General features: G+C 36.0%; 6 protein-coding genes across 11 annotated transcripts; 3 read left to right on the top strand and 3 right to left on the bottom strand.

The window, feature by feature from the left end:
• Positions 1-1378: 1378 nt before the first annotated feature.
• Positions 1379-47026, bottom strand: slc4a2b (solute carrier family 4 member 2b). 4 transcript variants are annotated; one of them, XM_084102853.1, is made up of 24 exons: positions 46958-47026; positions 36977-37035; positions 29469-29651; positions 22488-22650; positions 21696-21952; positions 20315-20442; positions 18029-18228; positions 13683-13819; positions 12283-12463; positions 11315-11450; positions 10666-10864; positions 10013-10118; positions 9562-9746; positions 9193-9409; positions 8359-8565; positions 7835-7983; positions 7255-7449; positions 6941-7174; positions 6748-6837; positions 6182-6348; positions 5706-5959; positions 4743-4912; positions 4424-4597; positions 1379-3594 (listed from the first exon to the last, which is right to left on the bottom strand). In XM_084102853.1, exons 3-24 carry the CDS (start codon positions 29526-29528, stop codon positions 3514-3516), a joined length of 3690 nt encoding a protein of 1229 aa, XP_083958979.1. In that variant the 5' UTR covers positions 29529-29651; positions 36977-37035; positions 46958-47026; the 3' UTR covers positions 1379-3513. The 4 variants fall into 4 exon arrangements, with proteins under 4 accessions (XP_083958979.1, XP_083958980.1, XP_083958978.1 ...); XM_084102854.1 differs by lacking the exon at positions 36977-37035 and having other exon boundaries at positions 46958-47009; XM_084102852.1 differs by lacking the exon at positions 46958-47026 and having other exon boundaries at positions 36977-37130.
• Positions 47027-47950: 924 nt separating this feature from the next.
• On the top strand, positions 47951-59713 carry LOC311074967 (uncharacterized protein). The gene is made up of 17 exons (XM_084102012.1): positions 47951-48105; positions 48810-48916; positions 49168-49301; positions 49531-49691; positions 49955-50107; positions 50211-50670; positions 51049-51150; positions 53324-53414; positions 53636-53853; positions 53930-54172; positions 55014-55112; positions 55337-55530; positions 56568-56742; positions 56838-56994; positions 58706-58859; positions 58993-59104; positions 59187-59713. The coding sequence occupies exons 1-17, from the start codon at positions 48091-48093 to the stop codon at positions 59384-59386; spliced, it is 2775 nt and encodes a 924-aa protein (XP_083958138.1). The 5' UTR covers positions 47951-48090; the 3' UTR covers positions 59387-59713.
• A 1119-nt stretch (positions 59714-60832) lies between these two features.
• Positions 60833-72493, bottom strand: LOC311074968 (V-type proton ATPase 116 kDa subunit a 1). 3 transcript variants are annotated; one of them, XM_084102015.1, is made up of 20 exons: positions 72157-72493; positions 71575-71653; positions 70640-70737; positions 70328-70456; positions 69536-69654; positions 69275-69401; positions 68686-68768; positions 68121-68214; positions 67788-68000; positions 67176-67326; positions 66487-66620; positions 66237-66397; positions 66066-66159; positions 65394-65512; positions 64875-65082; positions 64690-64797; positions 63640-63705; positions 63392-63509; positions 62294-62465; positions 60833-61892 (listed from the first exon to the last, which is right to left on the bottom strand). In XM_084102015.1, the coding sequence occupies exons 1-20, from the start codon at positions 72271-72273 to the stop codon at positions 61820-61822; spliced, it is 2463 nt and encodes an 820-aa protein (XP_083958141.1). In that variant the 5' UTR covers positions 72274-72493; the 3' UTR covers positions 60833-61819. The 3 variants fall into 3 exon arrangements, with proteins under 3 accessions (XP_083958141.1, XP_083958140.1, XP_083958139.1); XM_084102014.1 differs by having other exon boundaries at positions 64630-64797; positions 67833-68000; positions 72157-72352; XM_084102013.1 differs by having other exon boundaries at positions 64630-64797; positions 72157-72352.
• Positions 72494-76811: 4318 nt separating this feature from the next.
• Positions 76812-88421, top strand: rmc1 (regulator of MON1-CCZ1). Its single transcript, XM_084103498.1, has 20 exons — positions 76812-77414; positions 77901-77977; positions 78375-78459; positions 78555-78611; positions 79235-79321; positions 79417-79557; positions 80438-80541; positions 80643-80732; positions 80850-80955; positions 81959-82067; positions 82217-82261; positions 82345-82398; positions 82477-82605; positions 84862-84968; positions 85057-85176; positions 85321-85398; positions 86542-86646; positions 86766-86834; positions 87663-87888; positions 87992-88421. Exons 1-20 carry the CDS (start codon positions 77316-77318, stop codon positions 88069-88071), a joined length of 1968 nt encoding a protein of 655 aa, XP_083959624.1. The 5' UTR covers positions 76812-77315; the 3' UTR covers positions 88072-88421.
• Positions 88422-90391: 1970 nt separating this feature from the next.
• Positions 90392-115660, bottom strand: LOC311075324 (epidermal growth factor receptor). Its single transcript, XM_084102632.1, has 27 exons — positions 115366-115660; positions 104787-104938; positions 103227-103431; positions 102889-103014; positions 102182-102250; positions 101976-102094; positions 101336-101477; positions 100531-100647; positions 100302-100428; positions 100136-100209; positions 99697-99784; positions 99376-99578; positions 99134-99266; positions 98042-98132; positions 97521-97678; positions 97161-97199; positions 96794-96935; positions 96594-96716; positions 96280-96378; positions 96012-96197; positions 94837-94992; positions 94622-94697; positions 93655-93801; positions 93154-93251; positions 92114-92281; positions 91936-92005; positions 90392-91374 (listed from the first exon to the last, which is right to left on the bottom strand). Exons 1-27 carry the CDS (start codon positions 115475-115477, stop codon positions 91076-91078), a joined length of 3519 nt encoding a protein of 1172 aa, XP_083958758.1. The 5' UTR covers positions 115478-115660; the 3' UTR covers positions 90392-91075.
• Positions 115661-118769: 3109 nt separating this feature from the next.
• On the top strand, positions 118770-119956 carry LOC311075831 (serine/threonine-protein kinase pim-1-like). The gene is made up of 3 exons (XM_084103449.1): positions 118770-118898; positions 119056-119106; positions 119504-119956. Exons 1-3 carry the CDS (start codon positions 118782-118784, stop codon positions 119909-119911), a joined length of 576 nt encoding a protein of 191 aa, XP_083959575.1. The 5' UTR covers positions 118770-118781; the 3' UTR covers positions 119912-119956.
• The last annotated feature ends 3151 nt before the right edge of the window (positions 119957-123107 follow it).

Here is a 123107-nt window from a genome sequence, read left to right on the forward strand (position 1 = left end):
TTGTATCAGCGTTCTCAGTTCCTCTTTGGCACTGGGTGGCTTTCAGATAAAAGTTATGGTAGATGTAGGTGACACCAAACCCTGCCTACGGAGAGAGGATTTATTCATCCACCGTAAATGAACAGACAGACATTTCCACCAACTCTAAATTTAGCAACTCAATTCTGTCCTCTTTTTTTTTATTTTGATATTCGATTTCTGACCTAAAAATAAGAGTGTTTAGAATATCTGACCTACTCCTGCCATTTAGTTTGGGTTATAATAGCTTAAACTACAACAAAATCATGCAGTTAGTTTCAGAGCATCTTTTCTCTGAAAAGAGGATGAAAAGCGGAAAGAGAAGAATTGCAGTTACCTGAATTTCTGCCTGATGAATAGTTTTAAAGAAGAGAAAATGGTGCTTGATGGAGTGACGGGCATTGATCTGATGTAAAGCCAGCTCCACTCCTTTCTTGTAGATATCTGGGAGCTGTTGTGCGTCATTCGGTGAGACTCCAGCAGTGAGCAGCACGACCAACAGAAGCAGAGCCATCTTTAACACAGTCTGAACTTCAACTCCTCCTGCAAATGTCTGCTTGCCCCAAAAAAAAACAGGTTAAATATTCTCTAAAACAGTCACTGTTCATGTGGAGCCCTGGCATGATGCCTAGAAGTCAGGGACTAAATGATGAGAAGAACATTGGCACAATTATTAATTGCTTTGAAATTCAGCTGTAGTAATGAGGATTTGTTTGTCGTTACCGCACACACTAGAACCAGAATATAAGTCTAATTAATTCAATTAAATTTGCACATTGCTCAACTAGTCATTTTGGGCCATGGCAGAAAAGTTAATTGATTCGTATCTGCCAAATGGCTAATGATAGCTGTGTGTGTATATATATATAATATAAAAAATTAAATGTATTCCTGTGATCAAAGCTGAATTTTCAGCATCATTACTCCAGTCTTCAGTGTCACATGATCCTTCAGAAATCATTCTAATATGATGATTTGCTGCTCGAAAAAAATTATTACTTTATATTTTGTGGAAACGGTGATACTTTTTTTTTTTTCTGGATTCTCTGATGAATATACAGTTGAAAAGAACAGCATTTATTGGAAATGCAAATATTTTGTAACATTAGAAATGTATTTACTGATTCACTTCTGATCAATTCTTATGCATCCTTGTGGAATTAAATATGAATTTCTTTCAAGAACAAATCTTCCTGACCGCAAACTTTACTAAAATTGTTTTCTTTTTTTGCAGTACTGTTTGTTAAGTCACTTTTTCCTAAAGTTCCAGTGAAAAATAAAAAATAAAAAATAAAATAAACCAAAGCAATTTTAAAAACTGAAATATAAATACAAAAACACAAAAAATATGAATAGCCAATTTAAATAGAAAAATCAACTTTATTGGCAATATTTGGAATTTACTGTAAATATTGCATTATATACAGTGGAACATTTAAAAATCAAATATTCAACAAATAAAAACAAAATGCATTAAAAAAAGATGTCCACAGATGGTAAATGACCCTCACTTCCCTTTGCCATACTTTTGTAACAAATATCACCAGACTTTAAAATGACCAGAATGTTCCAGCATTAACCTTCATGAACCGCCTTCATGAACCCCGTAAAGCATCCATAATAAATACCATCTACAAAAGTGCTGCAGAGAATCCACACAGTACAGATCCAAAACCTGCATTCATGCAGAACCTCAAAGTGCTGCTCTACCATCTGATTTCCCAGAGTTCTGCAGGCCTAAACGTGTCTAGAAGCGAATCCTGGAACCAGTCGCTGAACACGGGCAGAGGGAATGTCCAAGATCAACAACGGTGACAAAGTACAACGTACTGAAGGTCCTGATTCACTAAACGACGACACAGACAACATTTTATAAAAATATTCTCAAATCAATCGCATGTACGCTAACCAATTCCTAGTCGAATAAAAATAACCTCTACACAATTTCATTTTGAGTTTCATTTCAGTCATTAGTTAAGCGCATACATAAGCTAATGCAATATAAAACTTGCATAATAAGTTCCTATAATTAAAAGATCCTAACATACATCCGATTCTGGAATGTAAATAGCGCTCAAATGAGCTAAAGCACTTGTTTTGTAGCATGTTTAAAGCACAATGGTGTGATCAAATCCGGGAATTAAAGAAAGCCAGAACATTCCAAATAAATGTGTACTAAAATAACAAACATAACACATGATTAACTGAATTATTTAACCGTAACTAAATAATTAAATTTGTTAATTTCATTCCTATGTGCGCACCAAATATTGTGAAAGTGAAAGTGCAGTAGTTGAATCTTTTTAGTGCAGATTCACCATCTAACTGACCAAATAGTGAAGCAGTGGGATATTAGTGAACGATGGGGGAAAATTAGTGATATTATACAGGAATTCTGTGGCAAAATCCCTCATGAACTGACATAAATAATACGGTTCCCCTGTTAAACGCATAAATAATTAGTAAGTAATCAAAATCTATACTGTGTATCTGCTGAGAACTGGTGTTGAAAAGAACAGGATTCTGTTTTAGTGTTAATTCAACGTTGTATGTGGAAAGACTTTAAAAATGTGCATTTCCCCAAAGCATTGTTTGCCAAATAAGGACACAAGTTCAGTTGAAATGTGTTGGTAACGATGGAACTTGTGTGGCTTATCAGGTCAACATGTTTAGTTCTTACAAACGAACCGTTATAAACTGAATGCTACAATTTTGGGATCATCTGTAGGGACGCTCCCGTTCTTTTTCTTAAAATGGGTTTTAGGACCCCAAACTAGGTCACTAGTGAATGCATCTGGGATTCAGTAAAACTAATCTGAAAACCGCTCATGATCACCAAAATTGACACCAAATTCATCCTCTCAAACAGTTCACTCACTTTGATCGCGTTTGCTCCATGAAACGATCAATATAAAATATACTACAACTGCACATATAGAGTTTTTGTGAGAGTGTGACTTTCATGCATTATAAAATTGAAAACAACTGTTTGGAAATAGAAAAAAAAGGTGTGAATGCACAGCAACAATAGAAAAAAATACTGTCGGTTGTGATTGTGTTGGGTCATAAATCACAACAATAAAAAATAAGTCAGTAAAACTATTAAAAGCACAGACATACATATGATATAAGATGAAATGGGCCTTGGCAATCTTCCTTGATCATGAATATATTCTAAAAACTACATAAAATATTGCATGGGCCCTGAATGGTGCTGGGAATGTCCAGTTAACCCCATACGATACATTCGTTTTCCTCATAGGCGACAAATGCACTTGGTAAAGGCTAAACGGTGTGATAGCAGCTCAAACCCTCTAAAACAAGTGAAATGATTCTCTGGAAATGCCAGATTTCACATAATATTCTCTTCCTCTACAGCATGTCAAGACTCACTGTGCGATTTGGTTTGTCAAAAGTTTAAAAAGCAACTGTCCTATTGGCCAATAGCCTGACTGACAGGAAGACAGGTGAGAGACGGACAGCTGTGGTCGTGGCTCAGACTGGCATGTGCATCTCTGTGTATTCGTCGTGTCCCTCCTTCTCGTCAAAAGTGGGCTCTGCATCATCAGCGTCCAACTGGAGAGAAGGGAGAAAAGTTACAAAAATAGTACGTTAACATGAATTTGAAAATGACCTACTTTTTTAATGGCTTTTTGTGCATGATTCATCTGTTCACATTATTCCAAAGGGGAAAAATAACGCTCCGTCTCCAAGACGTCACCAAGTCCTCTCAAAATATATATATTTTTTAAATTTAGGAATTAAAATGGGGTTGTGAACACCCCCATTTTACATGTCACCCCAAGACATGTTATGTTTCCTAACTATATATAATTTTGTTAGTTCCCTAGAAGTAGTACATACAGTTTGAGGTCAGTACGATTTTTTAAATGTTTTTGAAAAAAGTATCATTTGCTCACCAAGGCTGCATTTATTTGATGAAAAATATAGTAAAAACCACAATATGGTGAAATATTAAAACAATTTAAAATGACTGTTTTCTATAGTAATATATTATAAAATGTAATTTATTCCTGTGATCAAAGCTGAGTTTCCAGCATCATTACTCCAGTCTTCAGTGTCACATGATCCTTCAGAAATCATTCTAATAGGCTGATTTGTTGCTCAAGAAACATTATTTATAATCAATGTTGGAAAATAGTTAATATTTTTGTGGAAAATGTGATGCATGTTTCTCAGGAATGTTTGATGGATAGAAATGTCAAAAAAAGACCAGTATTTATATGAAACAGAAATCTTTAGGAACACAAATAAAATGTCTTTACGGTCACAATAAAAGTACGATTATTTTTTTTTAAACCAATCTTACTGACCACAAACTTTGACCGATAGTGTATCCCTAAGAAGCAAGCAAAAATGTCTTTATGTGTGCAAAGATCCTTACACACTGCATTTCCCGAGCGCTAAAGATGCGTGACAGAAGAAACATCTTGACAGGGACGGTCATGATGAGAACGAATGGGAAAGCCAGCGACGCCACGGTGGACATGACCACCCAGAGGACAGCGAGACACACCACCTGTATCGCTGTGTACAGATGCATACGCATGGTCCGCACCTGAGGAACAGAGATTTAGTCAAGATATACAGTACAAAAGATTTCTTTACAATATCTGATACCATTACATGTTACAGCCAGTTTTAAGGGAACAAAGAACCAAAATCCTCTTAATTAATAACAAAAACCAGCTTGGGATCCTGACCTTGCGCACGTAAATGTGGTCGGGGTGGTATTTTGGGGGCATCAGCAGGAGCAGGATCCGTTCTGTCAGCTGGATGCCATTCAGTGACATCACACCCATGTACAGGAAGATGCCAAACAGCACAGCGATTGGGATTTGACGGAGCAGATCACCGATTACTATTGAGAGACCTACAGCCAACAAAATTTGCATAATGACTACATTTATAGGCCTTTTCTTCATTAAACTCATGTTAATACATACAACAGTCATTTACACGGATTTATTGTGCATGTAATAAAATATTACACATCTTAAAACAACAAGATACTATGCGTTACCTTGATTGTACCATGGGTAAAGGGTGTTTTTACCCATTTAAATGGTGTTAAAAATCACTGTAATGCTGAGTCAGGTTGCATGCTGTTTTTATAAAACGGTGGCAACAGCAATATGATAAAATACACAAATTTCCAATATATAATTACATTTATCCGATGAGGTAAAAATGATGAGATGAGAAAAATTAATTTTAAATAAATAAATAAAAATGTATTCAAACCATCCATATCGGTAGCACTTTATTTCGATGGTCCACTTAAGACATTCTACTAACCATCTAAGTAACTTTGCAACTACATGTCAACTAGCAGTCATTAGAGTATTAGTAGACTGTCTGCTTAATATCTGCTAACACTTTATTTTGATGCAAAGTTACTTCTAGTCAGTAGAATGTCTAAGTACTGTACATATTATTCCATTAACTATAACATTAACAGTCTACTAATACTCTAATGTGAGAGTTAGTTGACATTATTTGAAAAGTAACCCACAGGGTAACCCACTTACTACTTTATCTGACAATTCACTATTCATCAAGATTGTATTAATCGTTAATGAGATTTATTGATCTTATCAGTAGTTTGTGTTAATCAAGTTGCAATAAAATTGATGATGTTTGGAATTGTCATTGTTGAAACACACCTACAAGTATCGCCACCAGTAACCCGGTCACCCTCTGCTCCTTGACCTCCTGGATTCGAGGTTTGTCTCCTGGGGCGACGGCTTTGCTCATCACGGTGAGGGCGTTGGCATGGGTCACGGAGCGCACGGTGGCCGCGGCCATCCACGGCAGGCCGAACAGAGCGCTGGTGCCGCCCAGAGTCACGATGATCAACAGGTCCAGATGGAAACCAGAACCCTTGACCAGCATGCGCTCTTTCTTACTGACTATCAACCTAGAAGAAGAGAGCGTCTTTAATACTGCCATGATTTAAACGTGGGGAAAAAACAGCAGCATTGCAGTTACATTACAGCTGCAGCTCTATTACAAATTAAAAACCTATAAATAAATAAAAAAAAGTGAAAAGATTTTTTCTAGCACAAAAAATACATTGCAAAATATTTTTTGAGCTCTATAAATGTAATTATAATGATACAAAGCATGGCGATGGACTCACGTGGTGATTTGCGTCTCCATAAAGATGAGGATGAAGACAAGCAGAGCGGGAAGGATACTGGCAAACATCATCCAGATGGGGAACTGACCATCACTGCCCAGAGGATTGACTATCCAACCACGCTTATCAGGACTAGTCACTGAAAAACCTCGCGGGACACTAAGTTTCTGTAGGGTGGAGCATTCATCAGGTTATAAATAAATAAATAACAATAAAAAACATGATTTTTTTTTTTTTTTTTCATGTATTATTTATTTATAATTTACACAGCCCCTAAAGGAACATTGTGATATGTATATATATATATATGTGTGTGTGTGTGTGTGTGTGTGTGTGTGTGTATATATGTGTATGTATGTATGTATTTATTTGTATTTATTGTATTTTTTATTTTACTTTATTTCTTATTTTCTTCTTCAGGAGTACAAATAGTGCAAGTTTATGCAACAAAGCTTAATATTTAGGGTCCCTAGCCTGAAATGAGCAATAGTAATAGTGTTGCTTGACTTAGCAAGCACTATTAATAAATTCAAATCATCTGCTAATTGCTAACTGTCCATCGTCACCTGTGAGTATGTGTCTTCAATGCTGTAGTCTACCAGAACCATGATGAGGATGGCAATAGGAACTCCAAAATCTCCAATAACTCTTCTCAACTGTAAAAAATTAGACTTATTTTAGACAGAAGATGATACATTTCAGCCACATTTTTCTTTGCAATGTGTTAATCACTCAACACTGGGTCAGACGGCATCTTACCCTGCCAGGGAAGAAGGCACTGTTTTTGAACTTGCGCAGGTAGAAGGCGATGAAGAAGGTCCCAGACATGAGCACAAAGGACAGCAGAGCAGTATTAGGTTCACCGACCACCTTCAGCGTCTCCGGCGTACTGCTGTTCGCCATTAATGGACTTAAAGTGCTTGAGTTGTACATTGAATCATTCACATCAACCACCATAGCAGAGCAGCGTTTCAGAGGATGTTCCTGGAATATCTGTGGGATACATCAGCAGTCAAGAGGACTTCATGATTATATATGCAGACGAAACACAATCAAAAGACGATTCAAACTACCTTGATCAGTTTTGAGAAGGTCTCGTAGATGAAGATGAGAGAGATAAGGAATGAGAAGATCTCCTGGGTGAAACGCGAGACAAATCGAACCATGAAGCTGCCTTCAAAGGCCACCATCAACACCACGATGACGATGAGCCAAAAACCGATCCAAACGCGACCTGTCAGGTACTCCATATTATTGCCCTTACAGAACTGGAGAAGAAGAGGACAGAGTGTTTAGCTTTGGGTGAACTTAAACTGAATTAAATAAACACTGAACTAACTTGAGCTGAATAATAACTATTATATTCTGTAGAGCTGCTTTACAGTTGAAGTGATTTTGCTTCATAACTAATGAACTTTGCAACATTCACACAAATAGTGCTGGTTTATGCATCAACTTTCATTATTTATGGTCCCAAAACCTCAAATATGAACAACAGTATTGACTTGGTTTGAAATCATTTGCTAACTGATTACTATATCCATTGTTATCTTTGAGTATGTGTCTTGGAAAAAAAAACAAAAAAAACAAAACAAACTTGACCTTTAACAGCAGGGGTCGTATCTGGTTTAAGGAACAGCATTATAAACTCACAGAGAAGAAGGCTTCTTCAAACACCAGGATTGGTCCAGAGAAGCCCACCACCAGAAGAGGCTGGGCTCCGAGCAGACAGAACAACACACCCTGAACACATGTGGCCACTATCAGCTCCGACACGCCAATGAGCCCTTCAGTCTTCTCACCTGTACACATAAAACAGACCAGAGCTCCTGAGTCATGAATTATTGAACATCGATGTCAGACACATATGCCGCCTGGAGTTCAGGGCATCTAATTTAAAATGCTTATCAGAATCAGAGCCACTAATAGTGTTTATCATGATGAACCTTTTGTTAAATTAACTGGTCACTTACTGGTTACTTACATCTTCATGGTCACTAATTTAAGTCAGTTCTGGATGAAATTTTTACATTTTTTCAAGCAATGTCCGAAACTTCTCATCTTAAACATTCTGCTCAACAGTGACTGATCACATGCATTTAAAATGATTATTTCTGATGCATTTAAGATCTTAATCAATACGTTTCTCTCAGCAAAAGAACATCATCATAACTGACCCAGAAGGCCTCCAAACGTGATGGCAGGAGAAAGAGCAGCAAAATAGATAAAGATGACAGCAGCCATGCACTGGGGGTTCAGCGCATCCTTGAAGTCACTGATGTACTTTGGATAACGGCGCTGGGCGTCACGGATCAGTCCACCAAATAGACGGCCTGTGCGTCTTAAAGGGTCGTCTTCTGGTTTAAAGGGCGCCAGCAAGGCCTCTGATTTACACATAAAGAGAGAATTTGTGATATTATTAATAATATAAAAAATCAAAACAAAAGCTCTACATAAAATTAAAAAACTAAATACTGAAAGCACAAAACTAAAAAACTAAAAACAAAACAAGCACAGAAAAGACATAAGGTAAAAAAAAACCTAAAAAACACTAAAAAAGTCTTCATAAAATAAATACAAAAACGAAATAATAAAACCAAAAGCACTAATAAAAATCAAAATAATCAAAAAAAGAAAACAAATTTGACAAAACAAGCACAAGAGACAAAAAGAAAAACAAACAAACAAATAAACTCAAAACAAAAGCTCTGCATAAAATAAAAAACCTAAATGAAGGCACATAAAACAAAACAAGTACACAAAAATAACATAAAAAACAATAAGGTAAAAACGAAATAAAAAAAACACTGAAAAGTGTCTACATAAAATGAAAAAACTAAATAATAAAAGACAAAATAAAAACACACTAATAAAAAAAGAAAACAAAATTAAATAAAATAACACACAAAAAAAACCCCACACAGATCAAAAGAACAAAGAGATAAAAACCAAAACCAAAGCTTAACTGGAACTAGTCAGCCCAGACTGAATCTACCCGGGCAGATGCAGACCTTTGTCTTCGAGGCTCTTGGGCTCTTTGGACAGCATGGCCCCCCCCTGCTCCTCTCTCTTGCGGAGCATCTCTCTTTGGAAGTGAGCGACGGAGCGCAGGAGCTCTTCCCCGCCCAGCTCTGATGGAGGGAGCACAATACTGAGGTCCAGGAAGCCGTTGATGGCGTTGAGCAGGTCCTGGCGATCGTCTGCCAGATATGCAGCTTCGTGAAATTGCTGGAGAGACATCACATCAAGTTAACACTGGAAATAGGCATTATAGCCAGATTTTTTTGCAACAATGCATGTTTATGATCTTGTGGGTTGGTGAGCTGTCATTTTATTATTTGTAGTTAATTGTATGCTAGACTGAAAACAGCCTTCCTCACTTTGTCAGACATGAGTGTGGAAATGGAACGTCCGATCTGGTGGTAGTCCATGTCGGTGCTGGGAGGACCAAGCAGCACAAAGAGAAACCGAACAGGAACTGATACTTCCAACACCGAGTCCAGTTCTACAGCCTCCTGCAGTCGAACAAATGCCATGGTGGGCTGCTCCAGGAAGTCCACACTGCCTAAGGGAGCAATGAATTTCATTTCCTGCTGTTTTGTGAAATTATGTGCTGATTGTGTCAACTCTATGATAGTCATGTTAGTTCCTGATGCATTTCGTTAATTCGGAATTCATCGTTATTAGCAGCCGGTTCAAATGGGATGAACTGAAATTAATATTTTTCCAAATTCCGTATAATCTAGATTCTAAAATGATTTAGGACTGGTTCCAATGTAGAGATCCGATGGAATTCCAATAGGATTCTTTAACAAGAGAACAACTGCTTACCAACGAGTACGACGGTGGCTTCAGCATTTTCAGGAATTTTCTCCAGAAGCTTAAGTTCATGTTTGGACTTGGATTTGTGCATGCCTATAGGTGGAGCTGAATCTTTCTGCAAATAGTGAAACATAAGACGAATCAGAAAAAAAGACCCCAAAAATATTTTATGTTGAGCAGCGACTGAAAAATTCTAAAGAAAATTTCACATTTGATGTCACAGCACTTCACTATTTTACAGAGTATTTTACACTATTTTATTTTACAGTTGCGTGTACTTACCTAAGAAAGTACTGGTTAATATAAGGTAACTACATGGGTTAAGTTTAGGTTTAGGGGTAGGCTCAGGTTAGTACATAGTTATTACCCAGTTATTGTATTTACTATAATAAGTACATAGTACATGGGGAACAGGACTGTAAAATAAAGTGACAAAAACACATTCAATCGTTAGACAAGAAGCAAAAACATGATTGGTGAATGAAAGATTTTTCACCCCAAAAAAATGAATGAATAAATGAATGAATGAATGAATAGTGAATGAAAACGTGGCCTAGGAACTTTAAGATAAAAAATTGTGGGCTATTATCTGTAAATAGATACAGGCTGCCCTCCTCTTCAACTAAAAACATTATCTAATTGAGACACTTCAATCCAATTACCTCATTCTTCTCTATGTCAATATGAAGAGTGCTGTCTTGACTGGCCCTTGAGGAGCCCATGAGTGGCTCTGTGACGGAGGGTTCGGGGACGGACAGGTGGTTATTGCTGCTCTGGTGATGGGTGATCAGGGAGCCCAGACTGGCAGCCGAGATGTTCCTGGGGAACGGGGAGCTGTGCTCTTTCTCATCGCTCGGGTGACTAAGGGAGGGAGAGCAAGGGAGCCAGCGGGTAAGAGACACTAGAACAGACTGCGAAGGGTCACGTGTGGATCTATATATGGATGGGTGATGTTATGGCGAACAGAAACCATTAGATTATATGAGAATTAAAAAAAATCATATGTGGGATAAAAGAAATTCACATGGAAACCAACATCCTTCTGTCATTTCTTACACCATGTCTACACCAGATGTGAGCGTGACAATATGACAAAAGCAAGTAAAACCAATTATAATCAGTGATGCTGTCTACACTGGATGTGGCGCGAGATGACCTAAATCCTGACAGTTAACTGATGCCCGTTCTATTTCTGACATAGAGCTGGCACAACTTCTGATACGAAGAACAAATAGATTTGCAATGGTCACTTTGTCACGCCTGGAGTAGACATGGTGTTAGATATTGCTTATTGTACAAACTGAGATCTACCTGTGCTTGAGTAAGAGAGCGCGGAGGACATTGGCTCTGTCCTCAGCTTTGATCTGGTCTGAGATGATCATCTGTTCCACCACCTGATGGGAGATACCAGGTAGTGTCTTCTGGTCCAAGTCCAAAAGCACAGCTCCTAATGGGAGGAATCAAAAATAAGGCCATTTCATTTTTATGACAAAATCAAAGCAATCAAAAAAAAAAAAAATATATATATATATATATATATATATATATATATATATATATATATATATATATATATATATATATATATATATATATATATATATATATATATATATATATATATATATATATATAAATTTAAATATATACACATATATTAAGGACACACACATATATACACATTTATATATAAAAACATACTACTAACATAAATCATATACATTACTGTAACTGTATATGTGTATATATACAGTATTTTACAGTACTTTCACACACACGTTTTTACTATAATATATAGTATAATATATAATATTATTTTAGTATACACACATACATGAGCAATTATTAATCTACATTCATGTTTATGAAGATACAGATAACTTTTTTTTGTTCACAATACATTAAAATACATATAACAATTCACATTGTACTTAGGTAGTAGATACATAATATGCATGTTTTATATATATATATAAAATAAAGTATAAGCGATGTGTAGATTTTAGATTTTGGGACTAAATTATATTTTATCCATAATCCACATTATTGCTCACTTTTCTGAAGTACATTTAAATAGTAAAAAAAATTTTTAACAGAAATATTCCTTGAAGTCTCATTTAGTAAAGTAATTACATATTCTAAAAAAAGTAATTTAAAACCATAGTATACTGTAGCAAATCACACTATAAGATTGGTCATGTAATATTACAATATAAAATGTTACAGCTAACCTGACATTTGCCAAACAGAGTTTTATGGAGGTTTGAGCAGGTTCTCACCGTGAGAGATGGTCTTCCTCAGCTCCAGCAGACTGCGGAATGACAGCGAGGCGACGTGTGGTTTCCCCCAGCGGTCCGTTTCCTCCTCCACATCCTCTTCAAACTTGATCCAGCGGGCTGTTTCTCTCCACTGCATCTCCTGGTTTTTATCGATGATCAACTCATTCAGCTCCACAAACACCTGAGGCCAAAGAACATGCAATAAATGAGTGGAGAACATGCAATTAAACCACCTTCTGAATCTGATGAAAACTCCTAAAACACAAATTCATGAAGGGCTTTTCTTTAGAGGAATTTAAGTAGTTAAAGCAACAGACATCATTAAAACGGTACCAGCTATGCATTTAAACCCAAAAACCTTGTACTTCAACTCAAGCTAACATTGGTTTGATCAGCCCAAAATGTGATATCACACACCAATCGATGCATCCAGCATGTGCATGTACACCAACACACCATTGCCTGACCTTCTGGTGTTGAGCAAGCCGCCTGGAAAAGTCTAACAGGACCATGCTGTTCGTCCAGACAGAACAGCGTCAGAGCACGACTGGGCAACGAGACGTCAGGCAGCGGTGTGAACACTGGTGTTGTTTAGAAGAGGGTCCATGAGTACACTCATTTACCCTAATACGTAGCTGGTTTACCTGTCTGGAGGGGAATCTGAGGGCGTTAATAAAACATGACTGACTCTGAAGGCTTGCGGTGTCCAGTTACCCGAGCTGATCTTTTCTTTATTCTTAGGTGTGTGAAAGGGAAGAAGTTCATTCATTTTTAATCAGGTTCTGCCCCCCCAAAATCCTCCTTTTATTTGTTGTGAAGGACAGCGGGCTTGTCAGAAATGATTGGAAATGCAGTGAGCGAGTCTCAATCTGGGAAAAAGGGCGAAACGCGCTGAAAGAACTCATCAGGACTTTGTGAAGGCATCTGTAGAGACATCCAAAACCTAGCTAGTCTTGCACATTGCAACAACTTTGTCCTAAAATCGCAGCCAGAGGGAATGGTGTTGAAAAATTTCCACAGAACTTTTATCTTAAGCTTAAACAAGCGTTTATCTTGACTAAATAGAGACCACATTTCAATAGTGACCAGGATTCCCACAGAGTTGAATCAATCAATAACCATGACTTTTCAATGATCCTTCTGGTTGTTCATGATTACTAATTTAAAGAAATTCCTTTCTTTTACTTTAACACAAACACATTTTATAATTTTGCAAAGCAGAAGCAGAAAGATGGACGTTAACTATAGAAATTCCCATGATGACTTTCCAAATTTGTATTAATAGACTTTTTAATCAATTTTATTTTTGGGAACCTTGGGTTCAGACTAGGTTAATACACTAGCTTCAACCAAAGTTCTCACATCAGCTAGTCAAACTCAGACTGTAGCACAAGTCTCACCTCATGTGGCGTTCGGTCCAGTTTGCGAGTGCGTGTGCTGGGTTCTTTGTGATCTTTGCTGATGTGCACTACTTGACCCTTTGTGCTTTTCCTGACCAGGTGTCGACGCACTCCAGGAACATCTTCAAAACGATGGCCTGGAAGAATTAAACAAAAACGTATATTATTTGTTAACATTGGTTAATGCATTAACTAACATGAACTAACACTGAGAAATATATTCTTACAGCATTCATTAACCTTTGTTAATGTTAGGTAATACAAATGCCCATGTTCATGTTAGTTCACAGTGCGTTAACAGATACAACTTTTGATCTTAAAAATGTATTAGTAAATGTTGAGATTAACATTATGATTAAATGCTCTAGAAGTATTGTTCAATGTTAGTTCATTTTAACTACTTTAGCTAACAAATGTTAACAATTAAAACCTTATTGTGGAACATTGAGGAACATGTCCCAAAATTTTACTACCTATCTAAAGTTTAGGGCTGGTAAGATTTTTTTTTCTTAATGTTTATGAAAGAAGTCTCTTATGTTCACCAATGCTGCATTTATTTAAGCAAAAATTTTTAATTTTTAAAAATTCCTGTGATCAAAGCTGAATTTTCAGCATCATTACTCCAGTCTTCAGTGTCACATGATCCTTCAGAAATCATTCTAATATGCTGATTTGCTGCTCAAGAAACATTTATGGTTATTATCAATGTTGAAAACAGTTGTGCTCGTTGGAAACGATGATACATTTTTACTCAAAATTCTTTGATAAATAGAAAGTTCAAAAGAACAGCATTTATTTGAAATATAAAATATATTTTATATATATATATATATATATATATATATATATATATATATATATATATATATATAAAAAAATATATATATATTTATATATATATATATATATATATATATATATATATATATATATATATATATATATATATATATATATATATATATAAAAAAAAAAAATATATATATATATATATATATATATATATATATATATATATATATAAAAACTTCACCGATCCCAAACTTTTGAATGGTAGAAAGAACTTATCAGATATGGAGATTAACCTGCCATTTATTATATGCCACATGAATACTAAACACGCACTATGACTATACTATAAAATATTTGATCAAATTTCCATGGTTTAAGATTTCCCCAAGGTGCATGTATTCCTCAAATCTGTCAAATGACCACATCAAATGACCAAAAATCATCTTGGCAGAGTTGAGAAGCAGGTCATCGTCTTTGTTCATAACAAGCTCATCAGGGTGAAATTACAGGTTGGGCCAGTTGCCAAAGACATTCAGGGTAAAAAGGTCAGGGCGGGACCTGAAGGGGATTTGACTAACTGGGTGATTGTAGGAACAAACTCCAATCAAGAAAAGAGGCCAAAGCCTTTTCCCACACAGCTACTCTGAGCTGCAAGTTGAAACTCACTAACATTCTTAAGAAAACATCTAAAAAAGCGTTCACACCGACAGTGATTTGCAACAACAGATGAGAGCGACTAAAACCGCTGATGATGCAACAAAGTCAAGCAGAGATTAACATATTATTGTCTGTTAACTGCTGTCAGACATGTATTTGCTTATGAACTGATGTGCCAAAATTTTATAGGTTAAACTAAATGGTAGACAGCAACTGTTTAAGTCCTGTCGTTGAACATATGCAGCAGATGGGCCGAATTAGTGGCCAGCATAGGAAGACAGAGAAAGCTGACGGGGTATATTACAGGAACCGCTGATATACAACTGACGTCTGAGAAAGGTTTGTCTCTCTGGGGCACAAAAGACTCTTGCCGTGAAGCATAGCAGGATGCATGGTACAAATCATTTGAGAGACCATGAAACCAGCGAAAACTCGATCTCACAGAAGACCAGATCATGGATTTTAGTTTACTAGTGCAAAGTGCCCGTGATTTGATTATAATGATAAATTCGGCCAAAAAGAATAGTAGGCTACAAAACTATGTATAAGAAAAAGATGTAGTGAGTTGGACTAACGGTTCGAGAGATATGCGAATAACAGACACACACACACACAGACAGACAGACAGACGTTCCTGTAATTTATAGATAGATAAGTGTCTTTACTGCCACTTTTGACCAATTTATTGCAGCCTGGCTGAATAAAAGTATTAATTTCTTTTAAATACAAATTCTTACTGACCCCAATCTTTTAAACAGAACTGTACTCTATATTCCAGCATTATATTTAGCATTAGCCTTTTATCCAAAGGAATGTCAAAAGGGTTTTAAAAGTCAATCATCCACAAAATGCATGAATTCAAAGTCATTGTTTATATTACTGGTGAATTGAAGATGGCAGCTTAGACAGCTTCATTTTAAAATGTATTGAGTTACTGAGATTTCAGACCCAGATTCTTCACATAAAATCCCATTAGCTGGTGGGCAGGTCTTCATGGAAAGTTAGAACAGGATAAAGAAACCAAAGTGATAACAGCATTATTTCCCTCTGATTCATTTCTTCAGGAATCTAGCATGTTTGGAAACAATTAAAGGAAGGGTAGTAGGTGATTTGTTCCAGAAGCATTTTTTTGTTATGCTGGTTGAAAGTCTCTTTACATCCTGATAGCAGTCAATAAGTTAAGTAGTCTAAATGTATTTATATGTATTTATATGTATATATCTCATCTGTGGAAGCTGTAGGACCATAAAATGTCCGTCCAATCATTGCCCTTGTTCCGTTCCATCAGTCACCGAGCACCACAACCGAAACAGCAGCTGCCTTTTACAGTTCCTCCTGAACCAAAACAACGAGCTTATGCTACATTCACGCCATAACTACTGTAATTTGGAAGAGATGGAAACCCATGACTCTGAATACACGGAATGGTTTGTGACTCAAATTTATGCGTTTCATTGGCAACACTATCAACGCCAAAATGAATCTGCAGCAGTCAGGTGGTACAGGTCAGGGCTCTTTAAGTTGTTTATGTTCATTATTATTGTAATGTTATGTGCTTTGACACATGAGGTAGTTTAACGCCATCTCTTGTGATGCTTTTGTTTGCTCCCTGCTGTGTGTGTTCGTGTGTTTTGGAGGAGGCGTGGCTTTGGAGACGCTCTGAAGGGAGGGTGGGATCTTATGCTTTCAAAGCTAGCTCACTATTGCTAGCCTCTCTGAAAATTGCCTACCCTACCTTTAAAGGCACAGTATGGCATTTTTCGCCACTAGGGGTCGCTAACCTATTTACAATAACAAAGGCGTAGTTTGATGACGCAACATTTGCTAAGAATTATGGATCTTGTCGCCAACGTCAAGCCGACCGATCTAATAATGTTTATGGATGACTGAATACATCAACGTTTTTATCATGACTGTGATATGAAGCAGTTCGGGATTGCTAAGAGACAGCTATCAGCTCCACACGCGACGCGAGTCCCGCGGATATAAAAGGAATATGGACATTTCATTCTACCAAACTACACGCAGAATTACAACTCACAGGTCAGTTTATTAGACAAATTAAACTTGTGAGGTAACGCAGCGCTGTTTCACTTGGTCTAACATTACACTATCACACTAAACTGCATTTGAATGTGTTGAAATGTATGTGTTAGTCTGTCTGTATGAGACTAGCAGTAAACTAGATCAACATTAGAATAACATACAGATCATATTCTGACATTTTATCATTGTTGAACTATAAAACATTGATTAGTTTTATGTAAATGTGCTCACCCGTTTAATAAAGTACATGTAGGAGCGGTCGAAGTCTCGGACGTGGAGCTCTCGTTTATATACTGTCTATGGGAGCTCTCGGCATCTTGAAAACACCGCGCTGATATTGATTCTCGTTTTAGTTCTCCTTTTTTTTTATCCAAAGTCTGCCTTGGTCCATAATGTTTGAACGAAACAACAACAGCGTGCAGATAGACATTGCGAACTACAAAGTTGTCCGCGCCAGTTGCTTTGGTTACTATCAGACGGCTCTGGTTCATAGCTCTGGTTGCCATGGCAGCACGAGCAGAAACCAGGGACAACGCGGATATGACGACATTGGCGGCGACAAAACGGAAATAAAGAAACGGGACGTTTCTCGAATTAAATTACAAATTTCTCCTGGTTTGAAAGTTGTTGGAAACAGTCGGGATAATGTAAGTACACAACTAAAAAAAAGATATAACATAGATATAGTGATTTTTGCTATTTTTAAAGCAAAAAAGTTACATATTGTGCCTTTAAAGTGAAGTAGAAATCATTATGCATTTATTGTTAGTTTGGGCTTGTACATACCTCAAGATTTCCTATTATAGCAGTTATTCACCAAACCTGTAAAAGCAAGGTGGAAATTAACTCACTTTTAATGCCATCCAGGTCGGCTGAGGCCAGGGTCCGAGCCTCAAACTCATCAGTGGGGATCCGCTGGTATTTGGCCTGCTCGGTCCCCGTCATGTTGCCCGTGCGACGTCTCTCCTGAAGGTCGTAGCTGCGACTCGACACACGGGGCAGAGAGCTGGGCTCAGTGGCGCTAGGGGTCGGAGGAGCAGGTTCAGGCGTTCTACAAGAGACAAAATGAGACTGTTTTCATCAAACCATTTTTTTTAGTTTTCAATTTAGTTTAATTAATATTTTGAATTGGCTTTTATTTTTATATTTTTAGTTAATTTTAGTAAAATTTTCAGTCATTTCGTTGTTTTTTACGTTTTATTTTACTTTTTAAATATTGCTATTTTGGTGCAATTTTTTATTTCAGTTTTAAGGTACTTTTATACAACAATGATGTACTAAAAATGGAAAAGTTTTTCCTTTGTTTTTTTTGTGTACGGTTTACAACGTTGTCAAAATGATCCCCGTTTACACGGACCTGCGAAAAAGACTAAACTCACTGTATTCTGCTGCCAGGCCACTAGTTGGCAATGTCACTTTGTAAAGAAACACTACGCGCTTATTCTTCAGTCTCATGTAATATGTATGCACATCATGACATCACAGTTTTCACAAATTCACGTTTTGTGGTTTACAACGAGACGATAATGGTATCATTTTAAAAACTTGCACTTGAAACCCGTTTTATTTTGTAAGTTTGCATTTCCAAAATGCCATTGTCATGTAAATGAATGGCCAAAACACATAAAAAGTTATCTGTTTTTAGTTTAAACGTTTTTAGTTTAAATAATGAATTATTTTAGTGCTTCAGCTTCAACTTCAATTTCAGTAATAATTCCAATTTTTGTTTAGTTTAAGTTTTCCAGCTAATATTTATATTTTATTTTAGCTTTATTTCCTTTAACATAACTGTTTTAATAGTTTTAGTTAATGATAATAACCCTGATTATAAACATGCAAATCTTTTTTTAAAGTCCACAAAAGGAGTAAAAACTGCTTTGTGCTCGCAATTTTTAAAAAGTGCTAGTGTTTTACTATGATAAATATCTTTTGGTAGCTTTTTATTACTTAATTAGCTCAATAACATGCAGACAAAAAATTGCATTTTGTCGGTCCACAACAAAAATAAGATGCATGTCACTAAATTGCTTGAAGAAATACAATATAACTTAGCCATGAATACTCAATCATAACTTCAGTAGCTCACTATAGAGTACGCATTGTTCTTATGACAATCTTTACAGATTTACAGATTAATTAAAAAGTTTTTTGCACTCAATTTTGCAACAAATACAAAATCTTCTTGAGCACTTACCTTTCGTTTAAAATGAATCGTTTTTAAAAGCTTATTAGACCAAAAACATCAAGGACAAAATCCCTGTCATTGTTAATGTTACAAAAGAACAGAAATTATATTGACAATGAATCCTGTTGTTTGTAAAGACACTCCTGCATTTAAAAGATGAGAAAGCAGAAAGGAAAGGTGGAGAGCGCTTTATAAAAGCAAAGTGCGGTTGCTAGTAGCAACGGGTGAATGATGTAGACAGCGGTGATGAAGGTCTGGAGAGAGACTGATACCCTGCTGGTCTCTGAAATATCTCGTCCTAGGTAACGAACAGGGTGTGCTGTGCACTGGCATCTAATGATTCAATTTACAGTAAACCAAGAACAGAGAGGCGGACACAAGCTGGAAGTGCATGCTTTATAGCTTGTGCTACGCAACCTGCAATGTCCACCACTTCAGCTGAGCAAATAACAAAACTGAAGACACTGAGAACTTCCCTTAAAAAAAATGGTGACACAGTTTCCACCAAAATACCACAATTACACAAAAACTTTTCCAGGTCACATTTCACAACAAAATGAATGAAACAAAATTGCATGAAGTGCATTATTTTCTCATTATTTTCATGCTCACCCAAAAATTACACGTCATTTACACACGTTGTTCCAAACCTGCATGAATTTCTTTCTTCTGCTGAACACAAACAAAGATATTTTGAAGAATGTTGGAAACCAAACAGTTGATGTCCCCCATTGACTTTTATAGTATGGGAATCTAGTATAGTACCGTCAATGGGGTCCATCAACTGTTTGGTTACCCATGTTCTTTAAAATATCTTCTTTTGTGTTCAGCAAAAGAAAGAAATTCATACAGGTTTGGAAGAACTTGAGGGTGAGTAAATGATGACAGAATTTATCAGCATATTTACACTAAACGCTTGTTGCATATGGAAAGCTAAAGCACGCGGACTCACTCAGTGGATGTGCTGTCCTGGGGCTCCGAACACACCGCAGACAACGGGACGATCAGGATTCCTCGTGCAGGGAGAGGATCTGAAGTCTCAGGGGTGGACACAAGAGGGTCATCATCGGACACGAAGAACTGGACAAGAGATAAAATGATAGAAATAATTATCTATCTATTATATTGAGTATTTATATACAAGTTTGTGTTCTGAAGATGAATGAAAGTCTTTTGAGTGAATTATCCCTTTATGTTTACAGAGTATCCATTTACACTAAGTGCAAATAGCCCATCTTGTTGGCAGAGGCTATTTACACTAACTCCGCCCATATTTGACTGGTTGGGCCAGAAAAAAAGTACAAAAAAATGCAGCAGCAATGGTGTAGGGCAGGGAACGACAACTGGGGGCCTGCGTGCCAAAACTGGCCCGCCAGCAATATTTTCTGGCCCGCCGGATTATTTTGGAAGTCCTAAATGCTGCACAAAACTCTTCCAATACTTGAGAAAAGCCGTAGTCGCGCGGCGATTTCACCGCCGCATACTGTGTGAAACGCACATAGGGAATCATGCGGCGCGGGGCGGGAAATAAAGCGTATTTTAAGCGGTTGCTGAATAGAACCTTGTGGGAGCGGGACGGAAAAAAACAGTCCCGCGCAGACCTTCTTAAACCTTAGGTGTGTATGTGTGTGTCCCGAATGAATAATAATAATAATAAAAAAAGGAATAAAGTTCAAAAGTCAGACCCATCATATTCCGCGATTATAGGCCTACAGTATATAAGAGTATTTAATTTGTATCCATAGGCCTACTCTGTGTAGCTGGCCCGCCATCTACTGGCTAAAAAAAATATTGGCCCGCGGCCAAAGTTACTTGCCGACCCCTGGTGTAGGGTGTAAGGCGCATTATAGATACTTTTTGACGCCTTTTGCCAAACTCGTTCTTCTCCCTTTTCCCATCGCGTATCAGATTGGAAAGGCATTTATTTTCAATAAATATAAAGAAAATATGTAAAAAAGGGGAATTAAAGTGCCTAAAGGATATTTAATAATAAAGTGTTTATCGGGTAGGGTTAGGTTTAGGAAGGACAGCATTTATTTAATTTACACTTATGTTATTACTGCATGCTGTTTTATAATGTACTAAAACAATGGAGGTGCAAATAGTATCTAACTAGGCCACTATTTACACTTATTGCAAAGAAAATACTGCTATTTTTACATAGTGTAAATATAATCTATCATTAGGCGCTGCCTTACGTTTTTCCCAGTATTTCAGTATGCTGTCTACATTATTATTTATTGTCTTGGATAAAGTTCATTAGATGGAAGAGCTTTCACTAAATTAATAAGACATTCAATTAAATCATACATATAGGATATAAATCTGGTTACCTGAACATTGTCTTTCCTCTCAGCGTCTGTTGTGAGAGTTGGGGTGGCGCTCTGGCCTTCTGAAGCTTCTTCCTCTTCCTCCTCCTCCTCCTCATCTTCACCCTCCTCGATGGCCAAAGCACCGCTGGGGCTTGAACACGCTCTGTGCTCTTTACTGCTGCTGCTCCTCCTCCTCTTCCTCCCACTCTTCTTCCTCCTTCCATCTCCCGGGAGTTTGGACAGAGGATGGTGGATGTGATGGGAGGAGTGACGGTGATCTGAGAATGATTACAGCCGAGTTTCAGTTCTGCATTTTCACATTTATGGCTTCCAAACTATTTTCATGTGAAAAATTGTAAAAGTGGAATATTTTATTTCGAAACAAGGAAAAAAAGATTGAAACATCTTGTGAAATGTGCTCCTGTGACAATGTTGTTATTACTAATACTTTTGTATATTACAACTGTACTATTGCTGGCTCCACCATAAAAAAATTATATGTATCAATGTATATATGAGATATAAAAAAAAATTATATTATATTATATTATATTATATTATATTATATTATATATATATATATATATATACATACATATACACACACACATACATACATGCATACATACATACATACATACACACACACTGTAGCAACACTTCAAAAGCATCGAAAAAATAAAGCATATTTTTAAAATAAAATAAAATAAAATAAAATAAAATAAAATAAAATAAAATAAAATAAAATAAAATAAAATAAAATAAAATAAAATAAAATAAAATAAAAAGGGATGCGAAAGGATGTGAACTTACACTCAAAATCATCCTCATTGTAGGTGCGGTGCTGCTCGCCGGGAACTCTGGGAGGGGGGCTCAGAATCTGCTGGAAGCGCTGAACACCTAATGCTTTGTTCAGGTCACCATCCTCCTCTTCCTCCCTCTGTGGCACTCGGACAGATGAGGTCGATGACTCGGGCTGGAGGACGACACAGGATGAGGTCAATGAGGAAAAATTAATTCAAAACAAGTATAAACTAAAATAAAAAAGCAAAGTAAAATAAATGTATATTTATAGTATGTTTTCCTGATGGCCAACTGTTCCCGTTGGTGCAGTAACAGTACGAATCCTGCTATTAAGAAGTGATAAATCTCTGCACTGCTAACAGCGTCCTTAAACGATCACTAGAGGGAGTCATAGTCAAAAGCATTAACCGTCACAGAACACCACGCCGAGTTAAATGAGCCCTGTCAGAGTTCCCAGTGATCCAGATTCAGTAGTAAATCTCTTACTAAATTAAATGGGAATCATGATATAATGTAAAACAAATGCAAACACTAGAGGCTTTACAGCTCATTGGTGCGCTTACTGCAATAATATAAGCAAATATCCTCAAGTCAAAAACAAGCAATCTTATTAGCTCCACCTCAATGGAGCGTTCTCATTTGCTCAATAATCACCCAAACAAACACATGGAAAGAGACAGGGATAAAACTGATTCACTGTAAATCATTACCTGCAATATGTGTCATTTTGCAAATTCACAAAATCTTCACAAAAGTTTCCTACATGCAATAAAAATATCTGACACAACAAACCTTTTCCATTCAAAATTTGTTACAAAATCAAAACAAATTTGATTAACATCTCATCTAAACCTGTTCTTGCACGTCCACAATAGGAGAGGTTTGCGTAGTCTTCCTACTCATGTGCTCACTCACATGGTACATTACACAAGGAGAATTTCTGCCATTCAGTAGTGCTAGATATTGCATTTATATGACGTATGCATGCATTCCACGGCGCACAAAGACTTTATTATTTGTGATATATCCTTCAGTGACTAGAGTAACTGGTCATCAGTTGTTCTGGATTAAATTATCGTGCCAGCATCAATTTTCTGTAGGACATCATCTGGGTCTGATGTAGGGCTGCATGCTATATCGAAATAAAATAGATATCACGATATGACATAAAGCGAGTCAAAGCGCAAAAGCTGTGATTTAATAAACACATACGCTGCTGTTTTCAGAGTGAGATGCTGAAACAGTATCATGAGCCGCATGTGGCCTATAAAAACTCAAGTGGAAAGAGATTTTTTTATTTATTTTTTAATAAATTGTGTTTTATTTTCTGCGCAGATGCATTCCCCAACAAAATGTCCCCAATCATTCTAGAATTAATGTCTCCCAAATTTAAATTATTCAAGTCATCCTCAGAAAATTGCTGCAATTTTTAGATTAAAATAATATTTAAAAAAAAATGATAAAAATGTCTCTCTTTCTTTTACTGATAAAAAATTGTGATTGAAATTTAAAGTGTGATAATAATAAAAAAGGTTTGCTGTGCTTGTTTGTAGGGCTGCACAATTTAGCCAATATTTTGGGATTATATATCAATAAATATATATAAAATACTAAAATATAAAAAAATATAAAAAACATAAAATACTACTACTACTACTACTACTACTACCACTACTAATAATAATAATATCATAATTATACCTTAATGAATCATACAATATTACTATTTTACTGTAAAATAATAATAAAAAGAGTATTTAAGAAACATATAATAATAAAAAAATTATTTCACATTGCAACTGTAAATTTACAATACTAATACTTAATGATGGGATACATTTTTTTTAATTTTCAATAGTTAAACAATGTAAAATGTTATTTTGACCGAAACCACAGGGGGCCCTTAAAGAATAGAAGAGTAGAATAGAATAGAATAAAACATTTTTAATAAAATTTAATTAAATACAAATTACATTAAAATAAAATAAAAAATAAAGTAAAAATGTAATTACATTAAAATAAAATAAATAAAAAAATTAAAAAAAAATCATATGATTTTTGGTATTAGTTTAATAAATACTGCAGCCCTAGTCTGACAAGTGGTTGATCAAATGGTGCTGGATAACAGCAATGACTCAAGTCACTCAAATAATTGAAACTTTATTTTCACAAAACAAAAGAGAACATAAGAGTCTGCACCTGCTAACTAGAGTCCACCAATGTAAAGCTTACCATGGTTGCTAGAGCTGGCGAAAGAATCAGTCAGTGCTCACAAAGCTGTGCAGAAGAACTCATGAGAAAGCCGTTCTTCCCGTATGTCTTCAAGAACAACAAAGTGAGAGAAAACTCAATGTGTTCTCGCTGTCATCGGAGGGCTGTTAGTCTTTCTCCGCAGGGCGATTAAAAACAAACACGATTTGGAAGAAAGGCGCATGGATTCGATTGTTCAGAACAATATAATCTCCTCAGCCACACTTCAACATTTTCCACAGGCAAATATTGACACTCTCCAGAAAACATCCGTCATCTTATGGTTACCTTGTGTCGCCGAGGCTTCAAATCTGCTTTCATTCGTTCTGAGACTTTACGTGGGCGCCTTAAATGCTGTTATCGGCATGTGGGAACAACAGATTGACCAGTCTCAACCAAATCTTCTGAGCAAAACCAGTTACATTTGGTTTTATACAGTTATACCGACTTTCACCAATTACACAAAGGCGATTTGCGCTTCGTAACATCACAGGACAAAGATTATACACTTGAAAGTCCCATTAATAGTCTTTGGTGCTTTGGCTCAACTTATGACTTAAACCATAAAAAAACAAATCTGACTCATTTCAAAGATTGTGGGTAAATCCCTTAAAATGACATTGCTTACATGTTTATACTATGTATCCTTAAATACTACTGCATTTACATTATTATTATTTTAGTAGTAGCATTATTATTTATTTTTTATGCATTTATTTTTTTACGTTTATGTACCACTAACCACCAGCCTGTACTCTCAATTATGCAATACAAATTAAAAAAACAAAGAACATTTGTTATTTGAAAAAAATTAAATCTAAACAACCTTAATTTATTTCATCTCAGCTTGTTGCCAAGATAACATTTTCATTTAGTGGTCAGTTTCACTTGATATACAGTACTAAAATTAAATTAATAATTATATAGAGATTTAAAAGAAAAACGAATAAAAATGACAAACACAGAACAAAAGCACTAAACATTTAACTAAATTAAATTGAAAACAAGATATAAAATAAAATCAAAATATTAATGAAGATTATAGTATCTCAATGATACTAAAAAAAACTTAATTTATTTTTATTTCATATAGTTTCCAATATAACTTATTTTCATTTAGTTTAATTTGATATACTAAAATAATTACAACTAAAATCAAATTAATTATTATATAAACATTTTAAAAAGCTAATAAAAATGTCAAACACAGAACAAAATCACAAAAAAATTAAAATTAAAAACTAATTTAAAATATTAATAAAAACTGTTAGCGTCTCAATGATACAAAAAAAAATCATTATTCTTTTATTATTATTTTATGCATTTAATTTTTAGGTTTATTCTTCATCACATGCCTGTACTCTCAATGCAGATTATTCTGAAAATGCAATAAAATAATTGAATAAATAAAAATAAAAAAATGTTATTTGAAATAAAATAAAAATGTAAAAAACCCTTAATTTATTTTATTTCAGCTAGTTACCAAGATAACATTTATCATTTTCATTTAGTTTAACTTGATATACAGTACTAAAATAAAATCAATAATTATATAGAGATTATAAAAAAGACACAGCAAAATTACTAAAAAAATAAAATGAAAACATAAAATATAAAATAAAAACAAATATAAAATATTAATAAAAACTATAATAGTGTCTCAATGATACGAAAACAAAACACTGTTATAACTCCTATTATCCTGTTATAACTCCACTGTCATAACTCAACAAACTTGTTAGTAGACGAAAAGTGACAAATCAAAGTTTTCCTCAAAAGACTTGTGGTCAGTATCAACCCACAAGAAATACACTTTCTCTACAGTGAAATCACACTGAGGTTTGGCTCTTCGCCCAGTAATGGACGCACACATACGACGTGAACCAATGCTCACAGACCCACAATGCTCAGGCCAACAAGACAGCGAGCTGAACCCAAAGTAAACCATATAACGTCCCACAAGCCCACTCCAGACCAGCAGAATTCTTTGAGGAGAAGCAGTGGCTTACATGGCAGTGCAGCGTCTCCCATGCAGCATTAGAGTCAGTTCACACAAAGAGCCAGTGGCCAAAGCAAAGTCTCCTTCACGCGAGCGCATGGCCAGCGAGAGATTAGCCACACAGATCTCTGAGGTTTCTGAAATCCCGCTGACTCAGCAAGACACGCGTACAACACAGGAGGGAGCGTTACGGAGAGCTGTGGGTACAGAGCTGCAAATCTAGTTTTTACATGCATCTAATGTTAAGAGTACTATGAAGCCCTATATGCTGACTTTTAACAAAACGCAATACTGTATAAAATAAGCTAAACACTTAAGATATGAATCACATATGTGAGCCTTGATAACTTGTAGAAAAACCTCCTTTTAATATTTACTCAAAACGATGAGGCAAGATCCACCAGCCCTCAGCCTTCCAAAATTACCCTTCTCTCAAACTTTGTTTGCCAAGAACTGACCACGAAATATTGCAAAAAATGCATCAACAACAACTCATATCAGAGGGCCATCGACTATTATGCAACATATCACTATGAGGATGTATGGTCATCCTCAACAGGTAATGCATTTAATACTATAGCTCATTTAGGAAGTCTTTAACTCAATAAATGACTGACCGTAAACGTGTACAGGAAGTCCATTGGTCATCTAAACACGAGGGCGTCCCACAGAGCGAGAAAAATAATCTATTTTTCAAAGCAAATCTAAAAGATGAGCAAACAGAAGCCGTACGCTGCTCCGCAACCTGTCGTCACGTGACCGCAGCAGGAAGAGGATATGGAATAACCCACTTTCGCAATACCAGGTCTCGCTCGAACTCCAATCGCTGATAGTTTAGTCTTCCCCAAAACACCCCCCCACATCCACACACCCAAAACCAGCAGTCGCGTCGTTGGGTTGATCATTAACCTTATGAGTCAACAGTTGCCTGCCATCAAGAGGCCAGCCAATATCAGTTAACCAGTTATGCTCTGTACTTCTACTGAATTACACTAAATAGCAATGAGAAATTCATACCTATTGGGACATAAAATATAGGGATGCACCGAAATTTCGGCCGCTGAAAATCATTTACTGTTCACTGATTCGCTACGCTCTGCTCACATGCTCTGATAATAATAACTTTAACTTTACATTATTTGGATAATTGGTCAAAAAAGTAAACCTGTTAAATCTGATTCTGTTGCATAGAACTGAATAAAGAATAATATACTGATATTTAATATAAATATATTTTCTGTCCAATTTTAGAGTTACTTTCAATAAAACTGTTGTTATATTATTTTATTGGCTTGTATTTTTTAAATTCAGTATTATTAAAATGATTGAATTTCATTAAAAAGTCTTATATTAATACAATACAATACAAAAAAGCTATAAAAAGGGAGAGTATTTAAATGATTCATGCAAGGTGATTTACTTAATTTACTGATATTTGCACCATTTACTGCCCCCAAAAAAAAAACATGTCTTAAACCAGACGCTAAATTGCGCTGGAAATGATCCGGTTGCATCGGTATCGGCAGAACTTTCCACTCCCATCAGCGCTTTTATAATTGGTTTTAAAGCTAAATGATATAAAATAAATGCTTCTGTGTCAATAAAAATGGTAATGGGAAAGATCAAGCACACCGACAACTATTTGAACTGCAGGCCCAACATAGTGAAGCAGAACTAGACTGAAGAGACTGGATTTGTGTCGGAAGGGAGCTGGCTCTTTAACAGCAAAACCCTGGGAACGCTGACTCAGCAGTGTGGGTTTGGAGAGGATGCAAATCAAGTCACACAAAGTTGCTGTATATCACTGCAAACAGCTGCAGGAGAAAGAAAAAAGAGAGTCAATTTTGCGGGTGAGAAGGTCTTTGAGTTTCCTTCGAGTTGCCCGAGTGAGTTTTATAGTATCTGTTAGTGATACTGAGCCATTAAAGACAGACCGCACAGATAATTACAAAGCAGATGTTTGTTTAGGAAGTCTGCCTTTTTTCTCTTGTAAAAGATGAGCACAAAAAGTAAGTGAATGAATGAGGCCACTACAGATGGAAATCTAGGGGGGAAAAAAAATTAATAAATGTGCACATATACCTTACAAAAGAGTTTTTTTGGATACTATGGTAATACCATTAAATACCAATCAATTTCTCAATATTTATTGGCATCTTTTTATAAAGTATTAGCTTCCTTTACCCTTACTGCAGTCCTAAAATGTCCATACTTTAGTATTGTGCAAATAAAATGCTTAGTTTACAGTTTAAATTGTTACATCAGCATATGTATATATCAATTGCTATAAGTATTTGTATTATTAACCTATATCATATGTAAATCTCTTATCAGCCATTTAAAAAAAGCCTTTTTGATCAGTTCCTATGAGAGAATCATGTGAATCCCATGGTAATTATTCAATATGTTGCATAAAAAAGTATATACATTATATACAGTATGTATATATATACACATACATACACACTACCAGTCAAAAGTATGCAATAAATGATTTTTTTTTTGTTTCTTATGCTGAACACAGTAAAACCAGAAATATTTTAAACTTTTGCTATTTAAAATAGCTTTTGTTAATAGGCAAGGCAAGTTTATTTATTTTTATTTATAGAATAAAGAACATGTAGTTCTACGTAAATGTCCTTATAAACTTGCCTTGCCTTATTTAACTATAGCATAATCCCGGCTTAATCTAAGCCCTGTCTGTGAAACCGGGCTTCGAACCAATGAAGCACTTGACTTACGTTGTGAACGAATGACGCCACGGCATTGGTGAGTTCATCTGAAGACACGGGGTCACTCATGGTCGACGTCAGGAGACTGGGGTGACGCAGCACAGGAGACGCTGAACAACACTTAGATCTGCAGAGGCTTTAGCCTTTCTCTTTCTCACTGAGACTCAAGCAGGAGTTTATAGGCAGCATAACCTGTGAACAGTTTGAAATGTTAAATAACTTGTTAGTTGCAAATTATTATATTCATGTTACAATGGTGTGTTAAAACAATAGTATGCTCCTCCATTTATGGCATAACATAACAGTCCCCTTCATATCCAAGGACTGATAACAACCAGATTAAAAAGCTGCTACTGTAAGGACACGCAGATAAGAGACTCATGCTTGAAATAAATAACCATAAAATATTGGATGTGATTGCAATAGTAGATAAAGGTTTGTTCAACTATCATTCATTTAACTGAACGCCATACAAAGATTACTATGAAGGACTAAAAATGACAGAACAAAAAATAAATAAATAAATAAATAAAAGTAGAAATAAATAAATAAATGCAGAAATAATAGTGAAAATAAATACATTTTGGTAATATAAATGGCTATTTCTGTATTTTTACATGTATTTATTTATTTATGCATTTCTATATCCATTTATTTATGTATTTATACATGTATTTATATATTTATGTATTTATATATTTATTTATTTATTCCTACATTTATTTATTTCTGTATTTCCACATTTCTACATTTATTTATTTCTGTATTTCCACATTTCTACATTTATTTTTCTACATTTTACAGTTCACAGTGTAAACGTTATAGTTTGGTGCTATTTTGCTTCAAACGCTCGCGTTATACGCGCGTCCTATTCGCTTTGGATTCAAAATGTTCAAGCGTCGAACTAGACGCGGATACGAATTTGACGCTCTATTCGCGTTTGGTGTGAGCGCAGAATAATGAACAGGCTGCGATGTCAAGATTGCATTGCTGGAATGTGTGTGTGCGTGTTTGTGTGTCTGTGTGTGTGTGTGTCAGTCAGAGAGCGGGCGCGATCGAACAGTGGAAACATAAAAACATACTCCATTTTGTTCATACAGGACATAATTAAAACTGCAAAGTGTTTAGCCTACTTATATTTGTGTAAAACACAACATTGTGCTTTTGTCAAACTGTAAACTCTTGTCAAACTGTAACCTACAACTGTCACCCAACCAAAATCACACACACATGCTGTTTAAAAGCCAAAATGACAAGAAAAAACATAAAAACGAATGAAAACTGATAACCGCAATGCATTGCAATGGACGAGGAAGCAGAGAATGTCCGAGTGTATTGGGTTAGCTATGCGTACTGTGATTGGCTCATCGCGTTTGGGGGCGTGGCTTAGCCATTGGTCAATTAGCATACATGCGCAGGGAAAAATAAATGTAGAAATGTGGAAATACAGAAATAAATAAATGTAGAAATGTGGAAATACAGAAATAAATAAATGTAGAAATGTGGAAATATATAAATAAATGTAGGAATAAATAAATGTATAAATAAATACATATATAAATATATAAATAAATAAATAAATATATAAATACATAAATATATAAATAAATGTATAAATACATAAACAAATACATATAGAAATGCATAAATTAATAAATAAATACATGTAAAAATACAGAAATAGCCATTTATATTACCAAAATGTATTTATTTTCACTATTATTTCTGCATTTATTTATTTATTTCTACTTTTATTTATTTATTTATTTATTTATTTTTCGTTCTGTCATTTTTAGTCCTTCATACATTACAACAGTCGTCTCAAGAGCTTGACTTAAGAAACCCTTCAGGCTGAAGTCAAAACAAAAAGTCACACTTTACAATAAGGTTAACTTTTGCTAACTACATTACACTGATAAAACCAAACCCTTAATCTGTTCTTTCAGAGGAGTTTCACTGTCAACAAACAACAGGGAGTTGAAACGGTCAGTAATACCATAATAAGATGCAATTACAAAGAATAGGAATTTTCTAATAGACAATTTAGCCTACTAATAATACAGAAATTGAATAACTAAATGTAAAAATCAGTAAAGTTTTTTCTGTATGAATTACATATAAAATGATTATTATTCAAGTTACTGAAGTTATTCAGAGAAGAGCAGTGAATGATTCTCTTGTTTTCTTTTGTTATTTAGTTAACATTGAATGACAGACAGCAGCAGGTTTATTAGGCTACTGTCACTTTAAGACCAAACGCACAGATTTAATATACTGACAATCATTAGATTACTTTCCCAATTGTTTATGTTTACTAAAGACATAAGCAACTTTAGGCACACAGAAAGCTGCTCAATACGCTCGAGCACGTCCGGCAGGAGAAATTATATTATATTAAAATTATATTAACCGTATTCATAGTCAATAAACCATCTTTGAGAGCAAGGGGACCCCCCCTGTGGTTCAGGGGCCCTACACAACTTACATACTTTGCATATGGGGAGGACCGGCACTGGTAGTTAACATGAACAATACTGCAAAGCAGCATTTATTAATCTTAATTTCAACATTTACTAATATATTTTTGACATCTGATCTGAAGTTATCTTTAACACAGTACCTATTAACAGTTATTGCAACTAACTAATGAACAATGGTCCACTAAAATGAACAAGAAATGTATTTCGCTCTGTTAGTTTATGTTAGCTAATGTATTAACTAATGTTAAAGACCTTACTGTAAATTGTAACCAACAAAATATATTACCTTTAATACTTCTAATTAACCATTGATTTTCAACAAAGACAACTTAAAAAAAAATAAAAAAAAAAGCATTCTTTTTAATTGCTAATGTGGACACCCTTTAATTAGTCCTGTGTGAAAGTATCCTTTGCTTTGATGCAGAAGTCTGTGCAAAAATACAATTGTTCAATTGAGTTGAGGTTTGACCACAAACTGGAACTTCAAGGACGTCAGCATTTGTTTTTCAAGTCTTGCCTTTGTTGATTCATTTACGTGCTTCCTTTCACTGAAAGCAATAATTGTGTTTTAATCCACACTCTCTGGCAAAAGGAGGTTGTGTGGCAAAACTTATTGATATGTGGAGCAGTTTACCCTTTTATCGGCCCTGATTCAGTTCCTGTTAAAAAGAAACATCCAGTATGATGCTGAAGTTGTGGTCTTGCATCAAACATGTAAAAGTTCAGCGACAATCTTAACAGACCATAAGAAATCCTTCCACATCGTTTTAAAAGACGATGTATATTCCAACCCCCCAAAAAATACACGTTTTTATCATGAGAAAAAATTCAAATTTCATAAACATAATCTGATAAAAAAAAAAGATTGAAAAAGATTGTTAATAAGAAAGTAATGAGAGAATAAGGCAATGCAACCTCAAATAACTTGACCTTGTTTAAAGAGACACATGAAATCGAGAAGGACCAAAACTATGGACTATAAACACCAAGTTCAATGAACCCTTATAAAAAAAAAAAAAGTTGTTCTTGCATATAAATATGTTCTCTGCATTATCTTATATTCTTCTTGCAACACAGTTCTAAGAAACTTGACAGCTATCTTTAAGAGTTATCTAAATATAGAGCACACTATATTGTAATTTTGCAATGTCTCATTAGATGCTAAATTTAGATATAGGCTGTTCCTCAGTAGTTACATCAACTTTGTCGGAAGGTTTTCAACAAAGCTTTTCCGGACCAGTTGAATTCATATAAACTGCATGATTCAACTGCTTTGTGAGTGGCACACTGATCAACATTTCTAAGCTTTCTAAAAAGAAATCAAAAATGTCTAACTTTGCTCAGCTGACTGAGCAAAGTTAAGAAACTTTCCCACGGTTTCACAGACAAGGCTTAAGCCTCAAGCTGGTTTACCTTAAAGCAACTTTCACTTACTTTTTTTTTTTCTCTAAGGCATGTTCATAAAAGCTACTTAAGTGCCCTAATTGAACTAAGGCCTAACCTTGGCTTATGCCCTGTCTGTGAAACCGGGCCTTTGATATGTATATTTAGATATTTTACAGAGAAAACTGATTTACTGGGGGAAAAAAAGATTGTCCTTTGATTCATAAGCAAGGTCACTGCACTGTATAAAAAAAGTTGAAAATTAGACTTTGCGAATTGCTTAACTTATTTTGATTAGTCAGATTAATGTAATTTAAGTTGAAATGACTTAAACATCCAAGTTGATTGTACTTAAAAGGTAGCAACTTTTTTTTACAGTGTTGTTTTAGAACAAAGTGCCTATTTTCAAGTAGCTAAAGGTCAGAAATGATGATGCTAAACCAACAATGTAAACTGGTTTATAATAGTGAGAAAAAGTGTAACAATAATAGTGACAAAAATGTCACAAATTATGCGAGCTTGCAAGTGTCTCTAAGTATCCTAATAGCAAACAACCTAATAATTTAAGCACATTTGATATTAAAAGATGGAGTTTACACATTTGAGATCAGAAACTTCATCTTATTCTAAATAAATAAAAAAAAATAAAAAAAAAGTTAACAGTGAAGTATGTACATTTTTGGGCCTCTAGCGACACTATTAATGACTGTTTTCAAACTGGTTTCCTGAACAAGTATTTTAACATTTTGAAAATTAAAGTTTCTTTGTTCCAAAAAGGAAGTGTTTTTGAAACAGGAAGTATCTATTATTGCACAATGAAAGATGATAAGAGAATCCATTCTATGCTCTTTGTCTCAGTTTTGATTTTGTTGATCAAAAACAACATCTAATGCTCAAGTTGGTTCAACCAGGTGTGCATCTGCACATAGTGTATCAGTCTCTATTAAATGGGGTGCACATACCACGTTTGCATTGAAAATTACATGGATGTAAAAAACTAGTTAATGACTGAGTAAAGGAATCATGTTGTTTGTTGATTCTATTTCCCTCTCAATTTCTCAACTTTGTAACCACTTCAACAATTGAGAAGCAGATACCCACAAATGTCGAGTGCATATTTTGCTTCTAGCAACGCCAAATTATATTATCGTCTACTACACTTAACTATGTACCTTGAATGTGAACCCAAAACAGGATTAGCTCTTAGAGATGACATGGACTAACTTGGAAAGAATAAAGAAAGTGGGGTAAATGACACTAATTTCTTGTCAGACAGGTATGCAATTCAATCCACTGTACGAGTAACTTGTAGGTTTTCTAATCTAACTTAAAGTTATCCCACTAACTTCCACTGGAATCCCTGAACGGTTCTAAACAGAGAGCTAAGGATCATGCATCATTCCCAGTTTGGAAAATCCTTTTGCTTTTGTGAAAGGCAAACAGGCTTACTGGATTATTTTCAAGTATGTCCATAAAACATAATTTCAGACAAAGCAAAGACTGCCAATAAAGATGCCATTCTGCAAATAGACTTTCAATCACAATGTGGAAACCTCACCGTAAAAATATAAAACGCTCAATGACCGAGTAGGTCAGCAAATATAGAATTTCTAGTTTACTAGTGACCAACGGCTCGTCCACATGAAAGACATGTTTGTCAGTTGAATTTAAACCTCATACAGAAAAATGTTGAAAAATTGGTTTGGATCAAGAATTATATGGTGCCGCCTTAAAGATCTGGGCTTGTAACTGAAAGGTTGCAGGTTCAAAACTCCAAACAAGTCCCTGTAATAATGTCAAAACACATATGGGAAGAATATTGGATAATCAAGCCTAAAACTAATTTTCAAAATTGTAAAAATTTATTACAACAATAAAACAAACAAAAGAAAATGTGAATAAGATGCACTTATAATTGAAGTCTATGGGACTGTTTTATGGATTTTTTTAAGTTGTTTTACCAAAGTACAAGTATAAATGATTAACTCAATAAGTCACAAGTTCATATTAATAGCCAATCAGATGTTTCTAATTGTGCACTGATTTGCAATTTTTATTTAAAGACGCTTTGTTGCGTTCAAAAACGCAGCCAACTGGAAAAATGCTGAAATGTTTTTAAAGGTTGAACAATTTTTTAGCGCGATGCAGCAGATTCTGGCATGGTGCAAAGTTATTTGGCCAAAGACGTTCATCTGAATATCTGAATGTAAACATCAATAACAACTAGAGCTGCACGATTCTGGATAAATTGAGAATTATGATTTTTTTTGTTTCAAACAGAGATCACGACTCTCCCACAATTCTGAACAGACAAACTAAACAAAATTACATAATTTACTAGGGGTTCTGACAAAATTTTAATCGCTGCAGTCTATTTAAAATGTTTAATTCATTTGAATGGAAAAAAATCAGAAAAAAAGATTCTCTCATAAATGTATTTTTCGCTAATCCATTTTAACAGTCACTTGTCGCCACCTACTGGTGTAACGATGAAATTGATACAATCGTTATTTGAAGTGTCAAGTTACTTTCAAAAGGTATTTTGAATGCTTCCATAGACATCAGTGTTTATATCCATTCCAAACTATAAACTTATCTCAGTACTTGAATATAATTTGAATATTTGTAAGACGGAAAAAACGATAGTGTGGAAAAAACAATACTTGTGAAGCTGCTTCATACCTATACATGACAAACTGCTCTCTCTGGATCAACGGCAGTGCCAACACAGATATGAATGGTCCGTTGTGATTTTGTCCAAGGTTTAATAGACATGACCAAATCATTCATCAATTGAGATTGTGATCTTTTAACGATTAATCATGCAGCTCTAATAACAACTATTCAACTGTTGGACGACTAGTCAAATTGACCCAACACAATGATTTACAATTATTCCTCTAGCAAAAGGTTTTACACAAGCAACTTGATAATACAGATAGTGCAACTGTATCAAATATCAATTAAGTACTATCATCTACAAAACTATACTTTTGGACAACAATCATAAAAGATCTTTTTCATTTTTGTATAATGAAACTTATTAAACACACTATGGTGCTGAACACTAGAGATGCTCATTGCTGTCATGTTTAATGACTTTATCAAACTCACAAGACACGCCACACAGCCTCTAGGCTGAAAACACACAGACCATTTCTCTAGATCATTAACCAATTAGATTCAAAAGTTACTTAAGTGGAAAAACAAAAGTACACCCTGTATGATGACTAGGCAATATCAGCAAAACAGTGGACTTTTCACTGTTGACTTGTGATCCGTCATGATATGCTGACTTTTGAATTTCACTTCTAGATGCAAAGTTATAAATTAATCATTTGGTACATTGAATCTAAACAGTTCATTTAAAAAAGTTTTATTAATAAAAAAATAAATAATAACTTTTCATATACATGTACTCACCATTCAAAGTGATAAAAAGTAATACAATTTGAAGGTAAACTAGTATTTACCAAACCGCATCCATTTTTAGATATTCTTAGAAGAAAATTATACGGAAAAACATCTAAAACAAAATTCTGTGTGATCAATTAAAATTATAGAATGACCAGGAACTTTAGTTAACTACACAAAAATAGTCAGTACTGACTTTAAAGAAGCATGATACAAATCCATTGAAACTCAAAAACATACCTCAAAGTGCTTACTGCAGAGAAGCCGCCGCTGACATCTTAGTGTAAAGCCAACAGCCACTGTGTACAGAACGCCAGAGAGAGAGAGACACAGTCAGAGAGCTGAGCGAGAACTTATAAAGCACTGCAGCCTCCTTCACACACACTCAAACTCTAGTCCTGATGGGTCAAACGCTTCCTCTGCTGGATTAGGTTTCCTCCCCTAAACCTCTGACAGCCTGCCATGTGACCGCTGCTCAACAGTGAGTCAACTGTGACACACACACACACACCCATATCCCCACATATACAGTACACACTCACACACCTCAAACCCATCTGGGTTTTAAATGATTAATTAAGCAGTTAACAGTAAATCTCTCATGTAAGGAAATGTTCACCATGACAAGGACACTTGTTAGACAACACTATCTTTTCATTGCCATGGGAGGAGTAAACAGCACTGTATAATATGACCAAAAAAAATGAATTTATTTAGTATTTACCAATGGTTGGTTTCACCAAAAGATGTTGTTGAAATAAAAAAAGTGCCTTTACTTGATATTCATGACTAAAATTTAATAGAGATGTTGAACTGAATCTTAACCTGAGTGACATTATTATTGATAAGGCATTAAGGATTTATTTTTATTCTTAAGCATGACCAAAAAAGTAATTTGCAAAAATGATTTTTAATTGTTTTGTACTTTTTAATACAATAATGACTAATGGCCATTACATAATTATAAACATATGCATTATGTTTACATTATTTATTATTATTAAAAGTAACATAATAACAATATATTCATATAATCATTAAAACAAATAATAATAGTGTTATTTATGCAAATTTGTTTTGTGAATCAAATTTATTTAAAAGTTTTTTTAATAAAAAAAACCCACAGACTCAAAGCCACATCCATGGACCAGAATATTACAAATGAATATTGAGCCAGTAAGTAGCCACCTAAGAATCACCCAAAACACCCTAAAATAAATAGAGACATAAAGTGTCCCAGGCCCTCCTATAGAGTGATTTTTACATATCCTTCAATACACTGTGCAACTGTAGAACTAAATATCAGTGGATTCATGGGCACGTGTACAATACAAAACACTGAACTTGCCTAAAACCTTAAAGTCAAGCACTGAAGTTGCCATATATGTCTGCAAGTATTTGTTTGAACCAACAGCCAAGTGTGTGTGTGAGTGTACCAGCATGAGTATGTGTCAGTCGGAGTCACATGGTCTTGGATCAGCCCAAAGGCCACCGAGAATTAAAACTTTAGTCTGCTTCAAAGCTTGGGTTTTCCTCAATCCCAAAAAAAGCTTCAGGATAGAAGAACTTGGATTGGTAAGTGAACTTTATGGAGGGTACGTTTCAAATCCAAAACCTCCAATTTTACAAGTGCGCACAAGACAAGACAAGACAAGACCATACAAAAATGAGAATTCCTCACTGATTCTGATGGATGAGACTCCCGATTGGAACAGTCTGCTAACAAAAGGTTTCCAAACTGTGTCGTCATAAAGGTTAGGCTACGTCATTTAAAAAGGTTTGTCATACCATAATGACAAACAGAAGGGTCTCCATTCACAGCACTAGAGCTGTAACTCCCACGATATAGGGTGAGGCTAGATACCGAGGAATCTGTGTTAACAACTAATGGTCAACAGTCCATCTGACTAATCTCTACTACAGTCAACATTTGAAGTGGATCAAACACGTTAATCAAAGTTGTCCTAAGACAAGAACAGGTAGTGTTCAAAATGTATGTCTAACTTTGATGAAAGGTTTTGATCCACTTCAAATGTTGACTACTGTAGTATAACCCTATAGACCTTCTACAGGGACTTTTAAATTGTACAGTACGAACATACAACTATTGAACATACAACTAGAAACCTGGGGATGCACCAATATTAAAATGTCTGATAGCCAATAATTATTTGCATGCTATGGCCATTAACTGATAAATGGCTTAGATTCAATTCTATACTACTTTGTTGAAATTAATTAAAAATTAATTATTACAATTTAGGCATCACAACACTATATTGCAGAGAATGACAAATGGATATTTAGATTAACATTGTTATTAAATTAGTGGGGGGGGGGGGTTAATTCACTTTATATTTGCCATTATCTAATGCTCACTTAATCTAAAAGTAAAATGTTATTTATCTAAAAAACAATTATAAAAAAGTAATTATTTGTACAGCAAAAATCTGATAACAGATACGCAGAAGTGATTTTTAATTGTTTTATTTAAAATTTGACAAATTAATAACTAAATGATCGTTAGACTACAACAAAAATGTATATATATTATTATTTATAATAATAATGTAAATGACAACAACAACAATTATTGTTTTTATTATTATTACTTTTGGTTTTATTTATTTATTTATATAATTATTAGGGCTGTAAAATCGATTAATCACGATTAATCACATCTAACGTAAAAGTCTGTGTTTATATAATATGTGTGTATATATTTTATATTTATTATATATATTTCTGTGTGTGTGTGTGTGTGTGTGTGTGTGTGTGTGTGTGTGTGTGTGTGTATACACACACACACACATATATATAATGTAAACACTGACTTTTATGTTAGATGCTACAGTCAAGTCAAGTTCAAGTTTAACTTTTGAACTAAAAAACTAGGGATACACTGATATAAAAATTCTGGCTAATATGCCAAATATGTGTCAAAATAATTAATTTATTTATTTTAATTCAAATAAAATCAATACTTTTCAATCAGGCAGGGCATGCCTAATCTCAGACAGACCACTGAAAAACCAGCAGTGGCAATCTGATTGGACGGCTGCTGTGTACTTTCCAGGACTCAGGGCACATGGGATTTCATCAGTCCACAGGGAGTCTAATTACAAGTTCCCAGGCCGCTACAATTAGCACCTCCGAGGAATTACTAGCCACTGGATGTGCCAAAGTTTGTAAGGTTTGTGGTTACTGTGAAAAATACTGATGAATGGGACAATATAAAAAGAAAGCAAGTGTTATATGATATATTCAGGGCTTTAGTATTTAAATATGCTAATTCCATCACATGCATTGGATACTTAGGCGAATTATAATAAGACACTTTACTAGCAAGCAAACATGATACGTTTATATATAAAAAAAATAAAAAAAATAAAAACAAAGATTTCCTTTTCCTTTAATCCTCCCTATCGGGCTTATGCTACTCTGAACTTCCTATTTTGAGCACTTCTTGCGTTGTTTTTGCCTCTTCACGATGACTCGCTTAATTTAGTCCTATTTTGTAAGTCGCTTTGGACAAAAGCATCTGCTAAATGACTAAATGTAAATGTAAATGTTTATGCACACCAGCGAGTGAGGTTCAATTAGGTTGGGATGGACATCTATGATGCCAAACGGTCATTAGATCTTTAGATTTTCAAGTTTGGTCTTGACTTGCATATCTGGGCTGCACATGTTACATAATTTCCTAACAACAATGTACCTTTGACACATCAATCTTTAGTCAACACATTTAAAGCTCTGGTAGTAAACACAAGCCCACGATTCAGCAAGAAAAAGTGAGTAAAAACCTGCTGAAAACAGCACATGGTTTTCCTGTCACATTAACTTTTCATTGTCAGCAACTGCTCTGGTCATGATAAACAGGGAAGTAAGTTCAAGCAAATGCAGGAGAGTGTCAAAACATTTGGAAATGAAGAGAATCTATTGCCTAACCAGGCAGCGGCACGCATAATGCAAAAGATTGCAGCGGCAAAACGTGATCACATCAAAATGCAGATGCCTCTCGAATCTCGATTGCACGAAGACGACAGCATCCAAAACTCCAGTTTACGGAAGAATATTACTGCATTTCTCAATGCTGGACTGGTTATTAAACAATATATTAAAGCAAAGTGAGTTCTCTCCTACAGTCCAGTGCCAGTCACGGTTCGCAGTGCTCCGTAAACAGATTTCACAGCGACCTGGTACTTGGCTAGACTTGTCTTTGGCACAACAGTGTAAAGTTCTACATTGGGAATGTTTGAGAAACATCTCCATAGCCACAAACTGACAAACCACTAACACTGGGAAAGTGGATTAAAATGTAACAAACAAAGAGATTATGGAAAATGCATGAATTCAACTGGGTTTCGCTACTTGACATAGCCTAGAAATAGATTCACGCTCAATGAGCTATAGCAAAAACAACGACTTGAAGCCACTGTTTTGGCACAAACACTATGTAAACTTGCAACAGATTTTACAGTGCGTGGCGGATCGTGACCCAGCCGTAATCAAAACCTCACAAACATCTGGGTTAGATGTTCTGTGAGTAGTTACGTTTGCTAAGCTGTTTCCCGAGGGTTCAGTTTTCAATTACATGGAACATGAAATTTAAATGGTGTAATTCCTCAAAATTAGCCTTATCATTAGTTTAAAGGCCCACCGAAGTGGAAACACACCTTGAAACACGCAGCCTTATTCAATGTGTTGACGTAGTTTCCACTTCCTCCCCTTTTTAAAAATAGCCAATAGCATTTCGTTTCTATCACAGCTCAGCCAGAGCCGTTGAGCTCGGTAAAGCCGAAGTTTCATCCTAATCTCTAACCGTTTCTCCTCCTAATCTTTTTGTGTCGCTTTTAAATATAGAATTCTGTGCAGAATTCAAACAGGTTCGGTATGTTTTCTGGTCTGCGCCGACTCGCGCATCTGAACCTCTCTGTGCATTTGCATTTGCCCAATTTGTCATGACACCGGCTGCATCCCCTCGCCTTTTCTTCTGGTGTTTGGGAAAGAAAATTAGTACGGACACTTTAAACGAGTGTCGTTCTCACTTAAAGGGATAGTTCACCCAAAAATGAAAATTCTGTCAGTAATTACTCACCCTCATGTTGTTCCAACCGCGTAAGACCTTCGTTCATCTTCGGAACACAAACTAAGATATTTTTGATGAAATCTGAGTGCTGGATTACTTCTCCATAGGCTGCTAGGTGACCGAAACTTGCTGGCCCAGAAAAGTTATTAAAGAGATCGTTAATATAGTCCAAGTGACTACAGTGGCTCAATCTTAAGTATATCAAGCGACGAAAATACTTTTTGTGCGCAAAAACAAACAAAAATAACGACTTTATTCCACTATTAATTTCCTTCTCTCTGGGCCTCTAGTTGGTTCACGTAGTGTTTTTGCGCTGCGCGTCTGTGTTACACGTCAGTAATTACTGACAGAATTTTCATTTTTGGGTGAACTAACCCTTTAACTTAATGCTGCTAAGTGATAGAGATTGCAGAAAATCGTTGAAACTTGTACGTGTGTAAAAATGTTAAGAGACACATGGATTTACGCCGGTATTTCAGTTCTACTCAGTCAAAAAAGAAGGGACAGCCAAAGAAAAGCAGACCGCTACAAAGCGAAAGGAGTTAGTAAAATCTGACTATAAGGTTTCATGGACAAAGGAATTTCCGTGGCTGGAACATGACGAGGTAAACGACACAATGTTCTGGGTGTGTCGTCAATTCCCCACGATTTCTCACTCAATGAGTGCTTTAGTCACTGGAACAGAAATAGTAATTTGTTCCATTGTCCATACAAGTTCATAGAAATTTCAGTTAGAACCAAATGCATATTGTATTGATGATTGTAATTTGATTATTTTATATACGATAGTTGATATTTGAGTTTTGCAATTATTTGATGTTTGCGAGGGGGGGGGGGTAGTTAAATTTAATGAGTGCCTGAAGGGCTATCAGGGATTTGGACATTTTGTGAGCCCTGCAAGTGACAAAAACACAACAGAGAAGTAGCGAAGTCTGAAGTGATGTCTTTATGAACAAATCATTTATCATGAATCCGACTGATCTGGTTCAACTTAGCTACTCAACCCAGTTGAAGCGGCTAACACCTTACCTGAAGAAAAGATTATTAATAAAAATGACTTTTTTTTCTTTTTTTTTTGCGTGTTCATCACAAAAAGCTATATTTTCATGACTTTTTTTTTTATCTAGTAGGTGTCAGTGTCAGTTCATTGTAATTTAATAAAAAACAGCATGGAAATCAGTCAACACGTGTTCTTCTTTTCTGTTTCATGGAAGAAAAAAACATGAGGGTGAGTAAAGGATGACAAAATTTATATTTTTAGGTGAACGATTCCTTTAGCACCTTTTTCCTTCTTCACCTTCAATTCCCTTTTTTTGTTCCGGACCAAACAAACAAAGCGAACCGAACTACAAGTGTGAACACACCCTAAATCTAAACCAAAGCCACTTGAAGGAAAGCAAGCAACCTGAGCCAAAAAAAAAGCGTAACGCCTGCTAATGCTGCAGTACGCAGGGAAAGAGACAAGATGCTGTTTTTTAATGGATGTCAATGGAGGAGTGGCTTCACTACGCTGAATAAACCGCTTTTGTGAGGAAATAGTTTTTCAATGAATTGACAGCACATCAGCTAATTTTGTAAAACATGTTTGCTCTTAAACATTCGTTTTGGATCAATCTATTTTTAAAAATTCTGTTTTCTAAGAGAAGTCACGGACAATTGCGTGACAGATATGATTCAGTTTACGGTATCATTTCTATGGCATCTGCAAACAGTGATTGACTGTCACACAACTCAACAAGATTTAAATGACCATTAGTTATCAATGCACATGTGATCCAAGTTAGCCATTACGCTTTTTCCAATGAGCCACGGATCCCTGTATCGCCCAACAATAAGACCATCTCTGTCTGAGATGTCGACCCAGGACGAGCTATAGGACTGTAAAACTTTGATTGACGGGATGCGTTCTACTCCATCTGTGTGTTTTGATTATCGTTCTGAATCCGATCCACACACAGTCTTTGTTGCTTTTTTTTTTTAATGAAACTTACCTAAATTCAAGTATTGCACACAAAAAAAAATGCATAAAAGTAGATTTTTTTAAAGCACAGGCTCTGTTCTTTCTTTTGATTTATCGTATGTTCACAAAATATTCTGGGGGCCATGAAAATTTTGTGAAAATGATCAAAAATGCTGGTGCTGGCAACTTTTTTTAAAAACGCTGCACTGTAAAAAATGATTGCTGTGGTTATTTATCATAACTTAAAATTCAACATTAGAATAAGAAATAATGCGTTGTTTCAACTTTAAAAAGTATGTTCATGCTTTACTTAAAATATTAAGTTCAGTTAACTTTAGTTTAGTTTAGTTGGATATTTAAGTTATCTCAACTCATTTTAAGTTGTTATAACTAATTGCCGCCACATTTTGGTGGGGAAAGAGTTAATCGATTATTACTTTCAGTAACACTTTAGTTTAGGGTCCAGTTCTCACTATTAAGTAGTTGCTTATTAGCATGCATATTACTAGGATATTGGCTGTTTATTAAAGCCCATATTAATGCCTTATTCTGTATAACCATATTCTACATCACTTAATCCTACCCAATACCTAAACTTAACAACTACCTTATTTTATTGAAGTACAATAAAAGAGTTTATGAAGCAAAAGTTGTAGTAAATAGCTAGTTAAAAGTGATAATTGGACCCTAAACTAAAGTGTGACCTTACTTTCAGGCCTACATGATTTTACAGCTTCATAAAACAGATGGAAGAGCTGCGCTACAAAAAAACGTGTTTACGAATGATTCCTGATGTGCAAGACAGAAACTACAGGAGCACAGGTGAAATTCAAACAGCGGTGCGCTAAGATCATTTAATTATCACTTTAAGACTAAACAGCCCTGGGACAACTGTTTAAAGGGTAAAGGAGTTTTCTCTGCACACCGTCAGCAGGGGTTTCACAGACTCAGGTTACCAACACACAAAAGCTCTGTCTGAGTTTCTCACACTCTTTGTGTTTAACTTGGAGCAGACAATCACATCTTTGTAATATGACAGCAGTGAACAAACCCAACAAAGCAAGTTCTGACCAGAGGAACACTGTCATTCATACCTTCAGTCACACCAAAATCAACAATCACAATGAAATATCGAACCAGCTCACGACAATGCGAGTACAATAACACATATCCTGGGAAACACAGTACTGTAAAAACCATATAGGAGCCCCTGGTCAAGTGTTAAGTCAAGCTACCTGAGGAGGACCAATTCGCAAAAGAGCCATGTAATATTTGGTATACGTGAGAACAACGGTCTTAAAAATATTTTTCAGGTGATTAGCGTCACCAGCTGGGCACACAATTACAAAAACACAATGCAGAACTTTTGAAAATAACCTTGACCCTGCAGAAGAATAGCAGCCTACGATGTGTTTTTTTTTAACGTAATCCAGGAGGGCTAAAGAAACCAGTTTCCAGCTGATCTGCTCTGGAATGCTAGCAGGAATAAAGCTCATTTCATTTTATCATTACTAGTATTTTTTTACATATTAGAGTCTAGAGTTTGTAAAACCAACCAGCATTTCAGATGAAAAACAGATTTAATTGCATCTTCCTCTAATAATGTTGACCTGTTTAAAGAAAAGAAAATTAATAAATAAATAAATTAGAGGTTTAAAATTCACAGATTACTTTCCATCCTTATTGCACTGCGGATTTTGAAATATTGTTCATGCTCTGGTAAGCACAGATAAAGAAAGTAGTAAAAAGATGGGGCTTGGCAGAATGACGATAAATATAGTTACCACAACAATATAAAATGTCTATCGTTGGAGAATTTAGTGATATCGTCAATTCAAATTTTTCATATTGAGAAATAAGAATTTGGTCATGTCGCCCATCCCTAGAAATATATTCCTTTCTTCGCTCTACGCTGCTGTAATTAATCTGCACCAATTTACTGGCCTCGGGCATTATGGCTTAATCACACTGCAAAAACAAAGGCAAATTTTCACATTAAAGCTTGAAAATACTGGTTCGACCAAGTCATTGCTTTGTTCCTCTAAGAAATCTGACTCCTTGATGGTTTTACAATACTGATCTGACATAAATCCAGCTGACCCACGGTAACAAGCACAAACCAACCACAGCAGCTTAAAGCTTCAAGGTTATAAACAAATGATTGTGCCATTCTTCTGACTTACAATTACACTACAAATTGACTACAAATGTTCTACCTATTGCCTAAATGAATTTCTCCTATGTGTGTGTCAAAAAAAGAATATTACACATATCAAACCATAGTAGGTTGTATCTAAATATAATATATATAAAAAATATGACAAAGTTGAACCGTAGACAGACAGATAGATAAATGGATATAGATAGACACATAGTCAAGAAAGTTGGATAGACAGATAGAACGATAGAACGATAGATAGAACGATAGAACGATAGATAGATAGATAGATAGATAGATAGATAGATAGATAGATAGATAGATAGATGGACAGACAGACACATAGTCAAGAAAGATAGATAGACAGATAAATAGATAAACAGTCAAGAAAGGTGGATGGACAGACAGACAGACATATAGACAAATAGATAGATAGATAGATAGATAGATAGATAGATAGATAGATAGATTCAGTATGTTTTGTTTTACAGCGAAATATAGATATAAATATACTTTTCCAGACTATATATAAACGGTCTGTACTCAACTGTACTATATTTAAATGTGAAGTCACTGGACGACTTGGCGGCTTTAGTTCCTTTTCAGCGGTGTTTCAGTTACTGAATATTTTCCCCGTGGACGTCACGTGGCAGTGTGGGTTTTCATGCGTATGTCTGTTCACTCGCGTTTGACAGCAGTCCAGCGACGACGACTCACAAAAACGAGCACACGATACGGAAGCAGACGGTTTGGTCATTAAAGGACACCGTTTTCTCAGCCCATGTTCATTTAAGATTTCCCGGTTTAAAGTTATTTTACATGAGAGCTAGCGCAAGCTAACTGTTCACCCGCCCGCGGCGCCGACTCGCGTGCACGCGAACCGGTCAGAAAACCACTTTTCATGCGCCCGGACACTTTAAACGTGGGAAATGTGAGCGGAATCCCTGATGTTTCTCATAGTCTGCTCATATATAAGTGTATAAAACACTAAACGTGTGAAATGTGTCTTACCTCAACCGAACTGATCTCCCCTTAGCGTTCACGGATGAACCACATCTCATCTGATGCGCGCGCGCGCCTGCGTGTCGTACATATTTCGGCTGGGGATCTCCTTCCCTTTTCACAAAAAAAAAATTAAAAAAAAAAAAAAATTCAACAGGCTTTTATTTACATTTTATGCATGCCTGCACAGGTCAAATGATAGATACAGGTGTCAAATGAATGAACCTAACCCAACCCAATTTCTTGGAAATTCCTAAAGCCAACATTTTACTCATGCAACCAATTATATCTGGTAAATTACTAAATTGATAATGACAAAAATGAATAAGACGGATGATGCTTAAATATTACTGCATGTTAAATAAATGCAGCATGTCCCAAGCTATTGTAAAATAAATTGAACAACAAATTTTCTTCAATTTATGGGAATTTGTGTTTCAAAAACTTAAAACCAACATAACATTTTGGTGCAGAATCATACAAATATCTAAACTGTATTTTGACGTAACCCACATTTTAGTCGAATTGTTGCAAACCCAATAGAAATGAATGGAACAATAGGCCTGGCTCATGTAAGATTAAGTTTGACAGTTAACATTTTCTACATTTAAAGCACATCGATCAGACTGACCATCTGTTCAAAAAGAAAATAAATTACTTTTTATATTAGGCTATATTATATTATATTATATTATTATTTACTTATCATTTTGTTCCCAACATGGCCTTGTTGACCAAATATGACATCTGCCGGACACTAATTCTTATTGCATGTCAGAAATAAAATAAACCTCATAGCAAAATGGAAATTAGTTGCTTTAGAAGACAAACGATAACTGTGTTTCGTTAACAGAGCGTGTGAATGATTAATGTTTGTGAGCTTCACTCTGGGTAGAGACGCGCCGGCTCCTTTAACACATTCAGACGAGCTGTGATTGACAGGTACCGCTACAGTGGGGGCGGTCCTTAAGAGGCGTTTCCGAATGTCAGTCATCCAATCAGCGTCGAGCGTACAGTCAGGACGGAAAAAACCCCGTGACGTAAGCGGTCACCATTCTACTGTGCGGACAATCAGTAAACACCGTCTGCAAAGTGACAACAAACCGCAATATCGAGTATTTTTGAAGATATTGAATACAATTATGGACTCCACATCGGTAAGCGGAAACTGTGGTTAATGTGAATCGGCAATGTTTTTGTAAAGCTTATTGCTTTGCTATATTAGCTTGTCCGACATGGATAAAACATAATAAACTGTGATAAGTACATTAGTTTCAATAAAACAGCATCAAGTACAACCTTTTATTATAGTCTCGTTCAGCTTTTAGCTATACAGTCATTGTTACTGTAACTCTATAAGATTACAAGGAAATGAAAAGTAGGCCTAGGTCTGCGAGGAAAGCCTCTTGAGACCTTTATTGAAAACAATATGCATGCACGTGCATGGTCTTCTCAAATATATTAAGGACAAATGCAATCAAATAATATAAACATTTCTAATTTTTAAGTGTTCTTCAAGTAGCTAAAACTAAGTCGACACACACAGTCGAATAAATGCACAATAACTATTCTGTTAAGCGTTGCGTAGTGTAATAATATTTGTTGTCATGAAGAAAGCTTCTTGCTTTCAGAGTACAATAGCTTAATAAATCAATCGTATATAAATAGCATTTTACGTTGCCTCAAACTGTGTCATGATATCAAACTATAAGAGGTAAAGTCCACTGTGATATATCTGTGGTGACAGCATTAGTACCGTGTGCATGATCAATGCTATGAGACTATGAAGTGTTCGTGTTTGTTCTCTGCATGAATAAAGATACCTTTGCAATGGAGTTCATAATGTTTTCTTGTTATCTAGACCATAGGGGGGTTCATCAGCACTCTCACTGAGATGGGCTTCAGTGAGGACCAGATACAGGCAGCGATGCAGGCAGGATTCTTCTCTGTACCAGAGGCGGCTGAATGGTAAATGTTTTTCAGGATGTCATTTTATGTTCCAGGTTTAATTGGTTATTGTATCCCCCAAAAAAGAATGTGCTTAGTTATATAATAGCTTTCTTTTAATATGTAGTAGCAGTCATAAGTTAAATACTCACCTGTCTGGATATATTCAGTGGCTTTAAGGAATATTGGAAGTGTTATTAGCCGGCATTGTGTTTGGTTATTAAGCAAAAGCTTCACCAGCCCTCTCATTTATTCTCACATTTGCTCTGAAGGCTTTTGCAAGGTGGGAGTCCACGACATAAACTAGTCAAGCAGCCTTCAGGTCCTGTAGAAACAGCGTTTTCTGCATTCAACCCTCCCAAAGATGCTCTTTGCTACAACAACAACTCACAGTCTGAAGCAACAGGTAAAAAACAGCAGTTTGTTCATTTACTCATTTGTATGACAAACGGACTTCTTTCACAAGAGGGTTAAGATTCTGCTGGGAAGGAAAATGTGATTTACTGTGTAAATAAACTGTGACTCACAGGTCATGTGATTTTGTGCATAGTGCGCTGCAGATCATTAGTTAATGCAGGTTTCTGAAATGTTATGCAATGCAGAGGAATGCATAAACAGCTTTTTTCTGCTTTTAGGTCCTTCTTTAGTCTTGGCACCTCCTTCCGCAAACACTCCCGGAGGAAAAGAGCATCCACCCCTGGAAACACGGATCAAGCAGGATAAGAGTAATTTCCACGAGCAGCAGAGACAACGAGTGGCCCAAGAGGCACAGCTAGAGAAGAGACAAAAGAAGCAGGTGAATCAGTGAAAGCTTTCATATTTTTACAATAAAGCTCCATAAACAAGGGTTAGTTCACCCAAAAATGTATATAAATAATTATATATATGTTTTATTATATCAAATATAGATATAATACCATAAAGAAGTCCCCATAGGAAAATAACCTCAAGCAACCAAGAGCATCTTAGTGCTATCTGTGCTCCATCTGCTCTCACATTTTCTTGCTCTACAAGGTCATTTTTGGTTCCCAGTGCAGTAACAGTTTGTCCTCTGATCAGGAGCGCGAGTTGGTATTGAAGAGGATAGCAGAGGACCGGCGCAGTCAGCAGGAAAAGGCCCAAACTGAAGCCACAGCCGAGACCTCTCCATCCAGTGGACAGAGACTGGGTGGACGTGTGGAGACGAGCGTGGACAACCACTGCATCCTCATGGTGCGAGATTACTTGTGTTTTTCAACTGCTGTTAGTGGTATTTAGTATGATTTTTTTTTTTTTTAAATCTGTCTGAAATGTTTGTTCTTGTTTTGTGTTATAGATCCGTCTCCCTTCTGGGGAATCAATGCGTGAGCGTTTCCCCGCAGACACTCCCTTAAGTCACGTCGTCGAGTTCATTTCCGGTCGTCACCCTTCACTACCCGCCTTCTCCCTCCTGCAAGGGTTCCCTCGCAAGCGCTTCGGTGAAACTGAGCTAACCTGCTCCCTCCGGTCTCTGGGACTGACCCCCAACGCTGCACTTTGCATACAGACCACGCCCCCTGAGACGCCTCAGGACCCGCCCAGTCCAGCGTCCGGATTGGCTGTTGTAGGACCGCCGGAGGTGGAGCCACAGGAAGAGCCGGTGGCACCGCTCAATGAGCCACCACAAGTGGAGGCCGAAGCTTTAGAGGAACTGGAGGTGCCGCCACCACTGCCCCATCAGCTGTGGGAGGAAGCAGTGGGGTATGCTGGGATTCCTGGGGTCGAACCTCCACTGTCAGGACCCTCTCACTTCTGGGGTAAGATTTACTTTACTTTATCTCTTTTGTGAATGCACCACGCAGTGTTATTTTAGTATTATTTATATACTATTAAAATTCTCATTGAAATATTTTTATATTTTCAGTTTTTGTTTTAATTTTAGTTTAATATTTAGTAATTTTATGCGTTTTTGTCATTTTTATTATTATTTTTTTAAATATAATTTATTAACAAAAATGTTTTTAATAGTTTTAGTTTTCCAATCAAAGCACTCACTGCTCTCTCCCTGCTAATTAGCTCGAACCTTCTAAAATTATTTGTGCAGACCTTTTTTGCATTTGAATAGTTTTAGTTGATAATAATAACCTTGCTCACACAAATATTCTGTAATTAGATATTTTCATCCGATCCGATAGGACGAGGCCAGAAACTGGTGCAAGGTGATGCAGAAGATGAGGAACATTTAGAAAATGATGAGCAACCAGAAGAAGAAGTTGTCCCTCCATTTCATCTCAACGGTATATAATGGTTGTTCTGGGTGGTTTCTTGATGGTTTTGCCCAGGTAAAAAATAGTATCTATGACATACTGGTCATAGGTATGGTTTGAGTTTCCCTGTAAATCTATGAGATTTTTCCAACTTTTATATTGTTTGATCGCTTAGAAAAGTTATAGCCGCATAATTTTGAGGTACTATTTATGTTTGTATCACGTTGCAGGATGAGTTAGGTGCCGAAGCTAAATACTTATGGTTTGGGGTTTGTTCAAGTATGAGAATTAATAATAATAGTGACGGCTTGCAATGTGAGTAGTTAATAAAACATGTGAAAAGTCGTTTCCCACTAATTGAGTCATTACAATTAGCATTGGCTTGATTACAGTCAACTCTGCTTTGGATGAAACTCCACAAACCATTAAAGATAAAACTAGCACTTTAAGCCACAATCAAAGGGAATTCCTTATGAGGCCGTAAACCAAAGATGTTGATATGAACGGGCTAAAAAAGCCATGCACGCTGCTTTTTGGACTCCAATGAAGCAGAAAAGGCCATAATCTCTCAACTGAAACAGAAGGAGGACAGGAATGGTAATGAATGGACAGTCTGCCAACATTTCTCTGATCACAAAGACTCCTTCAAAACATCCAAAGAACTGGCTTTATCAGCTCTCATTGAAGGTCACCGTTCATGATTTTGCCAAAGCTTAGTTGATGAAATAAATGGAAGTAGATGCCTGACTAAAAATACTAGTTTAGCTGTTTTTTAATCGTATAGAAACGCTACGCTCTCAGTCCAGCTTTGATTCACATAACGTTCCGAGAATGTTAGTTTTTGGTTGTTTAAATATAAAACCTAAAAAGAACATTAATTCTTACGTTAGGAGAATGTTCTGTGTTTGCTGGGATGTAACAGATCATATAATGCGTATTATTGATCTGAAACAATCACAGTATTGCTGCATTTGAACTGCTGTGCTCGATTCAGTCTGAATCACGGATCTTTGTTCAGTAACCCTGTGGAAGTCCATATTGGGTAAGGTGAATGCCCTTACTTGTCCTAGTTTAGACCCGGGTTATAAGTAAAAACCCATTCACCTCGTTCAAATAATGAAAAACGCAACAATTAGGCAAGCCAGTTCTCATGTGTTAGAACTGCTTATCCTCTTTAATTTGGGGGATTTCAGCAGCTTTGGACATCGTTTTGAGATTGTGTGAAGTCGACTGGAGATCATATGTTAATTTGTACACGAGAGACACACGGGAATTAATTGCAGCTGGATTGGTTTAGCGGGCCGGCCTGTGAACATGCTAATATACGGTAATTAGCTTAATATGCGGTTCCTTCCAGTGCAACTCTTGTGATATTGAGGCTGTATAATTGAATGCTTGCTTAATTTGGTTGTAACAAGGTGCAATTTAAATTTAATTTGTTTACTTGATGTGCTTATGGGTCGTACAAGTAAGTAATTGTAAATAGTTTTTTAAAGATACATCTACATAGTCATGAAAGACATGGAAATATTAGCTTTTTTTAATTCGTTTTTTCATTGTGATTTCCAGGATTGGAATAATTATTGAAATGAATATAATCCTTAAAAGTAATGGATTTTTAAGATTTAATTTATGTAATCTTAAAAAGATATATAAATGTTTGTTCATATATAACAAACATTTATAATATACTATATATATTACACTATACATGTACTATTATCTTCATGATCCTTCAGAAATGAATTTGATGCTCAAGAAACATTTACTATTATTATTATTATTATTCTATAATCTATATTTTTGTGGCAACCCTGATAATTTTTTTCAGTATTTTTGTATGAATAGAAAGTATTTTTTTTTTTTTTTTACAATTTAAAAGTATTTACTGCTTCTTGATATGCTATGGTATGTTCATCTCCAAAATATTTGTATATCTGATATATCTAAAATATATGATAGAAACTGCTCTTTTAGAGTTCTTTTATAAAAATAAATTTCAAAATTCTTATCCATTAATCATGAAAGATTGAAAAAGTCATGGAAAAGGTATGGGAAACCTGTTTTCTTGTTCTGATAAGGGAAAATGCTATTCAAATATAAAGCTTTTGTGGGGTTTTAACCATATGCTAAATAAAAATAAATGTATAAAACTCAAAATACTTGATACAGATTGTAAATGTTCTCCTCCTTGCTCTGGCAGGAATGCCACAATTGCCCTTCTTCCTGGAGAACAGGGCAAGAGGAGGACTTGGGCCGAGACATCACTGGCCGGAGCAGGGCAACAGACTCCGGTAGGACATGTGATAAATAAAAAGACCACAATTCAGAATGCAAAAAAATGTCAATATGTCTCTCTCTTTCATCATTACGACTGTCAGTTGCTTTGCTCGATTTGTTTCCCAGCCAAAATGTTAGACACTGTACATTTGCTTTAGCATTTGGAAAACTTGAGCAGTGTGCTTTGTCCAAAAGATGAAGTTTGTGATTCAGTGTAATTGGTTGTGTGTTGAAGGGAGGCGGAGCCTGAAGTCCCAGCAGACCCTGAGGAAGCCCGTGCGTTGCGTGGAGCTGCGGGTCAAGCAGCGGTAGAGCGTCTACAGAGAGCCGCCCATCACGACGAGCAGCATTCCCCACACGGGCAGCCCTCACCCCCCAAAAAAGCCTTCAAGACCCCCCGCGTGCCCTCTCTTTGCTCCATGGCCACCAGGGCCACCGTTTCCCTCATGACAGGTCAGAAAGACACCAACTAGTGTTGTTTACTAATCACATGAGTTCTTAAGACAAGCCGTTAATCTTGCTCTCTCAGCTCCCAGCATGCAGTACAGCAGTAGCCTGGCGTGTCTGACCCCAGAGCTGGCCGAACTCTTGTTGGCTCACATGGCACGTGAGCGGTCACTCCGACCACGTACACTAGAGCTGTTCTTCGGATGCCCGCTGCAGAGGTTTGTCCTAAACTGCTACCCGTACACCACCAACGAGCTTCTGCGGCAACTGAGGGCGTTTTCCTGTCTCAAGCATCTCAGCTTTGTCAACTCTCCACTTATCACAGGTGTGTGAGAATCTCACTAAAAAGAAATGGCCAGACCCTAAAAATCTAAAGGAAAAAAAAAGTTTTTTTTACATTATGTTGAATGGTAATGTGTGTGTGTGTGTGTGTGTGTGTGTGTGTGTGTGTGTATATATATATATATATATATATATATATATATATATATATACACACACACACACACACAAATATTTATATCATTTTTAAAGATAGATTATCAAAGATATATCATTAAAATATCTTTATAACATTATTTTAATGATATTTGATGAAGTATTTAAAATAATAAATACTACATTAATGTGAATAAATATTTATTAGTAATAATACTAATACAAATTCTAATGCTAATCTAATACAAATACTATTCTAATAAAACATTTTTACTAATATACCATGTTGTTATTGGTAATTGATAATTATTTTTAATAACTTGTAATATGAATAAAGCACAATTTATATTAAACTGTACTACAGTCATCGTATTTGTTGTAAAGAAATGTCTGAACAAGATGATATTCATTACTTTAAACATATGGTGACTTTCTGTAACAAAGTCATGAGATTTTTTTTTTGCATTATGGTAATGAGAATTTAGGGGTTAATGTGCTTAATTGTCAGAACAATAATAAAAACAATAATGTAAAAAAAATCTTTAATGATTCTAAAGTTGGCTTCATTTTCTTTAACCAAAATTGAGGGGGTGAAATATGACCAAATATGGCATTTCTTTTTTAGAAAAGTTCTATATGACACATTTTTTTAATTCATCAGTGTATTGAATTGCTTGTAAAATTATTTGTAAAGCTGTAAGATCCTCTTTTGCTTTTTCACATTGCAGATGCCGGTCTTTCGGTTTTGTCCAACCTCTCAAAACTGCAGCATCTCAACCTGTCGTCCTGTAGCAAACTAACAGACAGCTGCATGCAGCATATCACAGGTGAGACGGTATGCCGCTTTGAATGAGCACCCTTCTGAAACCTAAAATGACAAATGGGACACCCTACTGTCTTGTGGACTTATCAGACACACGCATGTGGCGGCCATTGTAAGTCACAAGACTGCAAGTGCACATGAAGTGTGGTATTTGGGACAGGGCCCTGCTGTAGCATCTATAAGAGATCATCATGTAGAAATGCGTGCTCTCGTTCTGTCTGATCTCAGGACTCCGCAGTCTGACGTTCCTGGCTCTGGACCAGACCAAAGTAAGCGATGCAGGTCTGCTGATGTATCTGCAGTCAGGCTCCTCTGCGCTGTGTCAGCTCAGCCTGAATCAGACGGCCATCACGGAGATCACACTGAGAGCGCTGCCCTCATGCGTGCCACAACTGCGAATGCTCAGTATTAAACACACCAAGGTAATTACACAGATTATGTCATAATATTTATTTATTTTATCCTCTTTTTTTATATAGATTATTTTTTTAAATAAAGAGGTTGCAGTTTAATCTTAGAGTTTGTTTTGGGTTTTACATGCCGTTTATGGACAGGATTATCTAAAATAGACTATATCACAATAAAAGACTGCTGCAGTCTATGTGAAAAGTATGCAAAAAAAGAAAAAATAGTACCCAATGTGTATATACTATGAATTTCTGTCTATCCAAAAGTATAGATTATTTTACAAGAAATAAGTGACATATTTTATATTTATCTGATCTGTTAATTAACGTCTAAAATATATACCATCCCTTTCACATAAATAAACTTTAGATTTTAATGTTGATGTTGATGTTAATTTGTTATTTACACACACAAGATTTTTAAAATGCTTTGGAAAGAAGCCTTTTCTGCTCAACAAAGTTGCAATTATTTGATTAAAAATACAGTAAAAACATTAATATCGTGAGATAATATCACAATTTAAAATAACTGTATAAATGACTTGAAATATGTTCAAATGTAATTTATTCCTGTGATCAAAGCTGAATTTTCAGCATCTTCAGTGTCACATGATCCTTCAGAAATCATTCTAATATGCTGATTTGCTGCTCGAGAAACTATTATTTTTATCATCAATGTTTAAAACACTTGAGCTGATTAATATTTCTGTGGGAACCGTAATACATTTTTTCAGGGTTCTTTGATGAATCGAAAGTTTAAAAGAACAGCATTTATTAGAGTTTTTTTGGGTTTTTTTTGCAATAATGGTAAACTTTCACTTTTGATCAATTTAATGCATGCTTACTAAATAAAAGTATATATACATTCTTAAGAAAAAAAAATCTTACTGACCCCAAAAGTTTGAACTATAGTGTAAATATACACGGTATACTGTGTTTGTTTCTCCAAACAAGCCTAAATTAAAGCCGTTACAGGGTTTGTTTTTAAGGCTTATTTTGGACCTCACTTTATGTTTCCCCTATATTTAGCTTTTGTCTCTTTTTGCCTTCAGGTGAGTGATGTGTCTGCACTCGCAGAGCTCCGAAACCTGCAGACGCTTCACCTGGACGGCACAGGTGTACGGGAAAATTCTCTCCAGTGCCTAGCGACCCACCCTAGCCTATCAGCTCTCAGCCTGGCTGGCATACCTGTCACAGATGGAAACCACGCGCTGGAGATCATTTCAGGTGCAGACAAATGGAATTTTATTTAAGTCCAGAATGCAAGTTGTTTAGTCCTGCATGGGGCTTTAGCGTCTACATTGTTTGATTCCTCCGTGCAGGCCTGAGGCTCACCCAGCTCACCCTTCCTGGCAGACACTGTGTGACGGACGCTGGACTTTCATTTCTCTCCAGACAGACTTTGCTCTTAGAGCTCGACCTGACCGACTACACTCAGCTCACCGACCACGGCATTACGCAGCTTGCCAACATGAACAGGTAGAGCTTTAAGCAAAGCCATGAGTCCAAAGATGTCTAAGTAGGAGATCAAAAGACGAAAGCAGCCCTTGTTCTGGTTTAATTTGGTGTAATGCAAACTTGCAAATCTGGTAATGCTGAAATGAATGTGCAAATTAGCCCCGCCTCCACTCACTCACACCAGCTCGGACATCCACTCGCTGACGATCACACGTTGACCTGATTGGTTACAAGGTAGTTTGTGATGTCAGAAACGGCAGCGATTTCAAACCGCATCTTTGGTTCACTGCAGTTTTAAGGAGAAAATACTCAGCAATGGTGTTGACTTATGAATTTGCACATGGTTTGTTTTAAAGCATATTATAAACACCACATAGACATATAAACACCCATTAAAAACTTGGTTTTCACCAAAGGGGGACTTAAAAGGGATAGTTCACCCAAAAATTTAAATTCTGTCATCACTTACTCGCCCACATGTTGTTCCAAACCTGTATGAGTTTCTTTCTTCTGCTGAACGCAAAATACATTTTGAAGAATGTTGGTAACCAGAGAGTTGTTGGACCCCATTGACTTCCAAAGCATTTTTTATCCAACTATGGAAGTCAATAGCTACCGTCAAATGTTTGATTACCAACATTCTTGAAAATATCTTCATGTTCAACAAAAGAAACAAACTCATACAGGTTTGGAACAACTTGAGGTTGAGTAAATCAATTTGGGGTGAACTATCCCTCTAAGTCACCAGCCATCGATAGGTGTGGCAAAAAGTTAGTTTTAGGCCATTTAGGTAGTCTATTTCATAAGGGTCCTGAAAGTCCTGGAAATATTAGAAAATTTCAAAAGTGTGATTTCCAGGCATGGAAAAGTCATGGAAATAAATCTAATCTAATTATGATTGGCTCTTTCTTCAGCTAGAATTTACTAGAATTTTAAAAATCCTTTGTTCATTGGAAAAGGCATGGAAAATCATGGAAATTCTTTGTTCAGAAATAGTGGAAACTGTGATTTATGTGTAACAATCTATTCAAACCAAGAGCAAATATGTGCCACAAAACAATTACAACTACAAAAAATCCATTCTTAAGAACCTATTCACTCTATACTATATTTCTGTCTGACAGCAAATATATATATATATTTGTTTGGAGATAAAACTCAAAGACCAATACAATTTTTTTTCAGCATTCTGAGCAAAATCAAGTGATTATACTACAATATATTGCTATACTTAAGCATTAAAGCTGTGTAATTTTTTAAGTTGATTCTTAGCAAAACACACTTTGTTCTTTCAAAATGATATGTGCTCATTAATGTGTAATACTTCTACCAACTAATCAAGTATTCTCGTAAGCGTATAATCTGCCATTTAGAATACATATGAGCGAGTCGCTCGAATGGCAGCAGCCATGTTGCGCCTCCATCTTGAAAATACATTAGCCAAAGAGGGACATACCTGGAAATTCAAGCTTCACCTTTCGTAATATTCAGTAATATTAAAGTAATATTCAGTTGGTAGTCATAAACAATTTCACCGCTAGATGGGAGAAAATCCTACACAGTGTAGCTTTAAAGCAAGTGAAATTTGTATCGTCCAACAGATTGTATCCTGTAGTAAAACAACGACTAGTGCTTTTTCGTTTCGCTGTTGGTATAAATAGACCTTTTATTTGCAACTAATGTCGCTATTTCAAAGATGGTAATGAAAACCACGCCCCTTTTTACCTGATAGGCTGAAGAAGCTGTCTCTTAGCAACACTCAAGTGAGTGACATTGGGCTGCAAGGACTGATCAGTCTAAAAGAACTCCAGGAACTGTGTCTCGACCGGACAGCCGTCACTAGCAGGGGCGTTTCAGCCTTGATCACACACTTACCACATCTGCAGGTACAGGATTTAAATACGAAAAATTATTTTGGATGCATTTAAATTGATCAAAAGTGACAGTAAAGATAATTACTAAACATTTATAATATTTTGTTATGCATTTAGAAATTCAAATTCCATGTTGTATTTGTAGGTGATGGGTTTGGCCAGTACACAGGTTGGCGATACAGTGATCAGACAAGGTCTAGTTTACTGTCCGCAGCTGCTGAAACTCAACCTCAGCAGAACCAGAATCACAGATCACGGTACGCTGCATATTGGTATCCCCTCCAAAATCATGTTCTAGTATTAAGAAACATCTCTAACATCATGTGTTTTATATCTCAGGTCTGAAGTTCCTGTGTCGTATGCAGTTGAGTCAAGTGAACCTGGACGGTACAGGTGTGACTCTCGTTGGCATTGCCAACCTGATCTCCGCCTGCCCTCAACTGACCAGCGTACGAGCCAGCCAAACCCGCGCCATACCCCCAGACCAGCAGTCTGACGACGACGATTACGATAATAGCAGCAACTCCGCACGATCCTAGTTTTATGTTTGTTAGTGCCCTTCAGCTGTTTCTCAATGGAAAGAGTATTCAGAGCTTCCTTTTTCCATAAAGTAGCACTACAATCTCACTTGGGTTCGACAATCAAGTTGATTTTGTTTTTGTCAAGTTTTTTTTTTTTAAATGTGGTTACACAACTTGTTAGTGTTATGAACAAAAAGTTCATATTTAATCTGCGTCTTGTCTGTAAAAGGAACTTTAAATGTGCCATGATATGCACACTTCAAATTTCTATTTTCTGTGGACATTTTGCATTTTTTGTAAAATAAAGTGAATGAAATCTCATTAAAAAATATTGACCACTTGTAATACAGTGCAAAAATGCATTATGAGGTATACGACGGTATTATAATTTAGTAACGATGATGCTCAAATATTGATAATCAACATTATGCATGACAAATGTAGAAGTATCCTAATCTTTTACATTGAGGATTCATGCATGACCACAATACTATTTTTATTTTCTAAAAATGAATAACACTTAGATTTATGTTGGATAAGTGGATTGAAGTGGAAAGTCATTTTAGACTCGGTTGCAATGAAAGTGCATTTAAAGGTGCAGTAAGCGATTTCTTAGAAATGCTGTTGATATTTAAAAATCACCAAAACAAACACACCCCATCTCTATAGCCCCGCCCCCAAATTCACCAACACACTATGCAACACAGGCACCTCCCCCCTAAAAACGAATGGACACGCCCCCCACTGCTGATTGGCTAATAGTGTTTTGGTGCTCAGTCCGATCCACTCTCAACAGTTTCTCAGAAATCGCTTACTGTACCTTTAAGTGTTTTTTGTTTTTTATTTAGTTAAGAAATTACATGCCAAAGTCTGTCATGTTACTGAATCTAGCAGAAGTTTCATTCCGGATCTTACATGCATATGCATGTTGGACTTATTAGTTTATTAGCATATCTTTAAAATAGAAAACTAAAATATTTATTAGTCTAGTGGCATTAACTGGATCCAGGTTTACACTAACATACTGTACATCTGTCTTTAACTTGCAGTTTTGAAATGCTACCGATAAAATTATAAAGCGAATAGTGAAAAACAAAACAAATGAAGAGCATCATCACAGGCGTATCGAAGCATTGGCGTTCGACTGTTTCTGTATGCATTTGTGTTGTACCTTCATGCGTTTGAATGCAATAACATTTGAAAATATGAAAACAAAGATCTCGACTATATCTGGAGGTCTAAAAGGTCTATGTATTAAAGAAACATTGTCAAGTTCTAAATTATAAACATGCCTTTAATGCTTGATGCTGTTCTGTCTTGACGTGATGCGAGGGTTTGTTTGTCGAAAACCGTCAAAAGCATTCTTGTTTATAACAGTTGTCTAGTCTGAACTGAAATAGACACAAAACCCTGGTTTTTACATTCAGAACTCAGGAGCCAGTCAATGGTGCATCATAAACATAGTAGCGTCTTTTTCATGTTTATTTAAAATGCTGACATTAACACAGTGAATGCTGTTTGATGTTTTAGAAAAAGTTAGTTCTGTACATCCTGTATAGGTAACGTAGTGATGTGCAAGTATACAAACATTTAACAACAATCCATTAGGGACGCAACTAACAAATTCACAGAATACCACCTCTGATGTGTGTACGACAGATCGTGTGATGCATGTACAGGTCATGCATTCATTCTGCTCCACAAACTAGGATGGTTCACAGCATTAATAAAAAATACAATTTGAAATGGTTCATTTAACCTTTTCATTTCATTTTATGGCAACCCTATATATATATACTCACTTTTGTTTTGTATAATGTAAAATTAACAAATATTTTGATAACATTTTTATTAACATTTTATTAGTCTTACACAACTACCCTGTAATAATATGCAATATGTAGGCCTACTTAAATGTAATTATTTTGTAAAGTCACTTGTCACAATGCAAAATGTTTAAAAAAAATTAAATATCTTTAAATCAGGCCAAGGAAATTTTGGTGGACCACTTAAATACTTTAAAATGAGTTGGTGAGTTACTGTGTCATGAATTGAGAAATCAATATTTCCTCCTTCTTTTGACATATAAGACTTGTACTATAAAAACATCCTGTAAGTTTCAGAACTTCCTCGTTAATCCAAAAACAGCTTTTATTGAAACCACACTGCCACAACAACTCGACTTTACATTACATTAATGTCACATTATTACGTCGTACTGTGATGAAAGATCAACGCTTACTTCTACATCAATGTTTAGTTTAAGTTAAGTTGAGCTTAATACAGTATTTTTGTTTATAGCATATTTTCATTTTGTTCACAAAACTTAATAATTGGGCGACCCCTATTGAAGTCCCCTGGTTTAAAGTATGAATTTTTTACATTCACAAAACTATAATGATGCTAAAAACTACAAGAATAGTACAAATAGTGACTATAAATGCTGTGTTTTTACAAGCTGTCAAAGGACAAGGGTGTGAACTTGTAGCCGGATCCCTCGTAAAACTTGTTCTGAAATTCAACCCTGAAAACAAACATAAAAAAAAGTCACTTTAACTACATTCATATCACTGTCCCATTTTGTATAATATTTAAACATGCTTTATAAACAGATATCTTATTATTGTTAGTAACAGTACACTGAACCTCACACAATTAATGCAACATTTGGACACACTTCAAGTACAGAGACATTTGACCTTTGGGCCAGATATACTGTATGTAAACTTTAATAGATTAAAAACAGACAGACATGCCCCAAGTCAAGGGTCATGAACAAGTCAAATACCTTGACTAACACGCAACTTACAAGTGCAAGGTGCAAGCTTGTCATATGCATGATAAAGCACAGAGGGTTAGACTAGGTTTTCTTTGTTAGAGGAATCAGTGGACTCTTGTTGCTTATGAATAATGTGTTGTTCTTACCAATGCAGTCGTAAAGCATGCAGAAAGGCAGACAGGCCCTCCATGATCAGAAGAATGGTCACGGTGAGAACAGCAAAAGCAGCAAACTGCAGAACCAGCATGAGCGAACCCACACCAGAGGAGAGCTTCAGCCCCACCTGGAGAACCATCCGCCAAAGCACCTCCGACAGCTCTGCAGGAATAATTCACACAAAAATCTAAACGATCCCATCATTTACTCACCCTCAAGCCCATCCTAGGTGTATATGACTTTCTTTCAGCCGAACACAATCGGGGTTATATTATAAAATATCCTGGCTCTTCCAAGCTTTATAATGGCAGTGAATTGCAAGCTCAAAAAAGCACATCCATCCATCATAAAGGTAATACACCCATTGCTGGAAGCCAGTGATTATAGTTTATAAAGTTTTAAATATGTTCTTACAAAATTCTTACACAATCCCAGAAGGCATTTATTAACTCCCTGGAGCCGTATGGATTACTTTTATGATGGATGGATACACTTTTTTGGGCTTTAAAATCTCAGGTACCATTCACTCCCATTATAAAGCTGGGAAGAGCCAGGATATTTTTTAATATAACTCCGATTGTGTTCGGCTGTATAAGTGTAAAGTCATATACACCTAGGATGACTTGAAGGCGAGTAAATTATTGGATCATTTTCATTTTTGAACAATTCCTTTTAAAGTGTAACTTTGCCGATTCTCAATCCGTGTTGTATTGTTTTTACAATGTCGACAGTATATGTAAATGAGCAATGTTTACTCGTTCTCTGTGTTACCTGACTTAGAAATTTACAATTATTTGTCAGCAAAAACTAAAGAAAATAGATTTTTTTAATATCTTTGAAAAAAGCTCACCAACGCTGCATTTATTTGATAAAAAAAAATACAGTAAAAATAGCAATATTGTGACATAATATCACTTACTGTTAATAACCATTTAATCTATTTTAAAATATAATTTATTCCTGTGATGGCAAAGGTGAATTTTCAGCAGCCATTACTCCAGTCTTCGGTATATTTTCAGAATTAAATTCTGTATTCTGTTAAATTGAGATGATGATAGAGTTATTTTTATTACTGTGCCGGGACAAACCTGCGTGAGCCAGACTGAGCGCCCAGAGCCGAAGGTACGAGGCCGTGTTGGAGATGCAGCCCAGGCAGTACTCGATCGTGTGGATGGCCTGATTCACAAACACGTCACCTATGCTCACCTGAGGAAAAACACAGATCAAACCATCCGCCCTCATTGCTTGTTCAGTATACTTCATGTAAAGACATTTGAGCATTTTGTATTTCAAATGTTTATAACATTTAAAGACTTTCCATACAACACAAGCTTACCATCTCATCTTTCTGATGTGAGGAGAAACCCTTATCTGATCCATGCTGATCATTGTTTCCAAACACCTGCATAGAGACTTTCTTAGTCACAATCACAATCACTTAATTAAATATATTATTATAGACACAAAATATATATAATATGTTATTTTTATATGCATTTCAAATGAGAAATATGCAAAAATGTGCCAAATTGAAAATGTCAAATAAATAAAAAGCAGTAGTAAAAAGAAAAATAATAATATTGCTGTATTGAGATACATAACATTTAAAAATAAAATAAAACCACTAATAAATCTAAACACTGTAAAAAAATTACATGATCAATAAGCAATTTTCAACTTTTTTGATAGGTTATACAAGATTCAACTCATTTTATTAAAGTCAGTTTGATGTAGTCTAAGTTGAATGACTTAAACATTTAAGTTGGTTGTACTTAAAAAATTTAAGGCAGCAACTTTTTTTAAAGTGATAAATCTAAATATTAAAATTAAAAGAAAATGTTATAGACTACTGAACTTAATTACTATTTATGTACTTTACTTATACTGAATATTTTTAAATATTTATATGTTATGCACATACAGATACAGTATATGCTGTAATTGCATTCATTTTAGATCATTTTAAATTTAATTATAAATAATCTATCTAAACAGCATTTTTTTTTATCAATGTTTCCTAAATCGAGGGCCACACGTTAATATTTTTTATGTATGTAAGGATTTAATTTGCATTTAAATTTAGTTTAATACATAACACAATTTAATTAATAATAAAATTATTTTTTCCAAGTTTAAAACAGTGTTATTTTAGTATCATTGAGATATTATTTTTATTTATTTTTCATTTTAATTTTGGTTAGTTTTAGTAATTTTGTTGTGTATTCTGTCTTCTTTTTTTTTTACTTCAGCTTTAGTTTTAGTTATTTTACAACATTAAGCCTTGGCAACTAAAGCTTTAAAGGTTTTAGTCTTAGTTTTTACTAACCCTGGTTGAAAGAAGCATTAGCTGATCTTGGGCCAGGGTTGCTCTGTTCTGCTCACCCACCTGGTGTCTGGCTTTCATTCGGGTCCTGTAGATGAGGAGGGGTTTGGCCAGGAGCAGCACAGGAACCATGAGCACAGCCGTCACAACCAAGAAGATCTGAACAGCTTTCTGTAGAGGACAACATAATCATAATCTGTCATACTTTGGCTATGTGAAGCCAGTCAAACCAAACAATGAATCCAAACCTGTCCTCTGTAAAGAAACCTGTGTTCCGTCTGGTAATCAAACATCATCATGTTGATGAAGAGCAGCAGGATGCTGGGAGCCATTTCAGAGCGCAGGGTGATGCACCATTTGTAGAGGATGAGGAAGATCAGGTATCCAAAGAGAGAGAGCATGAAGATCAGCTGTGGAACAAACTGAAGTAAAATGTCCTGGAATTTCCCCAAATGTCTGTTAAAAAAGGAAATGAGGAAAACAAAACAAGATTTCTGACTAAGAACTCATTGATCTGGAATCTAAGACAGTACTTTTAAAAATATCAAATACTGTACGACTACATTTTTAATAATAACTACTTAGATTTATATACAAGTAACTATCTTCTTGTTTTTCTTCATTAGACAAAATAAACAAAGCTACATTTTCATATCATAAAATGTATGTTCTTATAAAAAATTTATATTTTGCATTTGCATTTGACAATCTAATTGATTTAAAAATGTAACTTTGCCTTAGTTTATGTGAGATAATCAAATACTCACACAAAGTTGACCAAACTCAGGGTCACTCCGAGGAGCATATGACTGACTCCCAGTATGACCGACATCTTCATCTTGAAGGAGTTTAGAAAGGATAGCTTATTCGATGCAATATTCCAAACCTAAAACAAAAATGAATTTAACATAGGCTTGTTATGATGTGATGGTAAGTTATCAGGTTTACACAGACTTGATGAATATTAAAGCATAAATTAACAAGCCAACCAGACAGTTGACATTGACTTCCATAGTATTTTTTTTTCTTCTATGGAAGTCAATGAGTGCCGTCAACTGTCTGATTACCAACATTCTTCAAAATAACTTATTTTGTGTTCAGTAGAAGAAAGAAATTCATACAGGTTTGTAACAACTTAAGGGTGTGTAAGTATATGATGACAAAATTAAAAATTTTGGGTGAACTATCCCTTTAATACAGCATCAGAACAGCTAAATCCTACCACCTAGTGGATGAAACACAGTAAGACAACCAAATTCAATTCTGTTCAATCTCTAATTTCATTGTAAAAACACACCAGGATTACATGTAGTATGTCCACAAAAAAAACAAAAAAAACATAAAATGCTAAACTTAAATGTATATATCTAAATAAAAAGTGATCATGGAAAGAAATCCTGTATGTAATGTTGAACAAACAAGGTTTTATATGCACTGACCGGGTCAATTCCAAACACATACGGGCGACCAGAATAAACTCCGGGCACAGTTGGGTTCAGCTGAAGATGGTGATTATCATGCAGTGTTTTGTTTCTGAGATAAAGCAAAAAATGATCAAAATGGAAAACGACAAAGTAACTTTAAAGCCTGCAAGCGTCCGGCGTACGTACTGCCAAGGCCCGTGAGGAAGGAACATGGGCCGCACTCGCCAGGAAGAGCCAAAAATGTTGAAGGACTTGGAGAAGCAGTCATTGTAAATCAGTCCAGTATATATGGAGAACATTCCCATGAGCAAGATAATGTAGCGTCCACCGACCAGGACATCTGTAATCTGGGAGGAAAATCAAAGCTTACAAGACTCTAACCAGGGTTAAAAAGTGATGTTATTATGACACATTTACATTTCATGCCATCCAATACCTCATTTTTCATCTTTCGTAAACATTCGGCCTGTGTAATGAGCCAGACTGCGAACAGTGTCATCAGCAGTCCATGACCACAATCTCCAAACATCACCGCAAACAGGAAGGGGAAGGTGACAATAGTGTATGGAGCTGAGAAAATAAATGATAACATACAATTCATACATATACATATATACAGTATATACACACACACACACACATTCTTGTACATCTATCTTTATGAGGACATTCATTGACACAATGCAATCTCTAGCCGCTTACCCTAACCTTACCCATCACAACTAAGTGCCTAACCCGACCCCTGACCCTAAACCTCCTTATAACCTTATCCCTAAAACCAAGTCTTGACCCTAAAACTGGCCTTTAAAGAATCTCAGAAAGTGAGGACCGGCCAAAATGTCCTCACTTTACTCTCTTTGTCCTCACTCCAATGGTCTAAAACTCAAACTGGTCCTCACAAAGATAGTTGTACAAGTACACACACACACACAGACAGACAGACAGACACAGACAGACAGACAGACACAGACAGACAGACAGACAGACAGACAGATAGACAGATAGACAGATAGATAGATAGATAGATAGATAGATAGATAAATAGAATTATAGATGGATAGAATGATGGATGGATGGATGGATCAGAAATGATATAGAAGATTAGCAAGAGTAACAGCCAATCACCTGGATTGATCTCCTGATAGGTACCGACTCCATAGGCGTCAATAATGGCCTGGAATCCTTCAGTAAATGTGTTGGTTCTGTTGAAGGTTGGAGGAGTTTGCTGGGTTTGGATACGGTTCAGGACTGGGGTCACACTGGAACCACTCTGCTCCTAAAAAAAACACGTGAAAATCACACATATATGAGAAACTTGCACGACTTGAGGTATAATTCAAGTCTGCAGTACAAACAGTTTGAGTGGAGTTAAGAGTATGAAACTACTTGCAAAGGGTAAAATTTACAGTATTAATATTTAAAAATATCCCATTCAAGTAAAGTACATAATTTGTAATTAAGATCAATTTAACTTTAACATTTATATTCAATGTACATATACGATTTAGAATTTATTTATTCATTTTAAAATTTTACATATCATATTTTGCAATATTTAAGATAATAGTTTTGTTTAACTTTTTTATTTCTATCTTTTAAACCACTTGCAAAGGGGCAAAATTGCTCAAACATTTAAAATGCGACTCACTTTCCTTTGCAGACTTTTAAATAGTTTTGAATTATTAGTGATGGTGGTCTGCAGAAACTTTCTTCAAGGCAGTGTATAAACATACATACTGATCCCATAATCAGGGCGTTTTGAACTAAAGGGAGATCTGACACGGGACACCAGATCTCTGCCACGATCAACTTCTGCGTGATGTCTATGTTGCAGAGATTCAGTGTGTAGTAGATGGCCTTCATCTTCTTCACTTTGCTGCTCCACTCCTGGACGTGGTCGGCTGCTCTGGTCAAGACACCACCGCGATATTCCTCAGTTCTTCTCAGGATCTGTAGAAAAAAACACGGACATAGCCATTCCCTACGTTTATTTTTGAAAATCGATCATTGGTGGAAAAACATGCTTGAAAAGACACGTGGCGAGTAAAAATAATCAGTCATTTGACCCACCATTCGAAGATCTTCCATTCGTGACTTTACGCTGTTGCTCATCTTCTTGCGCTCATACCAACTTTTGGGGCATGAGTACAAGCTGGCGTGAAACCTTTAAGGATTGTAAGGATTTGATGAGATCATTTCACAGAATTCAAAACAAACCAAGCAAATGCAAATAAGGCCATCAGATAAAATTAGTCATTCATATTTATATATGCATGGATTGTTTTGACCAAGTTAAACTGCTACTGTCATTCTCTAAATATGGTAACAAACATATCATTAAAAAAAAATTCAATTAGTCAAGTTATACATTATTTAGTTAATTTACAGATGTTATTTGTGTTAATATTCGTGAGAACAATTTTTATTTTATTTTTGTCTTTACATTGATTCATTTTATTTTCACTGGTGTTATTGTTAGTGATATTACAACTTCATTTGTAAAATAAAATGAAATATTAAAATAAATACTTCTAATAAGAAAAAATATTGAAAAGAATTTTCTAAGTCAACATTGTTTTTAAAACTTATTTCTACTGCTGGTATGTAATGTGTGTGGAAATACCATGTCTCTCACCCTTCACACACTTTTCTGATCTTTTCTCGCACATGTTCTCCCTGGACAAATATGATGAACACGTCCTTCTTCACAGCTCCTCTCTGTTTAAAAGAAACATACTTACTGATCACTTAAGATAATCTGAACACAGACAAATAGACTGTGCATTAGTTTATTCATCATAAATAGAGAAAAATATATTTCACATATAGCCACATGTGTGGTGTGAACTGATAATCTGAGAGCAAGCTTGTATGAGCAGTGAGCACATATTGATAGACATAGATAATGGATTCTGGTGTTGAAGAATATACTGTAGAATGGCAATATGCACTTATGTTGCAGAAATGTTAAGCATTGACAGTCCATGTTTTGAGTGTGAAAGAATATCATAACAATAAAAATAGCCTAACTTAAAGTCCCCCTACAGTCAATCCCTTAAAACTCATCTTTAATAATCAAAATAAGTAATGTTTTTCCCTCTCAAAATAATTTATTCATGCCTTAAAATAGCTTGAATGTAACTACACATAGAACTAAACATCACATAGACATATAAACAACATTAAAAACTTTAAAATTCCCATTAAAAATATGATAGTCTCACCACCACTTGGAGTTCCTCTGTGGTCTGTATCTCTGCGTGCCGAAGGACGAAATTTCCATGAAAAAGGCGCCAAAGAACCTTTTCAAAAGCAGGAAACCTGTCTTGTTTGATAACACCTGCAACAAAACTTAAAATGCGTACAGATAGGCCTATGGCATTAGCAGTACAATTAGGTCAGGCTGTAAAAAGAAATTGTGTTCTAACTGGAATCTTTATTTTAAAGCGTGTATGTATCAGTTGGACAAAATCTTTTAAATGTACCCTAGATTTAGAGGTCCGGAGGTGCTGGAACTGCTGACTCTGCGGCAGGTCATGTAGGACGAGACAGTCATATACACTGAGTCTTCAGAAGGAGGCTCAGAGCATAGCAGTGACTCGGCCTGCACACAAGCAATTGTCAACACAACTTTAGTACATCAGGCTGTCCATGGTAACCTTTCGCTTTCATTGCATGGAAATGAGTATTATGGACAACTCCATAGTTTGGAACAACATGAAAGCTAGTAAATTATGAAAGAATTTGCATTTTTTTAAGGTAAACTATCACCTCAAGCATTTGAAATCATGTTAAAAATTGTCCATTTGACTCTTAGATGCAGTGAAGGTGAAACGCCCTGAAGATCAAGCTTAAATAAATCAAATTGATAAATTTAGTTGACTAAATATGCAAATGTTTGAATATTAAGCATGAACTGAGGCCTTAAATTCAGCATGAAACTTTTCTTCACTATTGTGATGTATATTTGAGTGAAACAGATTACTACTCTTACTATTTCTGCCATAGAAAAATATAAAAATTTGAAATATTTATTTAGTTAAAATTATTATTTATAAATAATTTTAAGCTGAAGTACTAAAATTACTGAAACTAAAACTGAAATAAAAAATACATTTAATCTATATCAAAATATGAAAAAGAAACTATGACAAAAGCACAAAAAACAACCTTAAACTGAAATGAAAAATGCAAATATAAAAATAGTTTTACTACTATAATAGTAGGCCTATATAAATATATAAAGTTAAATGGTTCTGAGATCTCAAGATCTTCACCTCCTCAAAGAAGTCTTCAGTCATCCTCAGTAGAGAGTCGATGTCCATCAGCTCAATGAGGTTCTGTCTGAGTGCGTCGTGGTTACAGTTGATTTCTCGCAGTTCCTGCTCCAACTTCTCAAATGTGGACTAAAGGTTTGAAGACAATCATTACGTCACAGTAACTTTCTGAATTTCTGTTTGTGTGTCAAATTGTTATACAGAGTAAGAGAGAAGGGGTTTATTTCGTCAATGCCATGATTGACCAATCAGAATCAAGTATTCCAAATACAAATAGCAGCATAATAACAAAATGACAAGTGTTGTTTTCACCTCCAGCTCCAGAACATCTCTGGGACAGGGAACCATCTCCTTCTCCTTTGTTGCAGCAATTACGATGTTAGATTTCATCATCTCCTTCTCAAGATATCCTAAATAATGTACAATTTCAAGAGAAAGCAACATGACTATCTTTGAAGTAAGGTAAATATATCCAAAGGGTTTCAAATTAATCTAGGGAACAGTGTTGGGGAAAGTTACGTTTAAAAGTAATGCGTTACAATATTGTGTTACTCCCTAAAAAAGTAACTAAATGAGTTACTCAGTTACTTTTTCTGGAAAGTAATGCATTATGTTACTTTTTCTCACCTGGGCTGGGCTCACTTGCTTATTTTTTTTTAAATTTTTGACAATTGTAAAGGCCCTTTCCACACCAGAAGCCTCAGGCTGAAAGAAGTGCAAATTCACGCCTGTACAGTAGAGACAGAGCGCAGCTCAAACAAAGCTTTCGGCTCTTCTGCCATTCAGTAGAAGAAAGTTCAACACGTCAGCAAAAAAAACAAAAAAAAATTCAACACAAACGTGAGGTTTAAGTAAATTTAAGTTATTTTTGCTTATTAGTATGGTTGAATTGGATCATCAAAATAACTTGCGTTATTTTGAAAAAGGAAGTCAGATATTTTGTTGTAAATTTAAAAGTAATGCGTTACTTGAAAAAAGTACACGTAACTCACGTTACTTGTGATGTGTAACACTACCTGGGAATATGATTCAAGTGTAAATCAAAGTTTTATTGTTAGATCACATCTGCACAATATGTAAAACAGAAGATATAGCCTACATTTTTGCAATACTAAAAGGGCTTAAAAATGTATTAAATTTACAGCACAAATGTTTATTTGTGAGATTAGAATTAGGACTATCATAAGTGTTCAGTATATCAATAAATACAATAAACCAGTTTGTTATAATAAAGTATACATTCTTACTCAGAATTCTCTCCATTTCTTCACATTTCTTCACTTCCTTCACAAAGTGCCTCTGAAATGCTGTTACACCAGGATTCAGCTGAAAGATCATTAAAAAAAGTAATACACATATGAATTCTAACACAGTTTTGGTTTATTTTAGATGACTTAGGCCATATTAGAAATGATTCCCTTATTTAGGATTAATTTACCGACATAATGTACACAACCAGTTTTTTTTTGCTCTACAGTGTTATGCATTGATCGATTCAGCCAATGGTGAGAAATCAAATTCTGTGACAATACAAGCTCAATATAAACTGAAGAATGATGTAGTGAGTATGCTCTAGAAAGTGTGCATGCTGCTAAAAGCAGCAAACATTTAGAAATCAATAGATCATGCTATTAATGTTATTTGACAATCTGACAAATGAATCTTCCATCATAACATTTAAACTACAAAATAAATCAGAACTTAAAGAGCATTTAGCAGCTCATGGCCTGATGCTCAATGTAATTTCAGTTCAACAACACAGACTTTGTGGTCACTAGACAGTCGAAAGAAGTTGCTTACACTCACACAAACGCATCAAGGTTACTTACATCTTTAAACTGAACCAAGCCAAGATGACCAAGTTCATTGATGCAATTGTGGGCCGATTCCGTTTGAAAGAACAGCTGCACGAGGCACATCTCCTCACTGCGAAATAAAGAACCCATTCTGAAATGCTTCAGAGAGCTGGAGATTGTTCTGAATAGTTTGGAGGAATATAAACTGCTCACATACTGCTGGTTGAGCGGCAGTGATTGTCTTTTTGTAACTCAGTCTATTAAATGTCTGTCTGTGAGATCAATAGTGTGCTTGTGTGGCCTCAGGATCAATATCGACACCACTAGCGCAGCTGGAGCATCCAGACCAAATTATAAGTAACCCTGCAGCAAAGCACACATTTAAAAATACTGTATGTATGATGTAGTGCAAATGACCTCAGAGGACTAGACTAGTATCTATCTATAAATTACAGGAACGTCTAGTCTGTCTGTGTGTGTGTGTGTGTCTGTTATTCACGTATCTCTCGAACCGTTAGTCCGATGGATTTCAAACTTGACAGGGGTCTTGCTACGCGCACGAGTAAGTGCAGTGCCAAGTTTGACGTTGTTTGGATTAGAAATGCAAAATATATTGTTAAATATCTCTGGCCGCTGGCCACTCCCCCTCTCACACTGCACACTGATGAGCACAGTGTGCACTAGAAAATTAGCCTGACTACGTCAGACTTCCTACTTCCACTCAATTTCATTTCGCTTCTGTACTCAGTCTGAGACAGCGTAATAGCTTTCCGTTTTCCTCCGGCCTGAAAACAGCCGGCTAATCAACAAACAGAGGGCGGGCTGAGAGCCGTGACGTAGATGCTGATTGTACCGTGGATGCGTAGATTTACTTCACATAATCTGCAAAAGTCGTTCACAGCCATGTTCACTCCGGTATTTCGCTCGATGGTTTTGTTTTCGCATCATACATGTGTTTACAGTGGAAGTTAGATGCGGCTGAGCATGCGCATAACACACGCCATAACCAAACGTTATGTGACTGGCTTACGGGTAACCAATGATTTTAAACTTCAGACAAGCGCCCCCATAATTGAAAAGAAAACGCTTTTCAATTATGATATGCCAGACTCTTAGTGATGGGCATTCCGGCTCTTTTTCGTGAGCCGGCTCATTTGACTCGGCTCACTGAAAAGAGCCGGCTCTTTTTGACTCACAAACGGCTCTTTAAAAAATATATGTTTTAACTCGCTGAAAGTCCACCACACAACTGTGCAACGTGAATATTCACATTTTTAATTGTCCATAACAACCCAAAAACTAGCCTGCTTGCCTTGCACATCTAATTAATGGGCAAAGTTATGACTGACTATTTTTCTTACCTTCTTTTTTTACTTTTTAATGTGGATATTATTGAGCTTGTAGAAGTTTAGCTCTTGCGTTCTTCTGAACATCTTGGGCTGCAATTGCCCGATGTCATTTCTGAGTCATATCGGACCATAATCTGTCTCTCTTTTAAATGCATATTCCACGAGTGGTAGGCTACGATTGGCTGTTTTAAAATATAATTAATATCGAAACAAAATAACAAAATAACCCAGGCGGTCTCATCTAAGATAAGTTTAGGCCTCCTCCAATAGTACTGACAGCTGGGCATAGCTTGCAGGTTTGCTTAGTGGCAAACTTTTTTCATTTGATTGGTTCAACCGCCACCCGCCCGAATTTAATTAAAATATTATTTTTCGTCACGTCATCCGCCTGATCCGCGGTTTATCCGCATCTCTAGTGTGTGTGTGTGTGTGAGTTTGCTCGGCCCTCCCTCATGCAGTTTAATTGGTTGACATCGCGTGTATGATTGACAGGAACAGAATGTGAGGCTGATCAGACAGTCGAAACAAATGTGTGTGCGCCTTTAGGCCTATATAATTATGTTTTTGTTGGTTTTTGAATTAGTCAATTATTTTAAATGCATTTAAAATCATTCAATATTTCATTATTAGCCTACATAATGATTTAATTTCTATAGGCTATATTTTTAAAAATAGAGTCGGCTCTTCAGATATGCGAGCCGGCTCCCGTCGTTCACCTACAAGAGCCGGCTCTAAGATCCGGCTCATTCGCGAACGACCCATCACTACTGAGACTCTGTCTGTCTACGAAGCAAAGCGAAGTAGCAGAGTTTGGTATTACCAGGCTACTAGAAAATGTGCATGCTGCTAAAAGCAGCACACATTTAGAAATAAATAGATCATGCTATTAAGGTTATTTGACAATCTGACAAATTAATCTTCCATCATAACATTTAAACTACAAAATAAACCAGAACGTTTTCTCGGAGTTCACTATGCAGGGAGCATGCTCCCTGCTCCCATGCTCTATGCTCCCTGCTCCCTGAATCGTCATGCTTATTCATTTGTGGATGTTAACTGAATCTGTAAGTCAGCTACACTGTTTACTTCTGAATATTATATTTTATTTGTTACCGCTACTGTGTAGCCTATGCTATTCACCAACTAAACATATCCTATTCAATATGTTCACAGTCTTTTTCCATCATTTGTAGTAGCCTATTCACAAACTGTTTGCTCAAGCGTAGCGTTTTCTCGGAGTTCACTGTGTATCCTGCTCCCTGAATCGTGTAGTTCAATTTTCCATATTTATTGTATGTCATTATGTATATAAGTATAAGTATTTGCTTTCTACCATGCACAAATAAAAATGTCACTGAACTTTTGCTGTGTAATTGTAACAAAAAACACACCAAACCAACAATTACTAAAAACACACACAAAAACTGATTTTGCACAGCACTGCACTAGTTTCTCTAATGTTGTTGGAAGATTTGTTTCTGTGCCGATTGTTATGAATATGAATTGCAAAATAAACGCTGATGGGGTATTCGATAAACTGTACACTATTGCTAAGAAAACATTTCTATTTTATTGAATTTCTTCTTCTATGACATTAAGATTAAGGCCTGGTTTCACAAAAATAGGCTTAGATTAAGCCAGAATTAGGCCTTAGTTTAATTAGGACATTGTTTTTAAAAATGTTTTTTTTTTCTATAAATTTTTTTTTTTCTTTTTTTTCTATTACTTCTATGGAAGTAAATGGTGCCCCACAACTGTTTGGTAACCCATATTCTTCAAAATATTCAAAATATCTTCTTTTGTGTTCAACAGAGGAAAGAAACTGATACAGGTTTGGAACAACCTGAGGGTGAGTAAATGATGACAGTAAATGATGACAGAAATGTCTTTTTTGTGTGTTTTTATCAATGTTAACAACTATACTATTCTCTCATCTATGGATCAGAAGGGGTTGCTAAACGTAGGATTGGCTGTTAAGATGACTTGTTTGGAGAGGGAGACTCGACTGAATCTGGTAGACTTATGCAGCAAATAAGTAAGTAAGCCATCCATAGTCTCTCGCAGAACCCATTTCTCCTCTTGTCATTTGTATGTTTCTCTAAAGTGAGGAAAGAGAAAAAGAAAATTTAACAAAAATAACGTGCATTATTCTGTCAGATGCATATTTGTATTGTTTTAAATTCACCCAAAGATGGCTCTTCAGTAACAGGCACTTCATTTGGCAAAGTGTAGGCCAACATACACTCTGGGAAGCCATTCGATTGGATAAGTTCTCATTACCCCATATTAGGGGTGTAACAATATATCGTGTCACAATATATCGCAATACAAAACTGCAACAATATGTATCGTGGATAGTGACAATATGTATTGTGTATATAGGAAAAAATTCAAGTTTACAGATTTTAGTTTCAGTACTACATTAAACTACTATATATAATGTTAAATATAATGTATAATAATGCAATGGGGGAATATTTGTGGGTCTTGATAATGCCAAATTATGATGTTACCAGTAAAAAGTGGCCTACATTATTTTAAATATATCTAGTCAGTGAAAGAGTGCAAGAATATTCGTCTAAAATAAATCTGTTTTCAGCTTCAGAATCATGAATATTGTTATTCTGTTGTCACAATTTCATTTACACCCACAATGTAATACCAAATTTAGCATTTTAAGCAACAGTACATTTTTTGTTAACCTTTTATCATATGTCTTGGAGTATCGCAATAATAACGTGTATCGTGAGTTCAGTATCGTGATATGTATCGAATCGTGACATGAGGGTATCGTTACACCCCTACCCCATATCTTGTCTGTAGCCTAAATATTGATAATTTCCAGAGAGCTTGTTCTATTAGCCTGCTTGCCTTCTTTCTCATCTATGTCCTCAGAGAGGAACGAAGAGGTTTTGGATATGTTGTCCGGTGTAGAGCTGATAGAGACGGACTGGAAACCTGCAGAATGATGATGATGATGATAGATGAGGAACGATGGATCGGGATCCACACACACACACACTATGTATTTAGCCCATACAAATAAGTCAAGTATATACTTTTTATACAATACAGTAGCCTATATACAATTTTCTGGGTGTTGTGGGACTCCCTTATCACAGTGGGCCCTGGTCAATGCTGTGTATCACAGTCTCGAATTGAATCTCAATCTCACCCTCACCTGCTGAGATGTTGTCCTCTAGAGAAACCTTCATGCTACCCTGAGCAAGTGGGCTCAGTGATTTCGTCTTATTGACTGTTTTACCTATACTGTCCATTAGGGTGTTATTATGTCTGGCGTAAAGCTGTCAAATATGAACACTCGCTTTCTCTCTCACTAATATGAAACTAGATTGACACTCGGATCTCTCCCGCGCGCACCCTCTGTAGATTCGCGTCTTTCACTCAGGTGATTCGATTATCTGATCAACTGAGAGTTTGCCGGTGTGCGCTTTACAATTATTAAACTATTAAAGTTGTCGCTGTCGTGATAAGTCCATGAAACGAAGAGCAGAGTGCATTTTTTAAAAGTTGAGCCGTTGAATTTGCTTAGCCTACATAAAAAGATACTAAATAAATATGGTTGTACTGTATGATAAAACGCCAAATAGGATTACGGCTCTGACAAATACATGAAACTTTGAAATAAAAAAATAAAAAAGCGTGTTATACTGTCTTATAAGTTTTACACAAGAGCAATTGAATTTACATATGACGTCACATGGCCGCTTGCTCGTCACATGACTGCCTCACGCTTGACGGACGCGGAAGTGGAAACACTAGCTAAAGTAAAAACACAACGCTGCGGATTAATAACTAATAAAGGACTCTTTATTAAACGATATGAGTGACGAATATTATCTAGAGCTCAGTGAAAACCCCGTGCAGTTTGAGAACGCGTCGAGCGTCAACAATGTGTTTTTTGACGAGGCGAATAAACAGGTGAGAAGTGTTTGAAGTGTAATAATTACATGCCAATATAAAGAGATATCAATGCTGTGTCGATAGGCAGCTTTCCTATGTTTTCCTTTGCAGTGTTCATCATATTCAGTGCACGTAGATTAACTAATAAATAAGTGGATTAGCCTTTTTAGTTTATGAATATACAAATATTTAGATTGATGTTAACTCTTTCACTGTAACTGTATTATGTGCAATAACTTTGTCATGTATTGTAGTCATCACCAGGTTTATTGTTTTATAAGTTGATAATACCATAGTCTTTTGTATATACTTTGGTATTTGATATAATTATATTCATGTATAAAAGTATTTACAATATGCTTCAATTAATATGGTACTTCCATGGAACACATTTACAAAAAACATTTTGGTATCAGGGTAAATGATCACATATGTGTATGTTAGTTATCTGTCATGATGAGTTATGCTTAATGAGTATAATAGTGCATGTTTGATGTGATGTAGGTGTTTGCTGTACGGTCTGGTGGGGCCACAGGTGTTGTGGTTAAAGGACCAGATGACAAGAGCTCAGTGGCTTTCAGGTAAGTCAACTAGACTCTTCATTTTTCTATATTCTCATTTGCATGATTTTTTTTGTTGTTGTTGTTGTTGTTGTTGTTTTTTTACTATTATTAAGTATAGTAATTGTTAATATTTGAATTAGCTGTTATTTTTATTTAGTTAAATTTTAATATTACTTTAATTTTTATTATTTCTTTATAGCTTTAATTAATTTTTATTTCAGTTTTAATAATTTAATGCTTAAACTGAAATTTATATCAGTTGTCAAGCAACATTTCTAATTTTCATTTAAGTTTTTCCTCTAATATTTATATTTTATTTTATATCAGCTTTATTTTAGTTACTGAAAACTATTTTTAATAGTTTTAGTTAACTATAGCAACACTAGAAATGATCCTTAAATTGTGTGTTTGACAGAATGGATGACAAAGGAGAGGTGAAGTGCATCAAATTCTCATTGGGGAACAAAATCTTAGCTGTGCAGCGCACTATAAAATCAGTTGTGAGTATCATTCATTGGTGGTTACTGTCGCAATAAGTGCATCTATTGTTTGCAGGTTCCCTTTCACATAATTTCTTTCTTTCCTTTTTTTTTAGGATTTCATAAACTTTATTCCTGACTATCCTCACTTGGAATTCTCCCATGAGTGCAAGGTATATCCTTAAACAAAGAAAGACTGATGTTAACAAGTGCTGTTTTCATTTGCTTTCTTTACTTATATATATATATATTTATTTATGTATATACAGTACCGTTCAAAAGTTTGGGATCATTGTTTAAAAAAAAAGAAGAAATTAATACTTTTTTTCAGCAAGGATGCATTAAATTGATCAAAAGTGCCATTTTTAATGTTACGAAATATTTCTATTTAAAAAAAATACTGTCCTTTTGAACTTTCTATTCATCAAAGAATCCTGAAAAAAAGTATCATGATTTCAGCAAAAAATATTAAGCAGCACATTGTTTTCAACGTTGATAGTAATATGAAATGTTTCTTGAGCTCCAAATCAGCATATTAGAATGATTTCTGAATGATCAGAATTCAGCTTGGCATCACAGCAATAAATTACATTTTAAAAGTTAAATTTTAAATAATTGTAATAATTATTTTATTATTAAGTAATTTAATTGAATAATGTTAAATTGTTCAAATATTTCACAAAATAACAGTTTTTACTGTTGTTTTGATCAAATAAATGCAGCCTTCTAACCGGCACCGACCAGACATTTTGAATACATAATACATATTTTTGCTATTTTCATTTACCATCCTCAGACAAAGAATGCCAGTATTCTCGGGTTTTGTTGGACCAACTGGAATGAGATTGTATTCGTCACTGACCAGGGAATAGAATTCTATCAGGTGAGGTGACGCCGTACATCACATCAGTAAATTATCTGAAGTAATTTTTTTAAACAAATTAAGTCATACAGAATCCCTGTTTTTCCTCTGTTCAGGTGCTGCCTGATAAACGAACCCTGAAGCTCTTAAAGAGCCAGAGCATCAATGTGAACTGGTACATGTATTGCCCAGAGACGGCCGTTCTTCTCCTTTCCACCACTGTACAGGGCAATGTGCTGCAGCCATTTGCTTTCAAGGTGAGTTTGGTCTCTTTTTGTTTATTGTTATTTTCAAGCATGAACAGTTTTGCATCTGCAGATTTGAACCACAAGAGGGCAACAGTAAAACAGATTGACTTCAGTTGTATCCGAACTGTATAAAGTGTTTCTCAGTAACTTTAGGGCTTTCACACTTGAAATAGTTAACCCTGGGTCATTCTTTGGGTTATCTTCACGTTTCACTTGTTTGTAATTTACCCTGGGTTAACAATTAATCCTGGATATTCATAAGCTGCTGTTTCACACTATAAACTGCTAAACCTTGGGTTAACGTTCTTTTATTTGCGGTGTCATTGATTGGATGAACACACCACACAATCTGTTTATATAAAGGCTCTGCGCATCCTCATGTTATATATTGCTGACTGTACTATCATGTTTAGGGCTTTTCGGACTATAAAGGTAATAATAAAATGTTACCTTCTTCCATTTGTTGAGTTTTCTGTCACTATTTGACCTTTTTCCCCTCAAACACTGAAACGACGTTTATATACAACATCATTCATTCATGTTTCCAAGCATGTGTATATGAGGCATGCGATTGGTTGGCTGTTGCAAAGCATCTAGCTAACATTCTAACACTGCGTTGTTTTACACTGTACAATTTTGCCAATGCAATGCAGTGGCAACAGTGCAAAAATAGTGCTAACCTCACTCCAAAGCAGGGTTTCATAATCCTGGGTAAAAAGCGATGCTTTTAAATTACAAGTGTAACGTTCCTTTACTCGGGGTTAAAAGCAGGGTTTAGAATGGCGATAACCTTGGGTTAAACGCAGTGTGAAAAGCCCCTTTGAGTTTCTGATACTGGATTGTTATATCATAAAACTTGCTTCTCTAATCTTAACATGATTTTCTTTAGAGTGCGACCATGTCAAAGATGTCCAAGTTTGAGATTGAGCTGCCAGCCGTTCCCAAACCAGCCAAGCTCAGCCTCTCTGAACGTGACATCGCTGTGGCCACAATGTGTGTATCAGCACTTGAGCCAACAAATGACATGTTGGATTATGAAATAAAATGCAATAATGCATGAATCCCAGTAGTCACACTCTTTCTCTCAACTGTAGTTATGATCAGCTGTATGTGATGTACCTGAAGCATCACTCCAGAACCACTAACAGTCCTGGAGCAGAGGTGGTCCTCTATCATCTGCCCAGGTCACAATGAGCTAAACAATATTACTGGCCTTAACATTCTTTCTTTTTTCCCATGTTCAGATCTGTATTTAAGCATTTTTGTTTTTCTAACCTGTTCCTGCTTTGTTTTAATTGTAGAGAAGGCACCTGTAAGAAGACTCATGTGCTCAAACTAAACACCACGGGCAAGTTTGCACTGAACGTGGTGGATAATCTAGTTGTGGTGCACCATCAGAGCTCACAGGTGAGCTCAATCTTTAATCACATGATATTAAAGTGCCCCATTATAACTGTTTGTGAATGTAAAGGGTCTGCAAAGTTATAAAGATTAAAGTGCAGATAAATGGAGTTATTATCTCCCAAAAGAAAGAACTGATTCTGAACTGCTTGAAACGAGTCGTCGGTAATTCTAGTCTTACTTACTGTATGAACCAATGCAGGTTTGTAACAAATTTGCATAATGCCAGCGTATGGTCTTCATTGGCTGCCTGTGAACAATGTCCACTTTGACCCTCAAACACTGTAGTTGTAACTGAGACTAGAAGAGTTTAGTTCGTGTTATCAATATGTCAAGAAGACGTAGTATTCAGCGCTGCGAAAGCAAATCCACTTTGAATGCAGTTCCAAAGGATGAGGACTCAGGCTTAAATTGAAACTGTAAAACCGACGCCATCTTTACTGTTTGTATCATTGTGTATCAAGTGCTGAGAGAGATCCAGAGCTGAAATTCAGAAATGCTAATAGGCGTTTAGATAAGGAAACTTGCTATAAGCGGTCGACCAATCACAACAGACTGTGCCATCTGACCAATCAGAGCAGAGTAGGCTCTTGGAAAGGAGGGGTTTAAAGAGACCGAATTCAGACACTGTGAGAAAACAGGTAATGCTGCAGTGTATATTATGAGAAAATTGAAGTGTTTTTACCTTGGATGCATGTGAACCTATTGTAGGAGACTCCAAAACAAAATTAGGAACCTTTAAAATAACATAATAGGGGCACTTTAACCCATTATACTGTACATAGTGAACTTGTCACTAACAATGTGCTTTGCTTTGCAAATCCTCTGGTATTCAACCAATACAAATAAGTAAAAAATCTCTAATATCTGCCAAGATTGTAATAATGTATTGTGTTTCCCTAATAAATATGTAAAAGTACTACATAACCTTATTAGCAAACCTGCATAAAATAAAGAACTGATCTGTTCTGTACCTTGTTTGTAATGCTTGTGTCTTTCTGCATTTCAGACTTCACTCATTTATGATATAAAACTAAGGGAATTAGATGGTAATGTAAATGTGCATCAGCCTGTGCTTCCTGCGCGATCCATCAACCCCTTCAAGATCCCTCTCACAGGTGAGGAGAGTTTTAGCAAGACACTTAATTCATTTTCAAAGCGACACCTCACTTTCAGTGATTAACTATATCACTATTCCAAGCTTTACCTATTTGGTTTCTTCTCTGAAAGTGTAAAGAAGGTAATTTCTCTTTCCACACCCTTATAGGACCTGCGGCCGCTCCAAGTCAGGCCCCTGTGCCCTGCGAACTTTGTATCCTTGCAGACGAACTGTAAACTGAAACTGAAATGCACAATATCATATTTACCTTCTCAAATTTTTCCTTAACATTCAAGATTCATCTTCCTGGAGTGTTTTTCAACCAGATATCATCATCAGTGCTAGCGAAGGTACTTTACTAAACAATGCACAAATCAAATCAAAACTATGTTGTGATTGAGAGTAATGATATGTTCTCTGTGCGTCAGGATATCTGTGGTACCTCCAGGTGAAGCTCCAGCCCACGCTGAATCTCCTGCAGGATAAAGGCAAACTCATGGACTTCCTGTTGCGGAGGCGAGACTGCAAAATGGTCATCTTGTCTGTATGCTCACAAAGTAAGCATCAGACCACTGTAGTAAAAATACCTTATAATAGTTATTTAAGAATAAGTTATTTTAAAGTGCCCTTATTATGCTGTTTTAAAGGTTCCTAATTATCTTTTGGAGATCTCCTAATAGGAATAATTATTTTCTCTTAATATACATTGCAGCATCACCTCTTTTCTCAGTGTCTGAAACGGTTCAATAAAGGATTCAGTCTCTCTAAACGCTTCCTTTCCACGAGCCTACTCTGCTCTGATTGGTCAGATGGCACAGTCTGTTGTGATTGGTCTACTCTGCTCTGATTGGTTTACTCTACTCTGATTGGTCAGGTGGCCCAGTCTGTTGTGATTGGCCGACCGCTTATAGTACGTGTCAGAAACTAAATGTACTATATCTGAATTTCAGCTCCGGATCTTCCTCAGCACTTGATACACAGTGATAAGAACATGGTGTTGGTTTTACCGTAAGTCTCATTCTTTGGAAGTGCAAAGATTTTCACAGAGCAGAAAACAGCGTCTTCTCGACATGTTGACAACACGAACCAAACTCTTCCAGGCCTCAGCTACAACTACAGTGTTTGAGGGCGTGTCTTTGTTCGCGGACAGCCAATGAAAAACATCAGCTGGCATTATGCAAATTTGCTACAAACCAGGCTTGTGCAAAATTCAGAATTTCAGAATTGGCCTCCATTCAATTAATGAATTGGAATTTGAATTGAATTTACTCCACCCCACAGGACGTTGAATTGAATTTGAATTGGAATGACAGGAAGTGGAATTAAATTCATGGCAATTCAAAGAAATTCCACACAGTCACACAACAGAAAGAATGTGTTGAGTCTCGCATGCATTCAGTGTTAGGAAGGTTACTTTGGATATGTTATTGCTTACTGTTATTAGTTACCCATTATAAATGTGGTTTGGATTACTTTATTTGGATAACTTTATCAATGCAAAGCAATTTCGTTTTAAGTTGATTAGTAACTAATTGAATTAAACATTTTACCTCAGTAATACAACTAAATACAATTACATTAATTTTGTAATTTAATAACAGAAATTTAATTTCACGTAACTATTTACTCCTCAACCCTGCATACATTTTGTTCTAAAATAGATATTGATCAAATTCTTGAAATAAATTACCCCCTCAATGTTGTTTAATTAGTTTTGTCTTTAACATTGCTTTTAATATTCATTGCTGGGGGAAAACATATCCTTTTAATGTAATCTGTACAAGTAGTTCAAACTAATATCATTTATAATGCAATCATATCTGACATATACTGTAAAGCTTCATTGTTAAATACTTCACTTAAAATATGTATATGAATTTCTTTGAATTTTTATTGAATTGCAATTCTGCTTCCTTTAATTCAAATTCGAATTGTAATTCTAGATCCTGTTTTTGACATCAATTCAAATTCAATTCAAATTCAAGAATTGAATTGGAATTAAGGAGTCATTCTCAATTCAATTCTGAATTGTGCACAAGCCTGCTACAAACCTAAGTTGATTTCGCGACAGGGCAGGCCCAGTGACAGTATATGTTAGATAATATTTAAAGGGGTGGTTGATTATGATTTCACTTTTCTAACTTTAGTTAGTGTGTAATGTTGCTGTTTGAGCATAAACAACATCTGCAAAGTTACAATGCTCAAAGTTCAAAGCAAAGGGAGATATTTGCTTTTAAAGAAATCGCTTTTTAAGGACTACAACAAACGGCTGGTAGGGACTACACAACATTCCTCAAGGGTTAGTGACATCACCAACCCTAAAATTTACATAAACCCCGCCCCCTGAACACGATTTATAGATTATCAAGACAGAATAAGCTAATCAATGACTAGAAGATAACTACACATCAGCTTCATAAATTCATCAACTAACCATTCAGAAATGTCCTGTTGCTTCTACATGTTGTCACTTCTCTCCATCATTGTCTGACTCCGGTTTGAACATAAAAGGCTAAAAGGTTTTGAAATTTTTAGCGCATGTCTGTGTGAGGTAAAAGAACACAAGCTCTTAAAGCTCCGCCCTCTGTGCCGGGAGCAGCAGCTCATTTGCATTTAAAGGGACAGACACAAAAACGGTGTGTTTTTGCTCACCCTCAAAAAGTGACAACTTTAACATGCCATATAAACATATCTGTGGGGTATTTTGAGCTAAAACTTCACATACACACTCTGGGGACATCAGAGATTTATTTTACATCTTGTGAAAAGGAGATTATACCACCCCTTTAATAAATTCATGTGTTGGTCTTCAGTGCTTATAGGTGGCGATAAAGGGAACCTTTCTGTGGTGGCTACAGTGTTTGATAAACTCAACCAAGTGTATAAAGAATACCTGGACGCAGAGCAAGCGTACACTGCGGTCAGTATATTCCATGTATGTATGTGTGACTGTGGTGTTCATAGAAAATGTTATTTTTGTAAAAATGGCCTGTTTTTTCTCTCCTCAGGCTATGGAGTCAGGGCCCAGCCGCTCCAGCACTTCTTATAAAAGGCCTGTCCGGACACAGGCAGTGATAGACCAGTCAGACATGTACACACACGTGCTGTCGGACTTCACCGAGAAGAAGGTAAACGCGGATTGTATTTCGTTTCAGAATGCAATTGTGTGCCTTTTTTCCTTAGTTCTGTAGGTCTCAAATGTTTCAGTATAAAGGAAAGCTAATGTTGTTTTATTTCTTGTTCTAATGCTCTAAATTGTCTTCTTTGAACAGGACGTGAAGCATAAATTCATCATCGCCGTTCTCATGGAGTACATTCGCTCCCTTAACCAGTGTCAAATCCCCGTTCAGGTATAAACAACACAATGAGGTCTTTAGGAAATCACTTTTTTACCTAGTAATATCTCATACCTACAAACCAATTCTGAGTACCAGCTATACATCTTGAATGGATCTGTTACATGTAAACATTGCTAAACATTAATCGTTGCTAGTAGTTTCATACAGTATGTTGGTATGTCACTCGGAACCATTCATTTCATTTATAAGCTCTGGTATAACTGTAAGTTGTATCTCCGGTTCACCTTAAACTGACCCTCAGGTGTTTGTTGGATGTTTTGCTAGGCGTTGCAGTTGCTTAGACACATTCTGCCTTGAACTTCTTCAGTAACTGATAATAATCTTTGCTGTGGCCTCCAGCATTACGCTTAACCCTTCAACATCTTTTATATTGGGGGCGTTCCATGCCTTTGAACATAATATGAATGACTATTACTGTCATTTGGAGAAACTTGGAGACACAAACCGCAGGTTCAGCCCCATTGGAACAAATTGGGTTTCGGTGCAATAATTGAACATAGCTTAAGGCTTAACCTTTTTTTATGAGCATTTTAGACTTTATTTGTAGGACAGTGGAGGGAGCAAAAAAGTTGTGGGAGAGAGAGGCTTTACTATTACTAACAGTTTTTGTTCATTAAAATAAAGCTAAAATATAAGTATTAGATGAAAAAACTTAAATGAACATTAGAAAAGTATCAACTAAATAAAACAAGTTGAAGTACTAAAATTACAAAAAAATAAAAAAAATAAAAAGCTAAGTAGAAATTTAACTTAAAAATGACAAAAGCACATTATTAAAACTTAACTTCAAATTTTAAGTGATAATGTAAAAAATAAAAGCTAATACAAAATAAGAAATACTAGTAGTATATAAATAATACTCAAATAAACACTGTTCACTTATGTGAGCAATTTTTATTCAAAATAATATAGTATAATAAGGCTTAGAATTCATATATAAACCTTTTTCAAAGCTTTTAAAATTACTAAGCTTGGTTTCTTTTTATCTATTTGGGTTGGATATGTTTGGATATGCTTAAATTTGCGTTATTTAGAAAAGAATCATAATTGAGTCAAATTGCCTAGTTGTCACAGCAAGTTTTGAGTGTGTCGTGTGTGTAACATACAGTGACTTTCTTTATCTTTCGTTTCCAGCACTATTTGTATGAGCTGGTTATCAAAACTCTGGTCCAGCACAATCTTTTCTACATGCTGCACCAGTTTCTCCAGTATCACGTCCTGAGCGACTCCAAACCACTGGTGAGGTTTCCATGTTCCAAACTCAGTGTCTTAAATTAGTACATTACACTCTATAAGTCTATGTGCTTCAATAATGGCTTCTCATTGATGTTGCTGGCTCACGTTTTCTGCTTTTCTAGGCCTGTCTGCTGCTGTCTCTGGAGAGCACGTATCCTCCTGCTCACCAGCTTTCTCTGGACATGCTCAAGGTACGGAAACCGCTTTATACTCGCATGCATGTTCAGTTTAGATGATTTAAAGTGTAAGTTTCTTTTAGTTTTCCCCCCTCTGTTTGGCCTAAAGCACTGTTCGCGGTCATCCAGTTTGAAATAGAGACCACAAACATGGAGGTTTTCCAGATTTCCGTCACAGTGTTCTCTCCATATTTATGATTCTTTGCAGTCTTTAGCCACTGCCTACAACGCGCTGGGTCCTACGGAGCCCCTAAAAGGACATGGTGAAAAAAAAAAAAAATGAGATGGGAGGAAAATGTACTTAGCAATGCTTTAGCGTTCTCTTGCAAATGTTTTGCGTTCCCACAAGAAACTTTGCAAAATGTTTGCGTTCCCCCAAGAGAGTTTGGGAGAGTTTTACATTGTTTTACAGAGTTTAGAGAGTTGACATTATTTTTACTCCATCTCATATTCTTTTCCACCAGCATGTCCCTTTAGGGGCTCTGTAGGATCCTTCACTGGAAACCAAAAGTAACTCACTCCCACTAAAAGTTTGCTTAGAGTATTTCCTACTAAAGCAAGGCGGTATTAGAGTATCATAGCAGACTGGTGAGCATGGCCTCAGACGGCAACACGCCCAGTGCATTATGGGTGTTGAAGTTTTCCTATCTATTTGGCAAAAGGCAAGTCAACAGCCCGTTTTCTCTGTTTTCTATGGTCAGGTAGCATTGATTTCAATTTTGTTCCACCTTTCTACTTGCATAGACAGCCAAGTATTATTGAAAGCCCATTTTGCCAGCAGTGAATCAAGCTTCATTTTGGCTTTCTCTGAGTGATTGACATGTGTTTTTGTGTGCATCACAGAGGCTGTCCACGGCTAACGATGAGATTGTGGAAGTTCTTCTGTCCAAGCAGCAGGTTTTAGCTGCTCTGCGCTTCATCCGAAGCGTTGGTGGCCACGACAACGTCTCCGCTCGGAAGTTCCTGGACGCTGCACGGCAAACAAACAACACAATGTTGTTCTACACCATCTTCCGCTTCTTCGAGCAGAGGAATATGCGATTACGTGGTAATCCTGGTTTTAACCAAGGTAGGTGGCATTGATGCGTGCTCACGAAATGGGGCTAATCTAGATTAGATCAGAAATATCAGCACATGATTGGAATTCATTTGACATCATTTTCCTGTTCCAGGAGAGCACTGTGAGGAGCACGTTGTCTTCTTTAAGGAAACGTTCGGGGAGAACGCTTTGATGAAACAAGCCACGGCGTGAAGGACCACGGTAACCGCTAAAACGATGGTTTAACCAGAAGGAATCTGTATTCCATTGAGTAGCAAAATGAAAACCATCTATATGAAGCTCATATAAACACTAAAGCGAGTCTAGTGTTAAAAGAGACTTTAAAAAAGAGACGCTTAACTGTCTTTTCTATGCATGTTTGCCATGAAGTACAGATGGGTTTAGGAGGATAACACTGTAACGGATTGGTTTCAATGGAGAGTTACTAAAATCGCCATGTTGCAAGATAATGATCTGTATGTGAAGCTTGATCATGTAAATATTTGAAAAAAAAAAAATGTCTAGCTTTTACAGTATATATAATAAATATATGTTAATAGTGACTCTTTGTTCATTTTATTTGATTTTTGAGATTTTACTGCATGGTCAGTCGATTGTTTTAGGTTTAACATTTTTGCTATGATGATGATGATGATAATCTACGGAAATGATTCAACCCTGCCACCTGCAGATCTTTGGGATTTGTGGGATTTGGATTTGTAATTAGTATCTTATCTGCCCTACCTGTGAGTTGCCATTGCATTCTGTCTACACAGAATTCCTCTGGCAATCATATATTATCAGTGTTTTAATGCACTTAAAATAACTGAATTGAGCCCACATCACAAGACTTCATTATCACATTTCAACACAATTTAATTTAATAACACTGAGATGCAACAAAGTGTCCATACAGATTTAAACCACATGTTGATGTTGCTAAATTTCTAAAACGATTGACATTCACAGGTGCATAATGCAGTAGATCTACACAGATCTCATGAAGATTGAGCTACATGACGTATGCTTACATACTAAAATGATGCAGATGTTTTTGTGGGATCTCGCAGTGGATGCAGGTTTGAAGTTGAATCGCTTTCACAGTCAAACTTGCATTAAGACTTCGGTTTTTGATAGTCCACTTTAGACATTCTACTAACTATAAGTAACTTTGCAACTACATGTCAACTTATTCTATTAACCCTAAAAGTCTCCTACTCTAATTAGAGTTAGTTGATGTAGTTGCAAAGTTACTTCTAGTTAGTAGTAGAATGTCTAAAGTGGACTATCAAAATAAAGTAACAAAAATGTATTCAGCGTTTTCTGAACATTTCCTGCCATTTAAAATGTATTGGGTGTTTGCAACAAATTGTAAGTAAAGCTTAATTCAATATTGATGGGACCCTGCAGAGTTAAAATATCATAATGGCCTGTTTTTCCCCTGAAATGTAAAAGTAGATTGTCAGATAAGTGCACACTTGTGAGAATGTGTCTCAGGGGACAGAAAACAAGCAGTCTGATTTGTTAACTCAGCTGTTTAAAGCAGAATGAAAAACATCAAAAAGCCTTTTAGTCCTTCAGCATTTCTTTCAATTAACATAGTGTTTTTCTCTAAGGCCCGGTTGTTAAATTATTAAAACCAAATGTAGATGGTCAACTGAAAAATTAATTTGAGAGTGCATTAAGTACAGTCCAGGGTTCAAGGGTCCTTAATTGAGAGGGTAGCATTTATGTACATATGCATCGTGTCTGTGAATTTTACTTGTAGACATAATTACATATTTCTTAACTGTTTAAAGCGTATGTTATATTTACAAGCTTTTCTGTTGTTACCCAGACAGTTCTGGTACATCAGAGGGATTTTCACACTGTGCTTGAATATTTCAAACAATTATGAATATTTGTATTGTTTCAGAAGTCAACATGACGGCCAAATTCACACTATTCATTCCTCGCATTATTGTGCACAAAGCATTTGTGCAGTTTATTCTAAATAAAAACATGCCTGTTTTTGTAATATTTCATCAAAATTTGACCAAATTGGCTCTGCCTCTAAAAAACTTTACTTTTCAGCCGACATCTGACTAACCTTTTCCTTTCCAGTCATCAAGAGATCCTCCTTTCCAACCTTCTGACTCAATTCTGGTATGTAACGCCCAATTTTTCACAATCAATAACAGTATAATGAGTTTCTGCCACACATTTTTGCTCGTTTAATACCGTGTTGTTCAAGATTTACACTACCATTCAAAAGTTTGGGGACGGTTAGATTTTTTTTTTTCTCTTCTGCTCACCAAGGTTGCATTTATCTGATCAAAAATACAGTAAAAACAGTAATATTGTGAAATATTATTACAATTTAAAATAACTTTTCTATTTATATATATATTAAAAAATTAAATTTTTAATATACTAATTACTCCAGTCTTCAGTATCACATTAAATCATTCTAATATGCTGATTAAGAAACATTTCTTGTTATTATCAATGTTGAAAACAGTTGTGCTGCTTAATATTGTTGAGGAAACTGATACATTTGCTTAAGATTCTTTAATGAATGTTAAAAAAACGCATTTACAAATCTTTTGTAACATCATAAATGTCTTTACTGTCTGATCAATTTGATCAATTTAATGTTTTTAATTATCTTAAAAATAATTTCTTTAAAAAAATCGTTCTGACCCCACACTTTTGAATGATAGTGTATATCTCAGAAGTAAAATGGGGGTTGCGAGCACCATTTCATGTTGATATTCTTTAATTGACAGCAATTAAAACCGGTCGTGTGCTTTTCACATTCTCAACTTGTCCAATCCATGCTATTTAGCTAGTTTAATGTTAACCCAGCGTTTACAAATACTACCCAGGGTTAATTACTAAATCACATTAAAAATGACAACAGTTAAACAATATGAAGTGTTAAAAGCTGATTTGGGTTCAATAAATTAAGTTATGCTACATCAGACGGCAACATTCATCAAAAGCATTAATTACTCACATTCTAGAGAAATACTGAAATGTGCTCTAGCTTGACATTCAACACATTACTCACAGCTTAATGTCTCATACATTCTTCCTTTCGAGAAGAAGGCAGTCGCCTTCAAGCATTTCCGGACATCCTTACAGCGACGTGACTCACTGATGTTCTCTAGCTGCAATACTAACACATGACTCCTAGAAGTTCAGGCAGTGCAATTCATGTTTTGGTCCCGTTTATCTAACGTACGTGAGACTGCATGGCTTTGCTAAGTCCCAGGTAGTGTAAGTTCTTGGTTGCAGGAAGGAAAAGGACGTCGCTGGTGGAAGAGGGTAGGAAGTTCTGCTGGTAGTCGGGGTTATCGAGACTGGCACACGGGGATCGTGGTAGAGTAGAGCAGGACGTGTTCAGGTACTCCGGCCCCTCGGGTTTACAGCCGTACGTGTCTACATATCCGTTTTCTGTCTGTCTACGGGCCGGACCCTCGTAGTTTGGGTTGTTCATATTGCTTGCTATAGTCACGTCCTGGTTCATGTACTCTGTGGGAAAGAGAAGATGAAATGTGCCGATGAAACAACAATATTAATTGCATATAAAGGCAAAAATAAAATTATGAGATTGGAACGGGACGTTGTCATAAACAATATTTGGTAAGTTGACGTGGAGTGTAACCATCTATAGTATTCTTATTGTTAACAAAAACTTGTAGTCGGTAACTGAAATAAAGTATAAAATATAAAAATAAGGGAAATATATTTGAATTAAGCTGAAAATTAGAAATGTTGCCTTGGCATTAACTGAAAAGTTGTAGTAAAAAAAATTACTAAGAGATTTTTTTTATTAAAGTTATAAAAAAAAATGACAAGCCCAAAATTACTATATTGAAATAAAAACTTAAAATATAATTAAAAATATTAATCAATACTATAATAAATATGTATATATATATATATATATATTATATATAAAATATATTTTATATATATATATATAAAATTAATACAGCTTTTATCTACAACTATTATCAACTTTGGTTTCATAAATCATTTTTAAAGCTTATTAAATAACATGACAAGCATAAGAGTAATTCAACATAATACCTGGCAGCATATGGTCTTTATGCGTGGGGTCCGTAATGTAGCGTAACATCACACCATTCGTATAGTTGTCCTTAAAACAATATACAAAACATGAATGAATCATCTTGCATCATGTCTAATGAAGGGTAATTGCCTTATATAGAAAATGATGCATAGTCCAGGTGTAAGAGATACTGACGACTGAATTGTGATACTCAGACACTGGTTGTGTCGACTGGTTGAAGAATCTTTTGTTGGGCAGCAGGTATTCCTCTGCATCTACCACACCATCCATATCCTCTGTGCTGATCCACGACCGGAAGAACTTGGAATCTGTCGGGCTGGGCAGGTATGTGGGATCATCTCCCTGGGTCAAATGGAAAATGAATAGCAACAAAAACTGGTTAATGATCAATCTTCTTATGTGAATTAATTTCTTTCTTCGTATGTGAATCATTTTAAAAAATATTTACACTTTTAAAATTCAGTTAAAAATTATTTTAAATATACAAATATAAATTATTAAGAAAAAAAAAAAAAGGCAAAAACTGGTAATTGATAAAACTTTGCTTCTTCTGTGAAGTAATTTTTAATATATTTAAACTTTTAAAATTAAGCTCAAAATTGTCAAAAGCATTTTCAAAAATTATAATTATTGAGACAATAATTGGCAAAAACTGGTTAATGATAAAACTGTTTCTTATGTGAATTTTCTTTTTTTATATTTAAACTTAAAATTCAGTTCAAATTTATTTTAAATATAAATTATTGGAAAAAACAAAACAATAATTGGCAAACACTGGTTAATAAACCTTTCTAATTTGAATACATTTTAATATATTTAAACTTATAATTAAGTTCAAAATTATAACAGTTTAAATAAATAATCGTAATTATTGGGGGGGAAAAAATGTCAAAAATTGGTTAATGATAATACTTTTATGCAAAATCAAAATATTATGAAAAATCATTTATCATAATTATTGAAAATACAATAATCATAAAGTCAAGAAAATATGTATTGTTTTTTCAGAAACTGTATATTACTGTATATTACAATACATTAAATAAAAAGTAGAAAACCTATTAAATAAATTTCATTTTAATATAATTTTCTTGCATTTTTATTTTTTGTACGTTTTATGCCTTTATTAAATTGCAAAAATAGTCAGTTAAATATGATTTTATTTTTATTTTTCATTCCCAGGAGGAAAGCACAGATCTTTTTGTGAAATTTACCTGAACGACAAGGTAGCGAGACGGATCTCGGGCCATTTTTGAAAACTCTGCCACAAGTTCGCGGAAGGGAGGTCTGCTGTCAGCGTCAATCATCCAACCTAGATGTAGATATAAATGTATGTTCTTTCAGGTCAACTGACTTTCAAATGCTGTTACATATTATGCAATTATGTTACATACAAATCATGTTCATCTGAAATGTTAATATTAGGGTTAATTTCAATAGTCCACTTTCTACATTATACTAACTATAAGTAACTTTGCAACTACATGTCAACTGACTCTCATTAGAGTATCAATAGACTGTTAGGGTTAGTAGAATAAGTTAACATGTAGTTGCAAAGTTACTTATAGTTAGTAGAATGTCTAAAGTGGACCATCGAAATAAGATGTTACCTATATTTGTAATGTCTATGACTGGATTTTTCAATACTTGTATTTATAGCCACATTATAGCTTCCATATGACATTCTGAATTATGATTGCAACATTAGCACTCACATTTGACCATGATCATATACACGTCTATAGTGCAGATGGATGGCTGCGGTAAACGCTCTCCCTTCTCCAGAATATCTGCAATCTCTCTGGCTGGGATTCCATCGTACGGTTTGGATCCAAATGTCATTAACTCCCAGACAGTGACCCCTGAAGAGGACAGGTAAATATATCAATAAACACTTTACAATATAGTTGAATTTGTTAATGCATTGGATATTAAAAGGATATTTTACCGCTGGAAAGATGAATGTGTTAAATTTGGGTCATTTTTGTAGTAGAAATGTGAAATTATTTTAGAAGTTGGTGCCTTCTAGACTGAGAAAAGCCAGAAAATGTATTTTTGGCTCATGTGGATGAAAGACAACAACTCCCAGAATGCACTTGCTTCGCTGCCCTACAAGGCCACTCCCAAGCCACGCCTACCGGTTACAGAGGGCAGTATCGGAAGAACTAGGCTACTAGTTTACTCGAAACTGAAAAGACGCCGTTTTATCGTGAGATCCCCCTATGGGCGGGTTGAAAACATGCGGAACGAGCGCCTACTACTGGCTGTAGTCTCTGGAATCTGGCCAAAAAAGCTTCAGATGACGCAAAATGACGGTTTCTGCGTCATCTGAGGTTTTTCTCCAGACACACAATTCAGAAATCTCTTGTCTCAGGGGGACATGAGGTTTAACGTAGTGTAGTTCATGATAGCTAATGCATTAGCTATTTGCAAAGTGTTCCCAAAAACACGACCGTTTTAGTGGCTATCGGGTAAAAACTGAATTAGCATTAATATTTGAATTGTGGAACCCCTGTATGTTGACTTTTGCATTGATTTATACCATTTTGCCTATGATCTATGGAAGCTTGTTTCTGCCACAGAATAAAAAAAGATAATTGTGACTTTTTATCTCACAATTCTGACTTGAAAATAATAATGAATGCAGTTCGTATTGTATAATATGTAGAGATAAGCACGTACCGTAACTCCAAACATCACTTTGATGAGTGTAAGTCCAGTGACGAATCGACTCAAGAGCCATCCACTTTATAGGCACCTAAAACATTTAGCAAAGGCAGCTAAATTAATACTTTCTTGTAAATATCAACAAATGGAAATGCATTTCAGTTTACATGCTTTTTGAATCGGTATTGTTTTCCCGCTGTGAATCAGTGGATTGTTCATGCATGACCTACTTTCCCTCCATCAGCGTGGTATTCCTTCTCGTCTGAACCCAGGAGTCTGGCCAGGCCAAAATCAGTGATCTTCACATGGTTAGGAGTCTTCACCAGCACATTCCTGGCCGCTAAATCACGATGGACCAGGTGACGTTCCTCCAAGTAGGTCATTCCCTGTTAAGAAGGGTCAAAATGTTTTTGAAATTCCAAAGATGTCAATCAATGCTGTGTGCGTCCAATCAGCTGATTCCCAGACACTTTCAGAATCACTAGTTTGCTGTTTTCAAGAGGAAATGCAGGGAATTTATTTATGAGAGTGTTGTGAGCGCAGGACCTTTTCGTTTATTTATTTATTTATTTATAAATAATTTTCAACACATAAATATTTATTTATGCACTTGGTATATGTACGAGGTTTATGCAAGATTTATACACTATTGTTTTTGTTTGAGGTCAGTAAAACATTTTTTTAAAATAAATGAACACTTTTATTCAGCAAGGATGCATTAAATGATAAAAAAAGACGGTAAAGTTATCATGTAAATAGAGATTCTATTTCACACAATTGCTGTTCTTTTGAACTTTATACTCACCAAAGAATCCTGAAAAAAGTATCACAGTTTCTACAAAATGATTAAGCAGCACAACTGTTTTCATCATTGATAGTAATCAGAAATGTTTCCTGAGCAGCAAATCAGCATATTAGAATGATTTCTGAAGGATCATGTGACACTGAAGACTGGAGAAATGATGCTGAAAATTCAGCTTTGATCACAGGAATAAATTATATTTTAAAATATATTCAAATAGTTATTTTAAATTGGGATAATATTTCAAAATATTAATGTTTTTACTATATTTTTGATCAAATAAATGCAGTATTGGTGCAGCATAAGAGACTTGAAAACTTTTAAAACACTCTAAAATATATACGGTATATGTAACGGTAATGTGCCTAGAATACAAATATATATACAGAGTAAATATATAGAGCATACCGAATTATGCATCTTGGAATTTTTATTTGGAGTTACTTTCTAGACTTTAACTATTTCACACATGTATTTCACACAAATATGTTTCTATCCTGGTTAAATTGAATGGTTGTTACATTAACAATTGCAGTGAAATATTTTTGTATATTGAGGGTAAACAGCTGACATACAGAAGGACACACACAACTTTAAACTCACCTTGGCGATCTGCACGCACCAGTTTAACAGAGTTTGCGAGCCGATATTATCCTTATTCTCCCGTACGTAATCCAGCAGGCAGCCGAAAGGCATAATCTGGGTTATGAGCTGGACGTTGGACGTGAGGCATATTCCCAACAGACGACACACGTGAGGGTGATCCACACCGGCCATCACATATGCCTCCTGAAACATCAAAACACAAGTTTTAAATGCAAGGTTATTAGGGACAATTGTTAATCATTAGTAAACATGGCACGATACCCACATCCAAGATCTCTTTGTTGGCTTTGGGAGATGCGACCTCTCTCAAAACTTTGATAGCAACAGGAATTTTCACACCCTCACCCTCTGGAATCCACAATCCCTAGGAGGAAAAAGGTGTAAGACTTAAGAAATATTTCTTAGAACTTCCATGTTGACTGGAACAGGAAATTCAGGAGAAAATATAGTGTGTGTGTGTGAATATGGTCCATTTTGATGTCCTGTTGACTTTAAATGTTTTAGATACACATCTAATACATCAAAGCTTTATTAGGCCTGATAATTTACTGGAGTGTGTTTTTTTATTCATAAACGTACCTTAAAGACTGTGCCAAATGCTCCAGACCCGAGGACTTTTATTTTCTTCAGTTCTGTTTCCTTTAGGATGCGAAGGAGAGCCTGGTTGGGAGCTTCACCACTGGGAGTCAACGGTTCCACCAACTGCAGAATCATGTAAATATGGTTAGATTGGGGTTTCAATTAAGTTGTTTAATCTGTTGTACACTTTTGGGGCTTGCCTCTCTCTCCTGAAGGAGGCGCCGTAGAGTTCTCTTTCGTCGGATGTGTCGTCGGCGGAAGATGACGAAGATGAAAAGGATGAGGACCATAATCATCAGCATGACGCCGACAATGCCAGCCGCCACTACAGGCATGTGAGAGCTAGAGAGAGCATATCAGATCATTTACCTTCATAAACACATTTAAAATGAAGTCAGCAAATGAAACCGCATTTGCAACCCATTTTACTTCCATATTTTTGAGTGAAACTCTGATATTCAACAGGTAAAAACTAAATTTTACTCTTACTTTTACATATTTAGCATTTTATCTAATGACTTATGAAGTTTATGTAGTCTAGTAACAACAACACATAAACTACTGTACCCTTTTGGTTCACAACCTTCCAGTCCTGGTCCACTGCACCTATAATAACATAAACATTTTAAAATTAGTGGTAGTATTTATTTTGTGACCCCATAATTGTATTGTATTTCTGCTTCTTTAAACCAACTGGATTCTGTTAACCATAAACCAAAATATAAATAACATAACAATAAAAATAATTTATATAAAAATTAAAATAATACATATAATAATATTTTAATTCCAATTTACTTAATAATAATTTTTAATACGCAGAATTATTATATTATAAACACTAGAAGAATTATAATATACCAGTTGTGTAAAATAATAATAATAATTGTTACTAAATAACTATAATCTTTATTATCTTGTTCTTACCCTTGCGTGCAGTTAGGATGGCATGGCTGACACTGTCCGGTTTTGTCGGGGTACGTCCACACAAGTCGGTTATTAAGGCCTAGCACACCTTGAGCACACTGTGCGACGCAGTGCGACCCATCTTTGAAGTGAGCACATTCAGTGCACTGATCGGCTCCCTAGAAAGAGAGAAACAGAAAACAACATTCACATTGCAACCCTTTCATAGGTCTGACCTCTTACCATTATTAGTTTACACAAAGATTTGGTCATTTTCTGAGGAAAATGTGAGTGATGATTGTCCTAGTCTTGATGATAGATTTTTTTGCCAGGCTGAAATTGTAAATTTGACTTATCAGAAAAGTAATAGCACATCTCCCCTCAACAAGCCGTGTGATTTTAGGTGTCACTCACTGATTATTTACACCATCAAGTTAGGGTTAGGGGTTTGCTTAGATCCCTAGTTTAGATCCCTAGCTAGTGTGAGCAAGCATCATTAATAATAAAGTTTATATGGGCTTTGAAAGATACATATGACATACCGGCCCAGAGCAGCTTGACGTCCCGTTCAGAATCTTGCATTTAGGGTCACACTCCAAACACACGTTCTCTGAGATGAACTCTCGGGGGTCTCTGTAGAAACATTGCATATAGAGTGCAACAGTCGGTTTCCGGTAAGTACAAAAAACAATACAAATAGATTTTTAACAATAACTCATAAGCCTTTAAAGACAGACCTTTCACAAGTTCACAGTTCCATATAATCAGATAAAGTAAAGGTTATGAATATTTGCCGTGCTGACGATGGGAGGGCTCTGAGCTCGGAATTTGGCCCGAACCCAGAGTTTTTCCCCCCTATCCCAGGTTGGGACAGGAATAGTTAGAAGTGAGGAGATGGTGTGTTGGAGGGATGCTGGAAAACTGTTGTGGAACAGAGGTAAGCCTCTTATTGCGCTAATTGAATTGATTAATTGAATGTGCTCCCCCAGTGTTCATTTGGTTAAGTATCTGAACATGCTTCTCCCGAACTTTGTTAATAAAACATCATACTGTGAGCTACGAGATTGTAAATCAATGGTATATGCTTTTGTTGAAGCCATTATTTCAACTTATTTTTAAATAATGATTAACAACTGAACTTGTGGTGAAAAACTATATTACCCATGATGCAGTACAGAAAATTCCACCAATCAGAAAGTTGCTGCAAGCAAATAGCACCAAAAGAGCTTGCAGAAAATGGGAACTGCCATGAACCGCAGAAAAGTACATAATCGTACATAATAATTGTCTCGGTTCATGTTCTTATAATGCTTTAACAAAGCAGTATACATTATCAAATCCCAATGGAAAAATAGAAAGGAAAAAATACTTCCGGAACCAATGCTGCTGAAAAAGTTGGCGAGCACTAATGCACTATTAACCCACAAAGAAAAATGCAAACCCAAATCAAATTGCAAATCACATAATATCTGATATTATGCATATTAAATTAAATTAAGCAATGAATGGACTTTCTACTTTTTTTAATCATAAGAAAACAACTTATCAATAGTCAATATTTAATTTGTAAATGAGCAACATTTGTGCAAAAAACCTTAGAGAGATGTTAAATGGGCTAAATGTTGGACACTTACCCATCCAGCAGGTTGCAGTGACTGACACAGCGCTCCCTACGGCTTACATGCTGACAGGAGACACACATGGACGGCCCCGGACCCCAGCAGCCTTCCTCTCCACACATACGGTCACAGGTATTGTTCTGCTGCTCTGAAGAGCAAACAAGAGATTCTGTGACCTGACATGACCGAACCCAAAACTGCTTGCCAACAAATGAGTTGAAAATTGAAATACAAAATATGTGAATACTGTCCCGCACCACAGGTGTGCATTGCTGCGTTGTTTCCAGTTCGTATGCGTTGTTTCTCAGATCTGAACAGCTTTGGCCAGTAGCTGCCATCAACATAACAGAGATGGCGGTTGTTTTTGACCACCACGTCGCCATCGCTGATCTCCTTCAACGAACGCAGGCCGAGATGTTCCAGGTATGTAATGTTTATGGCGGCAAAACTGACGGTGTTGCTGCATTTGTGGGAGGTGTAAAGAGAGGAACACTGGTTAAAGGTGAAGTGTGTCATTTTTATGATATAAACAGGTTTGATATGCAGAGTTATTTGTAAGTTGACATGATTGAACTCACTGTTTTGTTCTTCCTCTGATAATCTCCAGGTTCTCAAAGGGACTGAGGGATTTGAGATGTTTAGGCCAGTCTTGGATTAACAGAAACCCTGAGAAAAATTAAATAAATAAGTTTGCTAAATTGCTAAATAAGGTTTTATCTACCTTTCCTCAAAGACATATTCAGATTGTGGGTGTGGGTGTGGGTGTGTGTGGGTGTATATATTATTTGATATATATATGTGTGTGTATATACACAGACATGTACACACACACACACACACACACACACACACACATATATATATATATATATATATATAGAATTATATAAATTATATATATACATACATAATACACACACACACATATATATATATTTAAAAAACTTATTTGTATACATTATATATAATATACAAAGATATATATATTTTATATATGTACATAGTTGTGTAGTCTACCTGATATTTCTTTGACTGTTTTGAAATAGTCGAGTTTCACAGGGTCCATGCTTGGAGTATTTGTAAAAACATCCCTTTAAAAACATTTGTTCAAAAAGGCATTAGATTTATTAATGCAATACATTCAGAGTTTGGTTGATTTTGTCTGTAGTCCATAAAATCTCACCCTTGAAAAGTCGTCTTCATTATTGTAATGTGCCCATTTATTTTGGTGCAGTTGATAAATGAATCAATGTTGGTCGCGTTGACTGCGATGGTGTTAACAAGCGCCCCCGTTCCGAGACCATTACAGACTAAAGCAAAACACACAGGGTCAACTCATGTCACATTTCATGTAAATACTGTATTCACAAATGACAAGAAAATCACTATTATTTATTAATGATGTTGCTGACCTTTTGGGCACAAGCCGTCACATTGTTTGCACTTCCTTATTCCGTTCTGCTCCACTTCATGCATGTTACTGCTGCAGGTTCGAACGCAGGCATCGTGATCAGTCACCACAAAGTTGTCTGGAGCAGAGAGAGGAGTTTGCAGTCATGTTTCAGTTAAATATCAATACTGCTCCTACTTAAATAAAACAAACAAAATAAAACGGACAAAAAAATTAGACAATTGGCATACAGTAAGAGCTGTAAAATGAACATGGATAGTATAGCTTAGATCATTATTGTCTTGAACACATGGGATGGAAATGCTTCTTTATTCACAAATGTTGTATGCGATTTTCCAATTTTTCACAGAAGTTAAATTCGCAACTTTGAATGAATACATGGTGTTGACATCTCTTCTAAAATTACAGAGGAGACACGTGAGATTGCTGTGGTCTTTTGCAATATATGTTTTATTTATACATTATATATATATTTATTAATAGCAACACAATTCATTTTAGGTCTACAGCTGTTTTCTAAAGTGTTTCCCTTAAATAAACCTTGACTTCAGAGAACTTACAGTACTTCTTTATTTACATAGTGCATAACCTCTGGGTGTGTCTTTGCTTATATTTGCAAACATAACTGATTAAAGACTAGTGTTATTTTTTGCCTCTGGATAATGCTGATGGTTGTTATACACAATAGCAATGAGCCAGTATACCTCCATGACTTTTGGGGCTCTTATATTTACAAACTAAAGGTTTTAATGGAAAGAATGATCTCCTCTTGTTAAAGTGATCTTAATGATCTCAGGCGTACTTACAGGGGCACTTCTTCACACAGGTGGCACCGAAGTTGTACTTCCCGTTGGGATTGGGAACAAGTTGGTGATTGTTGGGGTCATACAGCATTAGACGTGGACACGCATCCTTGCACGTCCCGTCATCCTGGAAGTCTCTGCAGGCCTGCAGAAGAAGAGACCGTACACAGTTACATACACAAAATATGTTCCAAAATATGACAAGGTACTGAATAACTGTAAATTGATTTTAAAAATGAAATTAAAAAGTTTATTGCACAATTGGTGATTAGAATTGATGATTAGAATTTGGCAGAAATAAGTGTGAATTCCCAAAATATTAAGAATAATACAAATAAAATAAATATTTCAACTGTTAAATAAGTAAATATAATAATAATAACAAAATACATAATACAATTATATCATACAACAAAAGTTTTTTATATATTTTAAATCATTTTAAATATTAACAAAGTATAAAACATATTTTCTTTGTAGGTTTAACCCAATCAGCAGGTATAAGATTCACCCAGTAAATATGCACCCAGTATGTTTATTTGTCACGTATCTTGTGTTAAACTTACAAAAAAACATATTCATGCTTCATTTAAAATGTTAGACCTTTATCTTTTATGATAGTAAGAGATGTTTGACCACTCACCAGGCAGTCTGTGGCCCGGGGTCCAGTGCAGCCCGCAGCGCAGTGCTCACTGCAGCAGTCGGAGGGTTTGGGACCCCTGCACCTCCGCGAGCACTGCTCAGCACAGTTCAACCGAGTCACTGACAAAGAAGACCAAAGAACCTTAGTTAGGACATTGTTCACTCACACATTTGCCTTTGGAGAATTACATAAACAATTGAATTTACAGGTCTGGCAGTTCTCTGGTCCTGGAGCCCAACACGATCCATTAAAGCACGCCGAGTCACATCGTATGCCTGAGGTAATGAAGAAAGTGTTTTATTGAAGGGAAGAATTTTATTTTGTTACATTTAACATACATTTAAAATTAACAAGTCTTTTATGCTCACCAAGGCTGCATTTATTGGATCAAAAATACAGTAAAAACAGAATTATTCTGAAGTATTACAAATTAAAATAACTGTTTTCTATTGTAATATTTTTTAAATGTGATTTATTCCTGTAATCAAAACTGAATTTTTAGCATCATTACTCCAGTCTTCAGTGTCACATGATCTTACAGAAATCATGATTTGCTGCTCATGAAACATTTCTTATTATTATCAATGTTGAAAATAGTTGTACTGCTCAATATCTTTGTGGAAATTGTGATGGTCTTTCAGGATTCTTTGATGAATAGAAATATCCCAACAAAAAAAAAAACAGCATTTATTTGTTACATCTTTTGTAACATTACAAATGTCTTAACTGATTTATTAAATGCATCCTTGCTAAATAAAAGTATTCATTTTCAAAAAACTTAAGGAACCCACCCAACTTTTGAATATATATGTGTATATATATATATATATATATATATATATATATATATATATATATATACACATACATACAGTATATATTTGTTTCTGTTTTTAAAACGTTAAATACTTACACTGAGGGTTAGTCCCTCCCGATACATTGACATCACTGTCGTCCTGCACAATGTCCAACCACTGTATGGTATCCACATTGCAAAGCAAAGGATTGTGAGATATTTTAACCCCGCCTTTAAGAATTTCTGCCAGATAAAGAGAAAAAAACGGTTCTCTGTAAACAGAAAATGTAACTTCATATACAGCTCTAGGGCAGAAACAGCAACGAGCCTATGTGTTGCATGCTGTTTACAACACATTGTGGTGCTTATCGATGCGTAAATGTGCTTTTCATTTGTACTGTAAGTCAATTCGGATAAAAGCATCTGCTAAAATAGTAAATAAAATGTGCTTCTACCTGTGAGGCTGCTCATGCGCAGCTCTCTGAGGCCGTTGATGCTGCTGTTCTCTAAAGACTCATTCCTGTGGAAGTTTGCCACCACAGCAAGGGCGTACTTGCCATCAAAGAGAGAATGTCCTCGAATGAGGCGTAGGTTTCCCAATGGTATCACATCCACGTAGTTTATTCCTATTAGAACGTAGCCACCAACTTCTTCAATGCTCTGTGGGTATGAAACAGATAGAATATTGTAGTCAGACCCCCTAAATCCCATTTAAAAAGTCTCGGATTTGTTTGTTCTACCTTCAGACTGTAAGGAAACCTATAATGCCCTTTTTCAAAGCCTTGATTTGGTTTTGGGGTCTACTAGAATGGGTTTTCAAGATTGATTTTTCTAAAACATTATTTTTCCACATATTTTACATTATTGCAGCACCTCTCTTCCCAGTCTGTCAGTAACGCTCTGGGCTGCGTTTCCCAAAAGCATCGTAAGCCTAAAGGTGATGATACACAGGGCAACTTTTTGAGCAATGTTGCTGGGCAATCTTGCAGAGCGATTGTTGCTTGGGCACTTTCCCATTGAAAATGGGCAATACATTTCTATCTGGATAATTTAGATCGGTCGTGGGCCCTGTGTCTCATCTGGTTGCCCGTTGACAGCAACATTGCCCAGCAACATTGCTCAAAAAGTTGCCCTGTGTATCATCACCTTAAGTCGATCGTAGAGAGCATTGGTGGAAATTGTTCTTCGATGAACTTAGGTTTTATGATGCTTTTGGGAAACGCAGCCCTGTTTATTTCCGTTCTCTATGAAGCCCCTCCTTCCAAAAAGCAAAGTTTGCTCTGATTGGTTAGCTGGACCAGTGTGTTGTGATTGGCCAACCGATTCAAGTGTGTTTTGGTAATGTCACACCTCTTACCATAACTGTGAGTTTCAACACACTACTACCTAACCCAGGGATAGGCAACTCCGGTCCTGGAGGGCCACTGTCCTGCAGAGTTTAGCTTCAGCCCTGATAAACACTCACCTGTCTGTATCTATCTAGTAATCCTGAAAACACTGATTGCCTTGTTCAGGTGTGTTTAATTAGGGTTGAAGCTAAACTCTGCAGGACAGTGGCCCTCCAGGACCGGAGTTGCCTATCCCTGACCTAACCCAACCAGGCCTCGTCCCTTTATTTTTAATATGCCTTAAGCAGGAATTATTTAAATGAGGAATATTGTGACGTGTTCATTCCCGTAAGATAACTCAAGACTACAATTGAGGTGAGATCAGTGATCATTACTAATAGTGATATTTAACACATTTTAGGCTTAAAATTAAGAAATGTGCATTGTGCAATAAAGAAGTACTCCAAATAAAGTTTAATTATAATATTTATATCAGTAAGTTGGCATTTGTTTGGTTTTTCACTTGGGGACCCTTTTAATCAATAATTAGATCTTATTTAACATAAAAAAGCAGCCTTGTTCTTTTAACCAATTAGCAGTCTATAACCAATTAGTAATCAATGATCTAGTCTCATAATTGTATATTTAGGTTGCTATTTTATTATACCGGCACATGATGTCACTCACCATGAGAAAAGAAAGGTCTTGGTACTCCTGAATGTTGGTTATCTCCAGGTTCTCCAGCACTATTGTGCAGTTACTATACATCCGCACCATGGCCCTGTAGTGGTCGTCTGGCTGTGCCAGCTGAGTCAGCTTATTATTGGTTCCCTGACATACTGGAGAATAAAGCAGAGGTGAAATCAATCAATACTCAGGTAGTGAAGGTGATATGACAGAAAATACACAAAATGAGCAAAAAAATTGTAATCCTTCAATCATTTCAATTCAATTGTATTTGTATAGGGCTTTTCACAATGCATATCGTTTCAAAGCAGCTTTGCAGAAAATGCATGTGTCTAAATTACAAGAGTGATCTGCTATCAGATGTGAGTGTGTCCAAGTAATGTATTTCAGAAATGTACAGTGCATATACAAATCACACAGTTTACACCATGTATTCATTTTTTAGGCAGAAACAGTGTGCTCATTGAAATAATGATTACAAGTTGTGGACATAATGATTACAGTATAGAAAAGTTTGCATTGCTGCATGTTGATTCAGATATGATCCTTCATATATCCACTTTCAGGGATATATGAAGGGGGGGGGGGGGTAATTGTGATTGTCAAAACATTTGGTAACTAAATAGAATTTTATGAAGTTTAGTGACAACATGTTACAATGTTTACATACTGGTAGGGGACAGTTTTTATTATTGCTTTGAACATTTTTTCAAGATTTCAATTCCATTCTTGTGATTTGATTCCGATTTTTATTCAATATTGACTAATTTGGATACATGTTTATTTTAAATTTTATTAAAACAAAAAAATCTCACCTAATGCTGTAAACATAGAGGGCCCAATCTGCTGGTATTATTAAAGGTTAAAAATAACAAATTAAATTAAATATAATGCAGTTTTTGTTATAATAACAATTATTTAATGACATAAGTAAAAATATAATAAATATGTAATATAGTGCTCAGCAAAATCTCCTCTCTAGCTATTTTTTCTATTCAGTTAACATGCTATGGTCATTAAATGGCTTTCCTGAGGTAAATGTAACGTTATGTAACATAATTGTTCTCCTGCTGTTATATTGACCTCTTTCCGTGGTTGAAAAACACTAATTGGTCGATATCATGTATACTTTCGGTAAGTTGTACTGCATCTTTAAATAAAAAAGTAACAGATGATCGGTTCACGTGCACTTGAACTGAGGCGCTCAGCGATCTGTCACGTCACATTTACAAGCGCCAAACGTATTTTTGTCTGAATTTCGTAATAAAATTGACGGAATCTAAGAGCTGAGAATTAGTTTAATATTAAAAGTAGGTTACCTCTTTGCTCCGCAATTTTTCTGTGCGTGAGAAAATGGATGTGTGGCGTGAGAGTGTGTGAAAAGTGTCAATTGCGTGAGTCTCACGCTCAATGCGTGAGAGTTGGCAGCCCTGAGACTATTCCATGTGTCAAAATATCTTTTTTTGTGTTCCACAGAAAGATAGTCATACAAGTTTGAACAGACATGAGGGTGATTCTTAATTTGTTGGTGAACTATACCTTTAAGACACGGCCTAAAGCTGTTCCACTTTAGCGCCCTTGTCATTGTTCACAGTAACATGAGCTCAACTAACACACTAAACCTAGACATTTCAATGATCACTTGTTTAGGGTTTTCTTAACTTAAAAGTTTTTACATTTTTACATTGTGTAATCTTCTATTTATGAAAATATGGTACTTTCCAAAACTCATTGTGCATCATAGTGGAAAACAAGTGTTTGTTTTGTCTCTGCTGTCTTTCTCATGTCATATAGGTGTTGAATTCCTGCAGTCATCGTTAGGTGTCTCATCTCCAGAAGAAGAGCAAATTCAATGGGTGGGAACTCCGTGATCAAGAATGTGGTTCTCAAAGGGTGAGACTCAAATACTGCACACAAGTGTTGCTCAACATAAGATCCGGTTAAATTCTTGCCTGCCAAATGCAAGAGACATGGATTGTATTCCCAGTTAGTGCCGGTAACAACTCAATTATCATCTATTTTCCCTCAGGGATTGATAAAGTTTCTAAAGTGAGGCCAGGGGACTAATAATAATGCTCAGATTTTGGTAGATTTGTTTTAGACACTGGCTCTGTTCCAAAACTAGCGTGAATCCTACCTGTATAGCACTTGACGTCATCTGAGGCATGCTTCTAGGAAGGCTGTTCCAAAAAGTAGCCGCATAATTATGTTATGTTCTGATAATGCATTCACGTCATGACACAATTATGTGTTTCCGTTCACTTCTTTGTCGTTCCGCTAATAACAACTTGGAATTTGATCAAATCTCTGATTTGACTATCATGATGTCATGTATAAAGAACCATAATGGCAGAAGCCACTACACATATTTTTAAAGCAAAATGTAAACTGTATTGTTCTTAAACAATTTGCAAGAGCATAGAGGTAAATCTGTTTTATAATTATTTTACAATGTTTATTTGTACAACTTATTAAATATATATAAAAAATGCATTAGCACATGCAGAAATTAACATTCAAAAGTTTGGGGTCTGCAAGATTTTTTAAATGTTTTTGCTCACCAAGGCTGCATTTATTTGATCAAAAACAGTAATATTGAGAACTATTATTAAAATTTAAAATAACATTTTTTTCTATATTAAATACATTTTAAAATGTAATTTATTTCTGTGATTGCAAATTTGAATTTTCAGCATTTTCATCATTAATCTAGTTGTCAGTGTCACATGATCCTTCAAAAATCATTATAATATGCTGATTTAGTGCTTAAGAAAAAACGGCATTTATTTGATTTATTTATTTAGTTTAAAAAAAACATCATTTCTTTAAATAGAAATCTTTTGTAACAATGTAAAAGTCTTTACAGTCACGTTTGATCAATTAAGGCATCGATGCTGAGTAAAAGTATTCATTTCTTTTTTCTTTTTTTTTTAAATGTACAGACCCCAAACCTCAGACCTTGTATATATGTTTTAGTCAGTTTGATAACATGCAAATGTGAAACTCTATTGGAATCAATAGTAAGTCCAGTCTCACATGCTCAAGGAGTGTTATTTTTGAGTCACCGCCAATAGTGTGTTCCAATTTAATCATCCACGAGGGTCTGTTTCAATGTGGTCTTTGAAGACATCTGCCTATGTAGACAGTAGACAGACAGGCAGCTCACTGGGTTTTGGAACAGAGCTAGCGTAGTAAAAAGTCACTTTGAAATGGGGTTGAATATTTGACTACAGGTTCATTCTGTCTTAAGACTGAGATTGTTGAAAGCTTGTTCACAAAATAACAATGAAGCTGTACAAATAATATTATAATGAAAGCAAACATGGTGTTTTTGTTTTTATTCTTCCTTATATGATGGCGCATATGAAGGGTATTTCCACTTTTGCAAAATTAGCATTTTTGACATCAGTCAACACTTTGACAACATAGTCTGTGGACATAGTCCAACATAGTCCTGTTTTGTGAGATGTTCAGGACCAACAAACATCTTCAACTCAGGCATGCAGCTCTTGCATAAATTACTTTCTGAAAATCCAGCTTGCCTAAATTCATCAGTGTTGTGGCATTAGTTAGTTGTCAAAAAACAAAGAAAGGATCAGGCCCTAGAGCATCCAGATATCTGCTCTAGGGTAGATTTCAACTAAAGATTAAGGTCAGGCATGAAGTAGATTTAGGTTTTAGCCCTTAACGATCCCTTCACAAGCCCCTAAAATGTGAGATCGTTAACCGATTGCAAAACGTGCAGCTGTTTTCTACGGGCGGCTGTTTAGCAGCAGTGCCTCAGGCTTGAGCCCGAACCAAGGGATGTGACTGAACAGGTTGCTCCTTGAAAAAAAATGTGTATGAAGGAACATCTTAACTCCCTCATTACGTCACATCAAACCATCAGGAACAACATTCTGATGATTATAAACTCAAGTTTCAAGTTTGGTTTATTTATATAGCACCATTGAAACTGCAGAAGGTGACCAATGTGCTTTACAACGCAAGGGTTTTATCTTTTGCAACTGATGCAAAGCATGCACAAGAGTTATCAAGACTCCATCAGTGCAAAGAAACACAATACTTGAGAAGTTCAGTAATGCAAAGTAATTAATCAACCTGTCATTTCCTGAAGGAAACAAAACCGCCTTTCATATTTTAGCCACAAAATGTACGCTAGTACTGTTAAAAAGTTTAGGTTAAGTAAGATTTTTTTAAAAGAAACTAATACTTTAAATGAGCATGGATGCATAGAATTTACAGTAAGCACATTTATAAAGTTAAAAGATTTCTATTTCAAATGAATGCTGTTCTTTTGTACTTTCTATTCATCAAAGACTTCTCACGCATGGCTTATCTACTTAAGTACAGGGATGCACAGGGTAGAAATAATGATGATAGATTAATTATGAGATAACCTGGGATCATCTCAAGGCTGTCAACGCATATCATTTATTTTTACAAGGCCATGCAGTTGTTCCCAAGCTTTCCCATCCTTACTTTATTACCTACGGCTTTCTTTGCTCTATTTTTCTTTTTCTTATGCCTCATTTTCTCACTGTTTATAATTGTATATGCTTTGGATGACAGGACTTTGGATGACTATACCATGTAACTAGTTTTAAGGTAAAACATTGAGATGATGTATTTCCTTTGTTACCTTTTGAAACCACGGTTATTAAATAGATGCTGCTACTGTTTCACAAAAGTAAAATCTGATGCTTCCGATATATAGCACACTTAAATCACGTTGAAAGTATTAACTTGATTAAAAAAAACATTTAATGTCTTTATATTCTCTTCTTTTTTTCCCCCTCAGGTACAATGCATAATGCAATCATTTCTTGGTCAGAATCTACCAGATTTTTGTGTCAGTGAGTGGTAGTCACCAAGCTTATATTTAGTTATTTTGTTTATAGTTTGGGCTACAACCTAAATGCACTGTAACCTTGTTTTCTGACAGATGTCAGTGTATCTGGATGTCCTTTCGATGACTAAGTTTGATTGTGGGCAGACAACTGGATCAACTGTTTGTAGAGTAAGTTTGCACTGTTGCAAAAAGTATCGATCCATATGAGCACAAAAAGTCAACAGCATTTGTCATGACACATCCTGTTTTCCATCTGAAAGTCTTTCCAGGAATACACCTAAAGGGAAATCTTATTTCTGTGTTGGTACATGTACTCTGCTTTTATTGGAAATATTCACATATTTAGCCTGGAAACCCAAATTTTCACATATCTTGAATTTTATATATAAAATATGTATAAGCCTCATAATGGGAAATTTAATGTTTTTCAAATGATTGATCTGAAGTTAGCGACGACAAAAGTTATTTTTAATCTTCAAAAAAATCTTCAGAAAAACATTTTCCCCAAGTTGAGGCTACAGCTTCACGCTTGTGTTTTACCGATTTAAAGACACAAGATCTGATGCAATGACATAATCATAATAGTGGTATTTACAGTACAAAATTAATGTATAAATATAAATGGTCATAAATTTGAGTAGCAGTTTCACATGATTGTGCTTCTTACATCTTCTGTTTTTCTTTACCGTGCAATAGTGCGTGACCGTTCACTGTTGTCACCCTAAATGAGAGACATGTGGATAAAATACCTTCTAACTGAATTGTAGTAAATACAATTTACAGAGTGAAACAAAGACGTCTCACTCCATGGCTGTGTGCTTTTTATACAAACAACCGTCTGTCTAAATCAAATAAGTAACATATTGTCTATTTGTGACCTATCCATCAAAATTCAACCATTGGATGAATTCAGCTCTTTGTCTATGGGGCAATTTGCTGACTGCATGAGTAAAAACATGGCATGACCACTGCATTTGGTAAACAACATGAGACCGGCATTTTAGTATATTAAAATATTTTGATGAAGAGGACACAAATTAATGAAATGTAAGTAAACACTTTATTTAGATAGTCCACTTTAGACATTCTACTAACTATAAGTAACTTTGCAACTACATGTAACTAGCAGTCATTAGAGTATTAGTAGACTGTCTGCTTAATATATGCTAACACTTTATTTTGATGCTTCCCAAAAGACATTCTACTGACTATAGGTAACTTTGTAACTTCTGGTACTTTTACACGACAACGATGGAAACGTTTTTCCTTTGTGTTTTTTAAATTTTAATTTTTGAATACATACGACAACGTTGTCAAAACGATCCCCGTTCACACCTATCCGCAAAAACTAGTAAAAATGCTGTATTATCCATGCCAGGCCAGTAGTTGGTGACGTCACTTTGTAAAGGAACACTACATGCCTATAGACTGAACACGTAATTCGCATGCGCATGATGTCACCGGTTTCACAAATTCGCGTTTTTCTAGTTTACACTCAGATGATAACGGTATTGGTTTCAAAAACTTGCAAAACTCGCTTTCAATAGTTTGCAGGCCCCCAAAACGCCTTTGTTGTGTAAATGAATGGCCAGTTTCTATTTTTCGCAGGCAAAAAAATGCTAATTTGAATGCTCAGAAAAGTAACACCACACCTCTCCTCAACAAGTCTCATGATTTAAGCTTGATCTTCATTGGCTGCTGTTTTCAAAATAAACACGCTTGCGTAAATCCTCAAGGCTATGGCCTTGGTTAATCGTGGTCTGTAAATTATAACATCACATAATCCGACTGTTCTTGCAGTTTGACGATGGACTTGTCTTATAAATAACACAAATCTTTAAAATAGGAACAAACATTACTGGCCAGTAGGCACTACCATTCAATAGTTTGGGGTTTGGTTTTGAAAGAAGTCTCTTCTGCTCACCAAGGCTGCATTTATTTGATCAAAAATACAGTAAAAACAGTAATATTGTGAAACATTATTACAATTTAAAACAACTTATCTTTTCTCTTTTGATATACTTTAAAACGTCATTTATTCTTGTGATGGAAAAGCTGAATTTTCAGCATCATCCAGTTTTAAATGTCACATGATCCTTCAGAAATCATTCTGATATGCTAATTTGCTGCTCAGTATTTTTGTGGAAACTGTGATACATTTTTTCAGGATTATTCGATTAATAGAAATTTCAAAAGAACAGCATTTATTGAAAATAGAACAATGTAAAAGTCTTAAGTGTGACTTTTAATGCATCCTTGCTGAATAAAAGTATTATTTTCTTTAAAAAAAAAAAAAAAATGTAAACAGTTGTGTATGTGTTCATATATAAAAAAGAATATCTAAAATAATTTCCCTGCTTTTCTGAACAGTGTTCACTCATTCTTTTTAAAAACAAATAACGTAGGCCAGAGATAACCTCTAACTAAGACACACATTATTGACTAAATATACTGGCATCTCACAGACTATAATTGATTTTGCCCAGATATTTTAAACGAGAATCAATGAAACATTTCATACCACTTAGCAGATCAATGAAATATGAGGTTTAAATGGATGACAAAAACTTATTTTGACATTTTGAACAATAATAGATTGCAGTTATGTGTTCATTTCCATTGATTGCTTTACTTTCCATTCAATTTACCCTTGTAGCTGGTGGTCAGAGAGTGTGATGCAGGAGAACAGGAGTTCTAGTCTTTAGTAAATAACAGCGGCCATAGTGACCCTGGATATTAACGAGTTTGCTAAGAGTTTCAAGACAATTAGATTTAGAATAAATAGTGATGTCTAGACCAAATTACAGCACAGAACACTGGGTAGAATATGAGCACATGAATATCTTTAGTGATTAGCGCATAGGTGTGGACTAAGAAAGGGATGTGTATTTAGATACCATGTATTTATACCAGCTCACACTGTATGTGTCAGATGCATAATGACTGGATATTTCTGAATCTATCTAATTGTTGTTTTGTTTCCATTCCTTTAAAACAAACTACATGAGAATATTAAAGGGATAGTTCACCCAAAAATGAAAATACTGTCATCATTTACTCACCCTCAAGTTGCTCCAAACCTGTATGAATTTCTTTCTTCTGCTGAACACAAACTATATATATCAACTATTTGTTTTCCGACATTCTTCAAAACACCATCTTTCACGTTAAGCAGAAGAAAGAAATTCATACAGGTTTGGAACAACTTGAGGGTGAGTAAATGATGACAGTATTCTCATTTTTTGGTGAACTAACCCTTTAAGTACAAAAATATTAATCACAATTGAGATGAATCATGATTATTTTCTGTGAATACATTTTCCTTAAAGGAAACTTCCTTTTGTTTTACAATGGAACCAGTTTTATGTTATTCATCACATGTTCAAATATGCATCTTACAGGTATTTGTTCTCGAACAAAGTTATCTGATATCTAGTGACGAGTATGTTTCTGGCCTAATGGTCTGCAGAAAACATTGCCAAATAAATGTTGTGACATAATTTGTCAAACTCTGGGCCTGACTCTGCATGCCACAGACTGTGCATGATGAAATCCTCCATGCACAAATGCAAGATCAGATAGTGAAAGAGTAACTCTATCACAATATCTAGCTTTGTTGCATGTACATTTAAAAGGAAGTCTTAATGATCTTAGGAGAGTAATCCACACCTACGCAAACCCACATTCATGATTCACATGAATGGATGCTGTTCCATTCCTGTTAACGCTTCAAATACATGTATCTACATTCCAATAAGCAGTAACCCTTCTAACCATTTTTCTCGTTTTTTTCTGCCATAGGCTGTGGGAATGAAACAAAGTATGAGATGCCGCTGAGACAGTACTGACTGACAGGTTAGCTGACACATGCATACCAAAGGTTCATCGCCAGAAGGCTTTCCACACCTAAACTGACAGGTCATTAAAGGCGAAGTGTGTAATTTAACCAAAAAGACTTGTAAGAAATAATGACTGTTTTCTCAAACACTGCCATTGGTCACAAAACAGATAGTCCCGCCTCAAACTCACACCATTGGTGGAGCCAATGTTGCTGTGTATAGGGCTGATCGGGATGTTTAAACAAATAGTGCAATGTTTTAATAGAGTGACAGTGTTTGCATTTCTCAGAAGAAAGTCTTTGCTGGGACAGGAGAAACTTTTTTTAAAGGGATAGTCAATCAAAAGGTGTGAATATTCATTATCTTTCTAAAGTTGTTTTGAAAGCAGGATTGTCACATTCATTTGATATTTTTCATTATAAAATGTGCATCAACACTTTCTGTGTGAATCTGTGAGAAAGGCTGATTTAATTGCAATACTGCTTTAAAGTATCTTCATTATGTGACTTTTCTAAGCTAATATTGTGAATAAGACGACCAATTAATAGTTATATCTTGTGATTAATTCAACACTTTGATTGATTTTTCCTAAAACAGCATTCTTGTCATTAGGCCATGAATGACATGGGGCAAAAGTAAAATGAGTGAAGTTAGTATCTATCTGTAATATTGAAATGCAAGAAAAAATGTAATAACAGGAAGTAGAAAAATAAAAATAGATTTATGAACAGTGCTTTTCCTCAGACAGTAGCACAAGTCTGCATAATGGTAATGATCCAATGTTGTTAACCTACATTCAGTTATTCAGTTTACCCTGCTGTCTTCAAACTGTTAATAGAAACGCAGATAAAATCTGCGTATAAAAGGTATGATGCAGAAGGTATGATCAGAATTTCCTGACAACACGCAACCATTCTTTTGTGTATGAAAGGTGTGCTGCTTATCAAACAACAGTTTGACATAAGTGTATATCCATTTTTTTTTTTAAATAAATAAAGCCAATAAGCCAATTTTAGAGCCAGATCTGTCCATTTTATACTTATAAACACAGAATCAAAACCAGTTTTTGCCTGGTCTGCTCTGGGACAGTGTTGGTAGCCCCCATCTGCTGTTAATTTCTCAACTGGCAAGAAACCTCAAACAGCATGTTAAACACAGTCTGTTCGGGTAGAGACTGGACCACAAACAGAGGGCCCAGACCCCACTCAGTGGGGCAGCTGTCTAGCGATACCATCTGCTGGTGTTGAACTCTTGGCCCTCATCCTGTGGCCACCCGTCTCAAAAGTTCATCAAGTATTTTTAAATATATTTCAGATGTAATTACCTTCATTACACTTTTAGCAACATGAAAGACTCCTTGTCATGGGGTCACTTGTTGGGGTTAAAGACAATCCTTCCGTTTGTGTTGTACAGATGATTAATAATGTCACCTCAGCTCTCTGATCTTATAACTAATGCTTTTCAGATCATTAGATTTTAATCATATTTTATACTCATATTTGTACATGAACTATGGATCTATGAAACGTCATATAATTGTAATTATTATATATTACATAATGTCTGTCTATCTATCTCATCTCTCTAATCTCATCTAATGCTTTTCAAATTATTATATTTTTATCATATTTTATACATATTCATATTTGTAGATGAACTATTGATCTATGAAACAATATAATTGTTATATTATTATATTTTACATAATATATATCTATCTTTGTTTACATTAAAAGTCAAAAGTGTGGACACACTTGACTAAAATGATGTAACGTATATTTTATTTTCTTCTCATATGTTTTAAAAGACGTCATGTTTGTGTAGATAAGGACAAATAAATCAATCTGAGACGTTCGTTAGTGTCAGTTAAAGTTAAAACTTCACTCACCTTTCCTCTCAGAAACGGAGCACCACACCGCACTTATCAGCACAAGACAGACGATTCCCAATTCACGGAACAGAGACGGCTTCGTAAACCTCATGTTCAACAGTGGATTCATTCTAAAGCATTGTTTTTGTGTAGATATTCCAACGAACAGACAATATGTAGCTCGTAAAATAGATAGTTTTCCAGCGGCAGGTCCTGTTCAGTGTTCAGCTCTTCAACGTGTCTGAGCGCTTCAGTACAGCTGTGAGGTGACGCAGGCAGCTCACCTTGACTGCACGCGAGACGCGACGCGACTGAACCACTGTGTGCGTGCGTGCGTGTGTGTGTGTGTTAACAAATGTCCCCAGAAGGAGTAATACCAGGAAATTTTGACTTTTTTATTTTTGGTCCTCATGAGGAAAACAGCTTAATCATACTAAATTAAGTTTTGAAAATGAAAAGATTCAGAAAGTTTTTTGTGATGGGTAGGTTTAGGGGTAGGGTTAGTGTAAGGGGATAGAATATACGTTTTGCACAGTATAGAAATCATTATGTCAATGGAAAGACCCCTTAAAACCAGGAAACCAGTGTGTTATGAGTGTGTGTTACAGATTGTGTAATTTGTGTTATGTCGTTTGACTGCATGTACTTTAATGTCAGAAAGGATTTTTAGGTAGGCTATTTTTTCAAAATGTCAAAATTATATTTTGTTTTGGAAAATGCCCCAATTTTTGTGTGTGTGTGTGAATTAAACACGAATTATGATAATATGAAAAGTTCTGCATACTGAATTAGATTAGCTTCCATAGAAATTCAAACTGTACGAGGAGTCTCATGTTTCCGCCACAAGAGATGGGCATAAATACATGGAAATGTATTTAAAATACAAATACAAAATACTGTGTGAAAAAATGTATTTAAATACAAATACAAAATACTGTGTGAAAAAAATGTATTTAAATACAAATACAGTATTTTGTATTTTGAAAATACACAAAATACATGTGAAATTGTCACTGTGAATGAAGAAACTACATAGGCCTACTGACTTTTCATTCCTAACCTCATCTCTGCCCTCTCTTTCTTTCTTTCTTTCTTTCTTTCTTTCTTTCTTTCTTTCTTTCTTTCTGGCAATTACAAATAAACGCATGCAAAATAGCAGCCATTTATATAGGCTACTTATTTCTGGTTACAATGTAGTCTATTACTTGTGGTGAACACTATTAAAAAAATCATAATGTATGTAAAACTGTGGGAACCTTTTCTGCTATCTAGCAAAGAATATGGATGGGCGATATGACCAAAATCTCAATTTTACTTCACAGTAACAGTATCATGGTTTCACAATTCTCAATATCAGTTTTGATTCCACAGAATAAACTGAATTTTAAACTCTTTTGAGTATTTTTTATTTATTTTTATTTTTTGCAGGTAGTCCAATGCTTTTTAAAGGGGTCATATAATACCATTTTTGTACAAGCTAATATGATTCTTTAGGGTCTAAATTAAAAGTTTGTAATATACTTTAATTAAAAATTCTCATTAGTATTGTAAGAAAACACTGATTTTACCTGGTCAAAAACAGCTCTGTTTTCAGCACGCCGTTTAAGTGCATGCGTCTTAAACGGCGTGCTGAAAACAGAGCTGTCTATTTTCTAATACTGAACGCCCCCTGCTGGAGATTGGCGGAGCAGCGTCTTAACGTGCTTTGACAGCGCGCTCTGTTTTTAGCTCAGTTTTTAGTTTTTATGTGTTCCTCCTGGACTCAAAAAACTGTAGCATATAAATTGCAATTAATTAACCTTTATTTATCCAGGCAAGTCACTTAAGAACAAGATCTTATTTTCGACAACAGCTTGGCAGGAGAGTTAAAATCTCCTGAAAATCGAACAAACATATTTATTACAATATTATTACTGATATTTGTTTGAGAGGGGCACTTTTGATTAATTTTGGGGGAAAATGAATGCACAGCTAGCCGTGGATTATCCCTTACATATAAGTTTATAAAGATATACATTTTCTGTCAAAACAACAGCAGTTATCTTTGCGAGTTTCATTCGAAAAAAAACATTCGAAAAAATCCCTTGGCAAATGGCCAACGCGCGTCACTACTTGTGACGTCACAGTAGGAGTGGCAAATGGCCAACGCGCGTCACTACTTGTTGTGACGTCACAGTAGGAGTGTCAAATGGCCAACGCGCGTCACGACTTCTTGTGACGTCACAGTAGGAGTCACCTATGGAACTCTGCTCAGGCATTTGAGTAGTTCAGTTGGTTTCTGGTAGTACAAACGATCTGATCTGAATAGTATTTTTTGTTATATCTGTGGTGAAAAATTGCTCAAATTGTTTTATATCTCTCGATCTGTGTTTTATCTCTTGATTTTTAGTATTTCATTCGATCTGTGAACTTTGTGTACGTTCAGTGAACTTGTGATAAGTTAGTGACAGAACATCAGACAGACATCTGGAGCAATGGGTCAGTGCAAATCTCAAAATGCTGCTGCATCTATGTCACCAAGGCCTGTCCCAGAGAGAGTAGAGAAGAAGAATAAGAAAGGGAGGTTCTTTAGATGGGCTTTGTCTCGGAAATCCAAGAAAACTTCCACCAAAGCCCAACAGAGTCAGTGCAGAACTGACAGCAGCCAACAGCCTGAGAGATTCTCTGATGGTGAAGCTGAACAGAACAGCGACACTGAACACAACACAGTGCCCAGCAGGCACAGCTGTGTGTCTTCTCTCTCCAGTGTGCAGGATGATGTTAAAGACATTCCCAGGCAAGAGCAAAGGGGCATCAGCACACACAACAGCAGTACTTCTCTGACTGTGCCATCTATGATTGAGGAAAACAACACAGTGCCCAGCAGGCACAGCTGTGTGTCTTCTCTCTCCAGTGTGCAGGATGATGTTAAAGACATTCCCAGGCAAGAGCAAAGGGGCATCAGCACACACAACAGCAGTACTTCTCTGACTGTGCCATCTATGATTGAGGAAAACAACACAGTGCCCAGCAGGCACAGCTGTGTGTCTTCTCTCTCCAGTGTGCAGGATGATGATAAAGACATTCCCAGGCAAGAGCAAAGGGGCATCAGCACACACAACAGCAGTGCTTCTCTGACTGTGCCGTCTATGACTGAGGAGAGCAACAACTCAGCTTCGGCATCGGATGACATTTCTTGGAAGAATGAGGATGAAATGATCCATATAAGTTCAAAGGGAAAGACAGGTCAGTTTATAACAAGCCCCAACATGACTCATAAAATGTGCAAAAAGTACCTCAGTTTTAACATCTTTTTCTGGACATTGTCTTTATTATCCAAATGAAAATGTGAACTGAGGATTGATTTTGGTTGTTTGAGGCACCACAATAATGTGTCCATTTTACAGCTATCTTTAATCTGCATTTTTTTTTGTGGTTTATACTGTAAATTTAGTATGTCCCTCTTTTATTTAACAGGGGACATCTTGCAGCACTATAAAATCATGAAAAAGCTGGGTTATGGATCATATGCAACTGTCTACGAAGGGATCCGTTTGTCTGATTCACGAAAGGTAGTTTTTTTGCACTCTTGGAAGTTGGAATTTAAATTCATTAAAAGTTACATCAAGATTAATTACTGGAATCATGTGACCTCTGCACATATAGTTAATTAATTGTAAAATATTCTAACAAAAAAAAATCTTATTTTTTCTTTCCCTTGGAGAACAGGTGGCACTGAAATATGTGCTGAAGAGAGAAGACATGAAAAACGTCCGTATTGTAAGTAGGCAATTCCTCTCTTCGTTTTATTTCTCTCAGAGTACACAGTCACATTAATAATAGGACATTTTAACAAAATGCAGTCAAAAAAGGACCATTGTCATTAGCACATGAACTTTTGAACCAAGCAGCTTTCTGTTAGTCAGCACGGTTAATTCGCGTGACTTTACCCTCACGCAAAAATTCCCATTAAAATGACTACATTTTGCCCTGAAAATTTTTGCCGGTCGACAGTAAAGGTGACCGAAACTTTAGTAACTATTTCCAGTATTTCAGTCACTTAACTCTTCAAACCTATACTTACCCAAATGCTGAACATAATTCTGTAGTAATTCATTTAAATTAAACCATGTCCCCTAATTATCTCACTTTTGTATAACTATTATCTCTCCTGTAGAGTCTATTTGGCAAATCCCTTCCACAAGAGATCGCTATGATGGTTCTTATGAACAAAGGTCCAAGTGTTCCTCAAATAATAAAGCTGCTGGACTGGTACGAGACACCAGATGAATATATACTGGTCTTAGAGCGGCCCATGCCATGTGAAGATCTGAGGCGGTTTTTCCTGCAAAATGACAGCATATTCAAGGAATCAACGGTACAAGCCGTGATGCATCAGGTTGTCACTGCTGCAAGAACATGCACTGAGAGGGGCGTCTTCCACGGCGACATCAAGCTGGAAAACCTGCTCATCAACCCAAACACCTTGCAGGTCAAATTAATAGACTTCGGTAGTAGCAGACGCTTGAAGAAGTCTTCCTATTCGAAATTCTGTGGTACGTGTTATTCCACAAATCTATGGTGAATAAATCAACAAAAAGCTATGGAAATACAAATTCATTGCAATGGACGAAATCTTGTTCTTTCTTCCAGGCACAAGAGTTTATACTCCCCCTGAGTGGGACGACCATCAAAGGTATCATGGCAAGCCTGCAACAGTGTATTCCTTAGGCGTACTGATGTTCAAGATGCTGTCCGGGAAGTATCCTGGCGAGAACCTCCCTCAGATGTTTGATGAGCCCTGGTACACAGAAGACATTTCCAAAGGTGAGAGCATGTGGACGCCTGGACGGGTCATACAGGAACTTTTATTACTGCTTAAAATAATATGATCAGTTACACAAAGTATAACACTTACAATAATAATTGGACATCTCTCCCCTCTTCACAGAATGCAGAGATCTGATCTCTTCATGCATGGAAAGGGATCCAGCCAAGAGGATTAATATGGAAAAGATCCTCCTCCACGACTGGTTCCAGGTATCGATCCTCACCTAAAAATGTTTGGAAATAAGATACCGTCATGAGAGGAAGAACGAGAAACAAAAGAAACCCAGAGAGTAGGTAAAGAAAAAAACGTATGTGCCTAAAAGAAAAAAGGTAAGGAAAGGAAGTATATATGTGTAGGGGAGAGCAGGGTAAGTTGTCACACGGGTAAGTTGTCACACTGTTCATAACTCCAACACTAGAGGCTCTATCTCAAAAAACAAATAGCCACTTTATGTGACTTCTTCTTCTATAGTCAACTTCCTGTTCACATGTGGTCAAGATCACTGTAATCTGAGGTTAGCACAATTTTCTTATTTTTCTGCTTAAAAAGTAAAAAAAATTGCACTTTACATTTTATGCAATACAACTTGGTTAGGTATGAATTTTCAAAATGATTATTTTGCACAAAATAGAGGAGACAGTAATGTGTCTTTTGATACTTTAGCTAAAGTGATATGTTGAGCTAAACTTGAGATTTAGCCAACATTAGCACACATGTCAGTATGGGGCAAGTTGTCTCAATGACTTTGGGGCAAGTCGTCACATGTGACAACTTGCCCCTGTACAAATAAACACATAGAACATGCTCAAAAAACATGATAAATTGTGATATTGTAATTTATTTCTAATTGAAATAAGGTGTTTGAAGGAAGGAAGGAAAGTCAGGAATTAAGGAAGGAAAAAAAGGAAGGAAGGAAGATGGTTCGAAATTACAATTCTGGGATTGTGGCAATTGCCTATCCTCTGGCTCCAACCCCCTTAAACATTCAGGCTGGCTTTAGGGTGGCTAGGGTTCAATCTTACAACAGAAATGTATTTATGGAAACCGAGTTTGCACCATCCTATGTCACAGATCGCCCCATTCAGAACCCTGCGCTGCCAGGCTCCAGCACCAACTCTGCTCTGCCAGGCCCCAGCCCCAACCCTGCCCTGCCAGGCCCCAGCCCCAACCCTGCCCTGCCAGGCCCCAGTCCCAACCCTGCCCTGCCAGGCCCCAGCACCAACCCTGCCCTGCCAGGCCCCAGCACCAACTCTGCTCTGCCAGGCCCCAGCCCCAACTCTGCCCTGCCAGGCCCCAGCCCCAACCCTGCCCTGCCAGGCCCCAGCACCAACTCTGCTCTGCCAGGCGCCAGCCCCAACCCTGCCCTGCCAGGCCCCAGCACCAACTCTGATCTGCCAGGCCCCAGCCCCAACCCTGCCCTGCCAGGCCCCAGTCCCAACCCTGCCCTGCCAGGCCCCAGCACCAACCCTGCCCTGCCCTGCCAGGCCCCAGCACCAACTCTGCCCTGCCAGGCCCCAGCACCAACCCTGCCCTGCCCTGCCAGGCCTCAGCCCCAACCCTGCCCTGCCAGGCCCCAGCACCAACTCTGCTCTGCCAGGCCCCAGCGCCAACTCTGCTCTGCCAGGCGCCAGCCCCAACCCTGCCCTGCCAGGCCCCAGCACCAACTCTGCTCTGCCAGGCCCCAGCCCCAACCCTGCCCTGCCAGGCCCCAGTCCCAACCCTGCCCTGCCAGGCCCCAGCACCAACCCTGCCCTGCCAGGCCCCAGCACCAACTCTGCCCTGCCAGGCCCCAGCCCCAACTCTGCTCTGCCAGGCCCCAGCCCCAACTCTGCCCTGCCAGGCCCCAGCACCAACTCTGCTCTGCCAGGCCCCAGCACCAACTCTGCTCTGCCAGGCCCCAGCACCAACTCTGCTCTGCCAGGCCCCAGCACCAACTCTACTCTGCCAGGCCCCAGCACCAACTCTGCTCTGCCAGGCCCCAGCACCAACTCTGCTCTGCCAGGCCCCAGCACCAACCCTGCCCTGCCAGGCCCCAGCCCCAGCCCTGCCAGAATTGTGACTCTGGAGATAACTGAGTCCGATTAGTCAGATACAGGGCATCTGTTCTGTTAAAGTTCAAAGTAAAGTGGTCTTGCCACTTAACTGAAATGTGCATTATTTGGATTGAATCTTGGTTTTTCCAGATTCTCCAGGCACGGATGTTTATATTTCCAGTTCTGGTTTGAGTTTAAAAATTAAAATCAATATTCACAATTAAGTATTTCTGTTCTTATTTTTAGATAATCTAGTAGTGTGACAACTTACCCACCCTAGTGTGACAACTTACCCGCCGATGGGGCAAATTGTCACAAGTGCACACTCACTATTCAACAGTCTACATACAACTCCGTAATAAGATAAGATATGAAGATGTTATGAATACAACATATGTGCCCAAGACTTCCTTCTTTCATTTGGTATGAGATTTATACCATTTTGATGTATAGTGCTCAGTAAATGTTAGACAGTGTGAAAAGTGTGACAACATACGTAAGTTGTCACACGGGTAAGTTGTCACACTGTTCATAACTCCAACACTAGAGGCTCTATCTCAAAAAACAAATAGCCACTTTATGTGACTTCTTCTTCTATAGTCAACTTCCTGTTCACATGTGGTCAAGATCACTGTAATCTGAGGTTAGCACAATTTTCTTATTTTTCTGCTTAAAAAGTAAAAAAATTGCACTTTACATTTTATGCAATACAACTTGGTTAGGTATGAATTTTCAAAATGATTATTTTGCACAAAATAGAGGAGACAGTAATGTGTCTTTTGATACTTTAGCTAAAGTGATATGTTGAGCTAAACTTGAGATTTAGCCAACATTAGCACACATGTCAGTATGGGGCAAGTTGTCTCAATGACTTTGGGGCAAGTCGTCACATGTGACAACTTGCCCCTGTACAAATA

Source organism: Abramis brama (genome assembly GCF_963993115.1).
Source record: "Abramis brama genome assembly, chromosome: 24".
NCBI lineage: Eukaryota > Metazoa > Chordata > Actinopteri > Cypriniformes > Leuciscidae > Abramis > Abramis brama.

Coding starts and splice junctions, on each gene's coding strand:
- rmc1 (XM_084103498.1), top strand. CDS start 77,316: ATGAGTGACGAATATTATCTAGAGCTCAGTGAAAACCCCGTGCAGTTT. Junction 78,612..79,234: donor AATTCTCCCATGAGTGCAAG/GTATATCCTTAA, acceptor TACCATCCTCAG/ACAAAGAATGCCAGTATTCT. Junction 79,322..79,416: donor AGGGAATAGAATTCTATCAG/GTGAGGTGACGC, acceptor TCCTCTGTTCAG/GTGCTGCCTGATAAACGAAC.
- slc4a2b (XM_084102853.1), bottom strand. CDS start 29,528: ATGAGTGACCCCGTGTCTTCAGATGAACTCACCAATGCCGTGGCGTCA. Junction 22,651..29,468: donor TGGCGTCATTCGTTCACAAC/GTAAGTCAAGTG, acceptor GTCGTCCTCCAG/CCCGAGTCATCGACCTCATC. Junction 6,838..6,940: donor GTGCCTTCTTCCCTGGCAGG/GTAAGATGCCGT, acceptor AATTTTTTACAG/TTGAGAAGAGTTATTGGAGA.
- LOC311074967 (XM_084102012.1), top strand. Junction 50,108..50,210: donor ACAACCACTGCATCCTCATG/GTGCGAGATTAC, acceptor TTTGTGTTATAG/ATCCGTCTCCCTTCTGGGGA. Junction 58,860..58,992: donor CACACTTACCACATCTGCAG/GTACAGGATTTA, acceptor TTGTATTTGTAG/GTGATGGGTTTGGCCAGTAC.
- LOC311075324 (XM_084102632.1), bottom strand. CDS start 115,477: ATGAATCCACTGTTGAACATGAGGTTTACGAAGCCGTCTCTGTTCCGT. Junction 96,717..96,793: donor GCCTCCTTCAGGAGAGAGAG/GCAAGCCCCAAA, acceptor ATGATTCTGCAG/TTGGTGGAACCGTTGACTCC. Junction 93,252..93,654: donor GTATATGATCATGGTCAAAT/GTGAGTGCTAAT, acceptor ATCTACATCTAG/GTTGGATGATTGACGCTGAC.
- LOC311074968 (XM_084102013.1), bottom strand. CDS start 72,273: ATGGGTTCTTTATTTCGCAGTGAGGAGATGTGCCTCGTGCAGCTGTTC. Junction 63,706..64,629: donor TAATGCTTCTTTCAACCAGG/GTTAGTAAAAAC, acceptor GTCTCTATGCAG/GTGTTTGGAAACAATGATCA. Junction 61,893..62,293: donor CATGCTTTACGACTGCATTG/GTAAGAACAACA, acceptor GTTTGTTTTCAG/GGTTGAATTTCAGAACAAGT.
- LOC311075831 (XM_084103449.1), top strand. CDS start 118,782: ATGTCCCTCTTTTATTTAACAGGGGACATCTTGCAGCACTATAAAATC. Junction 118,899..119,055: donor GTTTGTCTGATTCACGAAAG/GTAGTTTTTTTG, acceptor CTTGGAGAACAG/GTGGCACTGAAATATGTGCT. Junction 119,107..119,503: donor ACATGAAAAACGTCCGTATT/GTAAGTAGGCAA, acceptor TCTCTCCTGTAG/AGTCTATTTGGCAAATCCCT.